Source organism: Pongo abelii, chromosome 17 (genome assembly GCF_028885655.2).
Source record: "Pongo abelii isolate AG06213 chromosome 17, NHGRI_mPonAbe1-v2.0_pri, whole genome shotgun sequence".
In the NCBI taxonomy this organism is placed as follows: domain Eukaryota; kingdom Metazoa; phylum Chordata; class Mammalia; order Primates; family Hominidae; genus Pongo; species Pongo abelii.
The window spans coordinates 34,429,516-34,553,012 of NC_072002.2; the positions used below are offsets into that span (position 1 = coordinate 34,429,516).

At 40.5% G+C, this 123,497-nt stretch overlaps 1 protein-coding gene and 3 pseudogenes across 8 annotated transcripts; 2 read left to right on the plus strand and 2 right to left on the minus strand.

The window, feature by feature from the left end:
• Positions 1 to 6,958: 6,958 nt before the first annotated feature.
• LOC129051709 (bolA-like protein 2) lies at positions 6,959 to 7,375 on the minus strand (annotated as a pseudogene).
• A 22,614-nt stretch (positions 7,376 to 29,989) lies between these two features.
• YES1 (YES proto-oncogene 1, Src family tyrosine kinase) lies at positions 29,990 to 121,283 on the plus strand. 8 transcript variants are annotated; one of them, XM_054537549.2, is made up of 12 exons: positions 29,990 to 30,832; positions 86,471 to 86,749; positions 91,494 to 91,593; positions 94,953 to 95,051; positions 96,925 to 97,028; positions 97,119 to 97,268; positions 99,567 to 99,722; positions 99,885 to 100,064; positions 103,195 to 103,271; positions 106,059 to 106,212; positions 110,082 to 110,213; positions 118,393 to 121,282. In XM_054537549.2, exons 2-12 carry the CDS (start codon positions 86,479 to 86,481, stop codon positions 118,599 to 118,601), a joined length of 1,632 nt encoding a protein of 543 aa, XP_054393524.1. In that variant the 5' UTR covers positions 29,990 to 30,832; positions 86,471 to 86,478; the 3' UTR covers positions 118,602 to 121,282.
• Positions 41,738 to 41,884, minus strand: LOC112130018 (U1 spliceosomal RNA; annotated as a pseudogene).
• LOC112130017 (U1 spliceosomal RNA) lies at positions 45,994 to 46,140 on the plus strand (annotated as a pseudogene).
• Positions 121,284 to 123,497: the final 2,214 nt, after the last annotated feature.

Genomic DNA, 123,497 nt, shown 5'->3' on the forward strand with positions numbered 1-123,497 from the left:
ATCCTCCTGCCTCAGCCTCCCAAAGTACTGGGATTACAGGCATGAGCCACCACACCTAGGCTATAGTTTTTAATCCACAAGTTTCTCATAAAGAAAATAAAATGAACATAAATGTAAAGGAACTGAGCTCTTGCAAGGAGTTTTTGAAGCTAGCTCTTTGGAGGGTACATTTTTAGTCTGAAACTTTTCTGGAAAAAAAAAAAAAAAGTAGGAGTTAAACAAAGGGAGTGGGTATTTGTAGTCCAAAGCCAGAGGCACTGTTATCTCTTTCCTTGAGGGTTCAAGGACTAACACAATGACAGAAAAACTCCCTCCCATTTCCGCTCTATTATCATTTTATGTCATTTGTTTTGTGACAGAGCCTTTGTTGCAGACACCCTCTATGCCCATGGATAGGAAATTAACAATCCAAGGCCATTTTCAGAATTTTTTGTTCCAGTAACCCTTCTGAATCATACACCTGGCTCTCCAATATTACCAATCAGGCATTTTAAAAATTATTTAGAGACAAAAGAGGCTGTTGTGGCTCATTGTAGAGTGACCCTGACTTCATCTCCACTCAACAAGTGCTGAGACGTAAACAGCACACACATCAGATCAGTTTTGTAACTATTCTGGGAAACACATGAGATAGGCCTGAATATGAAAATGAAGTCATTTTCAAGGTCACTGTTTCAATAAAGGAAAAACTAATTGAAGCAAGCTGATTGTAAGTAAGTTTTCACTAATAGTATGGGCCTTCTCTCTCCAACAGGCTGCATATGCCATGAATTATTCACATATGTGGATGAGTTATTCTGATTTTCATGATGAGATCCTGGCTACTGTGCCATGTTCAGCTCATCCTCAATTTATTCTAACAAAAGAGCTCTCTTACCCTGGTTAGGGCACCCTGTCCCCTGGAGAGATTGTTCTCTAATGTAAATAGAAACCCATCTAGCAAGTTGCCTGGGCTCTCACGTCCCGCTGAACCCGCTAACAGCACTGCCAGTTTTGACCACAAGGTGGCGGCCGCAGAGCTCCACGGACGTTGCACGGCTGTGAACTCAACTCCAGCCCTCAGGGAAGGCAGCTCGCAAAGATCTAGGGCAGCCCGCCTATTTCCCAAAAAGAGCACTGAGAACCCAGGAAGGTGAGGGCCTAGCCCAAACTACACTGCTAGTTTGGAGAAGACAGAACTATGCCTCCTGATATGGTTTGGCTGTGTCCTCACCCAAATCTCATCTTGAATTGTAGCTCCCAGAATTCCCACGTGTTGCTGGAGGGACCCGGTGGAGATAAGTGAATCATGGGGTCAGTTTCCCTCATACTGTTCTCGTGGTAGTGAATAAGTCTCACGAGATCTGATGGCTTTATAAGAGGGTTCCCCCTTCCCTTGACTCTGTCTCTCTGGCCTGCCCACCATGTAAGACGTGCCTTTCATTGTGAGGCTTCCCCAACCAGGTGGAACTGTGAGTCCATTAAACCTCTTTTTCTTTATAAATTACCCAGTCTCAGGTATGTCTTTATCAGCAGCATGAAAACAGAATAATACACCTCCTCACTGTCAAACCCAAGTTCATCCAGCCAAACCAAAGTGGTTTTCAAACCAGAAGCAAAAAACAAGCAACACCACTTTTTTTAGTCAAATTTTATTGATAAAATATACTTTTTTCACTGCCTCCATCCACCCACCCACGCCCCCACGTCTCAACAAATGAAAATGGAGTCGCCCTGATTGAAAGAATCATTCCTGAGGCATCGCTGAAGAACCATCAGATTCCTCAGAAGAGTTTGAAAATGATTGACGAGACTAGGTGCAGCGGCTCACACCTGTAATCCCAGCACTTTGGGAGGCCCAAGGCGGGCGGATTGCTTGAGGCCAGGAGTTTGAGACCAGCTGGCCAACATGGTGAAACCCCATCTCTACTAAAAATACAAAAATTAGCTGGGTGCCTGTAACCCCAGCTACTGGGGAGGCTAAGGCAGGAGAATTACTTGAACCTGGGAGGCAGAGATTGCAGTGAGCTGAGGTCGCGCCACTGCACTCCAGCCTGGGCAACAGAGGGAGACTCTGTCTCAAAAAAAAAAAAAGAAGAAGAAGAAGAAGAAAATGATTGATGGAGTGGAATAAACTCTAAGCCAGGAGCCCTCAAACGTGCTTGTCGTATTGATATTCTCTCTCTGGTCATAATTCTCTTCCCTGTTGCATTTCCACCTCCTCCACAGCCTCTAAATCTCCCCTGGACTCTGCCAGGGCTCAGACACCTGATGTCCCCCTGACCTCTGAGCTTACGAACCCCGACCTGGACCACAGTTGAACCATGTGGCCACAGTCATAGGAGCACTTGAGATTCTCCAGCCCCTGGCCCTTCTGCCCCACCTCCCTGGCTAATACCTTACCTTGGCTTCTTCCTGCTGCTGAGTTCTGCCAAGAAAATAAAATAGTCACTAGTTGATTCTGTTACAAAATTAATGGTTTCCAGCTTTAGCTGGGCCACTGACACTATGAACACCGCTCTGCAGCTCCAGTGGGTTTCTTTTTCCACGCCTTACAGAGATGACCTTGCCATCCAACCCACTCCTTGCCTCTATCATTGTTAACACAAAACTGAGTCCTCACTGCATGCCAGATATTATTCCAAAAACATCATAGGTACTAACTCCTTTAACCTTCGCAACAGTCCCACAGGGCAGAAAAAAAAATCCCCATTTTACAGATGAGAATCAGAAGAACAGAGATCAAAGGACTGAGAATGTGAGCCTAGGTCATCTGGCTGTAAAACCTATGTTCTTGGTCACCAGTGCCATGTGGCCTCTGGTGACTGTGCCCAAAGTGCCACTTAGAAAATAAAAGCTCTCTTGGCCGAGTTCAGTGGCTCACACCTGTAATCCCAGAATTTTGGGAGGCCAAGGCAGGTGAATAACCTGAGGTCAGGAGTTTGAGACCAGCGCAGCCAATATGGTGAAACCCTGTCTCCACTAAAAATACAAAAAATAGCTGGGTGTGGTGACACCCACCTGTAATCCCAGCTACTTGGGAGGCGGAGGCAGGAGAATCGCTTGAACCTGGGAGGCGGAGGTTGCAGAGAGTGGAGACCACACCATTGCACTCCAACCTGGGTGACAAGAGCAAAACTTTGTCTCAAAAAAAAAAAGAAAGAAAGAAAATAGAAGCTCTCAGGCATCAAGTCCCTTTATTTCCATCCCTTCTACCGTATCTCCATCCATCCTAGAAACCTTCCCATTCTACCTGTAATTTTGCTTCCAATTTCTCCAGAGTTCAGAGGACTTGCTCACCAATGATTCTTCCCTCATTCTTCTACTAAAACTGCTCTATTAAAGGTTCTGATAAAACCTTGTTTGCCAGACCCAGTGGCTGTCCCTAGTCCTCGTCCTTCCAAACCTCAGAGGTGCTTTGTCGCTGCTATACCCCTCCGCCGCAGCCTCTCATCCTGCATCTCACATGATGCTATTCCCCTCCCATCTTCTACTTCTACAACAGGCATTCTCACTTGCTCTTTTCAAATGCAGATGTTTGACACCTTCCTCAGACCACGTAGGTCAGAATCGCTAGCTGCATAGCTCAGGCATTCGCAGGTTTTCAAAGCTCCAAAAGTGAAATTTTTTTTTTTTTTTTTTTGAGACAGAGTCTTGCTCTGTCACCCAGGCTGGAGTGCAGTGCCACAATCTTGGCTCGCTGCAACCTCCGCTTCGAGTGATTCTCCTGCCCCAGCCTCTCGAGTAGCTGGGATTACAGGTGTGTGCCATGATGCCTGGCTAATTTTTGTATTTTTAGTAGAGACAGGTTTACCGTGTTGGCCTGGCTGATCTCAAACTCCTGAGCTCAAGCGATCTGCCCACCTCGGCCTCCCAGAGTGCTACGATTACAGGCGTAAGCCACTGTGCCCGACCTCAGATCAATGGTTCTTAACCCTGACTGAGCAGCAAAATAACTTGTGGAGGCCAGGTATGGTGGCTCATGCCTGTAATCCCAGCACTTTGGGAGGCCAAGGCGGGCAGATCGCTTGAGCTCGGGAGTTCGAGGCCAGCCTGGGCAACATGACGCAACCCCATCTCTGCAAAAATTAGCCAGTGTGGTGGTGCGTGCCTGTAGTCTCAGCTACTCAGAAGGCTGAGGTGGAAAGATCACTTGAGCCGGGAGGCAGAGGTTGCAGTGAGCCAAGATTGCACCACTGGACTTCTGCCTGGACAATAGAACCAGATCTTGACTCAGACAAAAAAAAAAAAAAAAGAACCACTCATCTGAATAAGCCAGACACTGACAATAAATTCTGTGTGATTTCGCTGAGGTACTGGAAGAGTCAAATTCACAAAGACAGAAGTAGAACAATAGTTGCCAGTGTAAACTAAAAATAAAATTCTAAGCCCCTCAACTGACTAAACAAACCTGCTCTTGGCCAAGGGAACACCAGAGAAACCTTTTTTTCTTTTTTTCGAGATGAAGTTTTGCTCTTGTTGCCCAGGCTGGAGTGCAATGGCACAATCTCAGCTCGCTGCAACCTCCACCTCCCAGGTTCAAGTGATTCTCCTGCCTTAGCCTCCCGAGTAGCTGGGATTACAGGCATGTGCCACCACACCCGGCTAATTTTGTATTTTTAGTAGAGACAAGGTTTCACCTGTTGGCCAGGCTGGTCTCAAACTCCCGACCTCAGGTGATCCACCCACCTCAGCCTCCCAAAGTGCTGAGATTACTGGCGGGAGCCACCGTGCCCGGTGAGAAACCTAAAAAACTGAGTTCCCGGCCACGACAGAATGGGAAGGCAGGCACACCTCATTATATCCCTTCCCTTTTGCAGGTTAGGCACAAAATCTGACCAGCATTGATGTTAAAATGGAGCTCATAATCCTGACACAATGGACTTTTTGTGGCAATAAGATACAACATTATAAACAGGACCTAAGGCCATGCCAGGCAAGGATTAAGTCATGTACTCCCTATAATTAAAGAATAAACTATGTTCTCACTGCCATCAGGGTTTTCTTTTTCTCTAGCAGCTAAACAAGCACTGGCCTTGAGCAATGTTGAAGCAGTTGCAGCTCAGCCACCATCAGACACTTAGACTGACTCCTCGTTCCACCAGCCATCACTACAGTTTTGATTGGACCGGAGACTGAGTTCTGTTACTTTCTCCTGATAAAAGCCCACCAACTGTGGACTGGTTCTGGCCAGTTTACAGAAGCTGTGCACTTGAGAGGCTTCATGTCCCTGCTTCACCTGTTGATGTATAGGCCCTAATTGTAATACATTTAAATGTTAAGTCTCCGCTCCAAAGTGAACATGGGTCACATGTAACACGCACGTTTGCTACATGCTTCAGGACCCCTTTCATGAACATTCATAGCTCCTCCTGTAACCTGTTGAATATGTATGTTTGGCCAACCCCCTCAGCATAATTCCTGTCTCCCTTGAAAAACCTGCCTTTCAGCCTCTCCCGGAGGCTATACTTCCCAACCTGTCCGAACTGCCACCTTGCAGGCTGTAATCCTTTATTTAAAAAAAAACAACCAAGTCTCCCTCTAAATTTTTTTTCTTTTTTTTTTTTTTTGAGATAGGATCTTGCTCTATGACCCATGCTGGAGTGCAGTGCAATCATAATTTACTGCAGCCTTGAAATCTTGGGCTCAAGCAATCAATCCTCCCACCTCAGCCTCCTGAGTAGCTGGGACTACAGGCACACGCCACCCAGCTATTTTTATTTTATTTTTTGTAGAAATGGGGGTCTTTCTATTTTGCTTAGGCTGACCTCAAAATCCTGGGCTCAAGACATCCTCCCACCTCAGCCTCCCAACGTGCTGGGATTAAAGGTGTGAGCCACCATGCCCAGCCCTCCTTTCTAAATTTACAAATCCCGTGCTTTTTCAGTTGACCCCAGGGACCTACAGGTTTCTTTGCTATCACTATTTCCTCCGCCTGAAATGACCTCTTCGGCCTTTTTTCCTAGCTAATTCCTGCTCATCCCTTTGGCTCAGCTCAGGGCTGGGGCTGGACTAAGTGGACACTCTGCATTCTCTCTCTCTCGGGAATCTCATTTGTTCCACAGCTTCAGCTCTTACCTACATGTTATTGATTCCCAAATCCATCTCCAGCCCTGCCAGTGCTCCTGAGTTCTGCCTCCCATTCACACTTCCACAGGCTTTCCCTCAGACACCTCAAACCCAACATGCCCAACACCCAAGTAATCATTTCCCCCTTTGCTATCCTGCTTTTTCTCCTGTGTTTTCTATTTCAAAGACTAGCATCATCACATATTGTCCGTGTCTAGTACTTAGAACAGTGCCTAATAGCTATAGTTTTATCTTTTCCAGAATGTCATATAAATACAGTCATACAATATACAGCCTTCTGGTCCGGCGCAGTGGCTCACACCTGTAATCCCAGCACTTTGGGAGGCTGAGGCGGGTGGATCACCTGAGATCAGGAGTTCAAGACCAGCCTGGCCAACATGGTGAAACCACGTCTCTACAAAAAAAAACAAAAGTTACCTGGGTGTGGTAGCAGGTGCCTGTAATACCAGCTACTCGGGAGGCTGAGGCAAGAGAATCATTTGAACCCGGGAGGCAGAGGTTGCAGTGAGCCAAGATCACACCATTGCACTCCAGCCTGGGCAACAGAGCGAGGCTCCGTCTCAAAAAAAAAAAAAAAGAAAAAAGAAAAATTCCAGAAATAAACAATTAATAAGTTTCCCGCGCTGTTCTGATAACCGGGATGAAATCTCTCGCTGTCCTGTTTCATCCTGCTTGGGGCTGGTTGTGAATCATCCCTTTGTCCAGTGTCTCCATGCCGTCTACACTACCTGCCCATCAATCACTTAGTGGCTGGCCCAGTTATCAGATCAACTGTCATGGTATTGAAGAGCGTGTGCTCATGTAAGGTTTTTTTGGGGTTTTTTTTTGTTGTTGTTGTTGTTGTTTTGGTCCAGATTTATAATTTAATGGCTGTGCAGGTTCCAGTCCCTTATTTCTGCTGCTCGCGGGCCCACTGCTATGGGGTCAGGGTTTTCTGTTCAAAGGCATGGATGTGTGGGAGCTCTTCTGCTAGGCACGCATTCACCAGCTGGTGTCTCTGAAGCATCGGCTTCCCCTCGAACTTGGCTGACACCACCACGACTCGGAAGCTACAGGTGCAACGGTTGAAGGTCGTGTCCTCCACCTCCACATGCTCCGCCTCCAGTTCCCGCTGCAGCTTCTCCTAGAGGTAATTGGCGCTGAGTTCCACGGCGGTAGTCCAGCTGGGGCGGCAGCCCAGCGGGGACAGAACCCCAGCTCGGACCCCTGCCACGCTGCTTTGCGCCCTTACAGGAGCCACTTCCCTCACGTAAGCTTTATTTGACTTAATGATGGCATCAAAGCACAAGGGTAGGGATGCTGGCATATTGTTATAATTGTTCAATTTATCATTAGTTATTGTTGTTGATCTCTTCTGTGCCTCATTTATAAATTAACTTTTATCATAGGGATATGTGTGTGTCTATATCTACAAAAAAAAACCAGTATCTATAGAGTTTGGTACTATAGCGATTTCAGGCATCCACTGGGGATCTCAGAATGTATTCTTCACAGACAAGGAGGGACTATTGTATTATTATATGGAGGTTAACCACACTATTAGTAATAGAATTATAATAAAAACTTTCAAAAACATGGCGAAGCTGGTAATAATGTGCCTAACATCCTACAGCACCTCCATGTTGTCGACAGAAAGAGTCGAACTTTCTAAAATATTTGAAGAGGTTTATTCTGAGCCAAATATGAGTGACCATGCAGCCCTCAGGAGGTCCTGAGAACATGTGCCCAAGGTGGTCGGGGTGCAGCTTGGTTTTATACATTTTAGAGAGGCATGAGATATCAATCAAATACATTTAATAGATACATGGGATTGGTCCAGAAAGGTGGGACAGCTCAAAGCTGGGGCTTCCAGGCTATAGGTGAATTTAAACATTTTCTGGTTGACAATGAGTTTAACTTGTCTGAAGACCTGGGATTGGGCTGGGCACAGTGGCTTATGCCTGTAATCCCAACACTTTGAGAGGCTGAGGCAGGCAGATCACGAGGTCAAGAGTTCAAGACCAGCCTGACCAACACAGTGAAACCCCATCTCTACTAAAAATACAAAAATTAGCTGGGTGTGGTGGCAGGCGCCTGTAATCCTACATACTTGGGAGGCTGAGGCAGGAGAATCGCTTGAACCCAGGAGATAGAGGTTGCAGTGAGCCGAGATCGCGCCACTGCACTGCAGCCTGGGTGACAGAGCCAGGCTCCATCTAAAAAAAAAAAAAAAAAAAAAAAAAAAAGACCTGGGGTTGATACAAAGGGAATGTTCAGGTTAAGATAAAGATTGTGGACTGGGCATGGTGGCTCACGCCAGTAATCCCAGCACTTTGGGAGGCCGAGATGGGCAGATCATGAGGTTAGGAGATCGAGACCATCCTGGCTAACACGGTGAAACCCCGTCTCTACTAAAAATACAAAAAAATTAGCCGGGCATGGTGGCAGGCACCTGTAGTCCCAGCTACTGGGAGGCTGAGGCAGGAGAATGTCATGAACCTGGGAGGCTGAGCTTGCAGTGAGCCGAGATCGCGCCACTGCACTCCAGCCTGGGCAACAGAGTGAGACTCCATCTCAAAAAAAAAAAAAAAAAAAAAAGATTGTGGAGACCAAAGTTCTTTTGAAATCTTATAATGACTGCCCTTGGAGACAATAGGATGACAAATGTTTCCTATTCAGTTTTTAGATCATCTCTTTAGAATTGGGAGGGTCTGGAAGAAAAAGATCCAGCTAAATTGATAGAGATTCTTTACAGATGCAAATTTTCCCCCACGAAAAAGAGCTTTGCAGAGTCATTTCAAAATAATAGCAAATAAACTTGTTTTGAGGTAAAATATTTTGCTTTTCTTATTTGTCTCCTAATGTTATGCCAGAGTCAGGTTGGAAAGTAAATCTGGCTGGGCGTGGTGGCTCATGCCTGTAATCTCAGCACTTTGGGAGGCCAAGGTGGGCGGATCAGTTGAGGTCAGAAGTTCGAAACCAGCCTGGCCAACATGGTGAAACCCATCTCCACTAAAAATACAAAAATTAGGCCAGACGCAGTGGCTCACACCTGTAATCTCAGCACTATGGGAGGCCGAGGTGGGTGAATCACCTGAGGTCAGGAGTTCAAGACCAGCCTGACCAACATGGTGAAACTCTGTCTCTACTAAAAATACAAAAATTAGATGGGCGTGGTGGCATGTGCCTTTAATCCCAGCTACTCAGGAGGCTGAGGCAGAAGAATCACTTGAACCCAGGAGGCAGAGGTTGCAGTGAGCCAAGATCATGCCACTGCATTCCAGCCTGGGCAACAGAGCAAGACTCCATCTGAAAAAAAAAAAAAAAATTAGCCGGGCATGGTGGCGTGCACCTGTAATTCCAGCTACTGGAAAGGCTGAGACACAAGAATCACTTGAACCTGGGAGGTGGAGATTGCAATGAGCCAAGCTCATGCCACCGCACTCCAGCCTCAGAGACAGAGTGAGACCCTGTCAAAAAAAAGAAAGAGAGAGAGAGAGAGAGGGAAAGAAAAGAAAGAAAGAAAGAAAGAAAGAAAGAGAAAATCATGATATATAGAGTTAAATAAAACCCATCTGATGAGAATTTTTATGATTTGTAGGGCATGACCCCCCAGACCCCTTAGATAAGAATTTGGGCAAGATTTAAAAATCAGAGTTTAGTCCTCAATACTTAAAATAACTTTAAAAATCAGCCTCTTAGTTTATCAGGGTTGAAAAGGAAAAGTTTGATAACGTAACATGCTTGTACTGAAGGCTAAATACTAGAGCTTGTTATCTCTAGAGCACCACTAGGTACAGGGAAGATGCTTTCATTTGCAAGTGGAGCTTTGCAAGAAGGCCTAATGAAAGGTAGAAATAGCAAAATATATCAGACATACATACATACTCAAACACAGATGACCACATGTTGAACAACTTTATGTTCCTCCAGTAAGAGGTGTTATAGATTATACAAAGCTCTCAAAATATGTATTTATGATTGACCGATTGACTGACTAAACCAAATAAATGATATTGCTAAAGATGAGCCATTATGGATGAATAAACAAAATGTGGTCTACCCATACAAGGGAATATTATTCAGCCTTAAAAAAGAAGAAAATTCTGACACATGCTATGATATGAATGAACCTTGAAGACATTATGCTAAGAGAAGTAAGCCAGACCCAAAGGATAAATATTATGATTCCACTTTCCTGAGACACCTAGATTAATCAAATTCATAGAGATAGAAAGCAGGATGCTGGTTGCTAGGGGCTAAGGGAAAGGAGAATGGTGGGGGCAGGATCAGGGATATTTATTGTTGTTGTTGTTGTTGTTTTGAGACAGATCTTGCTCTGTCACCCAGGCTGGAGGGCAGTGATGCAATCACAGCTAACTGCAGCCTCAACCCCACCCCCACCCTGGCTCAAGCAATCCTCCCACCTCAGCCTTCTGAGTAGCTGGGACTACAATTGTGAGCCACAATGCCCAGCTAATTTTTTTTTTTTTTTTTTTTTAGTAATGAGGTCTAGCTATGTTGCCCAGGCTGGGCTCAAACTCCTGGGCTCAAGCAATCCTCCTGCCTTGGCCTCCTAAAGTGCTGGGATTATAGGCGTGAGCCACCACACCTGGCAGAAGTTATTGTTTTAAGAGTTTCAGTTCAGGAAGATGAAAACTTTCTGGCAATGAATGGTAGTGATGGTTACACAACAATGTGAATGTACTTAATGCCACTGAATTATATACTTAAAAATGGTTAAAATGGTCAATTTTATGTTACACATATTTTACTACAGTTAAAAAATCAAATAGGCCAGGGGCAGTGTCTCACGCTTGTAATCTCAGCACTTTGGGAGGCTGAGGCGGGTGGATCACAAGGTCAGGAGTTCGAGACCAGCCTGGCGAACATGGTGAAACCCCATCTATACTAAAAATACAAAAATTAGCTGGGTGTGGTGGCGGGCACCTGTAATCCCAGCTACTCAGGAGGGTGAGGCAGGAGAATCACTTGAACCAGGGAGGCAGAGGTTGCAGTGAGCCGGGATTGCGCCACTGCACTCCAGCCTGGGTGACAGAGCGAGACTCCATCTCAAAAAAAGAAAAAAAAAATCAAATAAAGAGCCATTGAGCTCAATAGTTAACATACAACAATAAGGTTTTCTTAAATATTTTTCCTACTAAAAGGTAAAATTTGTAAAATTTCTTAAATAAATGTCATATGCTTCTCCAAGATGGAATATCAGTAAAGACAACAATTTATGGAACAACTTTCAAATATCTCCAAATTAAAGTTGGAAAGAGATCATTAAAAAGAAAGTCATAACTTACACCTAACGAATAGATTCAGGAGGAGGATGTTCTCTCAAAGAATAGGAAACTACGGGACATTTTATTTTATATAAGTCAATCACGACAGAAATTTTAATATAAAAATTTTTTATACTCTTTTTAATATACAGAAACTCTTTTTAATATAAAAAATTTTAATATAAAAACATTTCTGCCATTATACAAGTGGGATATTTAATTTTGAATTTCATATTATAAAATGAAGAAAATTATGAATATTAAAATTGCCAGCCAGGTGTGGTGGCTCACGCCTGTAATCCCAGCACTTTGGGAGGCCGAGGTGGGTGGATCACTTGAGGTCAGAAGATCAAGACCAGCCTGGCCAACATGGTGAAACCCTGTCTCTACTAAAAATACAAAAATTAGCCGGGTGCGGTGGCACACACCTGTAATCCCAGCTACTTGGGAGACTGAGGCAGGAGAATCACTTGAACCCAGTAGGTGGAGTTTGCAGTGAGCTGAGATTATGCCATTGCACTCCAGCCTGGGTGACAGAGCAAGACCCTATCTCAAAAAAAAAAAAAATTACCTTTGTTATTCTTTCTTTCTGATTGAATACTTTATTTTTGGAAAATCTCAAATAAAAAATATTTTCCAAAATAATAAAGCTAGAATATCCATTATGCTTGTTTCCTAGCTGCTCTGGTGGAAGCTTTAACAGAGGCACTTAGTGCTCCCAGAACGAACTCACAGGCTTCTCCACATCCTCCCAGCTCCCGTGCCATTGGGCTGGGGCCAGATTACTAGTTTTAGTCAATGGGAAGTAGCAGGGTGACATGTGTCAGTTCCAGGCTGAAGCAGTTAAAATCAAGTGTGCCTCCTCCATCCTTTTCTTACCCTGTCATGGCAGGTGAGAAGGTGCTAGGGATTGCCAAATGCAGGAAGCCTCGATCTCCAAGACACTGCTTGCAGAGAAGCCCAGCCAACCCGCATTAAACCTTCTGTGAGAAATAAACTTCGTTTTTTTAAGCCACTGAGATTGATTGCTACAGTGAGTAACCTAAAGATGACAATGTGGGAATCATTATTAGCTTCCCTGCCCATTAGAAGAATCTGGTTCTGTGGGATCACTTTTTAAAACTCCAAAATAGGCCGGGCACGGTGGCTCACGCCTGTAATCCCAGCACTTTGGGAGGCCCAGGCAGGCAGATCACGAAGTCAGGAGTTCGAGACCAGCCTGACCAACGTGGTGATACCCCATCTCTACTAAAAATACAAAAATCAGCTGGGTGTGGTGGTGCACGCCTGTAATCCCAGGTGCTCAGGAGGCTGAGACAGGAATCGCTTGAACCCAGGAGGCGGAGGTTGCAGTGAGCCGAGATCATGCTACTGCACTCCAGCCTGGGCGACAGAGGGAGACTCTGTCTCAAACAAACAAGCAAGCAAACAAACAAACAAAACCTCCAAAGTAGCCGTCACTAAATGCTAATAAACACTAGAGGGCACAATTGAGTTGTGGAAAATTTCAGCCAATATTGGAAATGAAACAAGGTATGGACTCTAGCAAAAATTAATGCACCAGAAAAATGGGTAGTGAAAATCATAAGCTTTGAAAACAATTGCTTTCTTTGTAAATCTGTTGATTACCTTTTGCCCTTTGAGATAATTGAATTAAAGTAGACTTAACACTTTAAATTTAATACAAAGCCAATACTGTATTCCAAAAATAAAGCATATATACATTGACAAATAGGAATACTTACATCGAAAAACTAGTGGGGGTGTTCTCAGTGTTAAGAGTCAGTTTCTATCTGAATTTTTCTTTCTTTAGATATTCCTGTCTTCTGGCAATGACGGTTTGGCCATGGAATTCACACTCATTTTAACCTGGCCACTTGAGAAAGCTTGAAGTTTCTAAGGTTTTGTTATTGTAAGAGGTGACCAGATGTTCCAAACATCAAGCTATACAGGAAGCTCTCCACCCACTCCAAATGTCATGCTGAGTTCTCAACAGACTTCCCTTTCCCGTTTCCTTTTTCCCCTCTCTCTGATTTTTTTCTTCAAAGTCTATTCAAAAGCTGCTGCCAAAACCATCTTCCTCTATTGTTGTTCTGATGACATCATTCCCTTCCCCAGCTCCCCTTGTCTTTGGTCTCATGACCACAGTTTGCCTTCATTTCCTTGGGCTGCCACTGTGCCTGCCTCTACCTCCTTTCCCCCTGATTTCCCGCTGCTTCTCACCAACTGTGACGCAGGATTATCACTGCTGATGTCCCAGTGCTGAGGTATCTATTATCTTCTAACAAAGAAGAGTATTCCCATTCCACTACCCAGACTTTCCCAGGCCTCTTCTAAACTCATTTTATTTATGTATTCATTGCTCACGAGTATACTAAGCACCTTCTGCATGTGTTCTAGGTACTGAGGAGAGAGAGAGAGAAAAGAAGAAAAGACATAATCTTTTTTTTTTCTCTTTGTGCTAGCTGCTCTGGCCAGCTTAAAAAAAGACAATCTTTAAGATCAAAATTAGGCCGGGAGTGGTGGCTCACGCCTGCAATCCCAGCACTTTGGGAGGCCGAGGCGGGCGGATCACGAGGTCAGGAGATCAAGACCATCCTGGCTAACACGGTGAAACCCCGTCTCTACTAAAAATACAAAAAATTAGCCAGGTGTGGTGGCGGGTGCCTGTAGTCCCAGCTACTCGGGAAGCTGAGGCAGGAGAATGGCATGAACCTGGGAGGCGGAACTTACAGTGAGCCGAGATCGCACCACTGCACTCCAGCCTGGGCGACAAAGCGAGACTCCCATCTCAAAAAAAAAAAAAAAAAATCAAAATTGCCAGGAAGCCATTTAAGTTGGGGCTTTTGGAAACCAACTGGAACTTGATCTCCCTTAGAACCTGAAGGAATAAGTAGCAGGAGAAAATTATACAGTGATACAAAATAACTATACCATTCAGGATAGTAGATTTGGGATAATTCTAATTATTTCATCACCTTGAGACAGGGTCTTGCTCTGTCACCCAGGCTGGAGTGCAGTGGTAGAATCACAGCTCACTGCAGCTTCAACCTCTTGGGCTCTTGCGAGCCTCTCACCTCAGCCTCCCAAGCAGCTGGGACTACAGGCACGTACCACCACACCCTGCTAATTTTTCTTTTTCTTGCCCAAGCTGGTCTCAACCTCTTGAGCTCAAGCGATCCGCCTGCCTCGGCCTCCCAAAGTGCTGCGAGTACAGTCTTGAGCCACCTCATTTGGCCTCTAGCTCAGTAATTAATCTGACACTTGGTGACTGGCATACTGGTTTGCATTTCTCATTCCTCAGTTTCCTCGCCTGTAAAATGGGGATAGTGACATCTACCTATTCATCCTTTAAGACTGTTATATGGATCAAATGTGATAATAAAATAATTTGAAAAATATAAAGCATTATTTGGCGTAACGTAACATATTTGTGCCACTGAGATCTAAATATGTCATGATGCAAACATACTGTATATTTTATTGATTGAGTCAACCATCATGTCTTGTTTAGTTATTCATAGAAACTATTTTAGAATGAAAGATTAAAAAGGCAACATAATTAAGAAACACAAAGGAAAAGAAGACATTTGACTTCTGCTATTATAACTTCTCCAAAGTTTCACTTCAAATCAAATAAACATTTGTGCATAAATAAAACTTAGTTGTTCTTAAACTTTGCATATTAAAAATATACAGATTTTCGGCCAGGTGTGGTGGCTCACGCCTGTAATCCCAGCACTTTGGGAGGCCAAGGCAGGTGGATCACCTGAGATCAGGAGTTCGAGATCAGCCTGATCAACATGCAGAAACCCTGTCTCTACTAAAAATACAAAATTAGTCAGCATGGTGGCACATGCCTGTAATACCAGCTACTTGGGAGGCTGAGACAGGAGAATCGCTTGAAGCCAGGAGGCGGAGGTTGCGGTGAGCCGAGATCACACCATTGCACTCCAGTCTGGGCAACAGAGCAAGACTTCGTCTCAAAAAAAAAAAAAGATATATATATATACAGATTTTCTTATAGGGCTACCTATAAGAATTTAGATACCATAAATTATGTTTTTCTCGAAGACAACAATACTAAGTATTCTTAAAATTTTTATCACATGCTTACTACATACCAGGCACTATACTAGGAATTGAAGATAGGAATGTAAATGAGGCTGGGCATGGTGGCTCATGCCTGTAATCCCAACACTTTGGGAGGCCAAGGCATGAAGATCACTTGAGCCCAGGAGTCCAAGACCAGCCTGGGCAACATGGAGAAACCACTCCTCTACAAAAAAAAAAAAAAATATATATATATATATATATATATATATATATATATATATATAAATTAGCCAGGCATAGTGGCACGCGCCTGTAGTTCCAGCTGTTCAGGAGGCTGAGGTGAGAAGATTGCTTGAGCCTGGGAGGTCGAGGCTGCAGTGAGTCAAGATCACACCACTACACTCCAGCCTGGGCGACAGAGAGACCCTGACTCAAAAAAAAAAGAAAACAGAAATGTAAGTGAATGGTTTCTGCGATGCAGGAGTATCACAACTCAATATTTGAAAAGACTATTTATCTGATAAAATCAAAGTAGTAGTGGTATGCCATATTTATTAAATGCATTAATATTTCCTATTAGCCAGGTGCAGTGACCGACGCCTGTAATCCCAGCACTTTGGGAGGCCAAGGTAGGCAGATCACCTGAGGTCAGGATTTCAAGACCAGCATGGCCAACATGGTGAAACCCCGCCTCTACTAAAAATATAAAATTAGCCAGGGGTGGTGGCACGTGCTTGTAATCTCAGCTACTCGGGAGTCTGAGGCAGGAGAATTGCTTGAACCCTGGAGGCAGAGGTTGCAGTGAGGTCAGGCAACTGCACTCCAGCGTGGGCGACAAAGCGAGTCAAAAAAAAAAAAAAAAGAGGGAGAGAGACAGAGAGAGAGAGAAAGAAGGAAGGAAGGAAGGAAAGAAAGAAAAGAAAGAGAGAGAAAGAAAGAAAGAAAGAAACAAACAAACAAAGAAATCTTCCCGACTGCCTTCAGTGTGAGACACTGGCTTTTTCCTTGACTTCATTGGCTTCCTGGTTTTCAGGCCTTCAAACTCTGCCTGGACCTACCCTACCTGCTCTCCTGGGTCTATAGCTGCTGACTCACCCTACAGATGCTGAGACTTCTCAGCTGCCATAATCACGTGAACCAATTCCTTCTCATAAATGTCTTTCTATGTATATTACACCCTACTGGTTCTCTTACTCGTAGAAGGTAATGTTCACCCGCGAAAATTTCCAAAAAGTAACGGAGAATGAAGAAATAAGGATTCTGTAACATTTCATCATTCATGTCTGAATAGAGTAAAAACAAATGGTTGAGGCCCGGCATGGTGGCTCACGCCTGTAATCCCAGCACTTTGGGAAGCTGAGGTGGGCAGATCACGAGGTCAGGAGTTCGAGACCAGCCTGACCAATATGGTGATACCCTGTTTCTACTAAAAATACAAAAATTAGCTGGGCATGGTGGTATGTGCCTGTAATCCCAGCTACTCAGGAGGCTGAGGCAGGAGAATCGCTTGAACCTGGGAGGCAGAGGTTGCAGTGAGCCAAGATCATGCCATTGCACTCCAGCCTGGGTGACGGAGTGAGACTCTTTCTCAAAAAAAAAAAAAAAAAAAAAAACCCACAAATGGTTGCTTACAGTCATAATACTATCACCTACCCGTTGTTTGACCTTGAGAAATTCACTTACTCTATCTGAGATTCATTCATTCATTCATTCAAGGTTGATAAGATAAAAGTCCCCACCCTTCAAGGAGTTCAGTAGAGTGCGATCTGGAGGCATTTGATAGAAAAATTAATGTTCAAATTGTAAGAGTTGTAAATGTTGAATTATCAAGGGCCCTTATCTCCTACTCTATCCCCACGCAAATCCTCTACTTCTGGCATAATGGAGCACTCTATTTCATGCACATTTACTCAGACTGAAACTCTGCCTCTGCTCTCATCTTCCTTTTCTGGAATGCCTTTCCGGAGCTGTCTCTCCTGATTATCCCACTGCCTTTTCAAAGCTCTTGTCAGTTGCCTCCGCCTACTAAGATCCCTACTGTAAATTCCCAAAGATTTAATTTTCTGTACCCCTCATTAGCATTTATCAAATATAAGCTACTATTCAGGTTTGTATATAATATTGCACCAAGCTTCTTAAGTAGGATATGTTCTTATGTTTCATTGTTTCATCCAGTACAGTAAGCATGCCTTGAGTAACAATAATGGTTTTCCGTTACTGACTCAGTATGAGAAACTGGGGAGTCACTTTGTTGCAATGTCCTGAGTTTTCACAGGCTACACAATGAGGAAAATACTTGATAACAGGAATATTATGTAAAATATTTTTGTCTTCCAAGAAGGATAAAAAGAGCAAATAAGTTACAAAGAAAAATAATTTGTTTAGAAAAAATAATAATTTGTTTATAATGTTATTATGACAAAAAAGAAATTAATTAATGTAAATTGCTGAGATTAAAAAATCTCCTATTAATGGCAAATATTCAAAAATACTCCTTTATGTAAGGATTCTAATCCATAATCGAAAATCAAATTCCAACTTTTGGAAAAGGCATAAGCCGTATACTACATGCAATTGAATTTTTTTTTTTTGAGACAGAGTCTCACTCTGTCACCCAGGTTAGAGTGCAGTGACATGATTTCAGCTCACTGCAGCCTACCCCTCCTGGTTCAAGCGATTCTTCTGTCTCAGCCTCTCCCAGCTGGAATTACAGGCACCTGCCACTACACCTGGCTACTTTTTGTATTTTTAGTAGAGACGGGGTTTCGACATGTTGGTCAGGCTGGTCTCAAACTCTTGGCCTCAGATGATCTGCCCGCCTCAGCCTCCCAAAGTGCTGAGATTATAGGTGTGAGCCACCTTACCTGGCCACAATTGAAATTTATTGATATGTGGTTAAGGAACTGAGCTCTGTAAGAAAAACTGCAGGGCTGGGAACACCTTTTTAATCTGTGGAGGCAATGGAGAAAAGTGATTATGAATCAGATTCCTTGTAACTGCACAAACTTGGACATATTAGTTAGCATTGCTAAGCCCCACTTTTCTCATCTTAAAAATTCATAAATTAAAATTTTATTCTGCTTTTGGTTGGCATAAATTGAAAAGAGTATTTCTCACATATGGGATGTTTCTGACTCCCAGGGGATTTTAATTTCATTATTAAATTTATAGGATTTTTGTGAGGGATTAATGACTTATGATGATGTAAAATACTAGTAATTTGCCTGGCTTTTAGTAATTGTGAAAAAAATGGTATCTACCTTAGAAAATAAATGAACAGAAAGCTTGTATGTGGCTAGGCACACTAAATTCTTCATAGTGGTTCTGCATTATTTCTACTTGGCTAAAATCTCTGTTAAATGTGTTCTTCCTATGCCTTGAAAGAACTTCTAATCTGATTTTTCCAAAGTAGATTTTACAGGCTGAAAGTTCATCTCTCATTTTACATTTTATACAAGTGTTTTTTCTCTGCATAACTTACATTTTCTTGTGGGAATCATTATCTCAAGCATTGTCCAAGAATAAGATTATAGTTAAAAACACATACACACACACAACTAAGTCAGGGGTCTCCATTCCTCTGTAAATTCCATGATCAATTTGCAAAATTCTGTATAAACAGTTATACTGTTCTTGCCCCATTAGTCATTAGCAGCTGGACCTAAATTTAACAACTTATAGTGTAGTATTTATTAAATAGGAAATAATGGGGAACATTTGCATGTGACTATTAAATATAAATATTCAAGATTTGAGCTGAACTGAAGGTAAAAGAACAAAATTCCCCATTGTTTGACTAAATTTTCAAAATGTTCTCATTTATTTATTTAGAGATAGGGTCTCACTCTGTCACCTAGGCTCAGGCTGGAGTGCAGTTGTGTAATCATAGCTCACTGCAACTCCTGGGCTCAAGGGATTTTCCTGCATCAACCTCCCAAGTAGCTATGACTACAGGCATGTGCTGCCATGCCTGTTTTTTTTTTTTTTTTTTTTTTCCTTTCCATTTTTTGTAGACACAGGGTCTTCCTATGTTGCCCAGAATGATTTCAAACTCCTGACCTCAAGCAATCCTCTGGCCTCAGCCTACCAAAGTGCTGGGATAATAGGCTTGAGCCAACATGCCTGGCCTTAGATGTTCTATAATAGTAAAATATAGATCCCATAGCAGATGAAAGCAAAAGAATGGAAATGTATGAGTAGACATAATACATCTATATAAATTGTAACAATGGAAAACATATGAAATGCATATATACATGTACACAGTGTATGGAGGTGCATTTGAGTAGGGGAGCAATACTTCAGATTCATATAGTAGGAAAAACTACCAGGGTTGGTTCACAGAAACTGAAGCTTAATTTAAGCTGGCTCTCTTAACACTAAATTATTTTAAGTGAGTTGCAGTGTACTCACACTAAAAACAAAAACAAAACAGGGACGACCTCACAGATTGTGGTGAAGATGAATTTAAATGTGTTAGCACATAAAAGCAGGACAAGTACCTGCTAAACAATACCCAACAAATAGAGTTTCCAATTTTGATTGCCAAGAGATCAGAAGTTCCTTGAGAAGCCTCCAAGCAAAAAATGTTTTGTGTTTGCTACTTTTTTTTTTTTTTTAAGATGGAGTCTCACTCAGCCACCCAGGCTGGAGTGCAGTGGTGTGATCTCGTCTCACTGCAACCACCATCTCCCAGGTTCAAGCGATTCTCCATCTCAGCCTCCTGAGTAGCTGGGATTACAGGCACCTGCCATCATGCCCCACTCATTTTTGTATTTTAGTAGAGACGGGGTTTCACCATGTTGGCCAGGTTGGTCTTGAACTCCTGACCTCAGGTGATCCACCCACCTCGGCCTCCCAGGTGTGAGCTACCACGCCTGGCGTATTTGCTAAATTATTAGAAGCATGAGTATATGTGTGTGCCAATGAATATGGCTATCATCAAAAAGAAGACAGGAAGACAGATAATTTGGTATTTGTTTTTTTTATTAAAATCTCACTGACTTCAGTCATCCATCTGAATTCTGTTTCGCATTTCTCATGCACCCTGTTATCACTGCCTTCCTTGGAAACTAATTAGAACAATTGTTACCTGGGGAAAAGCACTGGACATGTTTGCGGCCAACTTCAACTGAACTAAAGTTGAAGACATCTTTATATTAATAGAACAAAACAAAAGAAAGATGGGGGTTTTTAATTTTTCTTTATTTTCTTTATTTTTTTTTTTTTGAGATGGAGTCTTGCTCTGTCACCCAGGCTGGAGTGCAGTGGTGCGACCTTGGCTCACTGCAACCTTCGCCTCCTGGGTTCAAGCAATTCTCCTGCCTCAGCCTCCCGAGTAGCTGGAACTACAGTGCCCCCCACCACGCCCAGCTAATTTTGTATTTTTAGTAGAGACAGGGTTTCACCATGTTGGCCAGGCTGGTCTCGAACTCCTGACCTCAGGTGATCCACCTGCCTCGGCCTCCCAAAGTGCTGGGATTACAGGGGTGAGCCACTGCGCCCAGCCTACTTAATTTTTCTTAAGGGAAGATTATTTAATATAGAGTGTCCTTTTCTGTTGTTTCTGTAAGTGAAAATTTCTGCTACTCAGCCAAAACCTTGAGTCTACAGAGGGCACTGGCAAGAGGACTGATGGACCAAAGTGATTTGATGACTATGCTTCCTCCATCTCTTTTAGTGCTTTCTCCAGTATGGTTTCTTTCAGATCAATGAAACTTTTTTTTTTTTTTTTTTTGAGAGGGACTCTCGCCCTGTCACCCAGGCTGGAGTGCAGTGGCATGATCTCGGCTCAATACAACCTCCACCTCCCAGGTTCAAGCGATTCTCCTGCCTCAGCCTCCCAAGTAGCTGGGATTATAGGTCCCCACCACCATACCGAGCTAATTTTTGTATTTTTAGTAGAGATGGAGTTTTACCATGTTTGCCAGGCTGGTCTTGAACTCCTGACCTCAGGTGAGCCACCTGCCTCGGCCTCCCAAACTGCTGGGATTACAGGCGTGAGCCACCACACCCGGCCTCAATGAAACTTTTCTTATTTTTTTGGACAATATTCACAACCAAAAATAGATTTGGGAAAACAGAATTGGGAAATTTGCTGGTTTAAGATTACATAGCTACAAAAGGGCATACAATTCTGGGACTAATTTTTTTTTAATTGAGATATAATTTACATACTGTAAATTAAACTATTAGGGCTTAATTTCTAGCTCCACCGCTTCTAACTGTACGATTTTGTCTTCCTTATTAACTTATCTTTCCTTCATTTTCCTTGTCTATAAAATGAAAGAACCATAACAATTGTTCTGTTTCATAGTGTGCAGTGAGGATTGAGTTAATACATAAAGAGTTCAGAATGGTGTCTGATGTGTGGTAAGTGTTCCAAGAATATAACCTGCAAATATTATAAGATCAAATGGAGAGTTTGCTACTACTAAATTGAATGTAAATTGACTAAATTTTATGGAGACATCACAAATTAGGAAATACAGTGGGTTTCAACCTCTATAACTGTAACCCACAATGAAAAAAATATATTTTATATCATAACTCAGTATATACACATAGAAAAAACAAAAGTTTTGCCAAATTATACTTCGTATATGCAGTATGCTGTAATATTTGTTTCATTTTTTAAAAGGTGCTGGTTGCCATGCACTAAATTGATTTCGCTACTCAGTAAGGAATTGCAACCCACAGTTCAAAAAACATTGACCTAATGCAATCCCTTCACTTTACAATGGAAAAAACTGAAGTCTTTGAGAAATTGGGAAATTTGCTTGCTTAAGATTACATAGCTACAAAAGGGCATAAAATTCTGGCACCAGAAATTTTTTTTATATTGTGATATAATTTACACACAGTAAAATTCACCATTTAAAGTGATTTTTAGTATATTCACAAAGCTGTGCAAGCATCACCACTATGTAATTCCAGAATGTTTTCATCGCCCCAAGGAGAAATCCTGTACCCACAAGCAGTGAAACAAGAACTTATATTTCACTTCTAGCTCAAAGATTTTTTGCATTCTTATAGTCATATATATGGATATTCAAATTGATTAGGTAAGTAAAGTTTTATTTAATAAGTATTTAATGTCTAAATAATCAAATTTATAAATGCTTGCTAAGACTTTGCATAACTCTGTGCCATTAACCATCTCAAGTTTTTATATAAGTTTCTGTATTCTTTGGGATTTTTTTATTGTTGTTTTTTCAAATATATGCCAGATTCTTGAGGATACATGGTAAACACTTAGAAACGGGTTCTACATACTCTAAACAGACTCAGGAAATGCTTTGTTCTTTGGATGCACAGCACACCATCTCAAAGGAAATGAGACTGGTAATTTTCACAGAGAATAAGGGAGACGTCAGAGAAAAGCTTAAAGAAGTTATTTATTCTGGAGGCTTTTATTAAATGGAGGATTATTTTCTGTTTCAAAGTTTTCAAATAGAATCCACAACTGGACAATATGTACTTAAAAGGTTTAAGGAGAACCTAAATATTTTCCTGAATAGGAGTTCATATACATTTTAAAAGTCACTCATTATAACATAAATCAAATTTTCCAGTCTGTGGTTTTCAAAACATCCATTCCTTGGTCTCCTGCATTGCTTCTATTTTAAACTTGGAATTAATTTTACATAAAATAAGCATGAGTGCCTATTTTCTATTCTATGCCAAAATTACTAGGTCTCCAAAAGAAAAATCTCTACATCATTAGTTGTGTATAGATAATTTAAATAGCACCCTTTAAACTGTGAGAGTCATTGTATACATTTTGAATCTTCAGTGCATGGTTGTTGATTCTTTAGTAAATGTGGTTTCAAGTATTCAGAAGAACATATACCTATGCAAATTAATGATCAGAACTCAGGGCTCAAATAATTTGAAAGGATTGTAGATTAGTCCACTATAAAGAAATGAATATGATAATAATGGTAATAAAGCTAGAAGGTAATTTTTTTTTTTTGACATGGAGTTTCACTCTGTCGCCCAGGCTGGAGTTCAGTGTTGCCAGTGCCATCTTGGTTCACTGCAACCTCCAGCCCCCAGGTTCAAGCAATTCTCCTGCCTCAGCCTCCCAAGTAGCTGGAATTATAGGCACGCACCACCACGCCCAGCTAATTTTTGTGTTTTTAGTGGAGACAGGGTTTCACCACGTTGGCTGGGCTGGTCTCAAACTCCTGACTTCAAGTGATCCACCCGCCTCAGACTCCCAAAGTGTTGGGATTACAGGCATGAGCCACTGCGAAATTTTTCTATTTTTACTAGAGATGGCCTTTCACCATGTTGCCCAGGCTGCTCTCGAATTCTTGGGCCCAAGACATCCACCCGCCTTGGCCTCCCAAAGTGCTAGGATCACAGGCGTGAGCCACTGCACCTGGCCATGGCTAGTTATTTTAATCAAAACAAATTTAAAACCAAATTAGGTATAAACTGAAAAAAACAGATTTTATTAGTCTCTAATGAAAACTTCCAAAAGAAACCTATGGGTTTTTTCCCCCCACACCAAGGCAGAATCTTGCTCTGTCGCCTAGGCTAGAGTGCAGTGGCGCAATCTTAGCTCACCACAACCTCCGCCTCCCAGATTCAAATGATTCTCCTGCCTCAGCCTCCCGAGTAGCTAGGATTACAGGCATGCACCACCACGCCTGGCTAATTTTTGTATTTTTAGTAGAGATGGGGTTTCACCATATTGGTCAGGCTGGTCTTGAACTCCCGACCTCATGATCCCCCACCGCCTTGGCCTCCCAAAGTGCTGGGAGTACAGGTGTGAGACACCACTCCCAGCCTGACACCTATGCATTTTAACATAAACTTTCGCCGGTGGCCGTGTCTCACGCCTGTAATCCCAGCACTTTGGGAGGCCGAGGTGGGCGGATCACCTGAGGTCCGGAGCTCAAGACCAGCCTGACCAACATGGAGAAACCCCGTGTCTACTAAAAACATAAAATTCGCTGGGCATGGTGATGCATTTCTGTAATCCCAGCTACTTGGGAGGCTGAGGCAGGAGAATCGCTTGAACCAGGGAGGTAGAGGTTGTGGTAAACCCAGATTGTGCCATTGCACTCCAGGCTGGGCACAAGAGCGAAACTTGGTCTCAAAAACAAACAAACAAATAAACAAAAAAACCCATAAAGTTTGGTAGGATATTAATTTCCTTATCCCTGAAAATAAATTTTAATAAAGTATTTGAAAATCTATTAATGTTCACACTCCTTGGATTTCAGTACAATGTGTCCTGGTATTTATCTCTAAGTTAATAAAGTCATAAGATCTCTCTTGGCCAGGCGCGGTGGCTCATGCCTGTAATCCCAGCACTTTGGGAGGCCTAGGCAGGTGGATCACTAGGTCAGGAGGTTGAGACCATCTTGGCTAACACGGTGAAACCCCGTCTCTACTAAAAAAAAATACAAAAAATTAGCCGGGTGTGGTGGCGGGTGCCTGTAGTCCCAGCTACTCAGGAGGCTGAGGCAGGAGAATGGCGGGAACCTGGGAGGCGGAGCTTGCAATGAGCTGAGATCGCGCCACTGCACTCCAGCCTGGGCAACAGAGAGAGGCTCCGTCTCAAAAAAAAAAAAAAAAAATCTCTCTTAACATAGGCCAAAATACACAGAATTTATCAGGAGGCACTCTGTTTTATGAATGAATGAGCTGATTTTTAAAATATTAAACAATCTTACCTAGTGTTGGGCTATTATTAACTGTTAATGACTTTTATCATTGAGTTACTACGGAAGGTTTAACTACAGTTACACAGTCAGAGCAGATTAAAATACGAACCTTAATATTGATGTAACTTGGACATTTTGTATTTGGTAAGGTAATTTATGCATGTATATGGTCATTTCCCATATTTGGTTCTTTGTTGGAAGACCATGATTTTAGGTAGTGTCGATGGAAGTTTGACTTGATAGATGCAAATAACTAATCTCTCCAGAAAGTCATATTTAATACATGCTTTTTTTTCTGAAATGAATTCATTCTTTTTAGGCTAGTCTCTCATAAATCTGTTTGCTCCAACCCTTTCTTCGGGATGTGAGATTGTAATACAAAGAAGGATTTCCTACGAATTTGTACACTCTCACATTTCTTAGCTATATCTTCCTAAAGGCAATTTACCCATTTTTATGATTCCAGAATTTAGAGAAATAGTATTTTATATGGTCACTGAAACAACATTTAAAAATAATTCCTTTTTTGTAATCACAGTGACTTAGAGTAGAATAGGTTTTGGAGCATCTCCTCTTATTAGTTGCCTGTTGCTTAACCCCTCTAAGCCTGAGGCACCCAATCAGTAAATGGTGATAATACTACCAACCTCCAAGGTTATTGTGCAGATTCAGTGAATGATGTAGGTAAAGCACATGGCATATAGTGAAGGCTCAATAAAAAGACAGCCATTGCCACTGCTGTTGTTTATCAATCCTCATGTCTGCACTGATTAATTCATTCATTCACATGACGCAAAACACCTTTCATCAAAGCATGGGTCTTAGGTTAAACATTTGTTGCATATGTGCTTTTCTTAGAAAAAAGAAAAATTAAGTAGCTATTTCAAGTAATCAAAAGCCCTTTTCATATACAAGTCAAAGAAGATGAACATAGTTTGTTAATATTAAATGTTTTATTGTTTTTTGTTTTGTTTTGTTTTGTTTTTGAGACAGAGTCTCACTCTGTCGCCCAGGCTGGAGTGCAGTGGCGTGATCTTAGCTCACTGCAACCTCTGACTCCCAAGTTCAAGCGATTCTCCTGCCTCAGCCTCCAGAGTAGCTGGGATTACAGGCGTGCGCCATCATGCCTGGCTAATTTTTGTATTTTAGTAGAGATGGGTTTTCACCATGTTGGCCAGGCTGGTCTCAAACTCCTGACCTCAAGTGATCTACCTGACTCGGCCTCCCAAAGTGCTGGGATTACAAGCGTGAGCCACCGCGCCAGGCCTGTTTTACTCTTTACATCATATAATATCTGTAGTCAGAATTTAAAATTTGCTCAGTGTGAAAAATAATGATCTATACAGCCAAAACTGCATAAAGAAGATTTAGCATTAGAGAGGAGATTAAAACAAGGTTTTCAAAAGCATGGATTTTTTTTCTAAACACATTAAAAAAACAAACCCAATTATAGTGTTACCTTGCAAAACATCTACTACAAATTTCCTTAATACTAACCTTTTATGTTTCATGATCTGATGCCTGTTAACTTTAAAGATAAGAGCTTGATTTATAGTTTCTTTTCTAAACACTCAATGCAGGTAAACAATCTACTTTAACATCTTGCCTTCAAGCAATGTTATGTTCTACTTTTCATAACCCATTTGTAAAGATTTCCAGGAAGTAGCAATCTGGTAGCAATTTTACTGGTGTCTAAACTCAATGTCAGACACTGACACGTCTATATATCAGCTTAATATTTCAGAAAAGTTTGGGCCAAACACTTGGTAATGACTACAGGAATTGCAAATATAGATCTCAGGAGGAAATTGTAAGCCGATAAGGCAGAGATATGAAATGGTTTTCAACATATTCTAACTCCAGTTTTGTGGTGGCTGTTGCCTGAATTGTGTTGAGAAGGATTCTGAGGATGGTATTAATGCTCTGGGGGAGAGTATATCCTATGCCATAGTCTAAAAGCCATGACTGCCATGGGCAAGCAGGAGGAGAGACTGACCTGCCAGCTCTGTTCTAGGTTTGGGGTCTTACATGTGGCAAAAGTCACCAGTCTCAAGTCTCAGTGTTGGGGTCCCACAATCTCTTATCTCCCGCCTCTTGCTGTGCCTGCTTCATCCTCTGTGAAAACTGGATCCCCCATCCCACTTCCACTGCCTCTCCAAGCACGTGGCAGGAGATGCCACCCTCACAGCTCCCGAGTTTACTGTTGGCTGCACAAGTAAGTAGCAAAGACTAAGTAATGGTTTTCATTTGCAAAGAACAAAAATGGTCTCTATTGAAGCATAAAGGGAATTTATTGGAGGATGGTGAGAATCAACAGGAAGACTAGAGGAGCAGGCTCACGAAGGAAGCAAGGAAGGCAAGACAAAGTCCAGGTTCTGCCACGGGGATGGTATGCTCATGACGCAGGCACCACCAGCACTGGAATCCTCTACCCCTGGACACTCATCTTCTGCCATTTGACTCAACTCCACCATGGCTACCATGAATAATCACTAACCGAGTCACTTTTGTGTTACTCCTCAAAATTCAAACTTTCAGCCTAGAGCCTGGGTTTAGCAGTACTCAGATCATAGGCCTACGTGCCACCTATTGAAGGATTAATTCTCAGAGAAGAGGAACTTGAGTTAAACAGGTACCCTCAAGAGGTGTCCACTACAGGCTGTATTCTACTCGGCAGAGGGCATGTAAGAGGATGTAAGGTGCTCATCTGGCCTAGAAACTGCTGTCACCAAATAGAGTGAGAAACCAAGCTGAGCCTATGAAAGTCTGAAGCTGTGGGTAAAGCTACCTAGGAATAAGCAGAGTGGTACCAGAAGCTAGAGCTGAAACCAGGGATTTTGGTAGATAAAACAGGCCTGGGTCAAGCTGCAGAACTAGAAAGAATTGAAGTCAGAAATAAAACAAGAGATGTCCCCAAAGTAGATTCCAGTAGCAAAGACTATACTGCCAGAAAATAGTTCTGGAGCGGAGAAGGCATACTCAGCACAGGGTTAAATTCCAAGATTGTAAACCAGGTAGTGAAAAAGTGAAAAGCTAGAGAGAGCAACAAAAGGGAGCAAGATGGAGATAGACTTGCTGAAGTTCATGTAAGATTGCCATGTTTGACATTTATTAATTGCAAGACACATTTGATTGACATGTATTCATTGCAGGATATGTCCTTCTATATCCATTTATTTATTTATTTATTTATTTATTTATTTATTTAGAGACAGAGTTTTGCTCTTTCACCCAGGCTGGAATGAAGTGGCGTGATCTCAGCTCACTGCAACCTCTGCCCCCAGGGTTCAAGCGATTCTCCTGCCTCAGCCTCCCGAGTAGCTGGGATTACAGACGCATGCCACCACGCCCGGCTAATTTTTGTATTTTTTTTTTTTTAGTAGAGACAGGGTTTCAACATGTTGGCCAGGCTGGTCTCAAACTCTTCACCTCAGGTGATCCACCCACCTCAGCATCCCAAAGTGCTAGGATTACAAGCTGAGCCACCGCGCCTGGCCCTCTATATACATTTACTTAGGTCGCTTAGACAGTCCTTTCCCAGTTGAGGGGAAATAAAACTGTAATATAGAAACCTCAGTCCTTGAGGCAATGAAGACATCAGGAGCATTGAGAACTTGATGAGTTGGTGCATTTCTCCACTGAGCTTGGCACAATAGGCCTAACACTCAAGGAGAAATACCTTCCTTTTTCCTGATCTTCCAAATTTATCCTTAGAGAGGGGTTCTCATATTTTTCCTAACTGAGCATAGGAGCAGTCTTGGCCAGGTGGAGGCGGCAAAGCTAAGGTGGTGCAGATAATGTCAGGCACTGAATGGATGTGAGGAAGGTGGTGAGGGAATGGTTGTTAGAAAAGAGGCAATACATGCACCTTGTGTAGGGCTGCAGGCTTTTTTACTGTTACCAGGAAGAGAAAATCATCATCATAGCCTCAGTGGCGGAAGCAGCAGCAGCAGCATATCACTGATAGCACGTAGGAGAGGTTTATCCTAAACAAAAACATTTCCTGGTAGAATCACAGGTTCCAAGGTGGTACTGAGTGGGCCCTAGTTCAACTTTCAGCTTTTCAAACTTCCAGCCAAATAATTTTAAGCATTAATCAGCTTACATAAATGAAAGCATTTTACTTTTATAGGGACCTAACATATCTCATAAAGTTTGTTTGTTTAAAGCTTTCCCCTAGCTTTTTCCTCCAGCAGACATTTCCAGGGGTTTCAAGACTTAAGTTCCTCATCACTCCCTAACACACATGTACATACCACACCTCTATGCTGTGCAGGAGGGAAAAGTAGGGGCAAGCTTATTTGTCCGTTTCAGGATGAACAGATTAAAAGCAATTTTTGTTATACCAAACTCAGTAAGACTTTCCAGTTTTCCCTTCCTCATTAAAAATTTTTTAAAAAAATATTCCTGGAAACAAGTGAGCCACTAAATGTAAGATTGAAAACTTTCCAGGTTATTTACAGACTGAAGTTTGACACTGATGAATATACTAAAAAAGAAATCAGGGAATGTGGTAATAAAAAAAAAAGGGAGAGCGAAGAGAAGCAAACTCAGTAAGTCAATGTAATCTATAACTTGTAGGTGACATTCTGATATACTCTCCCAACTTTAAAACTCCATATAGAACATCTTCAAAGCCATCTTACCCCTTAAACTGGGGCAAACTACTATTTAATTTCATTTTATTATTATTTTTAAAAATATATTTTACTAAATAGATAAGAGGTCTCCCATGTTGCCCAGGCTGGTCTCCAACTCCTGGACTCAAGTGATCCTGCTGTCTTGGACTCCCAGAATGCTGGGATTACACGTGTGAGCCACCGTGCCCGGCCTATTTTGAGTTGATTTTTGAGACTGAGTGTTTAGGAAGACGAAAACATCTCTATTTAGTGAAGAAAGGCAACAGCTCAAGGAATTTTCTGTTTTAATAAAAGCCGAATATAGACCTACATAAAATTTTAAAGCCCTGAGACAGTCAATGACAAATGAAGTTTTAGTAGCTAAAGAAAATACAGCATCGTTCCACATTATGTGTATCTTTAATGCCTACGCCTACCTTTCGTTCATTTAGTGAGCTGAAGAAAAAAATGTGCAAACCCTTATATGCATTTCCTTACGTTCCTAGAATACCGGAATACTGACACATATGATTGCACTATTTTGTATGTGTCGAAGATGATTCTGAATTTCACTAAAAACCGCAAAGGAAACCAATAGTCACACAATAATTCTGATAACCCCACCTAAGAGGAAATAAAGAGAGGAAGTTACTCTAAAAGTCTGATAGGGCAGAAGTGACTGCAGCAGAAGGGCCTCAAGGTTCAGTCCATGAGGACCTTGATTAACCTTCATCTTTACGCCCCCACCCCATCCTTCCGGGTCCTCCCCCTTCTTCAGCGACTGGCTTTACAAGGCTCATAGGAAAGGTGCGTGTATTCAGACGGACACGATTCCAGCTGTGGCTCCTCCACTTTCAGGGTCGCTGTTTCCACAGTTGTCAAGCAGGATAACCATACTTGTTGCACTTCCCTCACTGGGCTGCCGCCAGCATCATATAGAAAAACGCTTCCCGACATAAGCCAAAGCCACCATTACTGGGATAGTCGCCAAACAGAACTCAGCTTCGGTCCCCTCCCGGCAAGGCTGGTTCGACCTACAGTCTACAGGAAGCTCCTGGGGGCAGGGACAGGATCCCTGCCTCGGAAGGAGGCAAGACGTGAACGTTTTTTGGACGGCGACCAGGATGGTGATGAGAGTGTGAGTAACGCCCCCGGCTCACGCAGTTGGGCTTGAGATTTTACTACCAACGACAAAGGGTGCGGAAGCATAGTGCTGAGAAGCAAACAGCCAACCAAAAAAACTCAACCCCGTCCTCCCCCACAAAAACAAGCCCCAAAGTCCTGGGCACTACTGAGACCTGGGCCAAGGAAAAGAGAAAGGCAGAGGGGCGGAATCGGGGCGCCCCATTCAATCCCCGCGGCAGCCGAGCGTCGGTGGGTTCGCGGGTGGGAAGGGGCGCCGCGGACCTGCTCTCCGGGCAGGCAAGCACCTCCTCCTCACGCCCCCTCAGCCTGCGCCGCCCCCGGGAATCCGCCCCGGACCCCGCCGCCATGTTGGGTCGGGAGAAGTGACACGCACCGGTCGCCTATCCTGACCACAGCAAAGCGGCCCGGAGACCGCGGAGGGGACCTGACGGGGGCGTAGGCGCCGGAAGGCTGGGGGCCCCGGAGCCGGGCCGCCACGGCCCGAGTTCCGGTGAGCGGACGGCGGCGTGCGCAGGTACCCCCAACCCCCGCCCCGCGCCCGCCCCCGCTAGAAGTCAGGGGGCGGGGCCGGGGGGGAGGAGGTGGAGAGTGAGGCCGAGGGGTGGGGAGCCCGGGAACTCCCTCCTCCTGAAGTAACGCGTCCCGGGCCGGCTCTGCCGTCGTTGCTGCCGCCGGGCGCCCCGGGACGAGGAGGTGGAGGAGGGAGAGGGCCCGCGGGCCTCGCCTCCGCCCTCCGCCCCCTCCCGCCACCTCGAGCTGCGGTAGCAGCGACTCATGAGAGCGCGGCCGGAGGACAGGTAAGGACCCGGTGGGGCCCCGCGGGCGGAGGGTTCCACCTTTGCCCGGACAGGGCTAGGCCCCGGCGTCTGGAGCCGCCGCAGCCGCCGCGGTTCCCCGCCCCCGCGGGCCCGAGTCGGGAAGTTGGGAAGAAACTTCTCCCCTCCCCCGGCTCGCCCTGCGGGCTTATCTCGTTCCCCGCGCTGCCTGCTCGCCCCGACTCGGTCTCTGCCCCGTCCAGACCTGCCGGGTCCCGCCCAAGTCCGACCTGAGGTTCCAGGGGCGTGGGGACACTCCCCATCCGTTGTCTTTGGGGTCGTGTGGAACGCCCGGCGACGAAGAGGAGAGGTTTATTTTTGCCCCCACGGCCGAAGTAGGGGCGAGGGAAGCGGCCCCTTTGGGTCCTAAAGGCTGGGGGTCTGTGTGTCGGCCGACGCCGGTAGCAGCTGTGCGGGGTGAGGAGCGGGTGTGTGGGGCGAGTGGGTGAGCCACTCTGGCTTTACTTGGTTTGATTGAAAACCGCAACATGTTTAAAGTTTTCCTTTGTTTTGGATTGGGGGTTGGGAAATTTACCATTCAGCGTCCACTTTTACGGAATCATGCCACTCCGCCTTCCCTTGCGTTCGGTTCGCTGTCCACATGTGTTAAAATTGTCTTAAAGTGTGTTTTTCTTCTTGATAATTGCTTCCAGCTTTCACTTTATGGGCATGGGGCAGAGCTGTTTTAAGAAGCTCTTTGAAAATCAAGTCTGGTGTAGGGACTTTAGTTTTTGTTTTGTAATGAGTAGGACTTAATAGTTCGGATTTGGTTGAATCATTTTCTGCGTAATTAATTGATACAGGCGTGGAATAACATACTGTATAATAATTTATAAATTATTTAAGGAAATAATGAAAGTCTTTGGTGGAAGCACAATTTTATGTCCATTTATTATGTATATACGTTCCACGGGTGTGTGTTTTCGCGTAGTTGATTTCACATGATATGATTATAGTATCTTTATGTATTATAACTGTAAGATTACAGTGCCAAAGATATCTTGATAATTTTAAATATTTTAAACCATCCTGTTACATTTCTAAAGTTAAATTACGCACTAAGGAAAGTATTACTAAATGTATACACGTGACTGCATTTAAGGAAAAGTGCATGGTAAATCTAATATCTTAGCTATCACAGTGCTTGGCACACGGTGGACAGGAAGCATTTTGAATGGTCAGGTAATAAAGGAGTATCTTGTATTAGCCAAGGATCTTGTATGCATCACTTACGATTTTCATATATTGTACAGTAAGAAAGTTTTACTTTAGCGAATAATATATGTGGCTTTTTTGTTTTTGTTTGTTTGCTTATAAATGTGAGACCCCTGCCACAATTGACATGTAAGAAAAGGAAATTAAATCGTATTTTTATTTTTGGACATTAGCTAAAAGTCGGTGGAGATTTTAAATGCTGGTTGACAATTCAGAGGGTCCTACATTTGAAAAAGACAGTTGCCTTTGATCTGAAAACAAAACAGTTTATATCCTGTTTCCAGGATAAAAGATAAAAGGGCTCTTAAAGTATATACTCTGTTGTAACCACTGTAATGTTATAATAGCTTTAATTTCGCAGTTAGGTTTTGCTGACTTCATAAACCACAAAATTGATTCCTTTCTGTTCATCTGAAAGTGAAATTACAGCTTTGACCTGTCTTCCTGGGTTAGGTGGAATTTGTCTTGTGGTCGAAGTATAATATTAATACATGGGCTGTTATTGTGTGTGTGTTTTAGTTCAGGAAATTCACAAGCTGAAAAATTAATGTCTATGCAAGTAAAATTTCTTCATGGTGTGTATTGATAAAAGAATAAATGTGCTAAAAGACTAGAAGTAAACCTGTATAAGTGAAATATTACCAACCGATGGTGCAAGACTTACTTATTCAGAGTTGAAATTTGCATCATGTTAGACAGTAAATGATTTACTACTATGGGTAGTTTTTCTTTACAAAATCAGTGTAGACATCGTTTATTAATTCTATTAGCATTATAGTAAGAAAGAAGACTAATGCTAAAACAAATTTTTAAGTGATGCTAAGCTCTGGGGTCACCCAAACGGGTAATTAAAAAAAAAAAAAAACCTGTAAGGAAATTTCTGTGAACATAAAAATAGAAGCATAGAATACCTGTGGTTCTATGAAAGGAAATATATGGGAAGAGGGAGGAGATTGTGATAGGGACCTGGCTTCTGAAGTGGTGACAAAGTTATTTTAACCTGGTAGGAGTTACCAAGGGTATTGGTCTTAGTGTAGTTCATTAAGCCCTACGTTTGTGTGCAGAATCTGTTTCTATGTTTTATTTTACATGAATTTGTTTTTTAAGGAATCCAGTGTATAATGTCTATATAAGGTGCTTGGTTTAAGAACATAATTTGGTGACTGACTTTCGAACACTACCTAGGCTATCCTTTGCAAATAGGATTAGATTATTAAATCATAATTGTCATATACCAGCTAGTATGTATAACTACTTTGAACACGTCAGGCTGGGTACGGTGGCTCACACCTGTAATCCAGCACTTTGGGAGGCAGAGGGAAGGGGATCACTTGAGGCCAGGAGTTTGAGACCAACCTGGCCAACGTGGTGAAACCCCATCTCTACTAAAAAGTACAAAAATTATCTGGGTGTAGTGGCGCACCCCTGTAATCCCAGCTACCTGGGAGGCTGAGGCACGAGAATCGCTTGAACCCGGGAGACAGAGATTGCAGTGAGCTGAGATAGTGCCACCGCATTGCAGCCTGGGCAACAGAGTGAGACTGTCTCAAAAAAAAAAGTCAAATACTCCCAAATGTACAATAATTAGAGAATTTTGGGAAAAAAATTTCTAAATAAAGCTCTAGTTAGTTTTCTTTTAATTTAATTGTTTTAATATTTTGACAGAAGACACAGGTTTTACAAAATTAAAATCCGCTTCGGCTTGTATGTTGTAAATAACCAATAGAAGATAATCAAAATGTTTATTGAAGGAATGGATACTGTTCTGTCATCAAATATTCTGTTTTTCTGAAAATTACATAACATGGCAATTAAAACTCAAAACTCAATTATGGCATCAAGATCGTAAGTTTTGACTTTTATCTATTTTCGGTTTTCTAGAACAGTAATTCTTTAGATCAGTAATTTCAGCCTTAGTTTTTCTATTCTTAAGAATGCCATGAAATCTCAGCATAAAATAAGTTTTTGTTTAAAGTTTATGAAGATTTACAGCACCTGAAGGATGAATATTTTTTGATTCAAAAGGCAAATTACAATATGGTGTTGGAGTTTCAGAAATGCAGAGAATCATTGGGTCATGCTGTTTTATTTGCTTTATGTAATGGCTTGCTATTTTAGTTGTTGATATTGTGGCTTTGCGTTGTTGTAGAGTTGAAGAAGAGATCTCATCTGTGCCAAATTTTTATATCACAGGAACTTTCGGTCATGTTATAAAGGTGATGTTTGTGGTGCACGCTTTGTTGTGTGAATATTTACAGGAAGTTTTAGTAAGATCTTCCATTGTTTAGAACCCTACATGGCTTAGGTCACCTTCAGTTCACATTTAAACAGTTTTATAATATAAGTCCTATAGCGAGGTACAACTGCTTTTCTTTAAAGGAAATAATCTGTTTGTATTAAAGTGTCTTGTCTTATTGGTAGTTCGTGTATGGCTATGGTAGGGTATGTATTATCTCTTTTCTTCCTCTCAGCTGCTCCATTGCCACAATTAGGCTGAGTATTGCTCAGCTGCAGCTGCTGGGTGATTACTAACCATCCAGCTCCTGTCTAAACTCAGAGGCAGATTTAGCAAAAGGAGCTATAGTAACAGTAGAGGGTGAAAGAGAAGAGCCAGTGCTGCCGCCAATATCATTTTCACATGTCTGTATGCCAAGGAATCGTTGGCTGCAGCGGCACTACTGTTGTCTTGGAACTAGCAGACTTGATGGCAATATATCCTGGTCTGCATTGGGTTTACCTTTAAGATCTGAAAGCCCACTTCAGGAAAGACAGAAAATCCTGTAATTTTAGAGTATAGAATAATGTACTGTTGAGGTACTAATGGACTGAGTTACAAGCCTCTGTGCCTCAACTCCTTTTCACCCCAAATCTAGGGTAGCAATGCCCTTCAGTTTCTCTTGTTCAAATGTACAGTAAGCTGTGAGACCGCAGGTTCCTTGAAGCATTATACTTCATTTCACTTTAAGCTGTGATTCTTAGAATTGCTCCTTTTACTGTTGTTTAGGGGAGGGGAGTAAAATTGCTGGCATATAGGTTCTTTGGACTCTACTTTCTCCTAGGAAGTGGAAGGCCTTCAAGAGGGATGACTTCTAGAATTAGCTCTACATTGCATATCCCTTGTGGCTGCCTGAATTTTGCTAGTAGGAACTCTGCATTCTTTTCCTTTTGTTCTTTCTTTATCCCTGGTGTTTGAGAAGATGGACATCAACAGTTGCAAATACGTTATCAGCTATATATGGCAATCCCCAGACTGGAAGATGCCATAGGCAAATTTTGCTGCTTCTAAAATGCTGCTCAGCTTATAAATATGCCAAGCAAATAGCAGCAGTCGCATCTTTTCTGTTTTTGTGTTTTGCTTTGTTTTTGAGACAGGATCTCGCTCTGTTGCCCAGACTGGAGTGCAGTGGTGCAGTCACAGCTCACCGCAGCCTTGACCTCTGGGGCCCAAGGGATCCTCCCACTTTAGCCTCCTGAATAGCTGGGACCACAGGTGTGCACCACCATGCCTGGCTAATTTTTATTTATTTATTTATTCTTTTTGTGACAGAGTCTCACTCTACTGCCCAGGCTGGAGTGCAATGGCACGATCTTGGCCCACTGCAACCTCTGCCTCCCAGGTTCAAGTGATTCTCCTGCCTCAGCCTCCCGAGTAGCTGGGATTGCAAGCGTGCACCACCACGCCCGGCTAATTTTTGTATTTTTAGTAGAGACGGGGTTTCACCATGTTGGCCAGACTGGAACATGCCTGGCTAATTTTTGAATTTTTTGGAGAGTTGGGGTCTCACTGTGTTGTCCAGGCTGGTCTCAAACTCTTAGGCTTCAGCAGTCCACCTGCCTGGGCCTCCCAAAATGCTGGGATTACAGGCCACCACACCCAGCCACAGCAGCATCTTGTCCTTACTTTTACCTCTACTATCTACTGAAAATCTGGAGATATTCCTTTGACTTATCTTGTCTTTGGAATTTGGTAGTTTGGGGTTTGGCATTTGGGATGGAAATTAGAGAGGATTAAGAAAAGTAGTGCTCAAACTTGTATAACCAGAGAAAGGATGAGGTATAGTTAGACCATGCATTTGAACAGTAAGAAGTACACATCATTATGGCATATACTTAGCAAGAGATTGGTGTTATGACCTCTTTGTGCTGCCACAAAACACTTATGTCAAAACACACCTCTCCTTGCACTGTAATTATTTCTTTCCATGCTTGTCTGTTATTCTTGACCTAGTATTCACTGTGTCAAGGAACTGTTTTATAGCAATCTTTGAGAACAGCCCTTAGCACAATAAATACTAAATAAATTCTGAATTGTATGTAGGGATGTGGTTCTGGGCAGATTTATATGAATTTACAACTACGGACTTTTCGCAAACAAAACAAATCTTTTGAGTACACCTCTACTAAAATATTATAAAACTAGCTTAATGCTTTTTCATAGCTTGAAGTTAATTCTTTAGATTTTTGCTCTCAAGGTTTTGTTCTAGAAGCTGATTTTACAAAATAGCTTAAGCAATCCTTCAAATATGAATTTAAAGGTCATTTTGATATTTCTAATATGAACTGACAATTCATTGTAGTTGAAGTTAAACTAGTCTGTAGTAAGGTTTATTTTAAATAAATACGTTGTACTATTTTAGTGAAAAAAGAAAGTCCAAGTTATGCTATAGAAAAATCCTAGATTTTTAGAAAATGCATTTGGTATCTCATCACAGTAGTGACAATCAATATTACAATTATGACTTGTTCATATATACCTAGGACAAAAAGAAAAAGAAGTCCTGATTTTCTTGCGGTAATGTGTGTGAAGGAATGCATAATTCATAGGTGTACTTTTGCTGGGTTATTGGGGGTGAGGACGGAACAGGAAGTGCTGGGAGGAAAAGGACTGACCGCTGAAACTTCAAGATTGTCTGGTTTTCAGCCTCTGTTCCCAGTAAAATGTGGATTCTAGGTTTTCTTCAACTGAAGGAGATTTTCACTTCTCTAATTTTTTAATGTAACTTTTCAGTTTCTTAGCATTAAGTAGAAATTGGAGTGAGGTGGAGAAAGTTGGTGATTGTTGTGTATAAGTTAATACTTCACATTGTTTCCTGGCAAATGTATTGACTTCTAACTTTTGTTCTGACGTGATTAATATTTTACAGATAAGGATACTTTAAAAATAACAGCAGTCAGACATTTGGAAGGAACAGAGAAGGCAATATGGTGTTACAAGGAAAAGACTGGAAGGTAGAGCACTATCTAGATTTTAGTTTCATTTCTGACAGTGAAGAGCTGTTTATCCTTGGTCGATTCAGTAAACTCCCTAGGCCTTAGTTTTGCAATTTGAAACAAAAAGTAGTTGGGCCTCATGGTTTCTAATAGTTTCTCAGCTTTATATAAATGTGTGCTCTGCCACAGTTGAAGTTGTTACAATATAGTCATGCTCTGCCTAAGGAAGTTTCAATGATGGTGATCCTGTAAGATTATAATAGAGCTGCCCTATACAGGTATACCATTTTTTATTTTTTTATACTGTGTAATTACTATATGTGTTCTACATTTAGTTATGTTTAAATACACAAATAATGTTATAGTTGCCTGCAGTATTCTGTACAGTTGCGTGCTTTACAGGTTTGTAGCCTGAGAGAAATAGGCCATACTATATGGCCCAAGGTTGTAGTCAGCTATACCACGTAGGTTTGTGTAAGTACACTCTAGAGTGTTCACATAATGTCAGAATTGCCTAATGAGGCATTTGTCAGAATATATGTTAAGTGATGCATGACCGTATTGATAAAATTTTAAGGAAATGTTTGAGTCTAAAATTTGGAATCAAATTAGGTATAAGTAAAGATTATAAAAAACTGACCCATGGACTTGGCACGGAACTTTAACTTTCTCAAGCAAATTGCAGTTCTAATTAAGCAAACATTTATTAAACCTGTGGTGTGACAAATACTATGCTAGGTTTTTGGTTTTTGGTTTTTGGTTTTTTTTTTTTTTTTCTGAGTCAGAGTCTCACTCTGTCACCCAGGCTGGAGTGCAGTGGCTCGATCTCAGCTCACTACAACCTCTGCCTCCTGGGTTCAAGTGATTCTCCTGCCTCAGCCTCCAAAGTAGCTGGGATTACAGGCGTGTGCCACCACACCCGGCTAATTTTTGTGTTTTTAGTAGAGAATGGGGTTTCTCCATGTTGGTCAGGCTGGTCTCCAACTCCCTATCTCAGGTGATCCGCCCGCCTTGGCCTCTCAAAGTGTCAGGCTTACAGGCGTGAGCCACCTCAGCTGGCCTTTTTTTTTTTTTTTTTTTTTTTGAGACTCAGTCTCACTCTATTGCCCAGGCTGGAGTGCAGTGGTGCAATCTCGGCTCACTGCAACCTCTGCCTCCCGGGTTCAAGCAATTCTGTCTGCCTCAGCCTCCTCAGTAGCTGGGATTACAGGTGTGTGCCACCACGCCCAGCTAATTTTCTTATTTTTAGTAGAGGTGGGGTTTCACCATGTTGGCCAGGTTGGTCTCGAACTCCTGACCTCTATCTAGGTGATCTGCCTGCCTTGGCCTCCCAGAGTGTTGTGATTACAGGCGTGAGCCACTGCACCCAGCCCAGATTTTTTCGTAATAAAATTAGAAAAATGACTTAATTATTCTGTTGAAGTGGATAGTTATGATGTCAGTTAACAAGTAATCGTGGCTATTTGAATAAAAACTTTGCAACATTATGTGAGAAAAATAGCCACTATCATCAAAATTTACATTTAATTTTTTAATTGACAAAGGTATGGACAACTTGTTCTGGATATTTGTCTTTATACACATGCAGTTAATATTTAGAACAAGACAAGCATGGCATTGGAAAATGGTTAGCCTTTTAAGGTTTGTAAAATAGATTTTCTAAAACAAAGAAACTAAAATTATAGTGTTCCGAAAGTTTGTAAGTTGATGTTTTGAAAATTAGAATCTGTTTTTACAGGAAGTCTTTTCTGTAATGTAAGCCTTTTGGCCTGATTTCTAGACAGCCCGTTGGAGTCTTATAAAAGCCTCACAGATAGGTAAAATAATACTTTGGTGGTAAAATATTTTCTGACTGATTGTCAGTTTTTGCCTTGTTTTTATTAACTGCTGAGCTCTTTGAACAAATAAAATATTTGGCCTACAAATGCTCTGATTGTGAGGTGGATGAACCTGTAGCCTTGCCAGTCACCCGCCTTTCCCACCTTACCAGCTCCTCACTATTTAAAAATCACTGTTTCGAGTTCCCTGTTAGGAGACTCAGATTCTCCCAATAAGGCATTGCTATTAAGCTTAATTTAAGTACAGAAACTTCCCTAGGTTTCCCCACCTGCTTGCTAGGCGCAGTGAAACCTGCCTCATACTCTAACCCTATAGGACAATATGAGGTATAGAAAAGCTTCAAAAGATTGGAAGTAATAAACAAAAATAGTAGAAAAGGGTTTGGGAAAATGAGGAGTGTTACAATATGGAGTTTGTAACTTTACCTTCTCTGCCCTTTTTTATTTCCCACCCATTCACCTCGCTTTGGCATTGGGTAGGGAAAGAAGAAAGCCTGTCCTATGATAGGTGCTATGCCACACTTTTATATGCATTATCACATTTGACTTGAATCTTTGAAATGTGTTTTCAAAATACACAGAAAAATTAGGAATGAGATGGGTATTTATTTTTTGTTTTTGAGACGGAGTCTCCGTCTGACACCCAGGCTGGAATGCAGTGGCAAAACCTTGGCTCACTGCAACTTCTGCCTCCCAAGCTCAAGTGATCCTCCCACCTTGGTCTCTGAGTAGCTGCTGGGACCACAGTTGTGAGCCACCATGCCCAGCTAATTTTTTTTTTAATTTTTAAAATTTAAAATTTCTCACCATGTTGCTCAGACTGATCTAAACCCCCTAGGCTCAAGGGATCCTCCCGCCTCGGCCTCCCAAAGTGCTGGGATTACAGGTGTGAGCCACCATGCCCCGCCTGTTTTTTATTTTTATTTTTTTTTAGAACAGAGACAGGATTTCACCTTGTTGCCCAGGCTGTCTCGAACTCCTGGGCTCAAGCGATCCATTTGCCTCAACCTCCCAAAGTGCTAGGATTATAGGTGTGAGCCACTGTGTTGGGCCCCTTGAGGTAGGTACTTATTACAGATAAAGAAACTGAGGATCAGAAAGTATATATAATTTGCTAAGGTCACACAACTGGCAGAACTGGGATTTAAATCTAGGGCTGACTACAAGCCTGTTCCATATGCCATAACTTTCTTAGGAATGAGGAGCAGTGATGGAAAGGGAGATTTCTTGTCTTTTTTCTTCTTCATTAAATAGTGCATTTGAATTGCTGGCAGAGAATGTTCAATTAATACTTTTTTTTTTTTTTTTTTTTTTGAGATGGAGTTTCACTCTTGTTGCCCAGGCTGGGGTGCAATGGTGCGGTCTCCGCTCACTGCAACCTCCGCCTCCCGGGTTCAAGCGATTCTTCTGCCTCAGCCTCCTGAGTAGCTGAGATTACAGGTATGCGCCACCATGCCCGGCTAATTTTTTGTATTTTTAGTCAGGCTAGTCTTGAACTGCCGACCTCAGGTGATCCACCCGCCTTGGCCTCCCAAAGTGCTGGGATTACAGGCATGAGCCACCATGCCTGGCAATACTTTTTAATTATTTTATTTTCTTTCTTTTTTAAGAAGAAAGATTTTAAATGCTGTCTCCATGATTTCTCTCTTACTGGTAGGGCCCTGGAAGTATCAGAAATATCTTTCAGAACCTTGAGATATAATTCTTCCAGACCTAGAGACATGATATCATGTAAAGCTACATGCCTCTTACTATTGTCTTATTATTTGTTTTTAATATTATAAACTTCACACTATGATCTCTTATGACAAAAAATGACAGGGGAAAGCACAAACACAGTCCCTCACTACTACACATTCTGCATTTGGGGAAATCACAGGGGTCAGCACAACCAAAGTGCAATGGATGAGCCTCACTCTGGGAACCACCTTCGTGATCATGGTATCTCCCCAGCCAGATAAGTGTATTGTCTATTTTCTTTTTGTTTGTTCTAGTTTTTCTAATTTAGAGAGCAACTTCTTGTTACAGAAATGAGAAGATAAAAAGGAGATATACTGTGTGTTCTGTGTCACCTATTATTTCAAGTTTCCTGAACTGTAGATTCATGACTTCTTACTCTAGCTATAAATTTATCTCTAAGAATCAACAATATTGTTTTTCCTTTTCTGAAACATCGGTCATTGTAAAAATCCTATTCATCCTCTGACAACATCCTAAGAGCTTCACAACCCTCTTTTCTACTTGACATTTGTTATGAGTTTCTCCTTCTGACTTATAGTGCATGCATTAAAACAAAAACAAAACAAAAACTAAGACCCAAGTTGGAGTAACTGATGGGGTGGGGTGGGGGAAAAGGGGAGATGGTGAGAAGATGCGTGGGGGAGCCGCTTTAGCTCCACCCTAATTTCTACCTGCTACTATCCCCATGGAATTCTTTGATATGGCTAATTAGTATCTGTTCTCAATCACTAGAAGTGCTATGTAAATGGACGTATAATACTTTTCTACTCTGACCCCCTCCCTCCACCAGTGTGCTTCCTAACCTTTCATATAAGAAGTTTGGGGCATTTTAAGACTTTTCGCTCCTTCAGGAGGTACACTGTCCATTAGAATTTTAAGCCTCACTCTTACTGGTTTTCCAGTGTTTCCTAAAGTCTAGTGCACACATCTTCAAATACAGAACTGTCTTTCCTGCTACTTTTAATATAAACCCAAGATGACATGACTCGTGTCGTCAAAGGTTCTTTCTAGAATTTACATATCACTAGCTTTTTTTTCTATTGATCCTAATTAAGTTCAAAATAGCAAATATCTTTATAGCTTACCACCTCAAATATAAAATTAAATTAGTCAGATGCTCTGCTTTAAGAAACACATTTCCAGAAGCTGTTGGACTAACCAGTTTGCTTTATATCAATACAGTAACCTGAATTAAGATACCGTCGATGCCCATACCTTTCAAATATTCTAACCACATTTGTACAACCAAGTGGTATTTTCCATACAGATGTCTAACTTGTGGAACTACCATACTTTTCATCCCCTTCTGTGACAGAGATAATTACCTGTTCTCCCAAAATTCATTCTCCCCTTCTGTGGTATGCAGCCCTCACTGGGAGGTGGCTGACCTACTAGGAACTATTTTTTCCAGCTCTCCTTACACTCAGATAAATCCATATGACTTGCTTATATCAATGTAATATAAGAGGAACTAATGTGTGCCAGAGTTTTTAAGAAGTATGGTTGTGAGGCTGGGCATGGTGGCTCACGCCTGTAATCCCAGCACTCTGGGAGGCCAAGGTGGGTGGATCACTTGAGGTCAGGAATTTGAGACCAGCCTTACCAACATGGTGAAATCCCATCTCTACTAAAAATACAAAAAGTAGCCAGGCAAGGTGGTGCACGCCTGTAATCTGAGCGACTCAGGAGGCTGAGGCGGGAGAATCGCTTGAATCTGGGAGGTGGAGGTAGCAGTGAGCTGAGATCACACCACTGTACTCCAGCCTGGGCAACAGAGCGAGACCCCATTTCAAAAAAATTTTTAATTTAAAAATAAAAAACACAAATACAAATACAGAAATTAGCTGGGCATGGTGGCATACACCTGTAATCTCAGCTACTTGGGAGGCTGAGATGAGAGGATCACTTGAACCCAGGAGGCAGAGGTTGCAGTGAGCAGAGATTATGCCACTGCCCTCCAGCCTGGGCTAAAGAACGAGACTCTGTCTCAAAACAAACAAACAAAAACAAAAAACAAAAAGTATGATTGCTGGACATGTATTTATGGAATATGATATTAAAAAAACAGAACTCCTATATTGTAAGTGGGTGAATATGTTTAGGTTAAATACTGCTCTTTAACATTTACAAGCTATTAAACTGCATCAAACCTTAGTTTCTCCATCAGACTCAAGTAGAATGCTTATTTGAAATTCATCCTGAGCATTAATGATACTAGTTTAGCACAAGTCTGCCACTTCAAAGAGTCTTGAGTAAAAAACATTTGTGGTTACTGCGTGAGCTTTTAGTGAAGAACTACTTGTTACTTCTTTCTCTCATGCCCATGATAGGCAGACAATGCCAGCTGACTGCTGCATGTTCCTACAATCAAAAATATTTAATAAATGTCTATGTGTCATTGTTCTATGTGCTTGGAACAACTTTAGTAACCAAAACTAAGATCCCTGTCCTCACGGAGCTTACATTCCAGTGGCAGACATTCCAGTCATTTAGAGTTGGTACAACAGCAGTTCGAAGCCTATCTGCCAACCTTTATGTAAAGACTTAATAAACTGTTAGAGTTAACAGGTGAAGGAGTTGTACTGTAGATATTGTGGGATAATAATGCTACAAAAATTAAGCTAGTATTCCTGCTAGAAAACAATGTTCCAGCTTATTAGGGAGGACAAAGGGTACATTCTTAGATATAATTGGAGAAATAAAAGGAAGCCAAAGAAGAAAAGGCTACTAAGATGGTGAAGAAAATTATTGTTAACGTAAGAACTTCACACAGTGGCAAAAGAGTGGCAAATAAAATTTCCATTGGTAGCTTTTGATGAGACTCTTCTTCCAGTGATGTTTGTACAACAGTAATAGTTACAAGGCTGGAGGTGGTGGCTCATGCCTATAATCTCAGCATTCTGGGAGGCCAGGGTCGGGGAGGATCATGCTCGGCCCCGTCTCTGGAAAAAATAAAAACAAAGGCTGGGTGTGGTGGCTCACGACTGTAATCCCAGCACTTTGGGAGGCCAAGGCGGGCGGATTACAAGGTCAGGAGATCGAGACTATCCTGGCCAACATGGTGAAACTCCGTCTCTACTAAAAATATAAAAATTAGCTGGGCGTGGTGGCATGTGCCTGTAATCCCAGCTACTCAGGAGGCTGAGGCAGGAGAATCGCTTGAACCAGAGAGTTGGAGGTTGGAGTGAGCTGAGATCACGCCACAGCACTCCAGCCTGGGCAACAGAGCGAGACTCCATCTCAAAAAAATATAAAAATAAAAAATAAAAATAAAAAATTAGCCAGGCATAGTGATGCACACCTGTGGTTGCAGCTACTGTGGAGGCTGAGGTGACAGGATTGCTTGAGCCCAGGAAGAAGAGGCTGCAGTGAGCGGTGATGGTGCAGCTGGAGTCCAGCCTGGGAGACAGTGACACCCTGTCTCAAAAAAAATGATTTATAGGAACACACTAGTATAGAAGACTATAAGAATGAGGAACAAGCCAGTATGGAAGAATCCTCACTTCCTCTAGAAGTATAGCCTTGAATGGCTGATGAGTCTGTACCAAGATGTAGGAAACTGCTATTCTACTGACAGGGCAAATTAGAAAATGGCTATCTTTCTGCAACACGTCTGAAATGTTAACTGAACCATCAGGCAATAAAGACCTTCCATCTATTTCTACTAACTCACCTAGAAATAAATGATATAATTAGTAGAAATAAAGGCAATATTGTACAGTAGCAATTTGATCCAGCTTTTGAGGCAGAAGACAGATTTGAGTACAAACTACATATATATGTATAGAGTGTGTGTATGTGTATATACAGAGAGAGAGAATATATAGACTTCACAAACCCAAACCTATAAAAGGGCAACACTTGAAACAGTTTAGTGTAATAACTCATCTTTTGCATGTTTCTTTATTCTTTTGATGAATTAAGTTTAGGAAAAAAAGAAACTTGATTGGGAAAACATTCTCTGTTAATCTGGCTGAACGAACACCTTATTTTATAAAAAGATGAAGAATGTTTTGGACTTAGTATATCATTTTCCATTACAAACCCCAACTTACAAAAAGACAGCATTTGCTACAGTTGTTAGTGTAATAGCACATCTTTTTCAGTTAATGAATATATTTAATATCTGACCTTAATTAACAATTGATATCTATTATAAAACATGCAGCACAAAGCTACTTCCATTAAAAAGAAAAGTGTAGGGTGGGTGTAGTGGCTCAAGCCTGTAGTCTCAGCTGCTTGGGAGGATTACTTGAGCCGAGGAGTTCGAGGCTGTAATGAGCTATGATCATGCCACTGCACTCCGGCCTGGGCAAACACAGAAAATAGACAATACACTTATCTGGCTGGGAAGATACCATGATCATGAAGGTGGTTCCCAGAGTGAGGCTCATCCATTGCACTTTGGTTGTGCTGACCCCTGTGATTTCCCCAAATGCAGAATTTGTAGTAGTGAGGGACTGTGTTCGTGCTTTCCCCTGTCATTTTTTGTCATAAGAGATCATAGTGTGAAGTTTATAATATTAACAAATAAATAAATAAATATTAACAAATAAATAAATAAACAAATAAATAATAAGAAAATAGTAAGAGGCATGTAGCTTTACATGATTTCATGTCCCTAGGTCTGGAAGAATTATATCTTAAGGTTCCGAAAGATATTTCTGATACTTCCAGGGCCCTACCAGTAAGAGAGAAATCATGGAGACAGGTAGATATCTTAGAAGAATGATTAGATGATGTCTTAAAAGGTGAATGTTAATAAATGCAGACACTGAAAGTTGCCTTTGATGCCTGACAAAATTTTTAAAGTTTGTTAAACAGATGTTTATCATTTTTAAGCAATTTGAAGATTATAAAGAAGTAATTTTTAACAGTTGTTTAGAAGTGCTTTATTGAACTACCTTGTCTCGAGTTTGAGTAAATGCTGCATGTAGGTCATTGTCAGTGGTACTTTCTTGTGTTGGTGAGTGGTCAGACCTGATAAGCTGAGTTTCCTTCTAACAGTAAGGTTCAGTGATTGCTTTTCTACCTGTGTTTTGTTTTTGGTTTTGTTTTTCGTCTTTACATAATAAAGTGTTCTAATGGCATGATAGGTGTTGCTTTTTCTTTTGGTGATAAACAGAGCCAGGGATGTTAGCAGGTTTAAAGCTCTTTCTATATTTTCCCAGTTTTTTTAGGGGGATTGATAGAACATTGTTTTATTTTTGTTATATATATGAATAAAGATATCTTAAAATTATTTTAATTTGCTTTTTCAATTGAAGGCTACTATGCATCTCTCCTTATGGTGAACTGCTTGCTCATAATCTTTGCTAGTTTTACTATTGGGTTATTTGTCTTTTTCTTACAGATTTTTAGGGACTCTTCAATATATTATAGTTATTAATTCTTTCTTTGTCTTTATGTTGCAAAGACTTTTCCATGTCTGTGCATAATGTTCCTTCTGTAACTTTTGGATTTTGTGTTTCAAGAATATTTTCTCTACTTGAAGATGATGTTAAAAATTCTACTTACAGGTTTTTGTTTTGTTTTGTCTTGCAAGTCATTTAGCTCTATACTCTGGATTTTATGTATGTTGTGAGGTAATTTTTTTTTTTCCTCAGATGATATATCTCACTACTGCTAGTTAGTAAATCTATCTTCACACTGGTTCAGAATGCCACCTTTTAGTATTTGCAAATTATTTTTACTCTTGGGCCTGTTTCTGGGCTCTTTCTTTTTGAGGGATTTAATTGTTTATTTTATTTATTTATTTTTTGAGACAGAGTCTCGCTCTGTCACCCAGGCCAGTGCAGTGGTGCCATCTTGGCTCACTGCAACCTCCGCCTCCCGGGTTCAAGCGATTTTCCTGCCTCAGCCTCCTGAGTAACTGAGACTACAGATGCCCGCCACCACACCCGGCTAATTTTTGTATTTTTAGTAGAGACGGGTTTCACTATGTTGAGCAGGCTGGTCTTGAGCTCCTGACCTTGTGATCTGCCCGCCTCGGTCTCCCAAAGTGCTGAGATTACCAGCGTGAGCCACTGCACCCGGCCTAGTTGTTTGTTTCTATGCCAATACCACATAGCTTGATGCTGCTGATTATAACCATGGTAACAGCAACTAATGTGTATTGATAATTGACTGTGTGACAGTCCCTGTGATAAATACTTTAACATATTTAGCTAACTCATTTCTCACAGAACCGTCAACAGTTAAGTATTCTTGATATCTTTATTTTTAAAGATAAAGAAATAGGCTTTAAGAGGTTAAATTTACTCAAATTACAAGCTAGGACTATAACCTAACTTTGTAAGTCCAGAGCCTATACTCTTAACCATGAGGTTGTGATTCCTAGAAGGACAAATTTCCTGTTTTCGTTTTCAAAACTTTCTCAGCTATTCATATGCATTCACTTTTTCATGTGAACTTCATTGTGATTTTGATTTAATGTTACTTAGATTTATGTAGGAAGGATGGGCATCTTTGTAATGTACCTTCTAAAAATAAGTGATGTGTTTATTTTTTGAGATTGTCTTTTATATCCCAGTTTTATTTTCTTATATAGACTCTGAACTTTTGTTTTACTTACTCATAGATCTTATTTGTGTGTGTGTGTGTGTGTGTGTGTGTGTGTTTAAGTTCTGGGATACATGTGCTGAACGTGCAGGTTTGTTACATGGGTATACATGTGCCATGGTGTTTTGCTTCACCTATCAACCCGTCATCTAGGTTTTAAGCCCCGCATGCATTAGATATTTGTCCTAATGCTCTCCTTCCCCTTTCCCCCACCCCCTAACAGGCCCCAGTGTGTGATGTTCCCCTCCCTGTGTCCATGTGTTCTCATTGTTCAACTCCCACTTATGAATGAGAACATACGGTGTTTGGTTTTCTGTTCCTGTGTTAGTTTGCTGAGGATGATGATTTCCAGCTTCATCCATGTCCTTGCAAAGGACATGAACTCATTCTTTTTTATGGCTGCATAGTATTCCATGGTGTATAGGTGCCACATTTTCTTTATCCAGTCTATCATTGATGGGGATATGGGTTGGTTCCAAATCTTTGCTGTTGTAAATAGTGCTGCAAGTTTATTTAGAAATAATTTCAAAGTTACAGAAAAGTTGCAAGAGTAGCACAAAGAACTGGATACCCTCCACCCAGATTTACCAGTTGTTAACATTTTGTCACATTTCCTTTATGGTTCCCTCCTTGGGTATGTGTGTATATGTGTCCCCACCACCACCACCATTTGAAAGTTAATTGTAGATGGCATGTCTCAGTACCCTTAAATATTTCAGTATGTATTTCCTAAAACAAGGATGTTTTCTTATACAACTGCAGTACAGTTACTGAATTCAACAGTTACCTAATTTCCAGTTGTGGATTCAGTTATGTTCCCCAAAAGGGTCCTAACCCTCAGTACCTGTGAATGTGGCCTTATTTGGAAATAACATCCTTTGGGAGGCCAAGGCAGGCGGATCATGAGATCAGTAGATTGAGACCATCCTGGCTAATAGGTGAAAGCTTGTCTATACTAAAAATACAAAAATTAGCCAGGCGTGGTGGCACGCGCGTGGTGGCACGCGCCTGTAGTTCGAACAACTTGGGAGGCTGAGGCAGGAGAATTGCTTGAACCCGGGAGGCAAGGTTGCAGTGAGCCAAGATTGCACCACTGCTCTCCAGCCTGGGCGACAGAGCGAGACTCCATCTCAAAAAACAAAACAAAGCAAAAACCAAAAACCCACATGTGAAGACAGATACCCAGAGAGAATGCCTTGTGACAACAGAGGCAGAAATTGGTGGGATGCACCTGTAAGCCAGGAGCACAAAGGATTGCCAGCTACCATCAGAAGCTAGGAGGAGGCAAGGAAGAATGGTATCCAGAGTGTCAGGGGGAGCATAGCCCTGCTGACACTTGAATTTTGGACATCCTGCCTCCAGAACTATGATATAATAAATTTGTTGTTTTAAGCCATTTTTTTGTACAGCAGCCCTAGGAGGGAACAATAAAGGAAATGTGTCAAGGAAAGTAATACAGTAGTTCATACATTTTTCCAATTGTCCTAATAATATTCTTTATAACAAAAATCCAAAATCCAATCTAGAAATACATGTTGCATTTAATTGTCATGTTTCTTTAGTCTCCTTTAATCTGAACAGTTCTTCAGGCTTTATCTTTCATGACATTGATATTTTTTAAAAGTTAGACTACTGGTTTTGTATAGTGTACATTGATGAGTTTTTGTTTGATGTTTCCTCATGATTTGATTTAGATTATGAATTTGAGGCAGGAGTACCACTTAAAGGCTATTATGTTCTTCAGAGTACAGGATATCAGGAGGCATGCTGTGTTAGTCTATCCTACTATTGGCAGTATTAACTTTGATTACTTAGTTAAGTGATGTCTGTCAGGTTTCTTCACCATAAAATGAGCTTATTTCTCTTTTTAATAAATTACAGATAAGGAAATAGTTTTTGCTTCTATTGATGATTCCTTGGCTGAATTAATTATTGCAGTAAGAGTTGTTCTGGGATACATGTGCTGAATGTGTAGCTCTCTTACTCCAAGTTTAGTAGTTGGGCTTCTGTAAGAGAGAACCGTCCTTCCTGTCCTTATTTATTTATCAGAATGACTTATGGATTATCTTAGTCAACTAGTTGTAATCTGTTAGTGTCACCATTTTTTTTTCTTGATGCTCAAATTCTATATTTGGTCAGCAAGAGCCTCTTCAAACTAGTTCCTATGTACTTTTGATAGATCCCTATCATTTGTTGAGTACTACTTTATAACTATTTTTGGTATATTACAAAACTACTTATTTCTCAATATGTTTTTGTAGCTGCTGTATAGAAATCTGTGTCTGATAGCTTTTCAGTTAATTCTCTTACTTTTTTTGTATAAGGGATCATGCAGGTCGGACACAGTGGCTCACACCTGTAATCCCAGTGCTTTGGGAGACTGAGGCGGGAAGATCACTTGAGCCCAGGAGTATGAGACCAGCCTGAGCAATTTAGTGAGACCCCATCTCTGCAAAAAATTAAAAAATTAGTTGGGTGTGGTGGCAGATGCCTGTAGCCCTAGCTACTCAGGAGGCTGAGATGGGAGGATTGCTTAAGACCAGGAGTTTGAGGCTGTAGTGAGCTATGATCATGCCACTGCACTGTAGCCTGGGTGACAGAGTGAAACCTCATTTCAGGTAATAATTACAATGGCCAGGCGCGGTGGCTCAACGCCTGTAATCCCAGCACTTTGGGAGGCCGAGGTGGGTGGATCACGAGGTCTGGAGTTTGAGACCATTCTGGCCAACATGGTGAAACCCTGTCTCTACTAAAAATACAAAAAATCAGCCAGGCATGGTGGCACGCGCCTGTAGTCCCAGCTACTCAGGAGGCTGAGGCAGGAGTATTGCTTGAACCCGGGAGGTGGAGGTTGCAGTGAGCCCACATAGCACCACTGCACTCCAGCCTGGTGACACAGTGAGACTCTGTCTTAAAAAAAATAACCAATAATAATTATAATGAACCTTAAGACTCTTTTTATTGTTTGCCATTAACCTGTGATGCCAGAGTTGACTTGAACTTTATAGATATATAATATCATGGAAGGATTCCTCTATTTTTAGTTCATGAGAGTTATTAAAAAGTAGGGGTGGGTGTTGATTTAAGCTTTTTTTCCCCCCCTTGGCTTTTATTGAGATAAATAACTTTTCTTCTTTTTCTTTCTTTTTTAAATTTTTTTAAAAAATAGAGACAAGGTCTCTCTATGTTGCCCAGGCTGATCTTGAATTCCTGGCCTCAAGCAATCCTCCCTTCTCAGCCTTCCAAAGTGCTGGGATTACAGGTTTGAGCCACTAAGCATGGCTGCTGCTGCTGATGCTCCTGCTGCTGCTCCTTCATATATATATACATACACACACACACACACACACACACACACATATACAGAGGGGGAGAGAGAGAGAGATGGAGTCTCACTGTGTTTCTGAGGCTGGAGTATAGTGCTATTCACAGGTGTGATTATGGCACACTACAGCCTTGAATTCCTGGCGTCCTGCCTCACCCTCCAGAGTAGCTGGGACTACAGATGTGTGCAGCTGCACCTGACTTATTTATTTTTTATTTTTTTTAACCCAAACCCAAAATGGTCAATATGGCTTCTTTATTTATTTGTTTGTTTGTTTTTCGAGATGAAGTCTCACTCTGTCATCCAGGCTGGAGTACAGTGGCACAATCTCAGCTCACTGCACCCTCTGCCTCCCGGGTTGAAACAGTTCTCCTGCCTCAGCCCCTGGAGTAGCTGGGATTACAGACACGCACCACCACACTTGGCTAAACTTTGTTATTTTTTAATATGGTGAATTAATATTATTAATAGACCCTAAAACTAAACCATTCTTACATCGTGAGAATACACTATATTTTTTTTAGTAGAAAAGCATAGAACAGTACTTACGAACACTCTGCAGTATAATAGATGAGCACTTGAAATGTGGCTAGTCCAAATTGAGATGTACTGTAAATGTAAAAGACACACCCGATTTCGAGTAGCTGGGCTCACAGGTGCGCGCCAACACCCCCAGCTGATTTTTGTATTTTTAGTAGAGGCGGGGTTTCACCATGTTGGCCAGGCTATTCTCAAACTCCTGACCTCAAGTGATCCACCTGCCTCAGCCTCCCAAAGTGCTGGGATTACAGGCGTGAGCCACCATGCCTGGTGCAGTACACACCAGATTTTAATATGGTAAAAAGAATGTAGAATAATTCAACTATTAAATATTAATTGCATGTTGGTAACATTTTTGATATAGTAGGTTAAATAAGATATTAAAATTAATCTCTTTCTGTTTTACCTTTTTAAATGTGGCTACTGGAAAATTTAAAATTGCATATGTGGTTTGTATTTGTGGTTCACATTATATTTCTATTGGACAGTACTGTTCTAGAGCTAAATTGCCTGAGAGTATCTTTGACCTTAGACTATTTACCTATTCTGTGTGCCTTAGTTTCCTCATCTTTAAGGGGTGAGTAAAAATAATCCTTAACTGAAAGGGTGGTTGTAAGGATTAAATATGTTAGTATACACAAGAGTACTTAGGATAGTATTTAGCGCATAGCAGCTGCCTAATGTTATCTGTTACTATTCTTAATAAGAATGCAAGCTGCATGATGCCTGAGACCTTGTTTTGTTCACTGTTGCATCTCTACTTTCTAGACTTTCTTTTTTTTTTTTTTCTTTCTTTCTTTCTTTTTTTTTCTTCAAGTTTCACTCTTGTTGGCCAGGCTGGAGTGCAATGGCACAATCTTGGCTCACTGCAACCTCCGCCACCTGGGCTCAAGCAATTCTGCCTCGGCCTCCCGAGAAGCTGGGATTACAAACGCGCACCACCACGCCCGGCTAATTTTTGTATTTTTAATAGAGACGGGGTTTCACCATGTTGGCCAGGCTGGTATCAAACTCTTGACCTCAGATGATCCACCCGTCTTGGCCTTCCAAAATGCTGGGATTATAGGCGTGAGCCACTGCACCCAGCCTAGACTTTCAAAAAATATTTTTTTGATTTAATGAACGAATATAGAGAATTTCTGAGAAACCTAGGTAACAGTTGGGAAGGAGCTCTTTTGATAACCCCAGATGTCTGTTGGAAGGATACTACAACCAAGAAAGCATCCTGTAATACCCATGAAATACATAATATTTGTGCTTTTCTGGTAGTTTTTTAAAATAAGATTTAAACTATTTTAGTTGTTATTGCTTTATTTAGGTCTCCTATCTTTTAACTGAGTTTTTATTAATTTTTATTTGCCTGGTTAGCCATTTTATCTAGTTCTGGAAACTTTATTGGTAGGAGTTATACAAAGTTATCATTTTCTTTTCAAATCATCTGTGGCTCTAGTACCCTTCTCATACCTAATACTGTGTACTCTCCCTTTGTGTTTCTTGCTTATAATGAAATCTAGTGATTTATCTGTTTCATTGATGTTTATTTGTAAATTATACTAGATTTTTTGTTATAATAAGAGGAAATTAAAAGAAAAGGTAATGAATTAGAAACAGAAATACTGAGAAACAGAAATCTCAGTATGATTTACAAATAAAAATCCTTTTGGGAGGTTACCCCCCAGCCCCGAGACGGAGTTTTGCTCTTGTTTCCCAGGCTAGAGTTCAGTGACATCATCTTGGCTCATTGCAACCTCCGCCTCTCGGGTTCAAGCAGTTCTCCTGCCTCAGCCTCCCAAGTGGCTGGACTTACAGGCACGTGCCACCATGCCTGGCTAATTTTTGTGTTTTTAGTAGAGACAGGATTTCACCATGTTGGCCAGGCTCATCTCAAACTCCTGACCTCAGGTGATCTGCCCACCTTGGTCTCCCAAAGTGCTGGGATTACAGGCATGAGCCACTGCGCTCGGCCGGGAATCTTTTATTTTATTTTATTTTATTTATTTTTATGAGACGGAGTTTTGCTCTTGTTGCCCAGGCTGGTGCAATGGCACAATCTCAGCTCACTGCATCCTCAACCTCCCTGGTTCAAGCAGTTCTCCTGCCTCAGCCTCCAAGTAGCTGGGATTACAGTCATGTGCCACCATGCCCAGCTAATTTTTTGTATTTAATAGAGACAGGGTTTCACCACGTTGATCAGGCTAGTCTCAAACTTCTGACCTCAGGCGATCTGCCTGCCTCAGCCTCCCAAAGTGCTGGGATTATAGGATTGAGCCACTGCGCCTGGCCATTTTTTTTTTTTTTAGATTGTAAATTCTAATTTTGTTTCCTCCTAAATTCCTCAATTCATTTGTTTATGTTATTTCCTTTTTAGTAACAGGTGTGTAAGTATCTGAAATTTGCTCTGAATACAACCTTTGCTGTAGTTCATTGATGTAGAAGGTTGTTGGTTTTTTTTGTTTTGGGGGTTTTTGTTTTTGTTTTGAGACAGAGTCTTGCTGTCTTGCCCAGGCTGAAGTGCAATGTCATAGTCACCATTCATTGCAGCCTTGACCTCCTGAGCTCAAGTGATCCTCCTACCTTTGCCTCTCAAGTAGCTGGGACTACAGGCCTGTACTACCACACTTGGCTAATTTTTAAATTTTTTGTAGAGACAGGATCTCCCTATGTTGCCCAGGCTGATCTTGAACTTCTGGGCTCAAGCCATCCTCCCACCTCAGCCTCCCAAAGTGTTGGGATTACATGCGTGAGTCACCATGCCTCGCAGAGTTGTTCTTTTATAATTGTGGGTTTTGTTCTCTCTTTGACATAAGTGTATTGGGTCATGAATATTTTAATATAGTCATCTCACTTAAGAAAACTTTGAAAAAATAGCTTGTATACCATTTCCTTAGGTTTTGTAGCATATATTCTGTTATCAGTACTCGATGAATGCCAAACAACGTGTGGAAAATTGTTTCCAATCAGAAGCAACTAAAGCATATATAGGTAATTTCATGGAATTTAAAATATCCATTCTCAAAACTAATAATGTTATAAAATGGGGGCCATAATATGATAAATCTTTATATAATTCAGTTCAACAACTTTTTTACATGCTCTGAGCAAGCAAATACTTCTCATACTGTTTTTGTTTGTTTGAGACAGTCTTTTGCTCTGTCACCCAGGCTGGAGTGCAGTGAAGAGATCTTGGTTCACTGCAACTTCTGCCTCCTGGGTTCAAGCGATTCTCCTGCCTCAGCCTCCCAAGTACTGGCACTACAGGCGCACACCACCACGTCTGGCTAATTTTTAAAAAAATATTTTTAGTAGAGACAGGGTTTCACCAAGTTGGCCAGGCCGGTCTCAAACTCCTGGCTTCAAGTGATCTATCCACCTTGGCCTCCCAAAGTGCCGGGGATTACAGGCGTGAGCCACTGCGCCTATTCCTAATACTGTTTTAAGAGCACAAAGTAGCATCAGGATTACAAAAATTCTTAATGTTGTTGCATTCTAAAATAGTTTTCCACAGAATATTAGTGCCTTTCTAGGTGGAAACTTCCATACATGTATATGCTAAACTTTGAAAATCAAAAGGTTTTATTTTTTAATAAAAACTTTAAAATTTTTAAATATATACACATCGTTATTATGTACATATTTTAAACAATGATTTTAGGGTTGAAATAGTGTAGCCAGAAGTAAGCACTATCTCAGAAATACGAAGTTCTGGCTTTAATTTTTAGGTCATCCTAAGGAATGAAAAGCTGAATATAAATGATCATTTTATAGCCCATGCTAAAAGGCTCCCCATGTAATATGAAAATAGAAAGGAAACATCAACTTTTTTGAGTCAAAAACTTTGTATCTCTTTTTAATATAACAGCTTTATTGAACTAGACTAAAACCATTCATGCTATTTCCATATTAATTTTTTTACTTCATTATTTTACTCCAAAAAGCCAAAGGAGGCAAGTTCATATAGTTGGGAGATTAAACATGTAAATGGATGTGAAGAGTCAGAATATAAATATGAGGAATGGCTGGAAACAGCGTGCATCCTGCCTTTCTCATATACGTGCTGTTTTCCTGTCACCCAGCATTGATGCCTTACCTGGACGTTTCAAGGCTAGAGCAGTTGTTGAACTCCAGAGCATTATCAAGTCCTCACAGCTTAAAAGGAGGTGCAGATAACTAGTAAATTAATTTGATATATGTCAATCTATGGATTAATATCAGTCTTTTTTATCCCCACTCTCTTCAATTAAAAAAATAGATTCAAACATTAATTTTTGATCAGTATTTATCATTTGGGTCAGGTCCTAAATGTTGATGGGGAAAAGAATTGATAATTCAACAGAATTTTTTTTTTTTTTTTGAGACAGAGTCTCACTCTGTTGCCCAGGCTGCAGTGCAGTGGCGCGATTTCTACTCACTGCAACCTCCGCCTCCCAGGTTAAAGTAATTCTTCTGCCTTAGCCTCCAGAGTAGCTGGAATTACAGACACACGCCAGCACGCCCAGCCGATCTTTGTATTTTTAGTAGAGATGGGGTTTCGCCATGTTGGCCAGGTTGGTCTCAAACTCCTGACCTTCGGTGATCCACCTGGCTTGGCCTCCGAAAGTGCTGGGATTACAGGTGTGAGCCACCGCTCCCAGCCCAACAAATTTCTTTAAATACAGTATGTATCAGCTGGCTCACGCCTGTACCCCAGCATTTTGGGAGGCTGAGGCGGGCGGACCACCTGAGGTCAGGAGTTCAAGACCAGCCTAGTCAATATGGTGAAACCCATCTCTACTAAAAATACAAAAATTAGCCGGGCTTGGTGGTGGGCACCTGTAGTCCCAGCTACTCTGGAGGCTGAGGCAGGAGAGTCTCTTGAACCCGGGAGGTGGAGGTTGCAGTGAGCTGAGATTGTGCCACTGCACTCCTCCAGCCTGGGCCACAGAGCGAGACTCTGTCTCAAAAAAAAGACAGTATGTATCACAGTTTTTAAAAAACATAATTTTGGCCATGTTTTCTATCAATATTCATATATAGTCAGTTCTCATTATTTGTGCTAGTTATGTTCTATAAAATTACGAACACTACCTAATCAAAGACTGAACCATTCCTCCTAGAGGGAATACAGGCTTAGGTTCCTATGAGCTTTTTTAAAGAAATCATGTAACCTTGTTATATGTTTCTGTTCAAAGATGCCTTATATATATTAAAATGTAAATGGAATGAAGTCCTTCAGAACATGCAGGTATATTTGACTTTATGGTAGAGATATGGTCCTTGGAGCTTGACCATATAAAAACTTGATGTGCAGCAAATCCTATTTTCCCATACATTCTTATTCAAGTGGCTCTTAGTTTCCTATTTCCAAGTGGAAACAATAGCAGTTGCTAAATAATGCAGAAATTGATATTATCAATTGTTATTGCCACCCTGAACTGATATGGTATTAATTTTGGCAAGCAGGTGAATTCATAAATACGGAATTCAAGATAATGAGCAACTCTGTGTGTGTGTGTGTATGTGTGTGTGTGTGTGTGTATGTATGGACTTATTAATGATGATGTTTATAGTAATGAATGTTGCAAAGTGCCTTCTAGGCTAACTACAACAATAGACAAAGATTCTACTTTAGGTTTCCTTAGCTCTCTTGCCAGTGTCCCTGGAACTTGACACTCTTATGTCAAGCTCCCCTTCCTCCTACTCTAGGGAGGAAGAAAAAAGGGAAAAAGTCTCCATGTTTGATATTGTGACAAAGAAGGAAGTCAACCCCCACCCCGACCTCCACCCCATCTTCTATCTTTGAGTCCTGGTGATTTGAATAATTTCTATGTGGAGACCAGCTTCCTGCCAAATTCTCATTTAGAGGCTATTTGAAGAACAATTGCATCTTAGGATTTCTTAGTTTATTTTGTGTTGCTATAACAATACCACAGATTTGGTAATTTATAAAGAAGAGAAATTTACTTCTCACAGTTGTGGAGGCTGGGAGGTCCAATACCAAAGTGCTGACATCTGGCAAGGGCCTTCTTCTTGCTGTGTTATTTCATGGTGGAAGGCGAGAGGCTGAGAGAGGGTTAGAGTGAGGGAGAGAGAGAAACTCACTTAAAAAAGGCAGAGTCACTCTTTTGCCCAGGCTGGAGTACAGTGGTACAATCCTGGCTCACTGCAGCCTTGAACTCCTGGCCTCAAGTGTTCCTCCCTACTTCAGCCTCCAAAGTAGCTGGGACTACTGGTGCTCACCAGTGCCTGGCTTTTTTTTTTTTTTTTTCTGCTTTTATAGAGACAAGGTCTCACTGGGCTTAGACTGGTCTTGACGGACTCGCTTTTATAACAAACCCACTCCCATGATAGTGACATTAACCCCTTCAGAGGGCACAGTCCTCATAACCTATTTACGTCTTAAAGATCCCATCTCTCAACACTGTTGCATTGTGGATTAAGCTTCCAACACGTGAACTTTGGGGGCATATTCAAACCATAGCATAGAGTATCATCTGAACAGGCTGGATGTAATGCCAACCACAGCCCTACTACCAGAATTCAGACCTTTTATAGTGCTTCTCTCTCCTTCTAGCTACTTAGAACAAGCCCAGCTTTACTTGTTCTTCTTTCTCCCCACTAACACTCAGTATTATACGTCAGAAGCTTGGTAAGAAAGGGGAAGATGATATCTCTTATTGGCTTGTTTCCTTTTAAGACCTATTTAGATAGATGAGTTAACTCCATTGACTCAATCACTTGGTTTTACTTTGAGAGTTAATAATTTCCACCAGTGTCCAACATTTTGGCTTCCCTGGGCCACGTTGGAATAAGAATTGTCTTAGGCCACACATAAAATACAATAACACTAACAATAGCTGATGAGGTTAAAAAAAAAAAAAAGGTCTGTGCATAACTTTTGATATCTGCCACCACAGATAAGCAAAATAGTCCTCACATTCAAAGGGTTGGACACTCGTGATCCTCCTAATTCAACAGTTATGTTGCTTAGTATGGAAGCATACTGACTCTCTGAACCCTAACAGATGAGCATGAACATGATTTTTGTAGTATACTGATTATAAGCATGGGTACTGTGGTAGGCAGCATCTTGACTCCCCAGAGATGTCCATGTTCTGTGAATTCTCGGAACCTTTGAATATATTAGGTTACATGGTAAAGAGGAGTTACAGTTGCAGGTAGAGTTAAAGTTCCTGATAAACTGATTTTGAAATAGAGAGTTTATCCTGGCTTATCCAGGTAGGCACAATAGAGTAACAATAGTTTTAAGAGTGGAAGAGAAAAGCAGGAAAGTCAAGGAAATGTAACAACAAAACAGCATCAGAAAGAGATGACATTCCAGGCCTTAAAGGTGGAAGGAGTCTGTGAGCCAAGGAATGTGGGCAGCCCCCACAAGCTAGAAAGGGCAAGAACTGATTTTCTCTTTGAATCCCCAGAAGGAAATGCAGCCCTGCTGACACCTTGATTTTAGCCCAGGGACACTGGTGTCAGACTTCTGAACTGTGAGATAAATACGTTTGTATTGTTTTAAGCCACTAAATTTGTGATAATTTGTTGTAGCAGCAATAATTAGTGGACACTGAGCTGAAATATTCTGAGTTCATTCTCAGCTTCTGGCTCTGTCACTTACTAGTTTTGTGACATAGAACCAAAACCTACTTAATGTCTCCGGCCTTAGTTTCCTCATCTGTAAAACAGAGATAATAACAACACATATCTTCAGTGGTTATTGCCGGGATTAAATCAGTTAGTGCATCCAGTGTACACACTTAGATACATCTTTACTATTTATATTTTAATATGGTGAGCATATAGAAAACTTGTAATGAAAACAAAATAATTGAATTATTCATCTTAATTCTTCCTAAAATATAAGAATAAATTAGACATTTTATTTAGTAACTGTCCCATGGACATTTAAAATTACAAGAAAAGTTTGGCCATATGTATGACAACATGTGTGTTAAAATGAATATTTTTTTGCCAGTATGAAATTTGGGGAAATTCCATCAGTATTATGCCTGTTTTGTTTAATATAAGGAAATGGATTTTTCTAATTATCCTCAAAACAAAAAAGCTTTTAGTGTTTATTGCATGTTACAGATATTAATAACATGAAAAATTAATGAGCTAGGTGCGGTGGTTCACACCTGTAATCCCAGCACTTAGGGAGGCTGAGCCAGGTGGATCACCTGATGTCAGGCGTTCAAGACCAGCCTGGCCAACATGGTGAAACCCGTTTCTACTAAAAATAGAAAAATTAGCTGGGCATGGTGGCAGGCGCCTGTAATCCCAGCTACTTGGGTGGCTGAAGCAGGAGAATCGCTTGAACCTGGGATGCAAGGTTGCATTGAGCTGAGATCACACCATTGCACTCCAGCCTGGGCAACAGGAGTGCAACTCTGTTTCAAAAAAAAAAAAAAGAAAGGAAGAAAAATTGATACATGTAGAAGCTTAGAAAAATCTGTTGGGTGTAGGGAATGGGAAGCAGATATGCTACGAGCTTACAGACTTCTTACTTTTTTCTCCTGGTTTTTCCAATTCAACTCAGTTGAGCTTTCAGATTCAATTTTGTTATAACGTTGCATTCATATTAATTCCTTTAGAGCTATAGGTTATGTGATTATTTTTCGTGTGTGTGTGTGTGTGTGTGTGTGTGTGTGTGTGTGTGTGTGTTTCCCCTACATAACCAAGAAGAGTTTTCTGTTCAGTTTGGAACAAGGTTTTGAGAAGACATTTAGGATGTACTAGTTTCAGTTTTTAAATGTGTATTTGAGATATTTTCTCAACTTTCTCTTTGGGTCTTTAGCTAAAATATGCAGTATAATGTTTTATTTATTTATTTTTTTTAAGAGATGGGGTCTAGCTATTTTGCTCAGGCAGACTGAAATTCCTGGGCTCAAGTGATCATCTGCCTTGGCCTCCTGAGTAGCTGGGACTTACAGACATGTGCCACCAAACCTAGTGGCTATATAATTTTTAAAAATATTCTTAGGATATCTTTACATACTTTTCTTAAAAAAAAAAAAAGTTAACCTTTGTGGTCTGTTTGCAGCATTAGCTATTGAGATCAGAAATTCAGAAAGTTAGCTGAGCGTGATGGCTCACGCCTGTAATCTCAGCACTTCGGGAGGCCAAGGCAGGTGGATCACTTGAGGTCAGGAGTTCGAGACCAGCCTGGCTAACATGGCGAAACCCTGTCTCTACTAAAAATACAAAAATTAGCCGGGCATGGTGGTGCACACCAGTAATCCCAGCTGCTTGGGAGCCTGAGGCACAAGAATCACTTGAACCCAGGAGGTGGAGGTTGCAGTGAGCTGAGATCGTGCCGCTGCACTCCAACTTGGGTGACAGAACAAGACTGTCTAAAATTCAGAAAGTTAAAAAGAAAAAATAATCCTTTTTACATGTTTTATATTGATGTCACACATTTCCCATTCATATAAGATTTAAAATCATAGATGTGTAACTTTAAACTTGTGACTAATTAATAATATATTTTTATTATAGCTAATTCACTTAAGTAAAACAATTCTCTTGAAATGTTAATAGCTTTTACTGAGTAGATGGAGTAGTGAGCCCTAAGTATTTTGATTGCCCAGACTGTCTCATTTTCTAGGACCTTTCCTATCATCTCATGGTTCAGGTGGGATCTGCCATGTTCCATCAGTGATCCTGCCTCTTGGCTGGAGAGGGCTGACCCAGAGGGAGGCAGCTGATCCAAGCTGGGCCAGGGTACTTTAGGAATTAGGAATTGATATTTTATGGTTCCTCAGCCTAGCTCTAAAATGAAAATCCTAACTCTGGGACTATTGCCAGCCATGTTTTACCTTATGAAGAGCTGAAAAGGCCATTGTGCCACAGGAGAGAAGAATGAAGCACATGAGTGTAGTAGCAAAGATGAAAGATGAAGAGAGACTAAGATAAAACACATGGAGGGGGTGAAGGAGAGATGGGAGTGGGGTGGAGAGGGACCAGGTGGTTGAGGAGAGGAGAGAAAATGGAGAAGCAAGGGAAGTGATGGAAAGACCAGGAGAAACAGAGAAGAAACGAACTAAATTTCCAGAACATGGGTTGCTGGTTCTAGTTTCTCTTATGACCCTGAATTCCATGAGGCACTCCTATAACGTTTATAAAAAATCCCCTTTTTGCTTAAGCTACCTATAGTCAGATTCTGTCCTTGAAGCTGTAAGCCTTAACCAAGGCAAACACTGCTGTCATTCGGGTATGTGCTATGATTGCTTTGCATATGATACCAGTTAATTCTTACAGCCTTGCAAGATAGGTATTATTCCTCCAAAAAAAAAGAGGAAATTCAGTCTTAGGAAAGATAAAGTAATTTGATCAAGGATCACAGTAGCTAATAAGTGACAGAACCAGAATTGAAATGTGTGTCTAACTCCAAAGTCAGTTTGTATTCATGATCTGTAAAAATATTCATTGGGCATCAGCTATGAGCCAACACTAGGCTAAGCTACAAGAGAGAAAATTTTCTTGTCTCAAGGTTTGCAGTTCAGAGAAGGATAGAAGTAAACAGGCAGTGACAGTTCAGTGTCATAAATGGTGGGGCAGGAATAAAGTGTACTGTGCGAGCACGAGAGATCAAGGAAGATTCCTTGAACGTTTAAGCTGAGACCTGAAGGTTGAGGAGTCACAAGCCAAGCGTTTGTGAAAACAGTATGGTACATTTGAGGATCTAAAAGAAATTCAAGAGCCAAGAGAGGTAAGTTAAGCAAATCATACAAGGCCCTCTATTTTTTTTTTTTTTTTTTTGAGACAGAGTTTCACTCTTGTCCCCCAGGCTGCAGTGCAATGGCGCGATCTCGGCTCACTGCAACCTCCGTCTCCCAGGTTCAAGCAATTCTTCTGCCTCAGCCTCCTGAGTAGCTGGGATTATAGGTGCCTGCCACCACTCCCAGTTAATTTTTTGTATTTTTAGTAGAGACGGGGTTTCACCATGTTGGCCAGGCTGGTCTCAAACTCCTGACCTCAGGTGAGCCACCCACCTCGGGCCCCAAAGTGCTGGGATTAAAGGCGTGAGCCACCGTCCCTGGCCAAGGTCTTCTATTTTATGTTAAGGAGTTTGGACTTTATATTGGGAGAAAAGGGGGCTGGACCATCAAAGGCTCATAATCAGACTTTCTTTTCTAGATAACACAAACATTTTTCACATTATAGCCAGGAAGGATTGGAGAACTAACACTGTAGAAGGATGGAAGTCAGTTAAAGAGGGTTTTGCAATAATCCAGACAGTAAATAATTAGTAGTCAAGGGAAGTTTCAAGGGAAGTATAGGCAACCCTATAGAACAAGTAAGTAGTTGGGGGAGAAATGGAAGAATTCTAGAGATTACAGGGCAGTATGGTCAGGTCCTGGTGACCAATTGGCCATATAGGGCAGAGGAAGGTGTCTTAGTCCATTTTCAGAATACTTGAAACTGGCTAATTTATAAAGAAAAGGAATTTATTTCTTACTGATCTGGAGGCAGAGAAGTCCAAGGTCATGGAGTGGCATATGGGAAGGGCTTTCTTGCTGGTAGGACTCTTGTCTACAGAATCCTTAGGGTGGTGCAGGGCATCAGATGGTGAGGGGGCTGAGCATGCTATTGTGCTAAGCTAAGATCTCTTCCTCTTATAAAGCCACCAGTTGTACTCCCATGATGACCCATGAATCCATTTATCCTTTATTAATCCATACATGGATTAATTTATTAATAAGGGCGGAGCCCTCATGATCCAATCACCTCTTAAAGGCCTCCCTTTCAATACTGCCACACTGGAGATTAAGTTTTGTTTTTGTTTTTGTTTTGGAGACAAAGTCTCATTCTGTCGCCCAAGCTGGAGTGCAGAGTGCAGTGGCATGATCTTGGCTAACTCTGACCCCCACCTCCCTGGTTCAAGCGATTCTCCTGCCTCAGCCTCCCAAGTAGCAGGTGCGTGCCACAGCGCCTGGCTAATTTTTGTATTTTTAGTAGAGACAAGCTTTCACCATGTTGGCCAGGCTGGTTTCGAACTCCTGACCTCAGGTAATCTACCCTCCTCAGCCTCCCAAAGTGCTGAGATTACAGGCATGAGCCACTGCACCCAGCTTCTTTAGTCTGTCTTAAAGAGATTTAAGAAAAAAAAAAAAAAAAAAAAAAGGACTACATACATTGTTATAGAAATAAGTGGATGATGTTTTTAAAGTTTAAAACCCCAATTAAAGAAGAGTACATGCAGTGCCTGAGGAGCATTTAATTGACATAAGGACTTGAAAGTGATATCTAATTGTTTACTATAATTTGCTGGTCAAAAATCTTGACAAAAGACTGGAAGTAAGGTGTGAAAATATGAGAGAAAAAATTCTTGAGATAGGTATATGGTCAGCTTATTTTTTGAGTTGACTGGATTTGTAGAGGGAATGATACATAATAGTACTTGATAAGTGCCTTTCTACCAACAAACTGCCTTTAATAATTGCCTGAGGTGGCTGAAAGTAATTAACTGTTACCTGGGATCTACATAATTCAGATCTGTTCTATGTTGAATTTAATACATTTTTTAAAAATCTTGAGGCTTTAATTTGTAAGTTATTTTTGTTACTATAATCTATAACAAAAAAATTATTCTATACATTTCTTTATTTCTTTTTTTTTTTCTTTTTTTTGAGACAGGGTCTCACTCTGTCTCCAAGGCTGGAGTGCAGTGGTGCGATCATAGCTTGCCGCAGCCTTAACTTCCCAGGCTCAAGCTGTCCTCCCACCTCAGCCTTCTGAGTAGCCAGGACTACAGGTGTGTACCACCATGCTCGGCTAATTTAAAATTTTTTTTGCCGGGATGGCGGGGGGGTCTCCTTTTGTTGCCCAGGCTGGTCCTGAACTCCTGGACTCAAGTGATTCTCCCACCTCAGCCTCCCAAACTGCTGGGATCAGCCACTGCACCCAACCATACAATTCTTTACATCAGGCTCTTCTCATGGCTGATCCTATATCAGACTTCATTAAAGAAACCACGAGGTTCCAGGAATTTAGAAGGAGTTGGGTTACTTTTCTTTAAGGTCAATTGTTTGTATATCTAAAGGGCAGAAAAAAGAAAAAGATGGTAAAAAATTGGTACCATTACCGACCCCTGCAAGATCAGTTGTCCATTGCTAACATTTCTTTTCTCCTTTGACTCTTGGAAAATGAAGTTCTTTGTTTGCTTTTACAAGACAAAGGGCACGCCCTTTAGTAGTCTGCTGCTTCCTTCTCTCTGCCTATGTTTTCTCTTTTATGGTCCTGCCTATCCTTTGTGCTTTATGCTTAAGGGAGGAGATTTAAAAATGAAAGAGAAAAATCATAGACTAGTTTACGGCCTGTAGAACACCGTGACCTATGGAAATTGTTCATGTTTTATGAAGTTAAGTCTCTAAATTTATTTTTCTAGGATTTCTTAAAGATTTAAAACTTGCATGTAAATTGGAGCCATCTGGGCAAAATGCCAGACTAGGGCCATTCCTCCCAAACTAGATAGAGCATGTAATGTCACAATTAGTTAACTTGTTAGAGTTTGTTTATAGAAATAATGTACATTTAACTTTTTAAGAGGTTCAGAAATGTGTTAAATCATTTGAAAATTTTTAGTCACTGTTACTAATAATAAGGCAACATTGTCATGCTGACAGGCAGGGTGCTGTTTCCAAAGTTAGTAGATTGTGCCATAGGTTGAGCAGTGGATTTGGCTGTAAATAATGTTATCATGTTTGTTACATTTTCTAAAGGGCTAATATTTAATAACTTATCAATGAACAAAGAATGTTATCCACAAGGCTTCCCTAAAGATTGTATGGGTAGTAGAAAGAATGCAGTATAGAAGTCAGAAGACCTGGTTCCTACTTTTGCCTACTTTTAGCCCCCTGTCCTTGAGCAAGGCATGTAATAACCTCTCTCCATTTCGGTTTCTTCAAATGTAAAGTGTAGAGATTATGCCTACTTGTCTTGGTAACATATTGGGATTATTTTGGGATCAAATTAAATAATAATAACAAAGAGCTTTGAAGACATAAAGCACAATCAAAGTGTAAAATTGTATTACAGCAAAATAACAGTGTAACACTGTACAACATAATGTGTGGGTACAACATAATTATGTGTTAACTGTTAATGATTGAACCAGATACATTATAAACTTATTTCAAATTTGTTATAGCTTTACTAAACATGCTGCTATAAAGTATGTTCTGATAAAGGTAATTCTTTTTTTAATTCTTTTTTTTTTTTTTTTTTTAGCCAGAGTCTCACTCTGTTGTCCAGGCTGGGATGTAATGGCATGATCTCAGCTCATTGCAACCTCCACCTCCTGGGTTAGAGCGATGCTCCTGCCTCAGCCTCCCAAGTAGCTGGGATTACAGGCGCACACCACCATGCCTGGCTAATTTTTGTATTTTTAGTAAAGACAGGGTTTCACCATGTTGGCCAGGCTGGTCTTGAACTTCTGACCTCAAGTGATCCGCCCGCCTCAGCCCCCCAAAGTGTTGGGATTACAGGCGTGAGCCAATGTGCCCGGCCTGATATAAGTAATTCTGATAGATGACCACCTAACATAAAATTGAAAATTTTTCGTATGACTTACGGAGTTGATAAGTTAGGAAATAGTTGGAAAACCTACAAGTATTTCTAGAATTTTTGTTAGGCTTGGCTTTTTGGAGGAGGGAAGAATATAAATGTCTGGCAGGTTGTTGAATAGAATTAATCAGAATCAAGTTATAATTCAGTGATTTGTTTTTCTAACAAAACTAAATGAATGTCCTTATATACATATATAAAGCAATTAGTGCTAAATAGAAGGAAATATAAGATCCTTGAGTCATAGGCTCTGTTCCTTGTTGCTGTTTTAGCCTCCTCCCCTTCTTGTTCTTCTATGTTGTACTTCACCAGCACCAGACTACTTACAACTTAAAACCCCACTTTGTTCCCTCTTGTTTATGAGCTTTTGCACATCCTGCTGCCTCTGCTTCAAAAATAATTTCTCGAGCAAAAGAACGAAAAAAATTAATAATTGCCCCCTGATTTTTGTGGTTAATGTCTAATTGGCCTTTTTGTTTTTCATAACCACAAATACATGTTTTGGAAGATTAGTAGATGATAGGGAAAGCATATTAGAAAAGTAAGTTGGGGAAGTTAACCTGGAATGCCTGGTTAAGGGTTGAGGTTTTATTTTGTAGGTTGTAGGAAGCCCTTGACAGATGTATCCAAGAGAGTGTTACAGATAGAGTTCTACTTTATAAAGATTGTTAGGCAGTCAACATTTTAGAACCTTCTTGAGTTGGATTGGAGGTTAGAAATCACCATATATTGTCAGATTATGAGGCAGAATTGTAGAAACGGATATGATTAGGATCTGAAAACAGCCAGGAAAGCATTCATTCATGTAAAAATATTAATGCTTTTTATGTTTCAGACTGTCTTCTAGGTTCTGGGGATACAGGAGTAAATGCACTAAATCCTACTCCTCCAATATACAGAAAATTAAAGAATGCCTTACAAGTCAATAAGAAAAGGACAGACAACCCTGTAGAACAATGGATAAAGTGTCTTGAACAGACCTTTCACAAAAGATAATGTCCGGTAAACATATGTAAAGGTAGCCAGGCGTGGTGGCTCACGCCTGTAATCCCAGCACTTTGGGAGGCTGAGGCGGGTGGATCACGAGGTCAGGAGATCGAGATCATCCTGGCTAACATGGTGAAACCCCGTCTCTACTAAAAGTACAAAAAAAAAATTAGCCGGGCGCAGTGGCGGGCCCCTGTAGTCCCAGCTACTGGGGAGGCTGAGGCAGGAGAATGGCGTGAACCCGGGAGGCGGAGCTCGCAGTGAGCCGAGATTGCACCACTGCACTCCAGCCTGGGCAACAGAGTGAGACTCCAACTCAAAAAAAAAAAAAAAAAAAAAAGCATATGTAAAGGTGCCACTTCGTTAGTAATTATGAACATAAAATTAAAATCACAGTGAGAGACTCCTACACACCCACCAGAACAGATACATTTTAAAAGATTGACCAGGCGTGGTGGCATGAGCCTGTAATCCCAGCTACATGGGAGGCTGAGGCACGAGAATCACTTGAACCCCAGAGGCAGAGGTTGCAGTGAGCCAAGATTGCATCACTGCACTCCAGCCTGGGCAACAGAGGGAGACTCCATCTCAAAAAAAAAAAAAAAGATCGAATATACCAAGTATTGATGATGTAAAGCAATGGTAACTCTCATGCTCGCTGGTGAGAGTATAAACTGCTACAGCTACTCTGGAAAACTGTTTAGCAGTGCAAACACTTTGACCCAGCAATCTATTGCAAGGTTACGTCCAGTAGAATATGCATACATGCATACCAAGGAGGGCTCAGGAATGTTCATTGCTGTCATTGTTATAATAGCAAAAAAAACTGGAAACAATTCATATCCCTTACCTATGGTATATTCATATAAAAGAAGGCTACACAGAAGTGAAAACAAAGTACAGCTGTTCCTGATAATAGAGATGAGTCTCACAAGCATCGTTAAGTGAAAGAGGTCAAAAACAAAATAATGCATTATATATGCTTCCATTTTATTTTTTTTTTTATTTATTTGAGGCAAGGTCTCACTCTGTCACCCAGGCTGGAGTGCAGTGGCACAATCACGGCTCACTGTAGCCTCTATCTCCCAGGCTCAAGTGATCCTCCAACCTCAGCCTCCCAAGTGTCTGGGACTACATGTGTATGCCACCATGTTTAGCCAATTTTTTTACTTTTTGTAGAGATGAGGTCTCATTATGTTGCTCAGGGTGGTCTCAAACTCCTGGGCTCACACAGTCCTCCTGCTTTGGCTTTCCGAAGTGTTGGTATTACAGGCGTGAGCCACTATGCCCAGCCATGATCCCCAAAGTGTTGGTATTACAAGCGTGAGCCACTACGCCCGGCCGTGATTCCGTTTATAAGAAGCCTTACAAGCAGGCAAAACTTAAACTGTAATGTTAGAAGTCAAGGTAATGGTTAAGAGGAACTGAGCAGGATTAATAGCATGAGATGGGCTTCTTGGGTGCTGACAGGGTGTCTTGGTCTGGGTGGTGAGTACACTGGTGTTGAGTTTATGTAATCCATTTACTTGTACATTTATTTTTCTTTGTACTATATTTCAATAATTTTTTTTTAAATTTACCCATATGTACATGCTGTGGAAGAGAGCCACCATTATCAAAATGATCACTGTTGTAGCAAACATTCGTGCTTCAAATACCAGGCACTATGTTAGGTGTGTTTTTTATATATGTATATATTTACTCATTTAATCTTCTCAACTCTATGAGTTTTACTTTTATTATCTCCATTTTACAGATGAGGAAACTGGGACACAGAAAGGTTGAGTAACTTGTTGAAGTTCACCCAGCTAGTAAGTGATGGACTCAGACTTTGCACCCAGACATTCTGTCTCTGACGTCTGTGCTTTTAACTGTTCTGCCATACATACAATAAGCTGGGAGTATGCTTGGTCTGTTTGAAGGAGAGCAAGAAGGCCAGTGTAGCAGAAGTGAGGCAAGTTGGGGCACAGCAGTAGGAGTTGAAGGCTACATAGTAGGTTATTGGATCTTGAAGGCCGTAGTAGGAACTTTGGCTTTGACTTTAAGTGCAATTGGAAGTCTTTGGGTGGATTATGGCAGAGGAGTGATGTTAAACTACTACTGTGAGACAAGCCTGTAAAAGGCGCAATGGCAGGAACTGGGAGACCAGTTAGGCTATTAGAATAATTCAATATTGTTGAATTAGTGAAAGATGATGTGACTTAGACCAGGGTAGCAGTGGGAGGTGGAGAGAAGTTTTCAGATACTGAATATATTTTGAGAATAGGGCCAGGGGAATTACTGAGGAATTTAAGGGTGTGAAATAGATAATAAGGATGACTTTAGAGTTTTGGCCTGAACAACTAGAAGAATGGCATTAATGTTTATCGAGATGGGGAAGATTGCAGGAGGAGTTGGTTTGGGGAGGAAGATTAGGTTTCTTGGAAATGTTAAATTTGAAATCCTTTTAGACATCCAAGTGAAGATATTGCGTAGACAGTTAAAAATGAATTCAAGTGAGAAGTCCAGAAGTCCGTAAAGATAGAAATTTGGTAATCATGAATTTGCAGGTGGTATTTAAAGATGTAAGACTGGGTGATATCATCAAAGGAATGAATGTAAATGGAGAAGTCTTTTCGGCAACAGGGAGATGTCAGGGAAGTGAGGAGCAGTCAGCAAAGGAGACTGAGAAGGAGCAGCCAGTAAGACGGGGGGAAACCAATAGGGTAATGTCTTAGAAAGCAGATGGGAAGGCCAGGCGCAGTGGCTCACGCCTGTAATCCCAGCACTTTGGGAGGCCAAGGCGGGTGGATCACAAGGTCAGGAGTTTGAGACCAGCCTGGCCAAGATGCTGAAACCCCGTCTCTACTGAACAATACAAAAATTAGCCAGGCAAGATGGTGGGCACATGTAATTCCAGCTACTCGGGAGGCTGAGGCAGGAGAATTGCTCAAACCCAGGAGGTGGAGGTTGCAGTGAGCTGAGATCGCACCACTGCACTCTAGCTTGGGCGACAGAGCAAGACTCCGTCTCAAAAAAAAAAAAAAAAAAAAAGAAAAGTGTTTTAAGGAAGAGAGAGAACCTCAGTTTTTTTCTTATTTTTTTCTTTTATTAGTCGGCATTGGATCAGATTGTATTTTAAGTGAATGTGAGAAACATAGGAAAGTTAGAACAAAGTTTGCTAAAAGAAGTTGGTTATATGGAAAGAAAAGAAGCAGGAAAGTTATTATACAATGGACAGGATTATGAAAGTCTAGAGGTTTTAAAAGAGAAGAGAATGCCTGGCCATCTTAAATACCTGGTAGCATTTCTTGGTGTCTGTCTTTCCTCACTGTCTTACCAGCCTTTTAATTCGTACAGGATTTTGAATCGAAAGATAAGTGTCTTGGTTCAAGTTTTTGAATATACTGATTTACCTTCTTTTAGGGGGTGACAAGACAACCATATAAGAAATAGGAAAGGGGCCGTTTTACTTCTCTGCTCCTGAGAACTTGCCCCATCAGCAAAGCTCTTTTGGTTCCACTCTGCCTTCTCTTGCCCATTATCGAGGAAGATGAAAGTAGTTCAGGTATGAGGAGGGAACAAAGTAAAGCTGTCTGTACTGACCTGACTCCTCCCTCTGGTAATGGCAGGTGACTTAGTAGAGCTGGATCAGCATTAAACATTAATCTTCCAGATTTATGACTTCATCTCTATTAAAGAAAAACCTAATGTGGAAATTTGTTTCAATTTGAAAAGTTATTACTTTCAGTGCATTTTGCTAAAATGTGTATTTCTACTAGCTATTAAAGCAAGATCAATCTAGGAGACCTTATGTTAAGAAGAGATTGTGCTAAAGAGGCCAGTCATCATAGTACCTTCTAGTCCACAGCCTCTTAAGGAAACCATAGGACCAGCCTATAGCCAAACCATAACTGGTCAGCAGGTTAGTGCAGTTAGATAGCAGTTTATATTATTTTGCTTTTACTCTTGGCCATGCAAATGCAAACTCAGAAATAGGCAATTAAAGTGCTGTGGAAGATTGAGGGAACCTGGAGCAGACCACAAATGAATAAAAATTTTGAGTAAGTAGAAATTATGAGGTAGAGAATAGGTATGTCAGAAGAGAGTAAAGTAGTTAGCCAGAAACATCAGAAGTACAGAAATAGAGATGCTGGCCGGGCGTGGTGCCTCATACCTGTAATCCCAGCACTCTGAGAGGCCGAGGCAGGTGGATCACCTGAGGTCAGGAGTTCGAGACCAGCCTGACCAACATGGTGAAACCCCGTCTCTACTAAAAATACAAAATTAGTTGGGCATGGTGGCGTGTCCGTGTAATCCCAGCTACTCAGGAGGCTGAGGCAGGAGAATTGCTTGAACCCAGGAGGCGGAGGTTGCAGTGAGCCGAGATTGCACCATTGCACTCCAGCCTGGGTGACAAGAGTGAGACTCTATCTCAAAAAAAAAGAAAAAAGAAATAGAGATGCTTAATCCACATTATGGTAGGGAAGCAATAAGTTCCGGAGAACAAAGCAATGTTTACCTTAGTATCAAGACCTGCATTCAAACTTGAACATGCAGGCCGGGTGCGGTGGCTCAGCACTTTGGGAGGCCAGAGTGGGAGGATCACTTGAGGTTGGGAGTTTGAGACCGGCTTGACCAACATGGAGAAACGCTGTCTGTACTGAAAATATAAAATTAGCCGGGTGTGGTTGGTGCATGCCTATAATCCCAGCTATTTGGGAGGCTGAGGCAGGAGCATCACTTGAACCCAGGAGGCGGAGGTTGCCATGAGCCGAGATGATGGCATTGCACTCCAGCCTGGGCAACAAGAGTGAAACTCCATGTCAAAAAACAAAACAAAACAAAACAAAACTTGAACATGCTTTTGTGGTGTACGATCAGACTGTCTTGTAATTTCTGATTTTTATGTGAAATTCTTGCCTCTTCCTTATTACCATTTTTATCTTTACAATAAAATCCCTTCTTCAGTCCAAAAGAGCCCAACATTAAGCTGAGTATAAATGTTTAGACTTACCAAGCAGATACAGAAGGAAATACTTTTTAACATTTTTTCTTCCAGGCCAGGTGTGGTAGCTCACACCTGTAATCCCAGGGAAGGCCGAAGTGTGGGGATCCCTGTGCCCAGGCTGGGCAACATGACAAAGCCCTATCTCTACAAAAATATACAAAAATTAGCCAGGCGTCGTGGCCTGCACCTGTGGTCCCAGCTACTAGAGAGGCTGAGGTGGGAGGATAGCTTGAGACCAGGAGATCTAGGCTTCAGTGAGCCGTGATCGCGCCACTGCACTCCAGCCTGTGTGACAAAGCGAAACCCCATCACAAAAAAAAGTTTTCTTTCTTGAAATGTAAAAGAAAAATGCCATGGAGTAGTTTAACAGATTACAATAAAACACTTAAAATGTTAATTTATTTGAAGGTGATTTTTAAGGAATAAATATTTTATCTGTTATAATAAAAAGTTAAACACAAGTTCATTTAAGAAATAATACCCTCTGCACTCAAATGATTTTTTTTTTTTTGAGACGAAGTTTTGCTCTTGTTGCCCAGGCTGTAGTGTAGTGGTGCAATCTTGGCTCACTGCAACCTCCGCCTCCAAGGTTCAAGTGAGTCTCATGCCTCAGCTTCCTAAGTAGCTGGGATTACAGGCATGCACCACCATGCCCAGCTTATTTTTGTATTTTTAGTAGAGACGAGGTTTCACCATGTTGGTCAGGCTGGTCTTGAACTCCTGACCTCAAGTGATCTGCCTGCCTGGGCCTCCCAAAGTGCTGGAATTACAGGCGTGAGCCACCATGCCCAGCCATCACTTGAATGATTATTAACACCGGGGAATGAAATGTTTTTCTAGGTTTTAACTTTTCAGAGTTTTTTTTTTTTGAGATGGGATATCTCTTCATTGTCCAGAGCAGAGTGCGGTGGTGCCTACTGTCACTGCCTAACAGTCACTGCCCTCAAGCTGTTCTCCCACCTCAACCTTCCAAAGTGTTGGGATTAAAGGCATGAGCCACCACTCTGGCAACTTTTCAGAATTTTCAAGTGACCATGATGGAGTTTACTATCTCTCAACCCCCACACCTCCACAAACACACAAAAACCTTGAAAATCTGGACAAAATAGTGAAACAATGGGTTTTAGACTTTGGACAACAGCAGTGCAGGACTGTGATCCCTAAAAGAAGGGAAACAAACAAAGTGAGCTCTACAGTCACCCACCCACCCTGGCTTTTTGCCTGGGGCACATTCTAAATTGTAGATCTGCGACAGGGAATCTTGAGCAAAGAACAAGATGAAGAGATAGAGATCAGAATTTTGGAAGCTGAGGCAGCAAGAAGTTGTAGGGCAAAGTTCAGCAGAAAGGACACTTTGTCAAAAAATAATGCTATCCATAGAAGTCTCTGACTTTTTGCTGAATTCTAGAATGAACATACATGGAGTAAAACTGTAAAGCCAGACAAAGCAACCAGATTGATGTGAACTGACAGACATCAGAGGTCACAGAGGGCTGGGAAGCATTTGAGTTTTTACTAGCTAGAGGGGAAAGTCCTTGTTGATCACTCACATTGAAGGACGAAATAATACCAATCTTAAAAACTCTTAAAAAGAAAAAAGGGCCAGGCGCAGTGGCTCACGCCTGTAATCCCAGCACTTTGGGAGGCCGAGGCGGGCAGATCATGAGGTCAGGAGATCAAGACCATCCTGGCTAACACGGTGAAACCCTGTCTCTACTAAAAATACAAAAATTAGCTGGGTGTGGTGGCATGCGCTTGTACTGCCAGCTACTTGGGAGGCTGAGGCAGGAGAATCCCTTGAACCCGGGAGGCGGAGGTTGCAGTTGCAGTGAGCCGGGATCACGCCACTGCACTCCAGCCTGGGCGACAGAGCAAGACTCCGTCTCAAAAAAAAAAAAAAAAAAAAAAACAGGAAGAGAATACTTCCCAATTCATTTTGTGAGGCCAACATCCTGATACCAAAAGCAAACACAGAAATTACAGGAAAATACTACTAAAGAACAATGTGGTTCTTGACTATAGACAAAAATATTTAGCAAAATATTAGCTTTCAGGAATATATAAGAGGGTAATATACCATGACCAATTGGGTTTTATCTCAAGAATGCAAAGGTCCCAAGGTTTACGTAACAGTCAATAATCAATTAGTAAAATTCACTACATCAATTGAATAAAGGAAAAAACCTATATGATAGTCTAAGTACATGTAGAAAAGCTTTTGACAAAATCCACTCATGTACGATAAAAACTGTCAGCAAACAAGGGAACTTTGCTTGGCCTTATGAAGTTTTGCTATAATACAAAAATCCTACAGCTAATATCATACTTAATAGTGATAGACTAAATACTTTCCTCTTAAGATTGGGAACCAAGGCATAGATATTCTCTCATCACTTCTGGTCGACATTGCACTGGAGGTACTAGTCAGTGAATAAGATAAGCAGGGAAAAAGACGTATGTAGGAGAGTAAAGAGTAAGACAGTGTTTATTTGTACACATGATTTTGAGTGTGGAAAATACTGTAGAACCTATAAAAGTACTAGAAATCATAAGTGAGTTTAGTACAGTCTCAAGAACATAATATACAAATATACTCTGTATACAGATTTACATACGGTCGCGCGTCACTTTAAAGACAGGAATATGTTCTGACATTGTGTCATCAGGCGATTTCATCATTGTGTGAACATCATGCAGTGTGCTTACATAAACCTACATGGTAGAGCCTATTATACACCTAGGCTATATAGTATAGCCTATGGCTCCTAGGCTACAAACATGTCACTATACTGAATGCTGTAGGCAGTTGTAACACAATGGTAAGTATTTGTGTATCTAAACATATCTAGGGCCAGGCACAGTGGCTCATGCTTGTATCCCAGCACTTTGGGAGGCTGAGGCAGGTGGATCACTGGAGGTCAGGAGTTCAAGACCAGCCCAGCCAACTGGAGAAACCCTGTCTCTACTAAAAACACAAAAATTAGCCAGGCATGGTGGCAGATGCCTGTAATCTGAGCTACTCCGGAGGCTGAGGCACAAGAATCTCTTGAACCTGGGAAGCGGAGGTTGCAGTGAGCCAAGGTCACACCACTGCACTCCAGCTTGGGCGACAGAGCAAGACCCTGTCTCAAAAATAAGTAAGTAAGTAAATAACATATCTAAACATAGAAAAGGTATGGTAAAAATACAGTATTATAATCTTATGGGACCACTGTCATATATGTGGTCCCTCCTTGACCAAAATGTTACGCTGCACATGATGGTATATGTTAGTGATGAAGAGTTGGAAATAGAAATAAAGTAGTAACATTTATAATGGCATAAACCATAGTGTCTAGAGATAAACTGTACAAAAATTGGACAAGACCTATACACTGAAAACTGTAAAACACTGCTGGGAAAAGTCTGTAAATGTCTAAATAAAATACCACATTCATGGATCAAGCGGAAGTCAGTATTCTTAAAATATCATTTCTCCCCAGATCGATCTATAGATTAAGAATAATCCCAGTCAGAATCCCAGCAGGCATTTTTGTAGAGATTCTGAAATTTGTATGATTAAAATTTGTAGAGATTGTAAAGTTTGTGTGGAAATGCAAAGACCCTCATGCATGGTTTGGCAGGTCTTAGCAAGCCAACTGTCCCACTGCCTGCTTTTGGAAATTGTTTTTTAACATTGCCACACTTAGTGTGTTGTGCGTATTATCTGAGCCTGCTTTTGCAGTAAACCAGCAGAGTTGAGTAGTTGTTACAGACACCATATGGTCCACAAAGCTTAAAATATTTTACAGAATAAATTTGCTGACCCTGCCCTAGAGTATTTAAAGCAATTTTGAAAAAGATGAAAAAGGCTGGGCACAGTGGCTCATGCCTGTAATTCCATCACTTTGGAAGGCCGAGGCAGGCGGATCACTTGAGGTCAGGAGTTTGAGACCAGCCTGGCCAACATGGTGAAACCCCATCTCTACTAAAAATACAAAAATTAGCCACGTTGTTGTGGTGCACGCCTGTAATCCCAGCTACTCGGGAAGCTGAGGCAGGAGAATCACTTGAACCCAGGAGATGGAGGTTGCAGTGAACCGAGATCATGCCACTGTACTCCAGCCTAGGCACAGAGCGAGACTCTGACTCAAAAAATAAATAAATAAAAATTAAAAAACTGGAGGTTTTATATTATATAATTTCAAGACACAGTAAAGCTACAGTAATGATGACTATGGTCATTGACATGAGAATAGATATGTAGGACAATGGGAAAAATAGAGAATGAAAACAGACCTATACACATACATGGTTAATTGCTTTTTGACATAGGTAACAAGGTAATTCAGTGGGAAATGGATAGGTTTTTCAACAAATTGTACTAGGAGAACTAGATATCGAGTTTTAAAAAATTGAACATGGGGCCGGGCATTGTGGCTTATGTCTGTAATCCCATCACTTTAGGAGGCTGAGGCAGGCGAATTGCTTGAGCTCACGAGTTCTAGACCAGCCTGGGCAACATGGTGAAACTCTGTCCTTACAAAAAAAGACAAAAATTAGCCAGGTGTGGTGGTACTCGCCTGTAGTCCCAGCTGCTGAGAAGGCTGAGATAAGAGGGGATGGCTTGAGCCTGGAAGGGGGAGGTTTCAGTGACCCATGATCATGCCCCTGTACTCCAGCCAGGGTAGCCAGACCTTGTCTCAAAAAAAATTTTTTTGAACGTAAGACTATTATAATATATTCAAAAATTAGCTTAAAATGGCTCGATAGGCCTGATTTACAGAAGAGTTCAAACTTACAGATGAACATGTAGAAAATCTTCTGGTGAAGAATTTTCAGGACACATAAAACATAAACCATAAAAATAAAAAATTTTAATTGAACTTAAAATTTAAAAGCATGTTCAAGGATACTGTTATGAAAATGCAAAGGCAACCTATGAACTGGGAGAAATATCACAGTTTAGTATAAACATCTGACAAAGAACTAGATTCCAGAATATATAAAGAATGTAATAGTGTTAGAGTAGTAAATATTCTTGTCTCCAGAACATAAGACAGCCCAATTAAAAATTTGATTTGAACAGACACTTTAGTTTAAAAACTGATTTGAACAGTCACGTCACCAAAGTAGAGATGGGAAGCAAATAAGCACATGAGAGCTCAAAATAAGGTGTAGTCATTAGGGAAGTGTAAAAACCACAAAGGGATATCACTACATACCAATTAGAATGAGAAATTAGAATGTTTTGATTCTAGAATGAAGTTGATGATTATCTTTTCTATGTTTTTGTATTTATGGAAGTATTCCTAACTCTAATGGTTGCTTCCTATTAGAGTTGGGAATACTTCCATAAATACAAAAGCATAGAAAAGATAATCATCTTTCACTAATCATGTAGTGATATCCCTTTGCGGTTTTAACTTACATTTAATTAACAGTTTTAAAAGTGTTAATAACAAGTCTTAAGGATGTGGAGCAAGTCATTTGATTTAGGCATCATCGATGATAACATCTATGGAAAGAAAATAGAATATTTCTGTCTTGTATTCCTCTTTACAAGTGGGGAAAACTTCCTGGAAGCCCATGCTTATGGCTCAACTAGCCAACTGGCAATAGCAATAAGACCGTGTAAGTGGCTTAAATAAATCAATATTTACTACGTAGGGCTGGATAGGCACTGAGCCTCCCCTGAAGGACTTGGCAAACGTAAGAAGGATCAACAAAATCATAGTTCTTTTTATCAAAGAAGAGGAAGAATGGCTGTTGACTAACCAAGTGGCAACTGTACTTGATTACACTAATACTGTGAAGGAGAGGATCAGTGAAGTAGACAAAGAAATGATAGGAAACATCTTGATAACGCATGTGTTCCCAACTTATGAAGATATTCCAAAGATTACCTCGTTTCATGGCTCACTTATTATTCTTCAACTTACTGCAATCTTGCTTTTGTCTTCATGATGTTAAGAAATGCTCTTGGTAAAGTCACCAGTGAGCTCCAAATTACTAATCAGCTGGCCTTTAAAAAAATCATTTTACATGCCACTTGACTTGATTTTGTCTTTAACACTATTAGCTATTTTCTTCCTGAAAGTCTGTTTATTTCCACTTATTTTACTTCTTATTAAAAAGTGTTAAATTGGCCGGGTGCGGTGGCTCACGCCTGTAATCCCAGCACTTTGGGAGGCCAAGGCAGGTGGATCACTTGAGGTCAGGAGTTCGAGACCAGCCTGACCAACATGGTGATACTCTGTCTCTACTAAAAATACAAAATTAGCCGGGCATGGTGGCACATGCCTGTAATCCCAGCTACTTGGGAGGCTGAGGCAGGAGAATCACTTGAATCCAGGAGGCAGAGGTTGTAGTGTGCCGAGATTGCACCATTGCGCTCCAGCCTGGGCAACAAGAGTGAGACTCAGTCTCAAAAAAAATAAAAAAATAAAAAATAAATAAAACTGGAAACTTTGGAGTCAGCCAACCCTTAATACATGTATAGTAAGGACTTTAAAAAGTTCAATAAATACTGAAGAATGAACGACTTTTTTTTTTTTTTTGAGATGGAGTCTCTCTCTGTGGCCCAGGCTGGAGTGCGGTGGCGCGATCTCGGCTCATTGCAAGCTCCGCCTCCCGGGTTCATGCCATTCTCCTGCCTCAGCCTCCCGAGTAGCTGGGACTACAGTGCCTGCCACCACGCCCGGCTAATTTTTTGTATTTTTGGTAGAGATGGGGTTTCACCCTGATAGGCAGGATGGTCTCAATCTCCTGACCTCATGATCTGCCCGCCTCAGCCTCCCAAAGTGCTGGGATTACAGGTGTGAGCCACTGCGCCTGGCCTCGACTTTTTCTTAATGTCTCCTCTTTCCATATTTAACTGACAACCTTGATTATTATACTTATACACTTCTCATTTCCCCCATTATCATTGGCCCCACACTGTTCCAGCTCGTCTTTTTTTTTTTTTTTTTTTTTTTTTTGAAGACAGGATCTCCTCTGTCACCCAGGATGGAGTGCAGTGGCACGATCACAGCTTACTGCAGCCTTGACCTCCCTGGGCTCAGGTGATCTTCCCACCTCAGCCTCCCAAGTAGCTAGAACTATAGGGATGTGCCACCACACACCACAACTGGGTAATTTTTTGTATTTTTTGTAGAGACGGGGTTTTGCCATGATGCCCAGGCTGCTCTCAAATTTCTGGGCTCAAGCAATCTTTCCACCTCAGCTTCTCAAAATGTTGAGATTACAGACATGAGCCACCACCACACCTGGCTGCTTTTGCCTTTTCTCACATGGGTCAGTTGGAATAGTTTTATAACTTGTCTGACTGCTGTCATTATTTTTTCTTCTTTCTAGGCTGTATAATTCATCCTTTTGTCATAGTTATTATAAAACACATATCTTCTCCTGCTATTCCTCAAAACAAAAATTCTGGATTCCTAATGCTCCCTGGAGAAAGTCTAAAAGTTATTGCATAACAAATAATCTTCTATATTAAATCTCCTCTCTAGCTGCCTGTCCTACCCAGCTCACAAACAGCCCCTCATGCTCTTGGAATAGAGAAATTTTCTGTTCCTAAAATGAACCGTGCTGTTTCAAGCATCTGAGCCATTCTGTACACTTTTCATTCTTCCTGGAATATCTTTTCTTTTCCCCAAATCTCCAACTCTTCAAGACCAAGCTCAGATACCACTTCCTTTGCAAAACTTTTTTTCCTAAGCGCTTTAAGGAGAGCTGATAACATTTGTTGTATTTCCATGGTATTTTGTACATACCTCCACTCTAACATTTTGTCACACTCTAGCATTTTTCACATTGTACAGTGTTGTATTTGTTTCTTACATTTGTGACCCTTTAATGAAAAGGGACCATTTCTTGTCCTCCCAGCTCCTTTTATAGTGTCTAATATACAATATTTTTAGTTTTTGGTTTTATTTTGATAGCTTTTGGGGTACAAGTGGTTTTCGGTTAAATGGATGAATTATGTAGTGGTGAATTCTGAGGTTTTGGTGCACCCATCACCGGAGTAGTGTACGTTGTACCCAGTATATAGTTTTTTTTAATCCCATAATGTATGTTATTAATGAATATATATCTATAAGTCAGTAGCTTGGAACTTGGAAGAGACTTTTCCATATAAATGTTTTATTTTTTTATTTTGGGGGATTTTTGTTGTTTGGTTTATTGTTTGTTTTTTCTTTCCAACTTTTATTTTAGATTCAAGGGGTGCACATGCAGGTTTGTTACATGAGTAAATTCTGTGTTGTGGGGTTTGGCCTACAGATAAATTTTGTTACCCAGGTAATCAGTATAATATCCAACAGGTGGGTTTCCATATAAATGTTTTAAATGATGTTACATTTCTTTTTTCTTTTTTTTGAGGTGGAGTTTTGCTCTTGTTGCCCAGGCTGGAGTGCAATGACACAATCTCGGCTCACCGCAACCTCTGCCTCCTGGGTTCAAGTGATTCTCCTGCCTCAGCCTCCTGAGTAGCTGGGATTACAGGCATGCGCCACCACGCCCAGCGAATTTTGTATTTTTAGTAGAGACAGGGTTTTTCCACGTTGGTCAGGCTGGTCTCAAACTCCCAACCTCAGGTGATCTGCCCACCTTGGCCTCCCAAAGTGCTGGGATTACAGGCATGCGCCACCACGCCCAGCTAATTTTGTATTTTTAGTAGAGACAAGGTTTCTCCACATTGGTCAGGCTGGTCTCAAACTCCCGACCTCAGGTGATCCTCCCACCTTGGTCTCCCAAAGTTCTGGGATTACAGGCATGAGCCACCATGCCCAGCCATGATGTTAACATTTCTAAGACAACCCATAAAAATCAGTGTAACTCATATTGCACCTGAAGTTTACTTAAAAATGTGAATCACATATGACATTAGTAATATTTCAAAATGAGATGAGCAGCAGTGATGGGTCCTATGCATTGATACTGGGGTGCTGGTGGAACTGGACTGAAATTAATGGGCTATCCTAGAGTTACTGGAAAGATAAGTGCGTAGATGTGTAAGGCATTAGGCTCAATACTCTGGATTAAGAAAATGAGGCTGGAGGACAGGTTAAGCATAGTAGTGGAAGACTTGATAGGGTGAGGAGAAAAGGTGTGACTTTTGAGAGAAGAGGACTTTAAGATGGTTATGGGTAAAGGAGGTGAGGATGAGGAATTAAGCTGGGAATGGAAACTGAGGTGGTTGGGTAATTATAGGAGCCTCTGTTGTGAATTGACATGGTATTTCCGAGCTGGCCTCCCATCAGAGTTTAAATTACAGTATTACTGGGTTTCCCCCATAATTTTTCCTCCTTCATACAACTGCTGTTCTTTCAAAGTGTAATTCATGTAATAGTTAATGCTGTTTTCTTGATATTTAGACTTTGGATGCAGGTAATTTTGTAAATTCCTTGTACCGACTTTTAAGATTTTTACAGTTGAACTTTTTTTTTTTTTTTTTTTAATGGCAAAGAACAGTGCTTGGCCCTGACAGAAAGTGGGGTGGGGAACAGTGGACCTTTCCCCCTCCCAGTTTTTACATATTTTGTGGATATATATTGATTGTTACAATTTTGCCTTCAGGCTTAAGTATATTGAGTCAAAATCTTCCAGTCTGATAACCACAAAAGGTATCTTATAATGTGCATTTCTTGGAAGACTGGGAAGGTTGGATGCATTTTCATATGTTAATTGGCCTTTCCCATGTTGTGAATTGTCTCTTGATAGGTTTTCATGTTTTTCTATTGGACTTTTTCGTTTCATGCATAAGAGTTGTCTGTATTAAGAATGTCAACCAGATTCCACATGTGTACATTTATTATATATTGAGAGAACAAGAAAGCATGAGCAAGTACAAAGATATTTTAGCTTCTCTTGAACTTTTGTCCCCACCCCGGCCCCTCTCAATGTGGAAGTTACTTTATACTTTATACTTTAAAAGACTTTTCCAACTTTAAATTATGAAACTACTTACCTTTAATTTTTTCTAATACTTTTAGAAGCAACTGCCTTTTATATATTTAGCTTATAATTCCTTTACAATATTTTCACTTTAGTCATCCCTCAAGATCCTTGGGAAATTATAGAGCCTTCTAGAACCTCCTGTGGATACCAATCCCCAGATGCTCAAGTCCCTGATATAAAATGGCATGTATTTGTATATAACCTGTGTACAAATCCCCCCATATGCTGTTTTTTTGTTTTTTTTGTTGTTTTGTTGTTGTTGTGTTTTTTTTTTTTTAGACAGAATCTCACTCTTTCACCCAGGCTGGAGTGCAGTGGCATAATCTTGACTTACTGCAACCTCCACCTCCTGGATTCAAGCGATTCTTCTGCCTCAGCCTCCCGAGTAGCTGGGACTACAGGTGCACACCACCACACGTGGCTAACTTTTGTATTTTTAGTAGAGGCAGGGTTTCACCATGTTGGCCAGGCTGGTCTCAAACTCCTGACCTCAGGTGATCCACCCGCCTTGGCCCTGCAAAGTGCTGGGATGACAGGTGTGAGCCGCTGCGCCCAGTCCCCCTGTATGCTTTAAATTGTCTCCAGATTGCACTATTCACAATAGCAAAGACTTGGAACCAACCCAAATGTCCCTCAATGATAGACTGGATTAAGAAAATGTGGTACATATACACCATGGAATACTATGCAGCCATAAAAAAGGATGAGTTCACGTCCTTTGTAGGGACATGGATGAAGCTGGAAAGCATCATTCTGAGCAAACTATCACAAGGACAGAAAACCAAACACCACATGTTCTCACTCATAGGTGGGAATTGAACAATGAGAACACTTGGACACAGGAAGGGGAACATCACATACTGGGGCCTGTCGTGGGGTGGGGGGAGGGGGGAGGGATACCATTAGGAGATATACCTAATGTAAATGATGAGTTAGTGGGTGCAGCACACCAACACGGCACATGTATACATATGTAACCTGCACGTTGTGCACATGCACCCTAGAACTTAAAGTATAATAATAAAAAATAAAAAGAAAAAATAAATAAATACTCTCCAGGTTACTTATAATACCTAATACGATGTAAATAGTTATTGTTCTATGTTGTTTAGGGAATAATGACAAGGAAAAAGAAGTCTGTACGTATTTAGTACAGACACAGTTTTTTTCTGAAACTTTTGAATCTTGGTTGAATCCATGGATGCAGAACTCGTAGATACAAAAGGCTGACCGTATATTAAGTTTCCAGATCCGGTTATGGGTTTTTGTATGTTTGTTTGTTTTTGAGACGGAGTTTCGTTCTTGTCGCCCAGGCTGGAGTGCAATGGCACAATCTTGGCTCACTGCAACCTCTGCCTCCTAGGATCAAGCGATTCTCCTGTGCCAGCCTCTCGAGTAGCTGGAATTACAGGCACCCACCACCGCGCCCAGCTAATTTTTGTATTTTTAATAGAGACAGTTTCACCATGTTGGCCAGGATGGTCTCGAACTCCTGACCTCAGGCTCTCCACCCATTTTGGCCTCCCAAAGTGTTGGGATTACAGGCGTGAGCCACCGCGCCTCTCCCCGGTTATATTTTGATGCTTATAGTTAACTCACATCTTTAGAATATACCCATTTAAGAGAGTGATCTAAAACCCAATTCTGAGGTTTTGAGATTGCTTCTATTTTAATATATGTAGCTACATTTTAAATTATTATTATACAGCTGAGGTTGTAAATGTTTAGTCTTCCAGAATTTATGAGGTGGCCAACACTCACCTACTTCCTTTTGAATGTCATAGAAAGGGAAAAACTATACAAATAAGAATGACCTTTGAAAGTAAGTGAATTAATGAATTCTATATTAGTGCTTCTGTAGAAAATGAATAGAATAATGCAGATTTTGTAATGTTAGTAAACCTATATGGTAGATAATATGGTAGGTAAGCGATGAGTAAAGCACAACTCTTGCTTCGAAGGAGTGTATTGCCATTAATTTGGGGGTAGGTTGGGATTGGACCAGTAAATAGAAAATGGTATATAAAATGGAATAAAGTGAGCCTCATAAGAAAATCTCCCCAAAGGTATATTGTGGGTTTTAAGAGAAAAGATATTTTACTGATTATAAGGAAAGCCTGAATGGAAAAGTAACATTTGTGATGACCATCGGTGAAAGGATAGGATGTTAGCAGTTAGAGAGGTGGGGAGAATACTTGGGACAGAGACAATTTTAGAAGGGGGAAAAAGAAACCCAAAATGGGAAAGCACAGGGCATATGCACTGGGGAAACAAGATTTGTGTGTATGTGAGCGTAGGTATGAGGATAGTAGGAAATAAAGTTGGAAAGGTTGAAAAGATAGATTGGGGTTAAATTTAGTGAGCATTAGGGGTGTTTCCATTGACAGGGAAGGGAAAAGGTATAGTTCTACTTTGTCCTGTATGATAGTCACTAGCCATATACAACTCTTGAGCCCTTGAAATGTCTCTAGTCCAGTTGAGATGTACTCCAAGTACAAAATACACATTAGATTTTTAAGGCTCAGTATGAAAAAATAAAATGTCATTAAAATGTTTATATTGGTTACCTGTTGAAATAAATATGTTTTTTATATACTGGGTTAAATAAAATACTAAAGTTAATTTTACCTGTTTCTTTGTACTTTTTTAATATGGCTACACTAAATTAGAAAATTTAAAATTATGTGGCTCACATTTGTGACTTAGATTATATTTCTGTTGGCATAGTGCTGGTATAGACAGAATACAACAGTATTTGCTAGTACCCATTGTGTGCCAGATTGTCTAGAATTTGTAATAAAGTTAATCCTTATAGTAAACCTTATGAGGTAGGTTTTTCTCTTTTTTTTTTTCTATTATGTTTTCTTTCTTTCTTTTTCTTTTTTTTAACAGATAATTTTATCATCCAGATGCTTTTTTATTTTTTTTTTTTTTTGAGACAGAGTCTCACTCTGTCACCCAGGCTGGAGTGCACTGGCACGATCTCAGCTTACTGCAACCTCTTCCTCCCGGGTTCAAGTGATTCTCATGCCTCAGCCTCCCTAGTAGCTGGGATTGTGGGTGTGCACCACCACGCCCAGCTAATTTTTGTATTTTTATCAGAGACAGAGTTTCACTATGTTGGCCAGGTTGGTCTTGAACTGCTGACCCCAAGTGATCGGCCCGTCTAGGCCTCCCAAAGTGCTACAGTTACAGGTGTGAGCCACTGTGCCTGGCCCCCAGATACTTTTTTTTTTTTTTTTTTTTTTGAGACGGAGTCTCGCTCTGTTGCCCAGGCTGGAGTGCAGTGGCTCGATCCCTGCTCACTGCAAGCTCCGCCTCCCGGGTTCACGCCATTCTCCTGCCTCAGCCTCCCGAGTAGCTGGGACTACAGGCGCCTGCCACCACGCCCGGCTAATTTTTTCCATTTTTAGTAGAGACGGGGTTTCACCGTGTTAGCCAGGATGGTCTCAATCTCCTGACCTCATGATCTGCCCGCCTTGGCCTCCCAAAGTGCTGGGATTACAGGCGTGAGCCACTGTGCCCAGCGATACTTTTTCAAGTAACTGGAGTGCATAGAGGTTAAGCAACATACCCTGAGATCACTCCACTACTAAGTAGGAAGCCAGGATTCAAATTTAGGCCTCTCTGGCTTCAGAGCCCATGGTTTTCCCAATATACTGTGGCATGTTGTCATTGGACTATTAAAGGTGATTGAGTTGGAGAATGAAGCGATTGGAGTAGGGCTTTTGCAAATTGTAATAAAGATAAATGAGGGGAAGAGACCTCGTTTTCAGCTTTCTCTTTTTTGTTTTATGTTCCTTTTTGCAGGGATGGCATATGCTTTTCTTAAAATGATTTTTTGAACCCTGTCTTTTTGCAGTATCCTGTGTGTTAACTGACTCTCAAAATGTTTGTTTTATTGTCTCTGTAGATTTGATAATGGGCTGCATTAAAAGTAAAGAAAACAAAAGTCCAGCCATTAAATACAGACCTGAAAATACTCCAGAGCCTGTCAGTACAAGTGTGAGCCATTATGGAGCAGAACCCACTACAGTGTCACCATGTCCGTCATCTTCAGCAAAGGGAACAGCAGTTAATTTCAGCAGTCTTTCCATGACACCATTTGGAGGATCCTCAGGGGTAACGCCTTTTGGAGGTGCATCTTCCTCATTTTCAGTGGTGCCAAGTTCATATCCTGCTGGTTTAACAGGTGAGATTTAAATGGACAATTACATTGTCTGTTTGAGAACATCACCTTGGGTAATATATACTTAAGGCTTGTCTGCCTTTAAGAAAGATATCTTACCTGAGGACTTTTCAAATAATTGTATGTGAAAATTAGTCTCTAACATAAAAATTAGTTATATTGTATATATGGGTATGGTTCTGGAAAATTGGTAGTAATCTGATGGTGATTATGTACTGGATCATGTCATTAATTATTTTATTAACTCATTATTCAAATAGTTATTGAGCCCCCCCTACTGTAGGCACTGGGAACATAAAGATTAAAAACATATACCTTTCCCTCAAGAATTTGACAGCGTCTCAGGATTGTAAAGTACTTTGCAGTGTTAAAGTCTTATAGTAGTTACTTAATAGATGTTAATTAAATGACAATAAAGTAGTGATAATACAGTATTTCTCCCAGATGCTGCTGATTTAAAAAAGAAAAATCCTAAAGCTCAGTTTAAAATTTTCCCCCAAGTCACAGATAGTAAGTAGGAGAGCTCAGATTTATTGTCCTATTCCAGAACTCCAGTTATTACATTATTATATCCTTTTAGAGAATAGCAAGAAGTGATTGTTGACAACCTTTCGTGGAGACAGAAGGCTCTTAAAAAAATAGATTCAAACAGTTTTAAAAGAGAGAAAATGAGCTCTTTTGTAAAGGGTCCCATATCAGGATGCTTTTTCACTGAAGTAACAAAGTATAGCTGGCTTAAAAAGGTAGAGCGAGTTTCAAGATTCCTTGATAGAGCAGTTCCATGGTGTCATCAAGGACTCAGATTTCTTTATCTCTATTCTGCAGCCCTTGGGAGTGTCTGCTTTATCCTTAGGCTTGGCAAAACAGCTGCCAGCATCAAATCAAGCAATATATGTCCTCATTGACAGCCAGTGGGGGCAAAAGATAAATCCCCACTGCAAGCATAGACTGACTGTACATTTGTCTCGTCAGTCTGTTCCAACTGGACCAAAAACAATAGCCAGGCCAGGCGCAGTGGCTCACACCTGTAATCCTAGCATTTTGGGAGGCCGAGGCAGGCAGATTGCCTGAGCTCAGGAGTTTGAGACCAGCCTGGGCAACATGGCAAAACACTGTCTCAACTAAAAATAAAAAAAAAAAAATTAGCCAGGTGTGGTACTGTGCGCCTGTAGTCCCAGCTACTCGGGAGGCTGAGACACGAGTAGTGCTTGAACCCAGGAGGCAGAGATTACAGTGAGCCGAGATTGCGCCACTGCACTCCAGCCTAGATGACAGAGCGAGACTCTGTCTCAAAAAAAAAAAAAAAAAAAAGACAATGGCCAGAGGACTGCCATACACTGATTCTGTTAGACTTCATTTAGGGAGTTATGCATGTTAAGTCAATTACAGTCTTAATTCCAGCCCCCTAATTCTGAATACTTTAGTAGTAGATGGCCGTGAGGGAATTTCTCAGTCTTTAGCAAAAGTTTACTTTTAGAGTTATGTTTGGGAAAGATAGTAATCTAAAATGGTTAAATATTGATACTTAAAGACACACTTTAGTTACCTAAAGCAATTTACTTATATAAAATACTCTATTAGGGGTATTCATTTATTAACTCAGTGTACACTCAGTGTCTGTGTGTCAGGTATGGAGAGGTGAGCAAGACAAGGTTTCTGCCCTGATGGAGCTTACATTATAGAGGGTTGGACAATAATTAATTAATAAACAGCTAAACAGGATGGATGATTAATGATCCTTAAATGCTGTGAAGGAACTAACTAGAATGATGGTGAAGGCCCTGCAGTTAATCAGGGAAAGCTATCTCAAGAAGAAATCATTTGAGCTGAGTTTTTTTTTTTTTTGGAGTTGGAGTCTCTCTCTGTCACCCAGGCTGGAGTGCAGTGGCGCAATCTTGGCTCACTGCAACCTTCTGCCTCCCAGGTTCAAGCCATTCTCCTGCCTTAGCCTCCTGAGTAGCTGAGATAACAAGAAACACACCACGGCACCCGGCTAATTTTTTTTGTACTTTAGTAGAGACGGGGTTTCACCACATTGGCCAGGCTGGTCTTGAACTCCTGATTTAGGGGATGTGCCTGCCTTGGCCTCACAAAGTGCTGGGATTACATGCGTGAGCCACCGCGCCCAGCCTTGAGCTGAGATTTGATAAGTAAGAATGACCTACCTACGTGCAATCCTGGGAAAGAGCTTTCTAGAGAGAGGAAATAACAAATGCAACATTTAGGAGATACAGAGAGACTTGGAGATTTTGAGTATTAGTGTGGAGACTAGTATAAACAGAGGGGAGAATTGTATTATATGGGATTGAAGAGTTAAGAGACCACGATTACTCAGGACCCCATAGACTCTGGTAGGGAGTTTAGGTTTTATTCAAAGCTAGGAAGAAACTACTGAAGAGATTAAGTAAAGGATTTGATTGAATTTTCTTTTGAGAAAAACTGACTCTGACATCTGTGTGGAGAATGGATGGTAGAGAAGCAGTATAGAAGCAGATGAGACTAGCACTCTTAGTAGTCCGCCCAGTCCCTGTGAGAAATGACAAGGACTTGGGTTAGGGTAGCAGCAGTGGAAATGGAAAGTAAATAGTATTTTAGAGGTAAAACTGATAGCACTAGTAATGGACTCGGCTTGAGTACCTGATTAGATGGTAGGGCCATTTACTTAGGTAGGAAAGACTTGGGTATGTAAATATAGGTTAGAGGAGAAAAATCAAGATCTATGTTTTGTAATAAATTTTAAATGCTTATTAGACATTCAAGTAAAGATGTCGGCCGGGCACGGTGGCTCACACCTTTAATTCTAGCACTTTGGGAGGCCGACTCAGGTAGATCACTTGAGGTCAGGAGTTTGAGACCAGCCTGGCCAACATGGTGAAACCCCATCTCTACAAACAAAAATTAGCTGGGCGTGGAGATGCACGCCTGTAATCCCAGCTACTCAGGACGCTGAGGCAGGAGAATCACTTGAACCCAGGAGGTGAGGTTGTGGTGAGCCCAGATCGTGCCACTGCACTCCAGCCTGGGCAACAGAGCAAGACTCCGTCTCAAAAAAGAAAAATTTTTTTTTTGATCTGACAAGTCAGTGGGATTATATTGAGTAGAGTATATACATATTCAAATTAAAAATATGTTGGCTAAAGGATACAAAATTTAGATAGGAGTAAGTTCAAGAGATCTATTGTAGAACACGGTTAATAACAATATATTGTATTCTTGAAAATTACTAACAAAATTTTAAGTGTTGTCACCACAAAAATGATATGTGATGCAATGCATATGTTAATTAGCTCTACTTAGCCATTCCACAATGTATATATATTTCAAAGCATCATGTTGTATACAATAAATATATACAGTTTTTTAAAAGAATATTAATATATTATGGGGTTTTTAACCTGAATACCTGCCTTGAATAATTTTAACACTGAGATGTCATGCATATTGTATACATCTGTTTTATTATTTGTTTTGTTTGCAAATAATAGTTTGGCTGTTCAGTATGCTAATCTCTTTAAGCATCTGCACATAATGCTAAAGATGACAGTTTAGTTTTTGAATTTATACTTTATAATTCATATCATCCATACCATTTTATTTTATTTATTTTTTTGATACAGAGTCTCGCTGTGTCACCCAGGCTAGAGTGCAGTGGCATAATCTCGGCTCATGGCAACCTCCACTTCCGGGTTTCAAGTGATTCTCCTGTCTCAACCTCCCAAGTAGCTGAGATTACAGGCATGCGCCACCATGCCTGGCTAATTTTTGTATTTTTAGTACAGACAGGGTTTCGCCCTGTTGACCAGGCAGGTCTCGAACTCCTGGCCTCAAGTAATTTGCCCACCTCGGCCTCCCAAAGTGCTGAGATTACAGACGTGAGCCTCTGTGACCATCTGATACCATTTAAGACAAAACATGACATTTTGAAGTGTTAAATATGTAATAATTTTGCTAAAACTAGTAAATTAGTTATTACTGGTAATGATTAGATGCAATTGTTCATTCATTATTTATATGAAGAACACTGCCCCACTAGTTTATAGTACTCATCAATGCTTTTTCTGTCAAATAATTGATTTGAAATTTGACTGCATTTCCAAGCCTGAGATGTTGCTACAATGAGTCAAAATTAAATTTGTTGGCTGGGCACAGTGGCTCACGTCTGTAATCCCAGCACTTTGGGAGGTCAAGGCAGGCGAATCACTTGGGGCCAGGAGTTCAAAACCAGCCTGGCCAACCCAGTGAAATCCTGTCTCTACTAAAAATACAAAAAAATTAACTAGGTGTGGCAGCACATGCCTGTAATCCCAGCTACTTGGGAGGCTGAGGCATGAGAATCGCTTGAACCTAGGAGGCAGAGGTTACAGCAAGCCAAGATCACACGACTGCACTCCAGCCTGGGTGACAGAGTGAGACTTTGTCTCAAAAAGAAACAAAATTAAATTTGTTTCTCCAAGTCTACAGAGTTTTATAATTTGTAGAATACAGTAGTTTTATGGAAGGTCTTCAGAGAGTTTAAGAGTAGTTATTGCTACCAGTTATTGAGTTATTGTCCCAGAACGTAAAATATGGTCATGTCTCTCTACTTTAAAATTCTTCAGTAGTTCCAACTTCTAAAAATAGTTTCTGGAGACTACAGAAAAAACTATCCTTAAGCTTCTTTTTTTTTTTTTTGGCTGGCAATAGTTCTTTTTTTCTGTTTTGTTAACTTAGCTACATAATTTACCTTGGTCTTTTTTCCCTCTGATAGGTGGTGTTACGATATTTGTGGCCTTATATGATTATGAAGCTAGAACTACAGAAGACCTTTCATTTAAGAAGGGTGAAAGATTTCAAATAATTAACAATACGTAAGTGTCATGAATATTTTGTGAGAGAAATACTGACAGAAATCTGGTCTTTACACAGAAACCACTGAGCTAGTTGATGATCCACTGATGAGAGAGGTAGGGCATGGGCTGCCCACTGTGTTTAACGATGCATTGGCTTCTTTAGATGCATGTTGTAACACTGCTGCTGTAGCCAGAAGTTATTACTTCTACAATTTGTGCTGCTGTGGTTCTGCCATAAACAGTAGAGATTTAAGAATGAAGAGTTACTGAGGGGAGTACATGCAAGTGTATTATTTTTTTAAAAAAACTTTATGAAGAGAGTTCGATGCTCCTATTTTTCTAAGTACCAGATGGTTTAAAGATCTTGTCTCATTCTATTAAAAAAAGGAGGGGTAAAGTTGGGTAAGGAACCCATCTACTTTCCAATTGATGAAATTAAGTTTTTTTTTCCTTATATGACACTTAGACTTTTTGTCTAGAGGTACACTGTAGAAAATTTGATGCTCGTTGTAGAAAGTAGATCGAATAATTTCATTAGCAAGCGTAATGACCACTTTGTAACTTCTCAAAATATATATTTATGGTCTGCTTCCAGTCATATTTTCTTCCATCCTTGTTCCCATCTGCTACCAGTTATTGTTCCGGAACATAAAATATGGTCATATCCTTCTACTTTTAAAATATTCAGTACTTACCACTTGTCATCAAAATAAAAGGAAAACAACAATGATAACAACAATCATTCATTGAGAATTTACTATGTGCTTCTCCCCTCTTCTGACTCTGCTACCCAGACATATTGAATTACTTGCAATTTTCTGAGTACACTGGAGTTTCTTACACTCTCGTGCTTTCACACATACTGTTTATTTTTTCTGGAATGTGATTTCTCATCTTTCCATTTCTTTCCTTTATTTAGCTAATCCTACTCACCCTTCAAAATATAGTTAATATGTCCTTTCTGAAGATGCCTTTTCTTACATTCTTCCTCCCCTGCCTGGCCCAGTCCTTATCTCCTGCTGGATTAAGTATCTCTCTTAGGTGTTTACGTAGCACCCTATGCAAACCTCAATCATAGCTCTCATCACATTTTGAATTACAATTTGTCACTTGCTTGTTATTCTTTTAGACCAATGGTTCTCAACCTGGGACAGAATCACCCAGGGGGTATTTGGCAATATCTGGAGACATTTTTGGTTGTCACAGTTGGGGTGCTGCCGCTGTCTTCTAGTGAGTAGAGGCCCGGGATATTGGTAAATATCTTAAAACGCACACAGCAGCCTCCCACAACAAAGAATGATCAAGTCCAAGGTGTCAATAGTGCTGAAGTTGGAAAACCCAGCTCTAGACTGTGAATTCCTTGAAGTCAAGGACTGTCTTTTTACTTTTATTTCCAGCACACTCTAAAGTCTGTCACTTAATAAGTATTCAGTAAATGTTAGAGTGAATCAATGAATGCTTAGCAAGATCAAATACAAGGTTTTTGGTTTGTGTATCTGAAAGTGCTTAGTATATATGAGGAACCACAAACCAAGTGTATGAGTTTCTAAATATTTGAATTACTGAGGGATTTTTCATTCATTTTCTAGAGAGCAAATTTATCTAGGCATTTATAACAATTTAGACAGTGCCTTTTCAGTTTTTATCTTTGGTGAAGCAAAACATGCATTTAATCTTTAGTAACAAATACCATATCTATCTTCCTATTTAAAGACTGATTGTATTTGGTCTTTTCACATTAATTTTGAAAAAATGAGGGCCTATGTGTGTTATAAACCACATGTAGTTCTCATGTTATGAATTATAATTTAATTTTGGTCTTACTGGAATATTTCTAGATAACATTTTTATAAGTATGCATTATTCTAGAAATTCAGGGTTTTTTTTGTTTTGATTTTGTTTTTTTGAGATGGAGTTTTGCTCTTGTCACCCAGGCTGGAGTGCAATGGCATGATCTTGGCTGACTGCAAACTCTGCCTCCCAGGTTCAAGCGATTCTCCTGCCTCAGTCTTCTGAGTAACTGGGATTACAGGCACACGCCACCACTCCCAGCTAATTTTTGTATTTTTAGTAGAGACAGGGTTTCATTCACCATGTTGGCCAGGCTGGTCATGAACTCCTGACCTCAGGTGATCTGCCCACCCCAGCCTCCCAAAGTACTGGGATTGCAGGCATAAGCCACCGCGCCCGGCCAGAAATGCAGTGTTTTTGGGTTTTTGTTTGTTTTGTTTTGTTTCTTTGTTTTTTTTAGATGGAGTCTCGCTCTGTAGCTCAGGCTGGAGTCCAGTGGCATGATCTCGGCTCACTGCAACCTCCACCTCCCAGGTTCAAGCGATTCTACTGACTCAGCCTCCTAAGTAGCTGGGACTACAGGTGCACGCTGCTGCGTCTAGCTAATTTTTATATTTTTGGTAGAGACCAGATTTCACCATGTTGACCAGACCGGTCTCGAACTCCGGACCTCAGGTGATCTGCCTGCCTCAGCCTCCCAAAGTGCTGGGATTACAGGCTTGAGCCACTACGCCTGGCCCAGAAATTCAGTTTTTAACTTTGTTGCTCATTGTTAATTGTCTGGCTACAGGAATGTTAGAGCATTGTGATTTTTTTTTATCTAAAATGAGTAAAAAAGAATATTACAATTTTATGTACTGTAAAGAGAAAAGCATTTGGCAGTAAAGAATGAACTACTGATAGACATGCTATAACCTAGATGAACCTTTAAAAAATTATGCCAAGTAAAAGAAGTCAGTTACAAAAGACCACATGAGTGCACATATTTCCATTTATATAAAGTGCATGCAGTGGGCATATCCACAGAGACAGAAAGCTGATTAGTGGTTGACAGTGGTTGGAGGGAGTTGGGGGTGCAGAGTGACTGCTAATGGGTACAGAGTTTCTTTTGGGGGTGATGAAAATGTTCTAAAATTGATTGTGATAATGGTTGTACAACTCTGTGAATATATTAAAAATTAGTGAATTGTACATCTTAAGTGAGGGAATTTTATGGCATGCAAATTACACCTTAAAGCTTTAAAAAAAAAAAAAAAAAACTGAGTAATTTGAAAGATTTACCTCCCAGATTGTTTTATTCACTGTAGTCTGTCTTAGGTTGAAAGAATTGTGTTAAAAAAAGAAATAACTAAGTGTGTAGGATTTTGAGGCTTTATTTGGAGCAGAAGTATGCAATTGTGCTTCCTTTAATTCATGTAACCTATTTTTTAATATCATTCTTTGAGTTTAATTCTTCATCCAATGAATGCATAAATAAAAAATGAAAGTAATACCCTTTGTTTACTTCAGATACAAGATAGCACTGCAATATATTGTACCTTGGGCAATAGTCTACGTTGCGGTGATTGCTGTTTTATTTGTTGCAGGGAAGGAGATTGGTGGGAAGCAAGATCAATCGCTACAGGAAAGAATGGTTATATCCCGAGCAATTATGTAGCGCCTGCAGATTCCATTCAGGCAGAAGAGTATGGCACTACTTCATATTTTATTAATTATTTTGATTTTCAAAATGTTTTAATGCACATTCTACTTAGCCACAACTTTACACACACAGAATTACATACCAGTCTTAATACAGCTAATGTATCATATTAATAGATGTTACTTAAAAATTAATAGCTAATGTCATACTATTCACTTAGAGTAGGATCATAAACGAATCTGCATCAGTCATATTTCCTTATGCCTAGTCTCTGTTTTATGTTTTCACTTAAATATGTATCTGTAAGCCTTTTGCATATTTTTCAGACTGTCTCACTTCAAAAATTTGCCTTCAGATTATCCTCATTCCCTGCCTTGACTTATTTTTTAACTTACAGCTTATATGTGGGGGTGTGTTGATAGGGATGGGTATATTGGTATATATATGTATCCCATATTTATGATGCCAAGACTTACATTCTTCTTTTTTTTTGAGACAGGGTCTTGGCTCTGTCGCCCAGGCTGGAGTGCAGTGGCGTGATCTCGGCTCACTGCAACCTCCACCTCCTAGGCTCAAGCAATTCTCCTGCCTCAGCCTCCCAAGTAGCTGGGACTACAGGCATGCACCACCACGCCCAGCTAATTTTTGTATTTTTAGTAGAGACGGGGTTTCGCCTGTTGGCCAGGCTGGTCTCAAACTCCTGACCTCAAGTGATCCACCCGCTTCAGCCTCCCAAAGTCCTAGGATCACAGGCGTGAGCCATTGTGCCTGGCCCAAAGACTTACATTCTTTAAGGTTTTACTATTTTTGAAATATTTCAGAGATTTATTATCATTTTATGATTATAAAAGTAATATGCCCATGAAAGAATATTACTTTCAGTTAGTTTTATATGACTGTTAACGTCTTGATTTAGGCACTTGCATTGTAGTTATGTAGGAAAGTATCCTTCTCTTTTAGCAAGTACACACTGAAGTATTTGAGGTACTAATTCAGCATGTTTGCAACTTACAATTAGTTAAGAAAAAATACATATGTATATATATACATGCACACACATACATATATAGAGGGAGAGAGTATGACAAAGCAAAATGTTAGCCATTGGGGAACCTAGTTGTAGGGTTTATTGTAGGGTGTTATGGGAGTTCTGTGTCCTATTTTTGCAACTTGTAAAAAGTCAAAATTCACCTTCAGTGACATACTACTTTTAGGTTAAACCAGTTTATCTGGGATTCATAAACGCTAGTTTATTTTCATATTATAACACTTAACACAGTACCTTGTATATGATAGGTGCTCTATCAATGTTTGTTTGCTTTTATTAATAATTTGTAATGTGTCTCAATAACTCTTTGTTCTACTATGGTGCTTCTTACTTTCTGTTCTGTTCTTTTGTCTTTCTTCTCCAGTTTTCTGTGAGCTCTTCCATAGCAGACACTGTCATTTTATTCACAAAACCTTATTAAATTAAACCCACACATATTTAGAGTTACTAATAATTTGGGTATGATATACCTGTGTCTTACTGAATGCAGATGATGACGCTGTTACCGGGGAACCACTTCTATTCTTCCTGTCATAGTCTTAATATTTCCATTTGTGACTGACAGAAAGGATCTGCTATTTTGCTGCGTTTCCTTCTCCATTTACTGTTCCTGTGACTGTCAGGTGGAGTTTTAAGAGACACATTGAGTAGTTAATACATAAAAATACTATAAGAGTATATTCTAACAGTAATATTTGTGATATTACTATTTAAATCAATAAAACTCTTACATTTTCCTGTATTTTGAGCTGTGTCCTCTAGCTATTCTTTGTCATCCAAACCTATCCCAGTCCATTCTTACTGACACTTGTGTATGATTTTTCTGAACCTCATACTTTTCAATTCAAAACACTTAATTTTTTTCCAGATGGTATTTTGGCAAAATGGGGAGAAAAGATGCTGAAAGATTACTTCTGAATCCTGGAAATCAACGAGGTATTTTCTTAGTAAGAGAGAGTGAAACTACTAAAGGTATGAATATTGTTATATTAGTATAAGTATAAAATCTCTTGGGGCAGTGTTTTGAGAAAGATACAGTGAAAGTATTTATTTTTCACCCAGGTGCTTATTCCCTTTCTATTCGTGATTGGGATGAGGTAAGGGGCGACAATGTGAAACACTACAAAATTAGGAAACTTGACAATGGTGGATACTATATCACAACCAGAGCACAATTTGATACTCTGCAGAAATTGGTGAAACACTACACAGGTATGTGAATATTTCAAAGGTAAAAATTATTTCTTCACATTCTAGTTTATGAGGACAAAATCCATATCCTCATTTCTTTTAAGATTTAACACACTTATTTACACATAATACATGCCCAATAAATGTCTGTTGTATTCTAAAGGGAGGAACAGGTAATACTTAGTACTTGCATTGTGCTACTCAGATAATGTGCTAATAGACTTTCATCATTTGGGTCCTTATATCTTACTGGCATAGTATTTACATTGGAGTTCATTTCACCACATGTACATTATGAAAATAAACCTAAAAGCAAATATTTATGGACACTTAGTAAGTAAAACTAAACATTGGGTAACAGAAAAAGCTATGTCAGAAGGATTACCTTCCTCTGCATGGGCTGGATCACATAAGCTTTCCTAAAGTATAAATCCATGAAATTTGGTCTGACGATGCATTTTTCTTATCCTAGAAAATTAACCTATAGCAATTATAGACATTTTTGTCTTTCAAGGACCTCCGAAGGTATTTAATATTAGAATCTTCTGTCTCAAAATTTTTCATTATCAATTTGGCATATGAATGCACCTGAAAGTCTTTACATGATTAATACTAGGAGAGGGGATGTTTCCATGGTAATGTCTTCAATGACAGCTAGCTGCAAACAGTCTATCAAGTCAGCCAGCAATCTTGACATTGATCAAGCGTGTTACCAAGCAGTGGCATCACTTGTAATTGCCTTTGTCACAATGTGAATTTATGTGGTTATTTTAGTGAGAATAGGAGAGAACATGTCTCATTTATAATAAGAAAGATTGTATAAGCAGAATTCACAAGTCAAGCTGTTATGAATCTAGGGTTCCCTGACTTTGTGTCTCCCTTATTTAAAAAAATCAGTCTCCTGCTAGGCATGGTGGATTGTGCCTTTAATCCCAACTACCGATGCAGGAGGATCACTTGAGGCCAGGAGTTCAAGAACAGCCTGGGCAACATAGCAAGACCTCATCTCTTTTAAAAAAAAAAAAAAAAAAAGGGCCAGGCGCGGTGGCTCATGCCTGTAATCCCACCACTTTGGGAGGCCGAAACAGACAGATCCCTTGAGGTCAGGAGTTCGAGACCAGCCTGGGCAACATGGCAAAACCCTATCTTTATTAAAATATAAAAAAATTTAGCCAGGCGTGGTGGCATGCACCTGTAGGCTCAGCTACTTGGGAGGCTGAGGCAGGAGAATCACTTGAACCCAGGAGGTAGAAGTTGCAGTGAGCTGAGATCACACCACTGCACTCCATCCTGGGCGACAGAGTGAGACTCCATCTCAAAAAAAAAAAAAGGAAAAAAAAAAAAAAAGAAAACTCCTAAATGATCCTAAATGAACTTTTTCCTTGATTTTTTGGTATGCCTCTTACAAATTAGTGGCTATTAGATAATAACATTTAATGATAACATTCTCTTTGAGAATTAGTAAAACCCAGTGTACAAAGGCAGAACTTTGGAAGCAGACAGACCTAGATTTGAATCCCATCTCTACCATTTACTAACTGCAGGGCCTTGGGGGAAAGTTGCATATGTTTTCAAAGCTTCATTTATATGAGATACTTTTGAAGTGCTAATTTAGCACAATACTGGAACATACTAAGTATTTAGTAAATAATAACTTAAAAAATATATATATTTTAAGTTATACTAAGTATTTAGTAAATATACTAATATATTTACTATATATTAGTATATACATACTAAGTATTTAGTAAATACAATATATTTACTATATATTAGTATATACATACTAAGTAGTAAATAATAACACTTTTTTTTTTTTATTTTTTTTGAGTCAGAATCTCACCATGTCACCCAGGCTAAAGTGCAGTGGTGCAATTTTGGCTCACTGCAACCTCTGCCTCCTGGGTTCAAGCGATTCATCTGCCTCAGCCTCCTTAGTAGCTGAGACTACAGGCATGCACCACCATGCCCGGCTAATTTTTGTATTTTTAGTAGAGACAGCGTTTCACTGTATTGGCCAGGCTAGTCTCGAACTCCTGACCTCGTGGATTCATCCACCTCAACCTCTCAAAGTGCTGGGATTACAGACGTGAGCCACCTTGCCTGGCCTTAAAAATAAATTTTACAAAATGTTTCACTTATGTATATTTCATGTTTTGCTGCTTATGGACAACTCCCTTTTTGTTTTGTGCTTTTAGAGTAAAACTTGAAAGGACTTCTGTTTTTGTTTTTCTACAGTTTAAACTTAAAACATTGATACACTATATGCCCCTTAATTTTTGTAATTGATTTTACAGTGTAGTTTATTCATTTATCTAGAACATGCTGATGGTTTATGCCACAAGTTGACAACTGTGTGTCCAACTGTGAAACCTCAGACTCAAGGTCTAGCAAAAGATGCTTGGGAAATCCCTCGAGAATCTTTGCGACTAGAGGTTAAACTGGGACAAGGATGTTTTGGCGAAGTGTGGATGGGTAAGAAGCCTGAATTTTTGTTTTCTGTCATTGTTTAGCTGTGGATTAAAGTGCGACAATTTATGATAAAATATGTTTCAATATTTAAGAGAAGTGCTGTTCACTGAAGTTTGGTCTAAAATCCTTTAAAATATAAATTCCTGAAATGCGTTATTTCTTTAGGAACATGGAATGGAACCACGAAAGTAGCAATCAAAACACTAAAACCAGGTACAATGATGCCAGAAGCTTTCCTTCAAGAAGCTCAGATAATGAAAAAATTAAGACATGATAAACTTGTTCCACTATATGCTGTTGTTTCTGAAGAACCAATTTACATTGTCACTGAATTTATGTCAAAAGGTATGTATTAGTATCTCCTTAGGTATTCGTGTTGATAATGTTTTTAAGAGTCTTTATTTCTATTTGTATGCATATAGACTTATCATATACTGTTTTCTAATTTAAGATTTTTCTGTAGACATTTGGATAGAAGAAACCTGACACTTTGTTTAATGGAATAGTGATTATCCAGTTATTCCAGAGGATAGTATGATGTTTAAAAGGAAAAGTAGGCAGGCTGAATTAATTTTGAAATTAAGTTTGACTAAAAGAAATGGAAAAGCTAGAAGAGTGAAAAATAGAAAGGGTTTGTACACATTTAATTAAAATGATAAAATCAGAAAGATACTTACATTTTTAGTACTAAAGCAAATAAATAAGGTAAAGTTAAAATAAATTAGTTTTCTTATTTTAATATAAACATAATTCCTATATTAAGGACTTCTAGGAACTTTTTTCCCCACTGCTTTCTTTTCTTTTTTTTTGTTTTAATAGAGACTGGGGTCTCAACTATGTTGCCCAGGCTGGTCTTGAACTCCTGGCCTCAAGCAATCCTCCCTTTTTGGCCTCCCAAAGTGCTGCTGTTACCAGCCTGAGCCACTGTGCCTGGCCTCCCCACTACCTTCAATGGAAATTTCTTCATTTTCCTTAACTCTAGACCACAAGATGGGATCTTCAGTAACAGGGTTAGTTAGGAGGAGGATAAAGAGAAGATTGATACTCTTTCCTCTTTTTCCCTGTGCAGATGATACTTAGAGGAACTAGTAAGTCAGCAGATAAGCTGACAGGCCTGATTTTTATGTGTTTGATTTGATCTGCTTTATTATTTTTACTCTTGAACCAGTAATATACAGTAGTCACTAATTATGTCACCCTCTTCAGTAGTCTGTCTTGGTCAATGATGTAGTTCCATCTAGTGGTGACAAGGACAACTACAAGTTACATATTTGCTGTAGGAAAATTTTTCCCCTCAAAAGGGGACTGAAATCAAAAGTTAAGAAGTGATACAGCCTATTAATTGATAGCCAGAACACACCTAAACACCCAAAGCACCTGGCACTCTTTGGAAGGAATGTCTACTGCAAACAGTTGCCAAATATGGCATTTTTTTTGTTTGTTTGCTTGGTGTTTTTTTGTTTGTTTGTTTGTCTGTTGTTTTTGTTTTTTTGTGAGGTGGGACCTCACTCTATCCCTCAGGGTGGAGTGCAGTCACATTTCTCTGCAGCTTGGACCTCCCTGGGCTCAAGCGATTCTCTTATCTCAGCCTCCTGAGTAGCTGGGATTATAGGTGCATGCCACCACACATAGATAATTTTTGTATTTTTCTACAGATGGGATTTCACCCTGTTTCCCAGGCTAGTTTGGAACTCCTGGGATCAAGCGATCAGCCTGCCTTGGCCTCCCAAAGTGCTGGGATTACAGGTGTAAGCCACCACACCCAGCCCAAATATGCCCTTTCAAAGAGTATATTAGATGAACCAGAGGGGAAGGGAGGGCCAGGCATGGTGGCTGACCTGGGCAACATGGCGAAACCTCATCTGTACAAAAACTAAAAAAATTAGCAGGACATGGTTGCACACATATATTCCCTACTCAGGAGGCTGAGGCATGAGGATTGCTTGAGCCCAGGAGGTTAAGACCATAGTGAGCTGTGATTGTGCCACTGCACTCCCATCTGGGGTGAAAAAATGAGACCCTGTCTCAAAAAAAAACAAAAAAGGGAGAAAAGGACAGGGAAGTTGTTTAAATCAAGATATTGGAAGCAGGCTAGGCACAGTGGTTCACGCCTCCAATCCCAGCACTTTGGGAGGCTGAGGCAGGCAGATCACTTGAGGTCAGGGGTTTGATCCCAGCCTGGCCAACATAGCGAAACCCCGTCTCTGCTAAAAATACAAAAAACAGCTGGGCATGGTGGCTCGTGCCTGTAGTTCCAGCTGCTTGGGAGGCTGAGGCACGAGAATGGCTTGAGCCGGGGAGGCAGAGTTTGCAGTGAGCCAAGATGACACTGCTGCACTCCAGCCTGGGTGACTGAGCGAGACTCCGTTTCAAATAAATAAAGACTTTAACAATTAAAAAAGATATTGGAGCATAAGAAATATAATGAAGGTAAGGCTGATAGCCCATTTAGCTGTGTATATTAATTTTAAGAATTATTTAATTGGGAGAACATGGTAAAATTCTGTGTTGTCAGACCACTGGGTACAATTATTTCCAGGCGGGAGAGATTTAGAATACAAGATAACAAAAGTCCTTTCTATTTTTAAAACTCTTTAATTCCTCATTTTGGTATTCACTTAGCACTTGTCCCTTTATAATCTGTCCAAACTCATTGTCCCATGCACTCCAGCATAAACCCACTGTTCTGCTCTTTGTTTTCATGATTTTTTTCATGTTTTTTCTTCACCTGGAATTTGGTCTCCCTAGCTCTGGACCAGTCCACCAACTACACTTCCCCGATCCAGTTTATGGTCAGGCATTCCATTTAGTTGTCATTTCTGTTTAGTCTCCTTTAATCTAGAGCCATTCCTCAACCTTCCTGTCTTCCATAGCATTGTTACTTCTGAAGAGAATGGACCACTTTTATGTTTTAAATGTGCCTTAATTTGGTTTTGTGTGATGTTTTCTCTTGATTATAAGCTTTAACAAATAATAGTGAAGCCGTAATCAGACTTCTAGCCTTTTTCTTTGCTGTTATTCATAGTACTTTGTAGTTTTCAGAGAGAGAGCTTGGTCACAGCAGTAGTTCCACAGCAACTCATTTAGCCACCTATATTTAGTTTTAACCACCCCCAAGATATTCCTAGTTGTCTGAATTCTTGATTCAGATTTACTTAAAAATATGTAAGTATTTAATACTACTTTTTGAATCAGAATTGGGATATTGATCAAAACAAGGAAAAAATGCCTCTTGTCAGGTAAAGTTAATGCATTTTCTTTTTTTGCATATGTTATCAGGAGAAGTTTTCAAAATTTCAGCTTAGAGACCTCTTCTGGGATCTAGATAATTATTTGGAAACTCCAAAACTGCACAAAATTTTAAAAAATGAAAAGCTAAGAAGTTTTGTGTTGTGATTTGGGGTGGAGGAGTATTCATTTCAATCCTAATATAAGATTTGCTTATTTTTTATGAATATCTTGCTGTCTGTTACAGGAAGCTTATTAGATTTCCTTAAGGAAGGAGATGGAAAGTATTTGAAGCTTCCACAGCTGGTTGACATGGCTGCTCAGGTATCTGTATATGTACATGTATCCATTTGAATTGAAAGTGTAAATTAAAATGTGGAATAATCTTACCAGAATATTATATGTAGTGAAATGGTGGGATTTTATTTTTATTTTTTATTTTTTTAGAGACAGAGTCTCATTCTGCCACCCAGGGTGGAATGCAGTGGTGCACTGATAGCTCCGTGCTTGAAGAGCCTTGAATTCTTGGGCTCTAGCAATCCTCTCACCTCAGCCTCCTGAGTAGCTGGGACTGCAGGCACCAGCCACCATTCCCAGCTAATTTTAAAAAATATTTTTTTTGTAGACACAGGGATCTCTCTATGTTGCTTAGGCTGGTCTCAAAATCCTTGGCTCAAAGGATCCTCCCACCTCAGCCTCCCAAAGTATTGGGATTACCTGGCCAATAATGGAATTTTAGAACTGGCAGGAACATCAGAGATAATCCAATTTGAGCTCTTAATGATACAGATTAATGAAGTATCAAAAGATGAGAGGTATCTAAAATTCACATAACTTGTTAGTAACAGAACGAGTATTAGAACCAGCTATCTAACTCTTAGTCCAGTGCTGTCCTGTATCATACAGTTTCTTAGAAAATAGATGTTTACAGGCCAGGTGCGGTGGCTCACGTTTGTAATCTCAGCACTTTGAGAGGCCGAGGCGGGTGGATCACTTGAGGTCAGGAGTTCCAGACCAGCCTGGCCAACATGGTGAAACTCTGTCTCTACTAAAAATACTAAAAATTAGCCAGGCGTGGTGGCAGGCGCCTGTAATCCCAGCTACTCAGGAGGCTGAGGCAGGAGAATCGCTTGAACCCGGGAGGCAGAGGTTGCTGTGAGCGAAGATCTCGCCATTGCACTCCAGCCTGAGCAACAAGAGCGAGACTCCATCTCAAGAAAAAAAAAAGAAAATAGATGTTTCCATAAATGTAAAGTCTATATGTATTTATATTTCAACAGATAATTTTAAGAAAATTAAAATGGATGAGTGCTGTTCCAAAGAAAATATTAGTAATCTAAAGTGTATGCTGAATTTTTTTTTTTTTTTTTTGAGACAGGAGTCTCGCTCTGTCGCCCAGGCTGGAGTGCAATGGCGAGATCTTGGCTCACGGCAACCTCGGCTCATTGCAAGCTCCGCCTCCCAGGTTCACACCATTCTCCCGCCTCAGCCTCCCGAGTAGCTGGGACTACAGGTGCCCGCCACCACGCCCGGCTGATTTTTTGTATTTTTAGTAGAGACGGGGTTTCACCGTGTTAGCCAGGATGGTCTTGATCTCCTGACTTCATGATCCGCCCACCTTGGCCTCCCAAAGTGCTAGGATTACAGGCGTGAGCCACCGTGCCCCGCCTGAATTTTTTATTTACTATAGTCCAACACAAGAATTAAGATGGTATATATACAGTTTAAAATGGGACTTTTTTACTCTTCTGACTTTTTGTTTTAAATATATAGTGAAAACTGTTAAAAGTTTCTCTTCAGATATGTGGTAGGTATTTGAGAGGCCTTATTGTTGGCTTTGGTTGACATGCTGGTTTTGGAATCTTACCTCCTAGCCTCCAAATGTCCACAGAATCTGACAACTCCGAAAAACTTTATACTGAGAAACTATACATAGGCGACAGGCATATGCCAGGCCAGTTCATGCTTCTGAGTTAGACACTCTATGGTAGGGGAGGTTGGCAATCCATTTTTGTTTTAAAAAAAAAAATTAGGTTTTGTGAGCCACATCCAATCTGTCATACTTTTTTCTTTTTACAACCCTTTAAAAATGTAAAAACCAGGCTGTGCGAGATGGCTCCTATAATCTCGCTTTGTGGGGCCTGGGCAACATGGTGAAACCCCATCTCTACAAAAAAATACAAACATTAGCTGGGTGTGGTGGCGCATGCCTAAGTCCCAGCTACTCAGTAGGCTGAGGTGGGAAAATTGCTTGAGCCTAGAAGATAGAGATTGCAGTGAGCCACGATTGCACCACTGCACTCCAACCTGCGTGACAGAGTGAGACCCCATCTCAGTCAATCAGTCAAAATGTAAAAAACAGTTTTAGTTCTCTGGCTATGCAAAAACAGGCTACAGGCCACATTTGGCCTACAAGCTGTAGTTTGGGAACCTGTACCTTGTGGTTAATACCTTTATCACCATGTCATCTTAGATTGTGCCTGATAGAGACCTTGATGAGCTTGTATCCAGAGGCACTAAATTACCTTGTGATTTATTATCTCTTCTCCTAACCACTGACACAAGAAGACATTAGGAGGGTTAATCTTGGTCTTCAGAGTAATGTTAGGTTTTATTTTTTTTGAGGCTGAGTCTCGCTCTGTTGTCCAGGCTGGAGTGCAGTGGCACAATCTTGGCTCACTGCAACCTTTGCCTCCTGGGTTCAAGTGATTCTCCTGCCTCAGCCTCCCGAGTAGCTGGGACTACAGGTATGTGCCACCACATCCAGCTAATGTTTGTATTTTTAGTAGAGACGGGGTTTCACTGTGTTGGCCAGGCTGATCTTGAACTCGTGACCTCAAATGATCCACCTGCTTTGGCCTCCCAAATTAATGGGATTATAGGTGTGGGCCACCGTACCCAGCCAGTGTTAGATTTTTGAAATCTGAATTTAGCCTGCATTTTTATTATGTTTTCTGATTTTCCTGTTATCTTCTAGACTATACCCTGTTACCATCATCTCCTTCTAAGATAATGATTTTCAGTGACACAATTTGACATTAACCATAATTGTCTTCTCTCTGCTTTCCTTTGTATCGTATGTCTTGTGTTTTTTGTTTTTCCCTTTCCAAGATTGCTGATGGTATGGCATATATTGAAAGAATGAACTATATTCACCGAGATCTTCGGGCTGCTAATATTCTTGTAGGAGAAAATCTTGTGTGCAAAATAGCAGATTTTGGTTTAGCAAGGTTAATTGAAGACAATGAATACACAGCAAGACAAGGTAAAATTAATTTTACATAAAAGCTTGTAGTGTTCTATGTTTTGCTTAACTCTCTTGATTATACAGGGTTTTCCAGAATAAGAATTGTTTTAGCTTCCCTCAGAAGAGTCATAGAGACATTGATTTCATTCATAAAATCATGTACCACTATGGCTTTCTGATAGTTAACTTTCCTCCAAGAAAGAACTTGACTAGGTATCCTTTGCATTATACATAGAGCAAGTAGTAGCCTCTTTACACTTCTTTTGACATGACAACAAATATATTTTAATTTCTTTCCTAGAAAGGCCAGAGGGTCTCAGTCAGAGGAGATATTGCCCTGTACCGCCACTCACCAGGGGACATCTGACAATGTCTACTTTTTTGGTGGTTACAACCTGGGGGCTACTGCTGACATCTAGTGGGTAGAGGCCAGGTATACTGCTGAACCTCCTACAGTGTACAGAAATGTGCAAGACCCCCCCAGCCACAACACGGAATTATCAGGCCCAAAATGGTAGCGGTGCTGAGATTGAGAAACCCTGCTTTAGACATAGTGCTTTCTTTCAACCTCCATACTTTTGTGCGGTTACCTCCATCTGGAATGCATTCCTATCTGTAATGTTTGTTGTTGTTGTTGTTTTTCGAGATAGGGTCTCACTCTGTTGCTCAGGCTAGAGTATAGTGGCGTGATTTCAGCTCACTGCAGCCTTGACCTCCTGGGGCTCAGGTGATCCTCCCACCTCAGCCTCCTGAGTAGCTGGAACTACAGGTGCACACTACCACACCTGACTAATTCTTTGTATTTTTTGTAGAGACGAAGTTTTGCCATGTTGCCCAAGCTGGTCTCGAACTTCTGGGCTCAAGCAATCCTCCTGCCTTGGCTTCCCAAAGTGCTAAGACTGCAGGCGTGAGACACCATGCCCGGCCTGTAATCTTTACATGTGAAAATCCTAACCATTCTTTAGGGCTTATTTTAGCTGCCACTTTTTTTTCAATAGTCTTTGGGAAACTAGTTCTTTAGTGGTGATTTCAGTGCACCCATCACCCAAGCATCTTGCACTGTACCCAATATGTAGGTTTTTTTGTTTGTTTTTTTGAGACGGAGTCTCACTCTATCGCCCAGCCCAGGCTGGAGTGCAGTGGCACGATCTCGGCTCACTGCAACATCGGCCTCCCAGATTCAAGCGATTCTCCTGCCCCAGCCTCCCGAGTAGCTGGGATTACAGGCTCGTACCACCACACCCAGCTAATTTTTGTATTTTCAGTAGAGACAGGGTTTCACTTCCAACATGTAGTCTTTTATCCACCCCTCAACCTTTCCCCCTTATTCCCCAAAGTCCATTATATTACTCTTATGCCTTTGTGTCCTCATAGCTTAGCCCCACTTTTAAGTGAGACCATACAATATTTGGTTTTCCATCCCTGAGTTACTTCACTTAGAATAATGGCCTCTAGCTCGGTCTAAGTTTCTGCAAAAGACATTATTTCATTCCTTTTTACGGCTGAGTAGTATACCATGGTGTATATATACCACACTTTTTTTAATCCACTCATTGGTCAATGGTCATTTAGGTTGGCTCCATATCTGCAATTGTGAATTGTGCTGCTATAAACGTTTGTGGATGTATCTTTTTCATACAATGATTTTTTTTTTTTTTTTTTTTTTTTTTTTTGCTTTGAGACAGAGTCTCACTCTGTTGCCCAGGCTGGAGTGCAGTGGCACAATCTCGGCTCACTGCAACCTCCACCTCCCAGGTTCAAGTGATTCTCCTGCCTCAGCCTCCCCCGTAGCTGGGATTACAGGCACCTGCCACCAGGCCTGGCTAATTTTTGTATTTTAGTAGAGACAAGGTTTCACCATGTTGGCCACGCTGGTCTCAGACTCCTGACCTCAGGTGATCCACACGCCTTGGCTTCCCAAAGCGCTGGGATTACAGGCGTGAGCCACCACACCTGGCTGATTTCATTTCCTTTGGGAAGATACCCAGTAGTGGGATTGCTGGATTGAATGGTAGTTCTACTTTTAGTTCTTTATGGAGTTTCCATACTGTTTTCCATAGTGGTTGTACTAATTTACATTCCCACCATCAGTGGAAAAATGTTCCCCTTTCACCACATCCACACCAACATCTATTTTTTTTTTTTTTTTTTTTTTTTTTACTTTTTCATTATGGCCATTCTTACAGGAGTAAGGTAGTGTCTCATGGTAGTTTTAATTTGCATTTCCCTGATGATTAGTGATGTTGTAGTTGCTACTGGTTTTTTTTGTTTTGTTTTGTTTTGTTTTTGAGATGGAGTTTCACTCTGTCATCCAAGCTGGAGTGCAGTGGTGCGATCTTGGCTCACTGCAAGCTTCGCCTCCCGGGTTCACACCATTCTCCTGCCTCAGCCTCCCAAGTAGCTGGGACTACAGGTGCCTGCCACCACGCCTGGCTAATTTTTTTTTTTTTTGTATTTTTAGTAGAGATGGGGTTTCACCATGTTAGCCAGGATGGTCTCAATCTCCTGACCTCATGATCTGCCCACCTCGGCCTCCCAAAATGCTGGGATTACAGGCGTGAGCCGCCACACCTGGCCAAGTTTTGCTTTTCTGCCCAGACTGGAGTGAAGTGGCATGATCTTGGCTCACTGCAACCTCTGCCCCCCAGGTTCAAGCAATTCTCCTGCCTCAGCCTCCCGAGTAGCTGGGATTACAGGCATGCGCCACCACGCCTGGCTAAGTTTTGTGTTTTTGGTAGAGACAGGGTTTCACCGTGTTGGCCTGGCTGGTCTTGAACTCCTGACCTTAGGTGATCTGCCCACCTCGGCCTCTCAAATTGTTGGGATTATAGGCGTGAGCCACTGTGCCCAACCACCTGCCACTTTTTAAATAAAACATTTTGTAATTGTGCCAAGGCAAATTGATCATCTGTTTGTCTAAATATCGAAACAACTCTGTTTTAAAACATTATCTACAAACACATATAAAGAATGTAAGACACCTATAATCTTATTTCCGCAGCAAGTTTATAAACTTCATGAAAGCCATGCTTTTTTTTTTTTTTTTTTTTTTTTTTTGAGACGGAGTCTCACTCTGTTGGCCAGGCTGGAGTGCAATGGTGTGATCTTGGCTCACTGCAAGCTCCGCCTCCTGGATTCACGCCATTCTCCTGCCTCAGCCTCCCGAGTAGCTAGGACTACAGGCTCCCACCACCTCGCCTGGCTAATTTTTTGTGTTTTTAGTAGAGACAGGGTTTCATCATGTTAGCCAGGATGGTCTCGATCTCCTGACCTCATGATCCGCCCACCTCGGCCTCCCAAAGTGCTGGGATTACAGGCTTGTGCCACCGCACCCGGCCAAAAGCCATGCTTTTTAGGTTTCCATAATGATTAGCATAATGCCCTCCACAAAAAAGATATACAGTAAATATTTGAGTTAATTAACATGGGCTTTTAAAAGTAGTACAATAAAATTTTCCAGAACGATGTAAAAAGTAGGAAAGAGATTATGGTTGAAAACCCATAGACATTATAACTCAATAGAATATTCACTCATCAACCAATAGTTAACTATAGCTATTAGGTGCCAGACTGTACTTAAAAGTTACCCATATTATAACACATATCTTTGGCTTACTAGAGCTTCAACCTCTATTTTCTTAAATTGTTTTCTGTTCCCACAGCCAACTTATTTTTTATATCACCAGCTATGTAATCAGGAAGAAATGTGATTTATTTCAATATGAATTTTAAAAATTAAAGGATTTTTATTCCATGTATCTTGTACATTTAAAGAATTGACACTGATGACTACAGTAGAGATATTGACAGAACATTAGCCCTGCATATGCTATGTTTACACAAATAGATTTTTAAAAAACAATTAAGCAAGATGGTCAATATTTTAGGTGCAAAATTTCCAATCAAATGGACAGCTCCTGAAGCTGCACTGTATGGTCGGTTTACAATAAAGTCTGATGTCTGGTCATTTGGAATTCTGCAGACAGAACTGGTAACAAAGGGCCGAGTGCCATATCCAGGTAAGCTTGCATTTTATTAGCTCTTGGTTATCTCATGAGTGGCTTTATCAGGAGTTTATTAGGAACAGAAGTGTAAGCAGGGAAAAGGTCTTTATTTCTTCTCATAGTCCCCCTGCCTCTCCCTCTCCCCACTCCTTCCCTTTACTGTGGCATTGCATGGGTAACTGTGGCATTGGATGGGTAACAGTCAATGAAAGCCACGATCCTTGACAGGGTGAGCACATGAGATATGCCCCACATTCACCTCAGCTTTCTCAGGACATTTTCCAAAAGGGCCTCTTATTGTTCTCTCAGATAATAAACATATCTTAAATATCCTGGCTCATCACCCTATACCCTAAATAACTGTTCTTTCCTGGTAGTGTGACTGGTGGTTTTTTTTTTTTTTTTTTTTAAACAGAGTCTCTCTCTGTCACCCAGGCTGGAGTGCAGTGGTACAGTCTGGCTCACTGCAACCTCTGGCTGCCGGGTTCAAGCAATTCTCCTGCCTCAGCCTCCCAAGTAGCTGGGATTACAGGCACCCGCCACCACGCCCAGCTAATTTTTTGTATTTTTAGTAGAGAATGGGGTTTTGCCATGTTGGCTAAGCTGGTCTCGAACTCCTGACCTCAGGTGATCCACCTGCCTAGGCCTCCCAAAGTGCTGGGATTACAGGCGTGAGCCACTGTGCCCATCCTGGTATATTTTTTTAAATATGTACTTGCCTTGTTTTCTTCAGTAGATTATTTTGAGATCCTTTTCTTGTTTTGTTTCTCCTAACAAAACCTATTTATAAACCAGCACTTTAAAAAATATATCTGCCATTAATAAAGAGGAAAAATAAAAAAGTTTCCCTTTCAAAATTAAGAGACTTTTTTTTTTTTTTTTTTTTTTTTTTTTGAGACGGAGTCTCGCTCTGTCGCCCAGGCTGGAGTGCAGTGGCACGATCTCAGCTTACTGCAGCCTCCACCTCCCAGGTTCACACCATTCTCCTGCCTCAGCCTCCCGGGTAGCTAGGACTACAGGCACCCGCCACCACACCAAGCTAATTTTTTGTATTTTTAGTAGAGACGGGGTTTCACTGTGTTAACCAGGATGGTATCGATCTCCTGAACTTGTGATCTGCCCGCCTTGGCCTCCCAAAGTGCTGGGATTACAGGCGTGAGCCACCGCGCCCAGCCTCAAAATTAAGAGATTTATATAGTTTCTAGGGGGAAGGAGAAATTTTAGCTCATTTGAAATTCAGCTATCATTGAGTATTACTTTAGTTTGTTACTTCTCAAACTCTTCTACTGAAGTATCCTAATGTTGAGAGTGAAAGCATATAAAATTTAATCTTTAGGAAAAACTGTTTTGCTAATCTTATGGGTTTTGCATATTATCTAACATATTCCTCTTCCCTAATATCTCCAACTGTAGATCTAATGCCATTAAATTTTATCACCCACTTTGTCTGGTTGCTGTTATTCACTGATACCATTCAAGTTATTCTCTTTTAATGACTCACCATTGTCCTCTCCAACAAAACTCCTCTCCTGTCTTAACTCATTGTCATCTTAATACACATGGTGATGATTTTTCTATTACCCTGGTCTCTTGTAGCTTGAACTCTTCTCCTGTGTAATCTTGTCTTTCACTCTACCTTAGCCAGTCTTTCCATCTTCATACCTTAAACCTTAACATTACCAATAACTGCAACCCTTTCAAAATCTATTTCATGCATCTACTTTCTGACCACCACTTGCCATCTTTCTAGATAACTCCCTCTACCCCAATCCTAGCAATTTCTTGATGCTACCAGGATCTTTACTCCACTGTTTCTGCCTTTTCCTGCTTCTCATCCCCTTCATGAAACCATTCTACTCCTTAAATTCCCTAGTGAAGCAGTATAATCACTCCTTTGCAGTTACCTTGCCCTTCACCCTTCTCTGATTTCATCATCATTGCTTAGCAAAATCACCACACTAAATAAATCCAACTCTGCCTATACCACACCTGCAAACAGGGCTAGAAAAAACAACACAGCCATGCAACATAGTTTCAGTTTAAATGTATAACCATGAGGAACTTTCAGTTTTAGCTGTGATGGAGAGGCTAATATCCAACTTACTATAGCACTGTAAACAACTACAAAAGTTAAATAAAATATGTAAAAGAACTGATAGGACGTTGCATCAAGGAAGGCCATTTATACTGGCTTTTCTGAAGGCATTTTCTAAAATAGCATAGGGCAGTAAAACCCAGACAGAAAGCATAAGTCTTATTAAGCAAAGGAGGCAGAGATCCTAGTGCTGGGATCTGAAGGACAGGGTCCCAGAGAAGGAACCATAGGGAAAGAACTCTAAAATTCTGCTTTAAAATTCCGGTTGGGCGTGGTGACTCACTCCTATAATCCCAGTACTTTGGGAGGCTAAGGTGGGTGGATCGCTTGAGCCCAGGAATTTGAAGCTGCAGTGAGCTATGATTGCACCACTGCACTCCAGCCTGGGCAACAGAGCAAGACCCTGTCTCAAAAAAAAAAAAAAAAAAAATCCCCTTGGGTCCTTGGTCAGTTTTAATCTGCACATACACAGGGAGAGTCTCTGGGAGACCTAACAGAAAATAGCCACTAGGAGGCTGGGGAGTCAAGCAGAGTTCAGAGGCTACAGAGTGCTGAGGAGTTCTTGCCCAGCCAAACTGGATAGATGTTGGAGAATACCCTAGGCTTTTTGTTGAGACCCCAGAAAGTCCATACCCTAGGAGAAAGGGCAAAACTGAGCAAAACTAAGCCCTAACAACTAGGTGATCTGCTGGTAAGTTACAAATGGAATTAAACTGAACATCCTTCAGAAAAAGATAACATGATCTAGATAACCTACAGTGTATGATTCAAAATGTCTAGCACAAAATAAAAAGTTAGTAGATATATGAAGAAGGGAAGAGATGACTGATTATCAAGAGTTCAAAATCTGGCTGGGCGCTGTGGCTCACGCCTGTAATACCAACACATTGGGAGGCCAAGGCGGGTGGATCACAAGGTCAGGAGTTTGAGACCAGCCTGGCCAAGATGGTAAAACCTCATCTCTGCTAAAAATACAAAAATTAGCCAGCCACGGTAGCGGGTGCCTGTAATCCCAGCTACTCGGGAGGCTGAGGTAGGAGAATCACTTGAACCCAGGAGGTGGAGGTTGCAGTGAGCTGAGATCGCGCCGCTGCACTCTGGCCTGGGTGACAGAGCGAGACTCTGTCTCAAAAAAAAAAAAAAAAAAAAAAAGTTCAAAATCAATAGGAGCAGACTCTGAGATAATCCAAATCTTGGAGTTAGCAAAACACTCCAAAATAGCAATATATGGAATGTTAAAATAGAAGAAAAGTTTTGCAAAATAATGAAAAACTGGAGAATTTCAGCAGAATTGGAATCTATTTTTAAAAAAAGAATCAAATGGAAATTGTATTTATTTATTTATTTATTTATTTATTTATTTATTTTCTTTTGAGACAGAGTCTCGCTCTGTCTCCCAGGCTGGAGTACGGTGGCACGATCTTGGTTCATTGCAGCCTCCGCCTCCCAGGTTCCAGCGATTCTTCTGCCTCAGCCTCCCAAGTAGCTGAGATTACAGGCGTGAGCCACCCCGCCTGGCCCTCAAATGGAAATTTTAGAACTGGAAAACATATCAAATTAAGTACTCACTAGATGGGCATAATAGAAGACAAGATTAGTGGATTCAGACATACTAACAAAGTATCCAAGGTAATGCATAGATAAAAGCTAATGGGGAAGAAAGCAGAACAGAATGTATGAAACCAGTAGGGCATAGTGAAAAGGTCTAGTTTATGGAGTCCCAGAAGCAGAAGAGAAAAAAAATGAAACAGTAACAACATTTTAAAAAAGTAATGGCTAAAAATCTTCTAAATATGATAAAATACTAACCCACAGATTAAGTGAACCTCAAACAAGAAAAGTAAACTCAGTGAAATTCAAGCAAACATATCATGGTCAAATTACAAAAATCAAAGCCAAACAGCCATAAGGAAGTGGTGCGGATTGAGCATTCCTAATTCAAAAATCCGAAATGCAGCCAGGCGCAGTGGCTCAGGCCTGTAATCCCAGCACTTTGGGAGGCCGAGGCCAGTGGATCACGAGGCCAGGAGTTTGAGACCAGCCTGGCCAACATAGTGAAACCCCATCTCTACTAAAAATACAAAAATTAGCTGGGCATGGTGGCGCACACCTGTAGTACCAGCTACTTGGAGGCTGAGGCAGGAGAATCACTTGAACCTGGGAGGCAGAGGTTGCAATGAGCCAAGATTGCGTCACTGCACTCCAGCTTGGGCAACAGAGCAAGACTTCATCTCAAAGAAAAAAAAATCCGAAATGCTCCAAAATCCAAAACTTTTTGAGCATTGACATAACACCACAAATGGAAAATTCCACACCCGTCCTCATGTGACAGGTCACAGTCAAAATGTCATCAAAATTTTGTTTTGTGCAGAAAATTATTTTTTAAATTATGTAAAATTACCTTCAGGCTATATGTATAAGGTGTATATGAAACAAAAATGAATTTTTTTTTTTTTTGAGACAGGGTCTCTGTCACCCAGGCTGGAGTGCAGTGGCACAACCAGGGCTCACTGCAGCCTCTACCTCCCTGGGCTCAGGTGATCCTCCCACCTCAGCCTCCCAAGTAGCTGAGACCACAGGTGTGTGCCATCCACCTAGCTAATTTTTGTAGAGACAGGGTCTCACCACGTTGACCAGGATGGTCTCAAAATCCTGGGCTCAAGCGATTTGCCTGCCCTGTCCTCTCAAAGTGCTGGGATTACAGGTGCAAGCCACCGTGCCTGGCTCATAAATGAATTTTATGTTTAGACTTGGGTCCCATCCCTTAAGATATCTCATTATGTATATGCAAATATTCCAAAATCCAAAAAAATCCAAAATCAGAAACACTTCTGGTCCCAAACATTTCAGATAAGGGATACTCAGCCTATATATTATCTACACAGGAACAACAGTCAGACAGCTAACTTTTCCTCAGATATGGAAGCCAGGAAAGAGTGAAATTATGTCTTTAAAGTGCTTGGGGGAAAACTGCTGATCTAAAACACCAACAATAAAAAATCTTACCAAATTTATAATGTATATAAAAATAGACTGTGACAATAACACAAAGGGTAGAGGGGGTCAAGGAATAAGAGGTAAACCGTTCTAAGTTTGGAACAGGTGAAAGTACTTATTTTGAGTAAAATATAATAAACCAAGGAAGCATATTGTAGTCTCAATGATAACTAATAAAATAACAAGAAGAGAAGATAAAAAGCCAACAGAGGAGAGAAAAAATTGAACATTGAAAAATGCTTGTTTAATCAAATTAAAAAGCAAGAGAGGAGAAACGAATAGATGGAACAAAGATCAGGATGGTAGAATTCAGCCCAACTACATCCATAATTAAATGACATTTAGGTACACTAAACATTCCAATAAAAAAAGAAGACTGGATTTTAAACACATACACAAATACTATAATGGTATTTATAAGATGCATACTTTAAGGTATTTTAGGAGACTGAAATTAAAAGGATGGGAAAGTTATACTCTGCAAATCCTAACTGAAGAAAGCCTAGATAGCAGTAGACTTTAAGGCAAGAAATAGTACCACGGACAAAAAGGGACATTTCATAATAATAAAAGGGTCAGTTCAACAGGGAAACATAAAAATCCAAAATGAGCTATATAACTACATAGCTTCAAAATGCATAAAAATTTATATGATCAGGATATTCTAGTTAAGTATTCGGATGATAATCAGAATATAAACAATTTGTAGATTACCCATCTTTAAAGAAGAAAAAGAGATACTTTATCATTCATTGTTTTTCTTTGACGATTTTAAGAGGATTTGGAAAGAACTTTCCACATGTAGCATGGATCGATCCATTGCATACTCTTCTTACAGCAGATTGTCCATTTCAAAGCAGCAGCGCCTGTTTACTCATCTTATTTGAGGATAGTAATAAACCTTGATAAATGCTAACAGGTATGAAATCCTTACATTTATTGACAGTATGCTAAGTATTTACCATGTGAATTTTTTTTTTTTTTTTTTTTTTTTTTTTTTTTTTTTTTTTGAGATGGAGTCTTGCTTTGTCACCCAGGCTGGAGTGCAGTGGTGCAATCTCTGCTCACTGCAGCCTCCGCCTCCCGGGTTCAAGTGATTCTCCTGCCTCAGCCTCCCGAGTAGCTGGGATTACAGGCGTGTGCCCACCATGCCCAGTTAGTTTTTATATTTTTAGTACAGATGGAGTTTCGCCATGTTGGCCAGGTTGGTCTCAAACTCCTGACCTCAGGTGATCCGCCCACTCAGCCTCCCAAAGTGCTGGGATTACAGGTGTGAACCACCATGCCCAGGTGGCATAAAATAATTTAATAGTTCTAATTATCAGAAAATTCTGAAGAGTGAAGTTGTTTTTGTTTTTGTTTTTTTGAGATGGAGTCCCATTCTGTCACCCAGGCTAGAGTGCAGTGGCACAATCTTGGCTCACTGCAACCTCCACCTCCCGAGTTCAAGCGATTCTCCTGCCTCAGCCTTCCAAGTAGCTGGGACTACAGGCGCCCGCCACCATGCCCAGCTAATTTTTTGTATTTTTAGTAGAGACGGGGTTTCACCGTGTTGGCCAGGATGGTCTCGATCTCTTGACCTCGTGATCTGCCTGCCTCGGCCTCCCAAAGTGCTGGGATTACAGGCATGAGCCACTGCACCCGGCCTTTGAATGAAGTTTTGAATGAAAGCTTATTGGTAATTAGAAGTTATTTTCATAGGTTCCGGCTTATTTGGATTGCTTAATCCTAACAGTCAATTAAAATAATAAGCATAAAATAAAAGAACACAGAATGGAAAAGAAGTTCAATTATAGTAAGCCCTCACTGAATATTAATTCCCTTACTCCTTTTCTCCTTCCCCCAACAACTTCTAGTTGTATTTCCATTGTTAGTAAAATGTACTGGATATTTCACTTCCCCACCCCCCGAGATGGAGTCTCGCTCTGTCACCCAGGCTGGAGTGCTATGGTGCAATCTCAGCTCACTGCAACCTGCGCCTCCCGTTCAGGTGATTCTCCCACCTCAGCTTCCCAAGTAGCTGGGATTACAGGCACCTGCCATCATGCCCGGCTCATTTTTGTATTTTGTAGAGTCGCGGTTTCACCATGTTGGCAAGGCTGGTTTTGAACTCCTGACCTCAGGTGATCGCCCGGCCGGATTTCACTTATGAAGATGACAGTACCTAGTTAGAAGAAAAGCTCAGAAAACTTCCTTTTAAGTATTGAGTTTCAAAGTAATGTCATGTAGAGTTTTTTTAATAGTTTAAAAAATGTATTTTGAGAAATCACTTATTCCTCAAAAAAAAACTAAAAATCTAAATAATAATGATTTAACCCCATTACATTTTCTTTAGAGAATCATAGACTATTTTAAATATCATTCCTGATTGGTTGATAGTTTCCAAGAGATACGAGGGATGGCCTGACTTGCAGGTGGGCAGGGAAGGTGATGCGGGAGATAGGAAGTGACATGGAGTTGCTGGCTTAGTGAGACACTGTCAGGAAGAATTTGGAAAAAGAGGCATTTTGCTGTCCTGTGATAAGATGGGGTGAACTGCTGATCAGGGGATTGAGGAAGGGGGGATTACAAAGGAATACAAGAAAGGAACTGTGTAATATCTTGAAGAAAGTCAAACAGGTGATATTAGATAAGGAAACTGTTTCACAGAAGTAATTCAATATAAAGTTATGTAGTTAGTATATTTGGCAAAACCAAGACTAGAACTTTCTTCTGAATTTCTGTTTTGAAGTTCTTTCAGACAGGATCTTGCCACCATTCCTCAGTAACCCAAGTTTGGTCATTGTTAAATGTTAATATTAGAAAGTACCAGTACCTCATAGTGGCACCCTAAATTCTTATTAATCAAACGGGGTTGGCTTTTGAAGACATTAGTATTAAAAATATAAGATGGAATGAAAAATTAGACATGTTAAAACATAGATTAACATTTTCTAAGCTCTTCTTGATATTCTCACGTTTAAAATTTATTTTGTTGCTTTGTTAAAAGAATTATTTCACTAAATAATATACTTTGAATCAGTTAGTGGCTAGGGGGTTTGTTATGTTTTCCTAGTGGTAGTTAGGACCATTGTTCTTTAATGTTTTAATCTTGTGTGTTAGGTATGGTGAACCGTGAAGTACTGGAACAAGTGGAGCGAGGATACAGGATGCCGTGCCCTCAGGGCTGTCCAGAATCCCTCCATGAATTGATGAATCTGTGTTGGAAGAAGGACCCTGACGAAAGACCAACATTTGAATATATTCAGTCCTTCTTGGAAGACTACTTCACTGCTACAGAGCCACAGTACCAGCCAGGAGAAAATTTATAATTCAAGTAGCCTATTTTATATGCACAAATCTGCCAAAATGTAAAGAACTTGTGTAGATTTTCTACAGGAATCAAAAGAAGAAAATCTTCTTTACTCTGCATGTTTTTAATGGTAAACTGGAATCCCAGATATGGTTGCACAAAACCACTTTTTTTTCCCCCAAGTATTAAACTCTAATGTACCAATGATGAATTTTCCAACGTATTTCAGGGTCCAAAGAAAATAGAGCTAAGATACTGATGACAGTGTGGGTGACAGCATGGTAATGAAGGACAGTGAGGCTACTGCTTGTTTATAAATAATTTCCTTTCTTTTTTTCCCCAAAGTCAGAATTGCTCAAAGAATATTATTTATTGTTATAGATAAAACTTGAGAGATAAAAAGCTGTACCATAATAAAATCTAAAATTAAGGAATATCATGGGACCAAATAATTCCATTCCAGTTTTTTAAAGTTTCTTTCATTTATTATTCTCAAAAGTTTTTTCTAAGTTAAACAGTCAGTATGCAATCTTAATATATGCTTTCTTTTGCATGGACATGGGCCAGGTTTTTCAAAAGGAATATAAACAGGATCTCAAACTTGATTAAATTTTAGACCACAGAAGAGGAATTTGAAAGTATAATGCAGTACATTAATATTCATATTCATGGAACTGAAAGAATAAGAACTTTTTCACTTCAGTCCTTTTCTGAAGAGTTTGACTTAGAATAATGAAGGTAACTAGAAAGTGAGTTAATCTTGTATGAGGTTGCATTGATTTTTTAAGGCAATATATAATTGAAACTACTGTCCAATCAAAGGGGAAATGTTTTAATCTTTAGATAGCATGCAAAGTAAGACCCAGCATTTAAAAAGTCCTTTTTAAAAAATAGACTTGGTACTGTGAGATATTGCTTATATGTCCTTATGGGGATGGGTGCCACAAATAGAAAATATGACCAGATCAGGGACTTGAATGCACTTTTGCTCATGGTGAATATAGATGAACAGAGAGGAAAATGTATTTAAAAGAAATACAAGAAAAGAAAATGTGAAAGTTTTACAAGTTAGAGGGATGGAATGTAATGTTTAATGTTGATGTCATGGAGTGACAGAATGGCTTTGCTGGCACTCAGAGCTCCTCACTTAGCTATATTCTGAGACTTCGAAGAGTTATAAGGTATAACTATAAAACTAATTTTTCTTACACACTAAATGGGTATTTGTTCAAAATAATGAAATTATGGCTTCACATTCATTCCAGTGGGATATGGCTTTTATGTAAAACATTTTTAGAACTCCAGTTTTCAAATCATGTTTGAATCTACGTTCACTTTTTTTTTTTTTTTTTTCTTTTTTGAGACGGAGTCTCGCTCTGTCATCCAGGCTGGAGTGCAGTGGCACGATGTCAGCTCACTGCAAGCTCCGCCTCCCAGGTTCACACCATTCTCCTGCCTCAGCCTCCCGAGTAGCTGGGACTACAGGCACCCACCACCACGCCCGGCTAGTTTTTTGTATTTTTAGTAGAGACGGGGTTTCACCGTGTTAGCCGGGATGGTCTTGATCTCCTGACCTTGTGATCTGCCCACCTCAGCCTCCCAAAGTGCTGGGATTACAGGCATGAGCCACTGTGCCTGGCCTACATTCACTTTTAAAGTCTACGTAATGGTGGTCATTTTTTCCCTTTTAGAATACATTAAATGGTTGATTTGGGGAGGAAAACTTATTCTGAATATTAACGGTGGTGAAAAGGGGACAGTTTTTACCCTAAAGTGCAAAAGTGAAACATACAAAATAAGACTAATTTTTAAGAGTAACTCAGTAATTTCAAAATACAGATTTGAATAGCAGCATTAGTGGTTTAAGTGTCTAGCAAAGGAAAAATTGATGAATAAAATGAAGGTCTGGTGTATATGTTTTAAAATACTCTCATATAGTCACACCTTAAATTAAGCCTTATATTAGGCCCCTCTATTTTCAGGATATAATTCTTAACTATCATTATTTACCTGATTTTAATCATCAGATTCGAAATTCTGTCCCATGGCATATATGTTCAAATTCAAACCATTTTAAAATGTGACAGATGGACTTCATGCAAGTTGGCAATGGTTCTGGTACTAAAAATTGTGGTTGTTTTTTCTGTTTACGTAACCTGCTAGGTATTGACACTCTCTACCAAGAGGGTCTTCCTAAGAAGAGTGCTGTCATTATTTCCTCTTGTCAACAACTTGTGACATGAGATTTTTTAAGGGCTTTATGTGAACTATGATATTGTAATTTTTCTAAGCATATTCAAAAGGGTAACAAAATTGTTTATGTACTAAATCTAATCAGGAAAGTAAGCCAGGAAAAGTTGATGGTATTCATTAGGTTTTAACTGAATGGAGCAGTTCCTTATATAATAACAATTGTATAGTAGGGATAAAACACTAACTTAATGTGTATTCATTTTAAATTGTTCTGTATTTTTAAATTGCCAAGAAAAACAACTTTGTAAATTTGAAGATTTTTTCCAACAGCTTTTCGTCTTCAGTGTCTTAATGTGGAATTAACCCTTACCAAAAAAGCAAGTTGGCAAAAACAGCCTTCTAGCACACTTTTTTAAATGAATAATGGTAGCCTAAACTTAATATTTTTATAAAGTATTGTAATATTGTTTTGTGGATAATTGAAATAAAAAATTCTCATTGAATGCACCTATTAATCGTTTTAGTTGCTATTCATATTCTCATTTGTTTTTTAAAAATTGATACATTCTGAATTTATTCTTCCATTGAGAAAAAAATGTTCAGTTACTTGTAACTACTGAGCAGAATTTAATCAATCCTTTATTAAATTCAGAACATTATTGAACTCATTCTTTGTGGTCAATTTTCTATGTCAAGTGAGTGACATTATTTTTACAAGTATTTTCTTCTTTTTAAAATTATACCAGCAAATACAGTTAATGCAGAAACCTAACTAATTTGAGTGTAGCTATTCACAATCTATGTGAAGAATATAAAATAGAATGACCAGTTTTATTATAAATTAAGGGGCTTAATTTTCTAAAAAAGAAAAAAAAATGAGCCTTATCTCTGCGTTTTATAATTATATAGGATAATGAAAATAAAATTGTCTAATACTAAATTTTGAATGGTCATTCAAAAGCATTTATTTTCAATAAGTGTTAATTACAAAATTATTAGCTTTTTCTCTGATTTCTAAAACACTTCATTTAGTGAACATTTATTTTTGTAGTATAGCAATAGTTCCTCAATTTAAGAATGTTTTTCTAGTTTCCCATTTGCCTTTTAATTTTCCATATAATTTCTGACATGTAAGTTGTACATTTGTAGATTGTCAAATCTGTTCATTCCTTTTTTATGCTTAGAAGTCCTCATCCACCCCAAGATTAATATTCATCTATCTATATTATAGTTTATGCTTCTGTGTGTGTGTGACAGGATCTTGCTCTGTTGCCCATGTTGAAGTGCAGTGGCACCATCATGGCTGACTGCAGCCTTGACCTCCCAGGCTCAAGCAATCCTCCCACCTCAGCCTCCCAAGTAGCTGGGAGTACAGGTGCGAGCCACCTTGCCTGGCTTTTGATATTTTGTAGAGACAGGGTTTTGCCATGTTCCTTAGGCTGGTCTCAGAACTCCTGAGCTCAAGTGGTCCGCCTGCCTCGGCCTCCCAAAGTGCTGGAATTACAGGCATAAGCCACTGCTCCCAGCCCTATAGGTTGTGCTTTTTGAAAAGCATTTTAGGCCGGGCAGGGTGGCTCATGCCTCTAATCCCAGCACTTTGGGAGGCTGAGGCAGGTGGATCATGAGGTCAGGAGATGAAGACCATCCTGGCTAACATGGTGAAATCCCATCTCTACTAAAAATACAAAAAATTAGCCGGGCGTGGTGGCGGGCGCCTGTAGTCCCAGCTACTCAGGAGGCTGAGGCAGGAGAATTGTGTGAACCCGGGAGGTGGAGCTTGTAGTGAGCCGAGATCGTGCCACTGCACTCCAGCCTGGGGACACAGCGAGACTCCATCTCAAAAAAATAAAAAAAGCATTTTAATTGATTTCGAAGTTGAGTATAAAATGTGACTTAAGGGCCAGGTATAGTGCCTGTAATCTCAGCACTTTGGGAGGCCGAGGCCAGTGGATCACTTGAGGCCAGGAGTTCGAGACTAGCCTGGCCAACATAGTGAAACACCATTTCTACTAAAAATACAAAAATCAGCCAGGCATGGTGGTGCGTGCCAGTAGTCCCAGCTACTTGGGAGGCTGAGGCACAAGAATCGCTTGAACCCAGGAGGCAGAGGTTGCAGTGAGCCAAGATGGCACCATGGCACTCCACCCTGGGCAACAGAGCGAGACTGTCTCAAAAAAAAAAAAAAAAAAAAAGTGACTTAAGAGTCTAGCATGATTTTTTTTTTTCCCATATAGGTAATTTTCTCAGCACCAATTATTGGTTAATTTATTCCCACTGGTCCATTGGTTTAGGTTACTTCCTTTATTATACATATACTGTTTTGCCCAAGTATTTCTTTCATCAAAGCATTTTAATTGCTGTCACTTGATAATGCATTTTAATAATCAATACAGCAAGTTCCCTTTGCTATGCCTTTTCTTAAAATTTTAGTGTCCTGACAAATTCTTGATTAACTGTAGCCTTTATTTTTCATATTCCTATAAAATATGTGAGATTTTGGTTGGGATAGCATTATGCCTATAAACTAATTTGGTAAAAATTTGCATCTTCCATCAGGCTTCTCATCCCATTTGTGCAAGTCTTCATTTAGATCAAGTTTTTCTCTAAGCTTTTTGTGTGGAGTTGGAAGATGAGTCTCATCTTGTGTCCGATTACACTGCTCAAAGGGTGCCATTCCAGTGCTTCTGGAGACCAGGTTCCCATTTTGGTACAAAAGAAACCA

Bases quoted from the DNA above. Each gene is read 5' to 3' on its own strand.
- YES1 (XM_054537549.2), top strand. From the start codon at position 86,479: ATGGGCTGCATTAAAAGTAAAGAAAACAAAAGTCCAGCCATTAAATAC. The intron at 97,029-97,118 runs GTATGAATATTG...TTTTTCACCCAG, and splicing joins AGAGAGTGAAACTACTAAAG to GTGCTTATTCCCTTTCTATT. The intron at 99,723-99,884 runs GTAAGAAGCCTG...TTATTTCTTTAG, and splicing joins TTTTGGCGAAGTGTGGATGG to GAACATGGAATGGAACCACG.